At 32.6% G+C, this 144,179-nt stretch overlaps 1 protein-coding gene across 1 annotated transcript; it reads left to right on the top strand.

Annotated features, from left to right (window-relative positions):
- The first annotated feature begins 22,857 nt into the window (after positions 1–22,857).
- LOC129218093 (proton channel OtopLc-like) lies at positions 22,858–141,708 on the top strand. The gene is made up of 6 exons (XM_054852287.1): positions 22,858–22,921; positions 120,227–120,341; positions 124,702–124,975; positions 126,656–126,816; positions 137,817–137,997; positions 140,795–141,708. The coding sequence occupies exons 2-6, from the start codon at positions 120,246–120,248 to the stop codon at positions 141,706–141,708; spliced, it is 1,626 nt and encodes a 541-aa protein (XP_054708262.1). The 5' UTR covers positions 22,858–22,921; positions 120,227–120,245.
- The last annotated feature ends 2,471 nt before the right edge of the window (positions 141,709–144,179 follow it).

Here is a 144,179-nt window from a genome sequence, read left to right as displayed (position 1 = left end):
ATAACACCAATTGTGTTTGCATAGAAATTAACGATGATTTCCCCCCAAAAAGGTGCAAAAGACCTCTTTAGAAACACCCGAATGCAACCAAAAGGGGAGTGCACAACTAGACTCCATTAGGAGTCTACGTACCAAATTTGAATTTTCTAGGACATACCGTTCTTGAGTTATTAGACATACATACGCACATACATGCATACAGACGTCACGAGAAAACCCGTTGTAATTAACTAGGGAATCGTCAAAATGGATATTTCGGGCGTCTACATGTTCTTAAGTACATATGCACGTGTGGTGGGGTCGAAAAAAAGCTCAACATTCATTCGGGGGTGAGCAAAATGGAAATTAAGGTCGATTTTTGAGTGAAAATTTTTTCGCGAACACAATACTTCCTTTTTTGTAAAAGGAAGTAAATCTAATTAGTAGAATAGCAAAGTATAGCACAACCTTGTTTTACCGGACTAACTGGGACCAAAGACAATCCGGGTAATGTGGGTAATGAATAAAACTCATTCGTGAAAAAATTATTTTTAAATAAAAAAAGAACCGACTTCAAAAAACAAAGAGGAACTAAAAGGTAAAAAATAATTGGTCATACTTACATACGATTTCCTACCCAAACGTATAAATCAAATTTATTTTCTAATTTCAGTACAAATATCAACTAAACTTAACACCCATGACTTTAACTACTACACGATGAATTATTTTAATACCTAACTAATTATATACGATCTCTTAATTTTTAATAACCATTTGAAGTCGGGGCCTCCTATAAACTACTACCTAACGTAACTGAGTAGGTTTAGTTTTAAAGACTTTCACGTTTTATTAAATTAGTGTTTAACTCAGGACTTGGTGGATTGTCAGTAAAGCGTGACATCATTTGCGGACAGCCCCTTACTGGACGAAAATGTTACTCATTGTGGCACTACTTCAAACCTATTTACCCGCTTTGTATTCATGCTACCATTCACTTTTCAAACACATCTTACTTTGTTATTTCAAAGATTAAATTTTAACGATTGCTTCGCATGTTTATTTTAACAAAAAAAAAATATTATCTTAAATTTATCTTTTGTTCAAATTTTTACAATTCTTACCAAAAAAGAAAAGCACAACTAATACAACTTATTTGTTTTGTTACATCATTTCAATTTATTTTTCGGAATATCTTTTCACAAGTCAGTGAGTTTTCACAAAACAATTGATAGTTAATAGCAGTTGCTTTTCGTTTTACAGAAAAAAAAATGATATTTTTCAACAACTTTCAATTACATCTCTACGCTCTGTTTCGCAATGCAACTAAATCATTCCGATTTCTTAATATAGATAGCAATGACATAACAGAAAAAAAACCCCCAAAAAAACGTCAACATACCATCAAAACATTCATTACTGTACCTAACACAATTTCGAGCAGTTTTAAGATAAAAATGCCCCAAAAGTTCACATAGCAAATATACAATAGCGTTATGTGTCACAATGAAAACATGTATTTATTATTTTTTTTTTATTTTTTTTATTGCTTCAAAAGCTTTATACAGTTGTTTTTGTTTCTTTCAGAGAGTTATGAATAAGCGAATAAGTTAAAATCTGGGATAGATTTGAGAAAATTTTCGGTGCGTTTTTTAATTTTAAATTTAGATTTTGAATAATAATACGTATGCCAATGTGTACTTAAGTTTGTAGCTTCATTTAAATAGTTAATATATATATATATATATATATATATATATATATATATATATATATATATATATATATATATATATAAAGGGTGTGTCCCAAAATTAACGGAAGATTTGATTTTGTTGCCATTTGTGCAAAATAGTGTTGGCATCTCTGAAAAAAAAAACAATTGATAGCTGAGAGGTTAGGGTTTAAAAAAATGGAGCGTTATACGATACAATAACGCGCTTTCATTATTGAACAATTGTTTCAAAAATAATGAAAGTTGAGGCTGGTCAAGCAGTTACTGTTATTGGCGCTCGGTATCGCAACACGGTAATGCACGGGTGGTTGTGGGCTTGTCGACATAGACCTTTGAATTCAAATAACCCCATAAGAAGAAATTTAATAATGTTAAATCACACGATCTAGGGTGCCAATTCTGATGACCGAAATGAGAGAGTACGCGACTTGGAAATGCCTTATGCAGTAATTGAAATGTTTCACTCTCTCTAGCTGTATGGTACAATAACACCCCATTTTTACTAACCCTAAACTCTCAACTGTCAAATTGTTCTTTTTTCATGGCTGCCAACAATTTATGGAAAAAATGGTGGCAAATTCAAATCTTGCGTTAATTTTGGGACACCCTTTATATATATATATATATATATATATATATATATATATATATATATATATATATATATATATATATATGTGTATATACTTATTGCGGTAAATATGATAAATCATTGATTATTTTGCCATATTTATCACTTTTACCGGTGAATTTATATAGTCCCCGTTTCATCATGGATAATGTAATAAAGGTCGATACTTATTAAAAAAAATTCAGTTTGTGCAATTACTTGGCTTTTTCTATGCCGTACAGTATCTCTACGCGACGAGGGCTCTATGTCGGATGCACTTTGCGTCTGCGTGACCATGCTAGTACGATTTTAATTTTAATTCAACACAGTAACCCTATTTAACTGGATTTTGATTTATGCGTACAGCCACTTAGATTTTACACTGTATAAATAAAATGCGATTTAGCGTAATAATGTAGTTTCTAAGGCCGTAATTTGTAATTTTAGTATGCATTTTTTAAACTTTCTCTTCAGTTTTATGTTTTGCTCTCTTGAATTCAAAATACAATTTTTACTGCTTACAGTAGTTTATGTACCTCGACTTATTTTTCCGGTTATTTTCTTTAAACCGTATTTGTACAGTTTGGATCCCCTATTTGTCAGGATTAATGAGATTCTACTGTATTTCTGATGTCGTGCTGACAAGAACTTTTTTTTTGCGATGTTTGCTTTCTCACATTAATAGAGTTTCTAAAAATGTCCGAATTTTCTAGCGTTCCAATTTCGAATAAGTAAATGTTGTGAACTCAGAAAAAAGTAAACAGCTGTTTGTGGGCGAAAGAAAAATGTGACGACTTGCTAAAGGTGATAAAAAGAAAAACAATATTTGTGTAAACAATTGAAAGAGTTTATCTTAAGAGATATTACGCAATGAAAGTTTTCTCAATGTTGAAAAACTAATCTACCCGTAAGTAAGACAGCTACAATGCTAGATTTTACGTATATTTTGAAGAAATGTTTACCGTAATTCACGATACACATTTATCAGTAGGCCATTATGGCAGAAACAGAATGTCAAACGAGCCATAAAGAAGACACAAAAGTAATACTACAGAAACAGCTTATATTTTGCAATATATTTCACAATATATATTACGTGCATAAAATGTTTCATGAAATGTTGAATGACAAAAAGGTAAAAAAAAGTGTTACTTTTATTTATTTATTTAGAGATATTACTGTCTAAGTTTAAACATCCATCACGACGTGTTTCTAATTCTTAACTACGAATTTTCAGTGATTTAAAAAAAAAATCCTGTTTTTGTAATTTATACCTTATTTTATCCGAATTTATAACATTCTCATTTACGAGTCGGCGATTGCAGTACAAAGAAAACCCAGTAAAACTGATGAACATTCAGTATTTGATGATTTTAACTTGGTTTAGTGTAATTATGTGGCGGTAACTTGCAGTACCTCCATCCCCCCCCCCCCCGCTCTCTCCAAAAGTTTATTGTTTATGCAAATGCTAAGTTCATACGATAGTCAGAAATAAATTTCAATTTCTGTGGTAAAACGAAAATTTACATAGAAAGACAAGTATAAATATTGAGAACGCATTTTATAAAATTGCGCCGCAATACAGTAATCCATTTTGTTTTCAAGATTCGAAAAATTAAGCAATTTATGAGTGGGAATTTTTACAGAATTTCAATATTTGTATTTTTTTTTTACTGTGAGTATTTTGATTTTCATTCTCCCCCCCCCCTCCCCAGAAGGGTATAATCTGTGGTGGACCGCTCTCACCGTCCTCTCTCGTAGTGACGCGACCGATTACATTATTTATGATATTGTCTAATTTGTCTGTTTTAAGATACTTAATAAAAGTACACTGGTATGCAAAAATTAAGGACGAAGTCAAAAAATTAGCATATCAGCTGAACGAAGAGGCAGAGCGGACAGAAAGACCAATCAGGAGATTAAGTAAGGTGATGTACGGTAGCACATGCGCAGATATGCAGGCAGACGTAATGGGGGAGAGTCTGAGTAGTATAAACCATGTTGTCGGTGTAAGATCAGTATTTCTGACAAAGAGATTGCACGCCGTATAGCAGTTAAAATCACACCGAGTTGCTGCCTCAGCGAGAAATGGCGAATAATCAATCTGGATGCTTTTACCCGAGGTCGAATCATTGGGAAGTTGGAGGAAGGCCGCAGTGTGACAAGTGTGGCTGCAGAGTTCGGAATTGCTCACAGCATCGTTTCACGACTTTGGAGACAATTTCAAACTGCAAGAACAGCTATCCGGGGGTTCAGTAGTGGTCGTCCACAAGGAACCACACCCGCAGATGGCCGGTATATTGTCTTACAGGCCAGAAGAAACAGGCGGCAGACAGCGGGAGAAATCGCTAGACACACGACACAGGCGACTGGACGACCGATATCGCGTTTTACCGTGGCCAGAAGATTGCACGGTGGTGGTCTGTTTACACGACGCCCTATACGGTGTGTACCTCTAACGCCTGCCCATCGGAGAAAGCGTTCTCTGTGGTGCCGGGAACACCGGAATTAGAGAGACAATGAATGGGGACTAGTACTCTTTACAGATGAGAGCAGATTCTCATCGCATACTCATCTGGAGAGAGCGAGGAAGCCACAATCATCCCTCGAACATCATTGAAAGGGACAAGTATGGAGGTCGCGGTGTTCTCGTTTGGGGAGGCATCATGCTTGGTAGTCGTACAAACCTTCACATCTTCGACGCAGGTTCAGTCAACGGGACCCGTTATTGTAACGAGATTCTTCTTCCATATGTGCGTCTTTTTAGAGGCGCTATGGGTCCGCAGTTCCTTTTCATGGACGACAATGCACCATGTCATCGCACAGTAGCTGCCGAACAGCTCTTAGAGAGTGAGGATATTGAACGTATGGATTGGCTGGCACGATCTCCGGATCTCAATCCCATCGAGCATGTATGGGATTTTCTAGGCAGACGCTTGGCAGCTCGTACCTTACCACCAGTAACGATTCGGGAGCTTCGATTGGCGCTGCAAGACGAATGGGCAGCAATGCCTCAAAAACTCATTGACACCCTCATTCTCAGCATGGGCAGACGCTGTGAAACCTGCCTAGCAGTCGGGGGAGATCATATCCCCTACTAAAGACCGGATGTTTCTTGCTGGACACCCATCACAGGGATGTTTCGGCCTTCAGTCGCATTGCGCTCCATGCTACTTTTTCAATAAAGCTTCTTTTTATCCTTCTGATTTCGCTTTTAGTAAGTGTTGCTTATATTACACATGTCCTTACATATTGGGGATCTTACGGTATTAAATGTGTTGATTTGGAAAGCTTTTGTAAAAGGTTATATTGAAAAAACCGTCTCGTCCTTAATTTTTGCACACCAGTGTAAAGTAAGGCAGAACCAATTTTATAAAATTTTCTTGAAATATTTTTATAAGCTTTGATAGATATCAAACTTTGTTTTAATCGTAAAAGTAATTTTTAGTGTTGAAAATATTATTTTTTTTTAGAATTAAATGCTCATTACTCTACAGAATTATTCAAATTTATTGCATTCCCCATCACGAGTCGGGGATTGTATAAATTAACCGGTGAAAGTGATAAACATTGAATAATTGATCACATTTACCAAGTTTATTGCTGATTGTGTATAATTACCGGTAATTGTATACAATCATCAATTTATTACATCATTTACCGTAGCATATATATATACATACATACATATATATATATATATAGGGTGATTATAATTAAAGTTCCACTTTCAAAACGCTGTAAAAATAAAACCACTGGTCAAATTGACGTCAAACTTTTAGCAATAGATGGCGTTGTAAGGATAATTTAATGGTGATCGACTACAAATGACAAATAAACCATAAAATATTACCTAAGGTGTAAACTATACGTTAAAACACAGTACTACTCAGCGTGCACGAGGTTACAGGTGTGATACTGTTAGTTAAGTAAGCCCATCCAACACGGCAAGGTCATATCACATCGGATGGGAAAAATCGGTTTTTAATTGTCCTGAGGCCGAAAACCGCAAAAAAAGCATGAGTAAAAATCAAATCGGTCTTTAATTTTCGTGAGAATGGCGCAAAAGACGTTCGATATGATGTACCCCCCCGTTTTCTGTAACAAGTTGAAATCGAGAAACAGCATGTTCCACGACTGATTGAAGTGTTTCCGGGGTCACGTTTCGAGTGTGTTGCGCAATGCATGCCTTCAGCTCAGCAAAGTTTGCAATCGGAGCACTGAACACAGTAGCTCTCAGATAGCCCCATATCCAGAAGTCACACGGGTTAAGATCAGGTGATCGGGACGGCCAGGTCTTTCATCAGTCATAGTGAACTTTTCAGATGAGAAATGAGGAAAAAAATTGGCGTTTTTATAACAACTACAAAGAGTCGTGCGCATCACAGGTGTTTTGATTTACATATTTTGATACTTGCAGCGCCATCTATTGCTAAAAGTTCCAACAATTTATTTTTTTCTGCCGCACGTTTTCCCCCTTCTTCGATAACATTCCGTTGAAATTTGAGGTCATTCTGACCAGTGGTTTTATTTTTACAGCGTTTTGAAAGTGGAACTTTAATTATAATCACCCTGTATTTAAAATCGTAATGATCGTAATAAAATTATTTTCAAAGGAGTAAAATATCGGAAAACTGTGCAGATTGTAATTACGATCACTTCCATAAAAAGTTAACTTTTCTAAGGATGAGATAGAATCCAGGTGGGAATTTTTTTTCATTTTTTTAACCTGTTTATTATTTGACATTTTGAATTGTAAAAGCTTAGAAGTAAAATTGAGCCATTTTGCATATTTTTACGACGTTAAATATTTATTCAAGATTCAATTCGTGAATATACGCTTGACAAAATGTTTGATGCTTATTTTCGATTTTTATTGCGTGCAATACGTTTATAAGGGCGTTAAAAATATCTCTGCATAGTGTGTATGTATATATTTTCCGCTAAGCAGTTAAGCGTGAAAGAAACCGATAATTTTATACATTATTAAAATTCATTGTTAAACACATCTTGAGTGTTTTTCAAGCTGCAACACCAAGTTTTTGCAGAAGCTTTTGTGACCGCAGTCATGATCAATACAACATTTTTTATCAACTACAAATTACATTTCCTGAAAGTGAAACACCCTTTGAATTTATTTTATTCACTCAACTCCCCCTTCCCTCTCTTCCAGACTGGAATGATTACAAATGGTTTCTTTTTTTTTTTTTTTGAGTACTTAAACAAAAGTAGTTAGTTTTTTTTTTTTTTTTTTTTTGAGTACTTAAACTAGAAACATGAGTTCTTATTTCAAAAATATTGTTTGCTTCCAACTAAGAAACTGCGCACGAAGGAAATGAAGATTGCTTCCAACACTGTAAAAAAATTCCGAAACGTTACTGGTTATTTCCGTGGAACGTTTCATGATTTCAGAGGTTTTCAACTATTTCCCCAAAAAATCAAGTATCTTCACAAAAAAGTTTCCTGAATTCCTAAAAGATGCACGAATGCAGACCTTGCACTGGTGTGAAAAATAGTTTTTGCTGCCAGTTCAAATATTGAAGGAGCGTGTTTATTAAGTGTATCGGCTTTAGATTGTTTATGGCCCGTCCGGTTTGACTAAGCTTCCAAAGGAAGTAAAAAAGTCACTGGATAGCTACAGCTTTGCGAGGCAGGATTTGCAGGCAAGGAATATGCTTGGTTCTTGCTTGCATTTTTCGCGTAGCTTTGGCCGTGGTTGCTCTAATACTTCTGGAGTTTTCTTGGTAAATAAATTAAACCTATTAATTGTTCTAGAAGGTTCACGACTGGCTTTAACAGGAGAAATTTCCTAATATTTTGGAAAGGTTACTGACTTTTATCGGAAAACGTTCCTGGTTTTTGTAAGATACGTTACTGGTTGAAATTGGGCACATCAGCTGCCTATTATTTTCCAGGAACGTTTCTGAATCGCTTTTACAGTGAAGAAGTACTTGTTTCCTTGGAAGAGGATTCCTTGTTTTTGAGACATTAGAACTTAGTAATAGAAATAATTATAAAATTTGCAAAAACATTGCAGATATGTGTTTTGGGTCGTCAAGGAAACAAATTTTAAGCATAAAAAAAAACAATGGATGAAAAGACATCTGGCAAAAGCTTACTGATGTTTGGCTTTTTTTTGATCGCTTGTTTGGCGTTTTATCCGGAAACTCATTTCTTCGCATTGAAATATATTTGCAACTACAAAACAAGTGTTTCCATTTTTTCTAAAAGTTTGTGCTTTTAAAATATTGTTGTCGCTATTTTACTTTTTTTTTACAAAAGTATTTATTTATTTTTTTCATATACGGATAGCTCAGTTAAATAAATATGATGGATAAAAATATTACTATCAGAAAAACGTGACATATCTTCAATTAACGAAGCAAAACATTAACTCTCACTTTCATTTGTGCTTCAAGGCAAAATAATTTATTTGAAGATACCAATCAAAGAAATAAGCTTTAAAAATAAAACACACGCACACACAAATGCGCAACGAAATTCAAATCCCACTCTATCAAATACACTGAAGGTTACTACAGTTTCTTATTGAATGCAGTAAATCTGCGTTTAATGAAAAAAATTAAGACATGAAAGTTTATATCAATTTATTTTCATCTAACTTTTATAAAAGTACAAAAGAATTGCAGTGTTTTCGGTCGAAATTTGTTAAGAGCCGGCAGACCTGTCACCGTGTTGTTTTTACCTCAGACAAGCTAAAACCTCATTTCATATTACATTGTTCTGATTTTTTTCAAAAGGATTCGTGAGCAGCATCGGAACTAGAAATAGTTATTTTAAAGAAAGAATGTTTATTTCCGAGCTGCCACACTGTCGTTTTATGAAGATAATAAAACGGAAATTTGTCTGAAGTAAAAAAAATATGACACTTTACTACTGATTTTCATTTGTTTTTCCCGTTTGATGAAACTCATTGAAAGCAGGCCATTATTCAACTCCGGATGAATCTATTTTTACACCGCAGATGTTCATCCACTGTCATAGAAAATTTGGTTCCGTTTGAACAATTCCTTTAGAAATTAATTGCTGTAGCAATTATTAGAAAAAACCTTGAGAATTGCAGGATTTTGCTTTTGTCGAAAACAAAAGTCTTAATTAAATTATTTTGAAGCGTTTATGATAACCTAATAAAAAATGTTGAACAATTTTAGCTAAATAAAACCAATATTTAAATTTTCACGTTTCCACTCTAAATATATTTCATACCCCACACATGAGCAACTGTTTTACGAAGCACCTGCAAGCAAAGTATGTTATTACGTATGGATTTCAAAGTTTAATCATTTTCATGTAGATTAAACTCTAACTAAAAATATTTTCACTAAATGAAATTTTTACAAAAATTTTAACTACTAAAAACTTTACCAGACAGTTTTTATGGATTTTAATACTTAGAAGATTATCATTTGAAACTAGTAAAATGTATAAAGTAGTGCAAATATATATTTTTCTTTAACGCCGGTCTGTGAATGACTTACACCCCAGAAAAATTGAACTTTTGCAATTACATATCATGTATCCTTTACATATATGTGACTTTTTGTAGGGGACACTAGGGATGCTTGATCTTTAGGGATAGATAATCCCATAGCCAAAAATGTACAATTCATTATGTAGAGATTTGAAACCTGTGACAATTATATTAAAGTTATACATAAAAACTGGCAACATTTTGTTTTTTCAGCGATTCTGTTTTAGCTCAAGAAATGATCGTCTGAATATGAAAAGGGAAACTTTTTTTTTAGGAAAGCATTCCGAAGTTTACATTATCCATTAAATACAACTTTAAAAAATTTCCGAAGTGTAATATTAAAGTATAAACAGTATTTAATAGTTGAGGCGTATTTTTAGTAAATTACCATTGATTGTTAATAATAGAACAAATATGTTTGTAAAAATCGCCTATTAGGGATACTTGATCCCTTCGTTTAGAGGGATACATGATCCCATGGATCAAGTATCCATATGACAACAATATAAATGAAGCAGCAATATAAATGTTGTTTACTTAGTTGACGATAACATCAACATTCAAAACCGTGTTAACATAATAAAATTAATCTTAGTTTGAGTGATAGATTTAAACAATCACTACTGTAAATATGCTAAACAATTGAAATATCAGTTCGCACTTGTAACCCACATAACACCTCAAACATCTAAACCTAAACTAACTCTACTGATAAGATATGTTCTGATCAGCCAAATGAGCTTGAACAAGTTTAAATAGATGTCAAATCTTTGTTTGAAAGAAAAAAATAAATGATTATACTATAGTTAGATTTACAACAAAAAAAGTGAGTTGCCCATTATGTTGACCCATTAGCGGATCGAATGCAAAGTTGGATTTCTAGAGTTTAAAATAAGTTTTCTGAAGCGAAAAGGTATTTTGTTTAATCAATCTATTTTTCCTGAAAAAATGACAAAATGTGTTAAGCTGCACACATCCAGTTGGGTTGAAGGAACTTTAAGAACTACAACAAACGAATTGTTTGCATTTGACTTTTCAGGTTTTGAAAACATATAAGCTAGGCTTTCTTTTTTATGAGTACACTGATGCTTCATTTTTCTTCCCTCTTTTTAAAAAATAATTCAAATGATGAAACTCTTAATTTTATTACTGCAAAAGAAGTAAATACGATGATTTTCGTGCTTCTCATCCTATGTTTTTTTATTTGTTGCAATTTTAGCTTCATTACGCTACTTTATTTATAAATTATAGTATTTTTTGTTCACAACTGTATTGGATAGTAAGTAACTGATAAAAAGCATCATAAGTTCATGAAAGTTGTGTAGGTTTTTTTTTTTTTTTTTTTTTTACAAATGTCTAGTGAAATTTGAAACTACGTTATTTTGTGTTCACATTATTATAATCTAATAAAGAAAATTAGAAATTGTGTTTTCTTTAGAAACATTATGTGAAAACTAAAATTCATAAATAAATTGCCGATCTAATGAAAAGTCTATGTGTTTTCTCAGGGGGCTCAAGTATCCCCCATGAAGGGATCATGTATGCCTTGATGTGGGGATACATGATCCCTTTATGAAATTTTTGAAAATAAAATATTTTACCAAAACTATCTGTTTTATTTTAACTAAAAAAATACTGTCAGATAGAGGAAACAATTACCTTTGTTCACGTACTTTAAAAAAAAAAAAAAAAAAAACTGATAATTTGCAGCAGAGAAAAAAATGAAAACTAAAGTGGGGATCAATTATCCCCAGTCTTTCCTATGTATGTGTCTCTAATGTTACTGTTTCAGTTACATTTATGCAAACCAATAATAAAAAAAATCATTAGAAATTTTCTTACTTTTATTTGCTAAACTCCATGAAGTGCATAAGAAATACAATGTTGGGGATACATACACCCCAGCTAATCTCTAGCGTTACAAGAAAATTTACCTGACCAGTAAAGGATTAAATTGAAATAACTTTGTTTCAATGGGTGCTGACAAAGTAGTGTAGTGGTTAGGCGCTGATTTCGTATGTCCAAGGCGCAGGTTCGAACCTGGCTCCAGTCGGTGGATTTTCAAGATGCAGAACATCGGCAGCGTCCATGTCGTATGGTTATGCGTCATACAAAAGATCCCTCGAGTATTCGTTTGGTTTGGAGTGCTATTGGCAAAAATAAATTTCTAATGCAGTTTCGCATCGAATAGAGTCCATGTGCCTCCATCTGGTGGGGAAACTTTGAGTCAAAATTCTCGTGATGATGGCATCCACCGGTAGTGGTGCTACATGAAAGAGTGGATGCTATATCGGCGGATCGCATAGGCCTGCAAAAGGTAGTGCCTATAACGCAGCTCCATTAGAAGAAACAAATTTTCAATGGGTTTAGTGCTCTACGGATGAAGCGCTTCACCTACCCTATGTCTTACGTATTTTCTACCATCACTACCAAAGAGCGATATTTTACTCTCATCGCTCCAGATTACTTGCTTCCATTGATTTTCTGACCATTTAATGTGTTCTTTTGACCACTTAACTCGTTTTTCTTGTTGCTTTTGATTTTAATATGGTTTTTTCCTTGGAGTTCTAGCTTGTAGCCCAAATCCCGATAACCTTCTTATTGTTCTTGAACTTACTGCAATATCTGTTGTATTCATTTCACATCTAATGGCATCTGGTGAAGTTTTTCTATTTTGAAGGCACAGCTGTTTCAATTTTCTATCGTCAGTAGCACTTGTGCGTTTTTTTTCTGCCTGATTTGGCCTTATTTTCCACTAATTTCGTTTTTTCATAACGTAAAGATAACTTTTGTACATCAGAACAAGTCACTGAACCACCATTTTGTCTTGCAATTTCAGCATAAGAGAGGCCATTTTCTCTCAATATGACACTCGGCTTCCTTTTGTAGGTGTCCAATCAGTTTTTCTTGTTGATGATATTGTTTAAAATTAGTTTAATTCAAAAAAAAAAGACTTAAAATATTCAAAAACAGCAATACTCTAATTGTACTAGTATGCATCATTCCGCAAAATATTTCCACAACAATAACTCTTATACCATCCAAATAACATAAACTACAGCACAAAGGTATTTATTTATCTTATAGTTACAGTTATTTGATTGGTCCTCAGAACCGTGTTTGTGATTGGCTAGTACGCTTTTGTTACAAAACACGTCATTATTCAAAACGATCTGTGTTTGTTTTTTCTATTAAAATGAGCATAACTTTTTTTTGCAATTAAGATAGTTTAATTTTGTTTCCTTTCATTAAATTCTACATTAAATTGCTTTCAACTTGATTTATAAAAATTTGTATTTAAGTAAAAATTAATACATTCTACAAGCACACAAAGTTGAAAAACATGAAACTTTCAAAAAATGTCCACACTTTTGGCCACCACTGTACATTAAGACGATTTCTGCTGATGTTTTTATTACTTATTTTTCTAAATTCAACGAACCCCTTAAGAAGTGACATACAAATACATATAAATCCATGTACATTAACATTACAAAACGATTGAATGAAGAAGTCCAATTCGCGTCTGCGGTGTAAGAAACACCACCTCACCAGTTAAGCTTAAATTTTTTCTTTCAAAATAATGCAAATTGACCCTTATCTGTCCTTGTCTTCTACTAAGACAGCAGTGAGTTCAGTGTAAATCATTTCACAACAATTTATCGAACTCGTCGAATTGAAACTTCTTCGTCTGCACGTGATTGGCGTGTAATTGTACATGCAAAATCACGTGCAGCAAGCCAAATAGTCCGTGTTTGCTGCCCATTATGCACAGTATTTTAGGAAATTATTTTTTTTTTTCAGACCATTTACGTTATCTCAGCTAACAAAGAAGCGAACTACTCATGTATAGAGCATCATCAATGAACCATTGTGGCAAAAGAGGAAGAGAATTAAAAATAAAGGAAAACAGATGCTGCAGACCATAGCACACTTATGTCGTTGACAATATCATTGTATAAAAAAGTTTCAATATGAACGAAACAATAATGTTTTACATTTATTGAGCGTCATGGGCGCTGTACCGCTAAGCGAAGTACTACTACAATTTTTCACTTTGAAAACCATGAATATGACGAAAGAAATTGTCTGGAAATATTTTTTGAAGAAATATTACTAATGGATGTTTAAACTCACCTAATATTTTAAATAAACACGAAATTTATGGTTACAAGATTTTGAAGTAAAGCAAAAAGTATGAAGATTAATTTCTTGAAAGAGACATATGGGAAGTAAGTACATTTTGTTTTCTGCGTGTAACACTGGTTGCATTAAATATTGATTTAATGACATTACTAATAACATTTACTAGAAAAGGTACACAAAAATGCGATGCTACTTGTTGTGTGGTTAACGCTCTAATGGAGTCTGTTGTTTGCATTTACATGACATTTGAATCAATTATTTTAGAAAGGGCGTAAGTCCTACGGGAATCCGTCCTTTCTGAAATAATCGATTCATTTATTTTCCTGCATGTGTACAAAAAGTTTTTATGAAAAAATTAACTTTTAAACACAAATCTTGCGTTTTTACCAGTACATTTACTAAATTAACAAGCCAAGTGGTTGATTTGTGTATATTTCCTTTTTTTTAAATTTACCTTGTAAGTTCCTGTTTATTCAAAAAATCGCTATGATCTTCCGTGTTTTCATAGATTTCTCATTAAATTAACCATTGCGTATACCGATTGAAAACTAAGATCTCTTTAAAATCCTCATACACACATATAAACGTACACGGGAGACTCAACATAATGTGCAAAAACTTATTTAAAGTTAAAAACCAAAATTGAATGTTACAGAAACGTTAGAAATATCTTATTTAGAATGTAAAAGGGAAAGCAACGTAAATTGGCGCAAAATAGAAATTTTAAAAAAAATCTTTCAAAATGATAGACCAGTTTCTGGAGCAATCACTCCCTTCATCAGTGCCAAAAAAAAGCATTCTTCGTTTGTTACTGACGAAGGTAACTATTGCTCAGGAAAAGGGTCTATCATTTTAAAAGATTTTGAAGTCTTGTATATGTCCAGATTTCAATGAAAGCAATGTTCAAAATTGTATGGATACAATTATATAATCTGTTAAATGATTGTTTAAAAAGAAACAAACTGCACTTAATTTATTAATTTCACGATTATGACAAACTTTTAAAACTTTACTGAATTTCCACTTTCTTACTCCTTTCTTATTTTTAAATTTAAATCAATTTGAATATGCCTGGCAATACGAATGAAATTCATGCCGAAATAAGTGTTTTTAAAACTGTTTAGCAGAAACATGAATCAAACGGAAAAAATGACCATTACATGCGTTATGTATTTAAAGGTTGACAGAACGGGGTATTCAATATTATGTGTTTGTAGCATTCCTTCTATCATCAACAATTTAAAGATTGGACTGCATTCATGTTATTAATGCTCATGTTAAACCTGTTTGAGCTTAAATAGAAAGTAATATTCAATGTGTCTGTTTGCGTTATTTTTTTCCAACAACGTACTGGCTAAGGTCAATCGGTTAAAAGAAAAACCTTTCTATTTCAAGAAATAAAACTTCTTTTTTCTGCTCTGATTTTTCTTGATTTTAACGGAAGTGAACTATAGAATCATTCTGAACAGGCAAGAAGCATTTTTTTTTTTTTCCAAATTCTTTAAAGAATTCAAACACAGTTGTGCATGACGTTTCTTTGTCATAGTTCTTGAAGAATACGAGGTGTGTCTTCACACAACAGTTTCTCCAACAGCTTGGTATTTTGACTGGACTTAAAACTCACGAGAATTTAAGTTTCTCATTTAAGAAACAACGCTTTAATAGTCAAAGATAACAGTTATAAAAGACGCGCGTTTTGAAGATTAATTAAAAATGCTGCAGCTTTATTTGCGAAAAAGGGCTGAGCAAAGTGCCAGGTACTGTACCTTTTAACTTGATCTAAAAAGTCAATAATGTGACTAAAAGAATATTTTTTTCACAAATATCAACAAAAATACGTACTGAGACTTTGATTATTAAATTAAAAAATAACAAAGTAATAGAAGATCTTTAATGATTAATATTTATGTATATATCTATTTTATTTTATTTATTTGTTTACTTTTATCCAATTTTAAATTTTTGCTGAATTTTGTATGAATATACATTAAATACACTGCCAGCTCAGTCAGGCAGTCCAGCTCGGTCAGTGACTGAGCTGGCGGTGTATTTCATGTATTTCTGCTTTAGCCCCGGCTAATGGGCGGTAGTTTACTGAATATACCATGCCTTGCCATCAGTCTACGAGTTGAACCAAACCATTGCTTCGGTCACTCGTCTGGTCTGTGCTAATTCTATTTTAGCTACCAGTTTGTTTGACACTCTTGACTTCCTTAAGAGGTTTTCCATCTCCAGCTCAGTCACTTTCCTATACCAGACTGATGAGTGCATATAAGCACGAAACTGTAGTCCTCGGCTGGAATTGACTGACCTAGCGGTGTATTTCATGTATTTCTGCTTTAGCCCTGGCTAATGGGCGGTAATTTACTGAATATACTTGTATGAATATGTTTGTAAAAGGAAATGGTATTAAATACATCGAGTTTTGTAAACTATAAATTTATACACTACAGCCAGTGAACATTTTGGAAAACTATACAGCTGTTTGAAAAACTAATGTAGTTGCAGTTCACAAGCCCCGTTAGCGTAATTTCATGTTTCTATGCAACAACAAACGACCATCAACTTTTCGTCGCATGATATCTTTGTCTAACTATGTCCAGATAAAAACTTAAAAATAAAGGTTCAGCATTTCACCAAGATTGCGAATAATTCATAAAATTTTAGGAGGATGCATCATTTTCCTGGTTTAGTTAAAATGATTTGCATTTCAACAAATTCTCGGAGTGCTAATCGTGGGTTGACAAATGTTGTTTTGTCGCTTGAAGAAATTTCTTCTAGAAACTTGTAAAGTAAAATCAGATCCATTTTAGGAGTAATTTCTATATGAACTATTTTATTAATAGTAAGGCGAAGTGAAATAGTAATGAAAACATACCTTTTTCAAAATGAATAAAATTGGAAATTTGTTTTAAAGTAACCTTTCGTAAAGAAAGAAAAATGTATTTTGTAACAAAACTCGCCTTGAAATATTATCATTATTATTATTATTTTGCAGTTAATTTGTACCTTCAAAAAAAAAAAAAAAAAAAAACTTTTTTTTAGTCTTATTTTTCATGAGGCAAAGTGAAAATGAAACATTTTTCTAATAGTATATTTGCTACTTGATTATTAAAAATATGTTTAATTAAATGAATGATTCAATAAAAGAATTAATGATTACATAATGAAACAGTAAAAGAATGAATAAGTAAATCATTAATTAGTGTATGAGAAAATATAAATGAGTGAACAAAATAGCGAATGAATAAGAAAATAAGTTAATGAGTGGAAAATAAGTGAATTATTAAGTGAATGAATAAATGTAGTAATTAACAAGTGAATACGTGGGTTATTTAATTAACAATCAAATAAGTAAACCAAATGAACTACTATTTCACTGTACCCTATCCATGTTCCCCGCATGCACAAGCATGTGTCGCAAATGTTTGACTAATTGTGTAAAACATTTAAAATAAAAGTAAACTTAATATTAAATAAATAATTTCTACACCACATATTAGTAGATGTCATTTAGTATTCAAAATGTTAAAAACAAGAACTCGATCATTTTACAACCATAAAAATGATTTTTGATATACAACAGAATATTACACAATCTGTATCATTTTTTTTTCAATTGCTTGTGTTAGCAGATGCTTTGATCTGCAAAATTTTCCTAATTGGAATAGTCAACAATATTACGAGACATGTAACATGTCATAGTAACAATATTACGAGAAAGGTAGCACTAACAGCAGAGTAAATATTTCGCCATTACACTTTGCCCCGCTGTCACTCAACTCCACATTAAAACTACATGTTAAACGTTTCGACCACTCGGATTTTCTTCCAAACCTTTGTGTTCTTGTGGTAAATTTTTAAACAAAAGCCATGAAGAAATGTTTTTGTGGTTTCGACCTAATAGGTTTTAACCTATTCTTTTTCTGCATATTTTAGTGATCTGAACATTCTGGGATTTTCTAAAAGCTTTCGTTCATGAAAAATCGACAGGCAGTATTTGGAGTTAAAAATGCTCGTTAAACGAAAGTCGTTACTCAACATCTCTGGTCAACAAGCAACATATATTTCCCACTTGAGAGCTCCGCTTCCTGCACGCATCGTTCGCCACTTGCGGTGGCTCCTCCTGCGGCAGGTGACAGTAGATGATTTTAATGACTTTTCCCCTGGATATGCCCTGTAAGCTGTTTTTATCAATTCATATCTCCAGCCTCTTAAGGTTTTGAGTAGTGAGATAGGGCGAAATGGCTTCCTCTGGATGTTCTGTATCCAACGGTACCAGTTTTAACGTGGTAGACATTGACAGTCCGGAGGAGATAGGGTTACAGACACACGCACACAGACAGACAGACGTGCGCAGGTATTAACAGCATAGACGATTTGTGTCATATGTTGTCTCCGCTCCATAACATGAATTATATCATTAAAATATATTGCATAATATCTGTGTCACACAAATGTGATGTAATAGGTATGTTAAAATATTGGTTTTCAAGCATATCAATAAAAGAATCGGTTTTGCTTCTCAATTGATGTTCATAAAAATATTCTCTAATAACGTGTTTTCAAATTTGAAACCTTTTTTTTTTTCCGTTTTCTTAGGTTTTATCGATATTACTTCGTCCGCTCAAGTTGCTTCGTAATTTTCTGCAGTTTCAGTGAAGATAAATCACAGTATCTGCAGAAATAAGTTTTTAAGATATTCGAAGAAACGCGTTTTAAATTCCGTACTAACCATAGTACGGAAATATTTTGGAATAGGAGTTTTTTTTTTTTTTTTTGTGCTTTATTTTCAGTGGAAACCAACTAAGCAAGCTTGTATAATGAAGCAGAAGTTCAATAGATGGCAAAAATGCAAAATTTGCAGATACTGCGCTTTATCTTCCCACGACAGTGTATGTTTGTCGATCATAATTTTTTTATAAACGAGCGGTGCTAATACAAGTTATCTCATTTATTTATTTGAATTGAAAACCATTGATTAAGCGAATTAACGATTTAAAAAGCATTATCATATTACGTTAATTTAATTTTTATATGTTAAAAACTGTTTCAAAGAAATTGCAGTTCATTATTATTATTTTTGCTTTTCAGTTACTTCTGTACCAAATTTTAGTCTTTAATTGTTCAAAGTTTTAGTGAATGCGTATTTAAAAATTCGATACTTTTATTACGAAATCTATGATCGCAGATACTTTTTATTTAAATACATTGCCGACTTTACCACCATTAATTTTTAAAGTTCAAATCTTAAAATAAATAAGTTATGTGCGAAATTTAAAACCCTTTACCAAAAGGATGTAGTTAATTTTAAAACCATGAAGATATAAATATTTTGAACCCGTTTTGTTAAAAAAAAACCCCGCTATGGTGTATAGAGTTGAATAAATACATTTGTGCTTGAAAGGTAAAATGAGAAATAGCAGCGATTAATTACACAAAATTGCAAATTACTACATACACGTGTTTTAGGGATGCATGGAACCCATTTTTCAATGCAAAATAAGAGAACTTGTAGAGGAAAAATCATCCGACAAGTCGGATGTCATTGAAGAAAAATTAAAAATCTCAGTGTGAAAACACTGAGAGAAAAATTAATTGTGTTAGATTAAGAAACAATTCTTAGTTTTTTTTTTTTTTTTTGACTAACCGCATAACTAGATTTAAATGATTTCTATAGTGACTTCTCCCGTACCACAAAAAGACAAATTTCGAACTTGATTTTAATCATACAAAGATTCAACATAAAACTGCTGAAAGATAATCTAAAATTCGTTGTTATTATTTATAACTTAAACGTTCAGGAAAAATACAATGTGGATGTTATGTATGTTCTGACTGAATAAAATAAGCAGATAGTGCTGTGTGTCTTCACGGGACATATATTAATATTTTTCTATCAAGAAAATACGTTTTCGTTCGTTTTTCTTAGTATACAAATACATATGTCTTGAAACAAACAATTGTAAAACAATATAATTTACCAAATGAATATTAATGACCTTTGTGCTTGAAAATTAAATGAATAAATTACTAACGTTTTGATGCACAAGAATTGCAAATTACTGTAGACGCTTGTTTCGGTGTTACAAGGAACACCTTTTTCAATGCAAAGAAGTGTGAGCTTTTGAATGAAAAGTCATCCGTGGAATGACTCGCGATTGATAGATTATTTAGATAATGGTCTATAATCCGGCTTTGGTAATTTGACTTCCAATGGGCTGATGCTTATGATTCTATTTCTTAAAATAGGGGTGAGGAACGATAGATTATTTAGATAGTGGTCTATAATCCGGCTTTGGTAATTTGACTTCCAACGGGCTGATGCTTAAAGATTCTATTTCTTAAAATAGGGGTGAGGAACGTCGGTTTGCTTTGTCGATAGCAGTTATTAGCGTTGTGACAATATAAGAACTTCTCTTTCAACCCGAACATAAATGAGCTTGTTCAAGGTCAAGCGGACTATAATTGGCCCGTTTGTTTATCAAGCCTTTCATAAATGTCATATTTTCCCAGATTTTATATGAACTTAATTTTCCACTTTGCTCTCAGTAAATGTATTAATATTGTGATTCAAATTTTAAAAAATCTTCACTGATAATATCCTCGATATAGTTATATCAATAATCCAGCATGATAATGTGCAAATTGAAGGAAAGATTTTAATCTTCAATGTATATTTGTTACTCCGTAGCATTGTATTTTATGCGCCTTTTATCATGCTTGGATTTCATTGTTAGTAGTGTTACGACAAAATCACTCAATTACAAAAACGACGATGTTAATTTTTGAATTTTTTATTCCTGTACCTTGACAGTATAACACCAAGATTAAAAGAACTTAATGATATTATTTTCTGAAATACGGTTATTGTTAGAGTTTTTACTTAATTTTACGACAGAATTTGGGAGCAATATTACGGTGTCTCTCTTTTAGATAATAGAAAAATGCTGGTATATAATAGTATTAACATTTAGGTGCAACTCTAAAATTATTGCACATGAAAACGATAAAGTTTGCTTCAAATGGATTTTTTTTTTTTTTTTACATTGATTAAGATTTGAGGCTCAAAAAAAAAAAAAAAAAAGATTTTTATAACTTTCTGTTTTTTGACAAAATGCAATAATTTTGATTATTTTTCTTTCTTAATAATTTTTACTGAAAATGTAGCTTACTTCATGCTTTTTATTTTTTTTTTTCATTTTAATCAATTCTCTTTTCTTTATTTGATATGTTAAAAGTGAATTCTTCGGAATTAGTTTGCTTAGAACTGCTATTATATTCTTCATGAATGAATAATCAATGAAACGAACTTTTAATCTCTGTAGTAACCTCCTACCAAAACCTTTTAACTAACTTAACAAAACTTAGTCATCAATAATTTGCAACAACTATAAAACAACGGCTAATCGTAGCTTATGCCCCCTGAGTGTTGCATCAGAGAGGAAAATCCAATAAAAGATGTATGGTCAAGTTTTCTATAGGAACAAGAATTACTCACCCCTGAAATATATTTCATAATAAATTCAAGGTTACGTGCGCACCCAAGTGGCCGATCAAACAGAACCATTTATTGCTTCATATATCACAAAGCGAATCTTTTAAATGATCTTCCTTTCCGCTTTTGTATGAGAATATAAATCTTTTTTTTTTTTTTTTTGCGTTAGAGCAAAACGCTTTTTCGCGAAAATCTTTTGAATCAACCATTTTAGAGAAGTGCTCGACTGTTACTGACACACAAAAGACCCAGCTCTTGAAACGCATCGAATCCGCCTAAAGTACAAAGCGACGCAGACATAAACACATGCTTTAGTAGCTTCAAGATTTCTTTTGATCTGCTAATGTTACGCAAATGTGTAAAAATACCTGAAGTAGAAGCTGTTGTGTAATTACGTGTAAGGATATTGTAGATGGCATTTTCTTTAAAAAAGTAAGCTTTTGGTGATATTGCTCAAAATATGTTCACATGTGCATAGATTTGAAAATAAAAACCTACTTCTGTGGACAGGTAGTGTGATTTTTAAGGATTCACTAAAAGTATGATCGATTTATGCATCGAAAAAGAAATAGTAAACTGTTGTATGTATGTACAAAATGGATGTTTTTGTTTGGATTAGCTAAGTAGGGAATTCGAAAAACTGCATCAAGTTTAGTTGCAAGATGTTTACATGAGCTTGCAATTATTTTCAAAGGAGTCTGCAAGTAAGATTTACTAACTATTTTTTAAACTTCTAAAGTCACTAAAAGATTGTAATTAAGTAAATCTTAGAAAAATATGATAATTAATTATGAAACAATTATATGAATGTATAACGGAAGATTTTGACCAGAATTTGCTAAATCAAGTGAAGTCGTTAGAAAATGTATTCAAAAGAAAAAAAAATAGTTTTATAATGAGTCCTCATTTAATAATGATTTGTTGAAATTACTGTCAATAATTTGAAAAAAGCTGGAAAAAAGCTGAAAGAAAACTAATTAAGACATTTCTTCAAAGGTGGAAGATATATTTTACTTGGAAAAAAGTTTTGAAGGAGTTGAAATAGAACTAATCGTATTCATTTCGGCATATATTAACAATTATAAGTAAATTAAATTGAGATTCAAACATAAAGAAAATTTCCATAGACTTGGATTTTTTTTATTTATTTATTAGTTGTAAAGTAAAGAACCGTTATATATAATTCATAGTTAACAATGCAAAAGTAATTAATCAAGAATATGCACATTGTTTTAAAGAAAACTTTACACTCTTTTTAAAAAATGTTCTGAATTTATGGATGTAAAAGTTAGAAACTAATTCCTGGATGACCTGAAACGCACATTTATACGAAACCATGAATCGAGATTTGTTTAATTTACGAAGATTTTCAACTGAGGACATCATGGCCTGCAGAATGTATATTGGTAAAAAAATAAGGTCACTCAGCGTTATCAACAACTACATTTATCGGAGAAGTTGGTAAGTCAAAATTTTAAATTTGAAATTTAATATCATTTAAAGTTGCACTTTTAACAAGATTAAATAGTCAATGTAATTTATGAAAAAAATGCAGTTAAAAATCTTTGAAACACATTTAGTCAATATTCAGTGAAATTGAGGAGGGGGAAATCGGGAAAAGGGATATTAAATGTAACGAACTCATTTTACAGTGAAGACCTTATTTAAAATCGAGTGTAGGTTTAGTTTCAAAAGAGTGCTTTGTGACCAAGGGCGGATCCAGAAACTTCTCAAGGGGGGGCGATAGATTTTTATTATTTACCCATATATATATATATATATATATATATATATATATATATATATATATATATATATATATATATATATATATATATATATATATATATATATATATATATGTGTGTGTGTGTGTGTGTGTGTGTGTGTGTGTGCGGTGTTCAAACATATAATTAAACATATAGTTAATACAATAATACTTATTACTTAAAATAAACTTTGGAGATGCAATATGATCGGTATCAAAAAGGTGAACTCATGTGCACATTACATTATTTTGGTACAAAAGGCAAGAGGAAAATAAATATGCTGTAAAAAATAAAAGTTTTACGCATTTAGAAGTAAAATATGCCGATTGTTTGAAAAACCTTTCTTTCTAAATCATTAAAATTAAATAGTAAGCCAAATCCAACATAAGATCGTATGGTTCCCTAGATAAAAATTGATTGAGTTGTTTTAATTTATTGATAAAATTGGAACAAGCTGCATCTGATTCAGAAAAATAAAAATGTCTTTCGAACGACATCGAATGCTCGGGGGTATGGGAAATTTTCATCCCGATAATAGGCAATTAATGTAAAATTCCTGTCTTAAAAATTAATTACAAAAAATCTAATTCGAAGTTTAAAACATAAAATCCCAGGTGAAAACCCTGGGGGGAGGGGGCTCGAAGTAATTTTGTACAAATATTCAAGGTGGTAGGTGCTATGGGGTCTCTTGGACGCAAGCCCGCCACAGACTTCCTTTCATTATTTCTTTGACCTTACTTTTTTTTAATACATAGAGGAAATATAAAACTGACCCCAGCTAGAATGGCCCTAGTCAATTTATTCAATTTTGTTTTTTCTAATTTCATAAATTTTTGATAAATATTATCATCCCGGAACTTTACTTAGGTTTTGTGTTTTCAAAGGCTTAAAACACAAACCGTCAATTACAGTTCACAATATTTTTGAGCCGTCTTTTCGATTTTTAATGCATGTGTTTATGAGGCATTAAAAATATCTATGCATGCACAATCACATACAGATCAAAACTTGTCGAATCAGAAAAAGAAAAAACGAAAAGAAAATACAAAATACATAAACGTACCTTGTCTAACAACATCTGGTAGCTCACTAGTTTCATGAGTTTTTTCTTGGTCTTCTTTCTTCTTGAAAAATCCAAATAAATTGCTTTGTTTTCTTTTGGACATAGTCTTTGGAAGTTAGATGCATTCAAGAGAGACAATGACTGAACATTTCCCGCGGTTTCCTAGAGTGACGCTATACAGAATGACTGGCGTCATCAAAAAATCGGCGGCGCTCTGAATGTCTGATTGCGAAGGTTATGTTTCCCCCTTTCCCCTTTATGATTTGCATTTTAGCCCGTTAGACTTTTTCTTTCTCGGTTAAAAGATCTTAAGGTTTCTGTTTCATCATATTTTCAAGCCAAAATTCAATCCCAACAAAGAAGAAAAAAATGTTATAAATTCTTATTCCTATAAAGGCAAGAAAGAATGTTCTTTTGCCTCTGAAGAAGATTTTGTTTCGCGAATATTCTTTAGTTGTTTTTTTTTTTTGGTTAATTTCGATAGGTGCCCGGTTATTCATCTCTTGGCTCAAGGGGGGGGGGGGCTTGTTTGTGACTGATTCTCTCGATTTGAGTGTGCATTGCTAAATAGAAAATAATTGGAAAACACTTTTTGTCTTTTCCCGTGTTCTATTAATTATAACAGAGCCAGGAATATATGCACTAAAAATCATGAAAATAGGCATGCAAATATGCACTAATAATTTTATTTTATTTTCATAGTTAAAATTTGTCACCTCTGAAAGAGCAATAATTGACCTTTCTGTTTCGGCATTTTGTTTGTAAGGTGGTATTAAAAAAATAATTGTTTACACAGAAAATGGTATGCACATTAAGTATTTTTATTGCATTAAATCACATTCTTCAAGGTTTTTCTCCAGTTAGACATTACTACTATTACTTAATATCCTGTCAACCTTCGTAAATGAAATATGGCAGTATTTGAAGCATTTAAATTCGTTCAGTGCCGAAATTTTTCCCTTAAAAAATTCGTTATGCCACCCAAGTAAAAGAAATTGTTTCTCAGTATTGCAACAATGTGTACAAACAACATTTTTTTTGCGTTCATGCAATTACGATTTCTTATTGTTTTCACTTGACTTTTGACCTTTTGAGGTTCACAGGCCTCCGCGCGCAGGTGCTCCTTCTGGGCGGACTCCTCCGGCTTCTCATCTATGTTCACCGGAATCGACTATATTTATACCCGACCCTCTCGACTTTACACAATTCTCCTCAGACAAAAATACTATCCAGCATTCAGCCCTTGGCATACATTTGACTTTTGACGTTTTGAAACCAAATTATGTTTTTTGAAATTCTGATTGCGATCGGTGCCATTTGTACAAACAAGAAACCCGACGAGTAGGGTCCTATCACAGTTCGTGATTGCGAAAACTATAATTTGAATTCAAGATTTTATAATTCAAATAATGCCAGGGGCTGAATGCTGAGGGCTGGAGATGTTATGTCATAGATGTGTTTATTATTTTTGTATATGTATTTTTAAACAGCTCTTAATTTCCGACTCCCTCAACAAAACGGAAAATTGGCGAAACTACTGTTTCGCGCTTCTCGCACTATTCATATAGTTCAGCTTTTTCTGTAGTTAAAAGTCTTTAATTAACAATCAGACAACATAAAATTTTATCCGAAGGTGTCTGTGTTTATTTAGTTTTTAAATAAAAGATAAAGCTGAAATCGGTAAAAAGTCAGATTCTTAAACGTCGTTCGGAAAAATGGTTCCAAAACTTTTGCTCCGCGTTCTCTCAAATTTGAACTTTTTTTGCGGAGGGGGGGGGGGGTGACGCCACAAACTACCACCCCGGGTGTCACAATTGCTAGGTACGTATCGCGTTAATCCTCAAATCTTCTCTTACTGCACCCGCAATCTTATATATACTAGTAGATATATACTCAAGATGCAAAAAATACATCATAACTACATGCATAATAACAATGTCTTCTTTCAATTGTGTTTCATTTAGCCTTGGAATACATTTAATGGTTTTAAACCTTTTTTAGCTACAGATATTCCCGTAAAATCAAGTTCTTTCATTATTCAGTTACAAGTTTCGTCATAAAACTATTCCAAACGACGAAGCTGCAAAAGGAAAAATTCACAACCCTACGGGCAATTTATTGCTATCATCTCATTTCAATTAAGATACAAGTTACTATTAAAAGGTTATAGCATGGAATCATTTACAGCCTAAATTGCTGCTTTCATTGATCGAATGTTACAGCAACCTACCATTACACAAATTATGCCAGATTGGTCAGCGGTACATTTTCAGGCTTGAAGGTTTCAAGGGTAATGAAATCAGATAAGGATAAGTGAATTTGGGGTTAATTAAATCTATTATCTCTGATAATTACGGTGTAAGTACTTCAGTTCAGAAGCAATTTTTCTTCCACGTACGCATTTGATCTGCTTTTCATCACAGTGGCTTCTTTTCAATCGATTTGATAAGATATTGAACTGCGAAGCATCTTTATTGATATAGGTTACTGTATCTTACAGCAGTTAATATCCGTTAAAAAGTTTTTTTTTTGTACACAAACTTCCATAAGTGTTGTAAAAGTAAAAATGTACAATAAATTCTCGTTACAGCGAATAACAATACTTGTCATATTCTTTACGTCGAAATGACTTTTCGGTCCCGTTTCAACAGTCACTATTTTGCTTGAACCCCGTTACAACGAAATTTCCGTTACAACGAACGAAATTTGTTGTCCCTTGAATTTCGTTGTAACGATATTATAAGCATAAGGAAATTTTCAAATTTCAAAAATACATTTTAAAACCCACTTAAAATACTTGAATTTGTTTGAGATGTCTAACATTGCACTATATAAAGGTATCTACTTTCCTAACGAAAATCTTCGTTTTAACAGAAAAAAACTCTTTAATTCTCGTTACAAAAGGATCCTTTCTCAACAATGATATAAGCGTTATAATAACAATACGTGTCATATTCTTTAACGAAAAATAACTTTTCGTCCTGTTTTAACAGCCACTACTTTGCTTGAAGCCCATTACAACGAAGTTCCCGTTACAACGAACACAATTTGTTGTCCCTTGAAGTTCGTTGTAACGATATTTTAAGCATCACGAAATTTTCAACTTTCAAAAGTACATTGCAAAACCCACTTAAAATATTTGAATTTTATTGAGATGTTTAACATTGCATTGTCTAAAGGTATCTACTTTCTTAACCAAAATCTTCGTTTTAACAGAAAAAAAAACTCTTTTATCACTGCTTCTTTTAGGTTAGTTATTAGGATCATTTAATCCCATAGTGTGAGGTAACATAGGTTGAGAAACTGATAAAACTCATAAAAAGCAATAAGCTGAATTAGAAAGCAGATAACTCGAACATGATTGAGAGCCATTCCACGGTCACGTGCGGGACAATCGGACTTCATTTTTGTTCCGAAAATTTGTTATAAAGCTTAATATTTTTAACAAACTGGAGACATCACATTTTCTTATCTTTACCTTTAGCACAAAGAGACGTCAAGCGTAGTTATATTTTTATTACATATTTTTTGTTGCTTGGAAAAAAAAATTAATTTGCAAGCGTCACGTGCGGGACACCTAAAGTCAACCTCTTATCATTTGTTACAGGATTTAGTTAACATTTCTGCCCTAATAAAAATGTGATGGCAAAAGAAACTAAAGGTATAAAAAGTTAAGGCTCCAATGTAAATGAAACACATATAATTTCCTAAGAAATGATAATTTAAACTGTTGAAAAAAATTATGATGTATAGCGTTACGTGCGAGACGGAGTTGTCACGTGGGGGACATTTGCAAAATTTATGCAGGAGCATGTTTTTTGAATGTCAGAAACTGAGTCAATACACAAAATAAAGTATTTACTAAACACTTTATTCGAAAAAAGAATTTTAGTAAACCTTATTTATAAATTAATAAGCTATTAAATGAACTACTAATGAACTATTTTGAACATGAAATGGAATATATTCTGAAGATTTGCTCTTGTAATTGCAGCGGCATTTATACAAAACTACACACAGAAGTATAGTCTTTTCTGATGAGATTTACATCCATAAGTTTATCTCTGTATGACTCATATTATTATTGAGAAAGGATCATTTTTTATTTTCGTAGTGTACAACATGCTAGAATAATTTCTGGCTGTAACAGGGCATTTATTCAGGAATTTGTCATAGTAGAACAGACTCCTTTCTGTAAGCCTTGTATCACAGCACACCGTTTTCGTGGTGACTGGGGCAATTGTTTAGTGTATAACATTGCTAAAAGACTGTTTTTAGCAATATGGGGCGATACAGAAGAATTCGAGTAACTCGTAGATGGCTTTTGACTGTGAGGATTCTGATGTTGAATCAGAACTTGTTTTTTTTTTTTTCAACCTCGTCCTTTCCCACTCATAAGTACTTTTGTTTTCATCCTCTGTCATGTTGTCTTTCTTCCTCCTTTTTATTTCATTAATACTTTTATTTTCCTCCTTCTGGAAATTTTGTTTTTCTAACGCTGCTTTCTGTCTCATCTTTTTCATTCTCTTTGCACTAGTAAATTTAAATCCTCCCATCTCGGTCAAACAAGTATAAACTTTGTTAATTTTTAAATATTTAGTTCCAACTTCATAAAAATATTAATTAAGTCAGATTTTTAAAAAAAAAATCCATTAGGATAATGAAAACGATTCCTCAAAGTCCCCGCACAGCTTTACGTATGCTATGCGTTAGAGGCTTTTCCTGAAATCGAGGGATTAAAAATCTTTCGTTTTTTGGATATTTTTCTTCAATCTGTCGGGAAAATTTTGTAGATTTTTTTTTCAAGCCTGATTGTTGAATATGCGTCACTTGACATAACTTTTATTTTTGAGGTGGACCGTGCAAAGCTGGGCGACAGAGTTAGTAAAAAATAAAATTATCGTCTGCCTTCTACAAAAAAAAAAAAAAAAAAGTTGAGTAGTGAAAAAAGAAAGAAGAATGAAAAGAGAAAACTCAATACAAAAACTATATTTGTTCCACAAGAAGTTCGTACGTAGAAAATATACAAATAGTTTTATTTTGTTACTATTATATTCATGCAGCGTTACATGTATTTGTGTTTTGAATAACCAGTTTCTAAAACAAATAACTATTGAACTACTTCGAGTATTCCGTAATGAAGTTTTCAAGATTAAAAATATGTTCCTCAAGAATGGTTGAATAATACATAAAAATAGTCGTACTTATGTAAAAATAAATGAGTTCCTACCCCAGATTAATATATTTTGGAATCTTTAATTATGCGGAAAAAAGTATCATTCAAGATTTTTAAGCTGCAACTGTTTATCTTACGCTTGTTAGTATAACGCGTCACGTGCGGATCAGTTTTGTTTTCAGAATTTTCTCCAACTAAAATTTATTTAAAGTTCTAAAACTGTCATAACATAAGAGTATTGCAATAATTAGCTTTAGCAATAACAAGCACACAAAATAAATGACTTTCCTTTTTATTCAAACTAAAAATATTCATATTTTGCGTCACGTGCGGGACACAAAAATGAAGGTTTTTGTACGATTATTACGACGTATCTTGGATCTTAACATTTAATAATACGAAAACAATAAAGTTTAGACTTACCTATAAACTTGACTTTTAAAAACTCAGTCGATTTTTTTAATGCGAATCAGAGCTTCAAACTTGACGCTGAAAGGCAGCATGTTTGCTCGCAACAGGACTCTTATGTTTAGATAGAATAATGTATTGCCATTCCAGAAAAAGGAAACTTTGATATCTTACTTAAAACATTAAATTTAACAGTTTAACTTTTCAGTAAAACCAAATTTTTTCATGAATAAAGAGTTTTAAAATTTACCATCGAGTTACCTGTTTTCATGGATTGGCCCTTGAACATTTTTATGAACAATTTTGTAACTGAATCTGAATATAAGCAGCTTGTATTATCTTAAACATTGAATATTTGCTCATTCAGTATTTGGGCGATGTTACTTTCAGCTTCATCTATATCAACATGTTCTGGAACAGTATCTCTTTACTAGAGATGTAAAATTTTCGGAAATTTTGAAGTGGGGGGAAAAAAACGGCTTTTTCCGGGTTTTTTCTGGAAAAATCGATTTTTTATGAATAAAATTAGGGTTTCTTAATAGCTCTGTGTTTCTTGGAACATATAAAAGGTTAAGCATTAAACAATATATGCAATCCACGCATATTCTTTTTCTGCTTGACAGAAATACACATAAAGGTAAGTTTAATTCGAAAAAAAAAACCTTTTTGTTTTACAACTGAAAGCTTTCTTAATCAAACGCCAGAAATAAGTCCAGTCGTTGTTCTACCAATTACTTTGGTGTGTCTAATCATAACAATTACATGTTATATTTTAGATTGCTTTTGAAACTTAAAACAGTAATTATAATTTTTGACTTTCAAACATGTTGTTTGAAAGAAAAAAAAAAGTATGATTTCACTACCTTACAATGTAACTTTACTGTCTGTAGGTGAAAGCTATTGAGTTTTGATTTTTTTCAATCCAGTCTAAGTACAAATCAAAATAAAGTGAGATTTTTTTTATCTTTCCAACAGAAACCACAAACCAAAACTGCGTAATGATTTCTAAAGCTGAACCAAAACTTAAACCGGAGTTTCAGTTAACTATTCGGCTGTACTAAGCAAAGTAATAAAAGTAGTTATACCTGCACTTTTGAACGAAACTGAGTTATTGTAACCAAATTGTTCTCTGTTTCGTATTTTACTTAATAAATAAAATGCTTTAGGGTCATTTGATCAGGAACTATTTTTTTTAAACAATTCTGAAAAAAAAAAAAAGACATCCTGAATCAAATATATGGATGAGCCGAACTTTAAAACACAACATCTCAGTTTGAGCTTGCTGCAGATTCCACTTTTGTGCTTAGCACGCCTGTATACAGGGTGCAGCAAAAAAAAAAAAAAAAAACTCGAACAAAGTTTACATCATCGAATGGAAGTAAATTAATTTCATTTTATGAGTGTCTTTATTTATTTTTGTCTCTCAGTTTATATTAGAAAATAATTTACAATATGTCTCTTGGTTTATGTATTGTTTTTCGTGTTTCTTACAATTTTAAGCAGAAGACCTGCTATTTTAAAGTTGTTTTACCAAGTAGAAGGACAGTTCGTTTGCTTATTGTGCCTCGGCAAACAGTATTTGATGCGGGTATGCCGCTTCAAGTGACTTGGAAATGATAGTCGATGTCCAGGAAGCATGCAAAAGCCAACAATGAACATTTCAGTTAATCGTCAGGTCATCAAAAAGTGAGTTTAATGAAATATTTGGGTTTGCACGGGAGAAGTCGTTCGTAAGATGTGGGTAATTTCTGACCAATAAGGGGGACTAAGGGCAAAAACGGCTCGTACAGAAGCTTTACGAGTTCCAAAAAGTTCAGGCTTTTGCGGAGGAAAACAAATCCGTGTGACTCCACCAAAGATGCCAGAACGGTCTCAAGTCCACCCTGGAACAGATATCTTTCACTGATTTACCGTTCAATCAACTCATAACCCCTTGAATGATATAATTTAGTCTGTAGACACTCCAAATGGTCTTTGCTCCAAGTACTTCAGAAAATATTACACATCGACAAAATCCGAAGTCATTCTTTTCTGTGATCAGTGGCGGCGATTCGGGGAGGGGGGGGGGCAATTGCCTCCCCCTTTGTATGGTTCATTTTTTATATTTCCAATTTAGGAACCAAAATTTGAAACAAGCAGAAATGTCACGAAACATTATTTAGCACTAGCAGTAGCTTTTAGTTTATGTATTAGATATTAGTAAATCAATTGTGTTACTTAAACAAGCCGTAATTGCTTAATGAAATTATTACCAAGTGTTTGTGACAACTTAAAATACGTTGGGGTAAATAATGTAAGTCTAATTACGTCCAACCCACCAGCCTAACTACTAACCTAAGTGTTTCTTCGGGGAAAGTTATTGTTTACATCAGGGCTGTCCAACTGCAAAGATCCTACGAGCCAGAATTCCGGTCACTGATCACCTGGCGGACAGCAGTTTGAATGAGTTGAACAATTTCTTCTTACCTCTTATACAATAACAATTAATAGATGAATTATTAATTACAAAACAATTTGCTTATATTTTAATGAGAAAACCAGTTAGATCAATATCATCAACGGAAAAGAGCGGAAAGTTGACGAGAGCAAGCTCTCAATTTCTTTTTCGAAATCAACGAATTCCGTAGAGTCAGTGAGAGGGGTCTTTATTTTTAACCAATTGTGCAGGCAGGTTTTGCTTATCTGAAATGTATCTGTTTTTCCTCCCTGTCTCCCCCCGCCAACGCGAAGTAATACTATTTCTAGGAATTCGTTTGAACACCTACATGCAGGGTAGGACTGCTTGACTTTGACCTGTAGATGTCTGTACCTTTTTCTCCTAATACAATGAAAGGAGTAAAAGAGCGATCAAGAGGAAATTTCGGGGATCCCGGCTTGACCAAGAATGGTAGTCCTGGATGCTTCTTGATACCATAAAATGTCGGAAAAAGAACTAAGCTGAATAAAAAGTTGGCGGGCCGCACAATATGTGTTGGCGGGCCGCCAATTGGACAGCCCTGGTTTGCATAATTCATCAAAATCTTAAGAAAAACGTGAGTTAAGCTGCTAGATTTATATTAATTACCACTCATATGCTTTCAAAACCAGACTTAGCAAAGTTTTGTACTTTTTTTTCTTTCATTTTTTTTTGCTGCCGCTACAAATCCTATGGCTTTTAGTTATCATTTTTTGCCCTACCCCCTCTTTTCAGTCCCAATCGCCGCCTTTGTCTGTGATGGAATCAGCACAAGCGACAAAATATCTCTGGTTTTTTGTGGATGAGGGCCGTAAAATGAATAAAAAGGGTTCCAAAAGGACATTTTAGAAGTTGTACTGCTGCGGACCTAAGAGCACCTAAGCACAGCAATGCAGACTGAACATTTCAATTCGACTACACACCAGTTCATACGGCCAAAAAGACAAGAGTGGTGCAAGGCGCTTTGTTTTTGACATGATATCATCTTTAGAGTGCACGCTCTACTCGCTAGACCTCAATCCCATTTATTATGTACTGTTTGGCCTATTTTAGAGTCAAAGGTCTACCCTAAACTACACAAAAGTTTGAACTCTCTAAACCAATTGCTTTATAGGGAATAGGATTGATTAAATGTAAAAGACTTGCGACCCTTGAATGAAAATTTCAATATGCAGTAGCACCTCTGTATTACTGCAAAAGGCGGCCAGTTTTAAACCGGTTTATTGAATGCTAAAGGTCTTCTCAAATTATTATTTTTAGTGTTTTGTTAATTTATTTAATTTTAATAAAGTTACATGGAAAATTGCTTTTCCGGGTTTTTTTGCCACACCCTGTGCATTAGGCTGGGTTTACAAGCTTCAAACTATTAACGCTTATATCGATAACTTTACTATTACTAGCAGTACAGTGGATTTTCACTTGCTTTCACGGGCACGTGTCAGACAGGGCTGGAGTAGCTATTGTTTCAGCAGTACTTTACCCCACCACTTCAGTAATTATTGAGAAAAACATGCTTCGTCGGAAGCGCAAAACAGCACGAAAATCTGCCTAGCAAGAGCCAAATCCTAGCAAAATATCTCATGTTCTATGGTTAACTCGTGCTAATCGAATTCTACGTTTGTGTGTTTCAGTGGAATCTCCTTCTGAAAATTAAATAATTCTTGCATTATAAGTCGTCAAAGTTTATGCTCCAATCTGGTTTGCTATCATTAGTTACCCTTTATTTGCAGATTGGCCGGAAGTTGTTCAAAATCACTGCAACTTGATATTTATCCGCTGAGTTGAAGTGCAGAATTGATACCGTAATCCAAAGAAAGTGTTTTTGCATGTCTTAAAAATTAATTTTTTGCAATGCTGACGGACTTGAAACAGCACATCCGTGAATTGGCAGCCCTTTGGATTTTAAAAGCTCATAATGTTCAGCAAAATAGACTCCTAAAAGACAAATTTTTCACATTCTTGTTGTTAAGTTTGATGCAAAATCTTACATTGACCTCAATGTCTGGGAAAATGTGTCTGATCCACCAATACTGAAATCAATCTCTGAAGATGTTCAACTGTTTGTTTCAGTCAGAAAAGAACTATTTACAATGCCTGCCGTGCCATACACGCAGGTTATTGAAAGGCAGGGGTGCCCACCAGGGGGGTTCATGGCGCAGACTGCGGCATTAAAGTTTTTAAGAATGTTGATTTTACAGATTTTTGACCTTATTTTTTTCGATGGGGGGAGGCTGTCGTTCTGTGGGGTACTTTCTAGTATTGGGGGGGGGGGGGCATCACCCCATGGGAATGGGCACCCTTGCGGAAAGACAGTTAAAATTGACAAAAGTTTCAACTACATTGTGCAAAAAGAGAAGCTTTAATAAAGAACCAACAGGAGTTCCGGAAACCTATGCCAAAACTAGATAGTTGGTACTTTCAAGCCATTTTAAGATCAATATTTTTAAATTTGAAAATTAATGATTATCATAAACATTTTTGTAAATAAATGATTAATACTTGGACAACCTTAAGTTGTTATATATATTTGTAATTTTATCTTCCTCAGTTTTTTAATAACAATAGATTTTTTCCCTTAAATACGGGTTTTCCAAACTCAATTCGGAGGCAGAAAATGAACTCCTAAACGAATGAAATTTTATATATAACCTTAAAACGTCATTTGGCACCTTTTTCTTGCCCTGCCCGATTTAAATCGGAAACTTTTTTTTTAACGATGACCCACCCTATTGTGCATGTGGTTCGCACAGTCAGCAGAAATATAGTTATGTGATTAAAGTTATGCTTGTTTGTTTCACGAAGAAGGAAAATATATTCTTCACTAAGGATATTGGTTGCATTTTTGTGCAAAAAGTACCAAATGTTTTTTGGTCTATTATATTTATTAGACAGTATTCTAACGTACCAAGAGGTGCTGGGGAGGGGGCGGATAGCATCAGAATTTAAGTATGCGAAATTTCTAATTTTATCACTTTGTGCTGAAAATTTCAATTAAAACTCCCTGAAAAGTTGAAAAAATTCCATTTTTCAATTTTTCCGGAGAGGAAATAAACCCCTTCGGAATAAAACGGTTTTTTTCCGTTTACTTCCGGAATTTTCCGTTTTCATCTCTACTCTTTACAAATAGATATTTAATGGTATATATTGAAGTGTAAATGATTTTTTTTTTCTGCTGACCAAATTCAAAACATTTTTTTTACTAACATTCTTCCGTTGTACTTGACCCGTGTCAAACAAACAACATATACTTTAAAGTTGAATCAATGCCTTTGAATTTGAAAAGTAAAAAAGAAATACCAACGTTAAAGTGTACAAATTGCAGATAACTGTAGACACGTGTTTCGGGGTTACAAAAAATCCCTTTTTCGATGCAAAATAAGTGAGCTTATGGATGAAAAGATATCAGACAAAAGCAAATACTTTTGGCGTTTGTCGGACGTTGTTACTTCTCTTTTACAGCATATACTTTGTTTGAAAGAGGTTCTGATCTGCAACAATTTTTTACCCTAGTAGTTAAAGAAGAAGAAGCAATTTTCTTATACCGTGTTTCACGTTCTTCTTGAACACTTCCAGAAAAAATACTTTAATAACTGAAAATAATGTAGTAGCTAAAATTATAACTAAACCATAACTAAATAATGTAGTAGCTAAGTAAGAATAATGTAGTAGCTAAAATTATAACTAAACCATAATTAAATTATTACTAAAAACTAACAGTAATAACTAAATATAAAATAATCGATGCAGTATAGCACCCCAAAGCAATTGAATAGCATGCAATAATAGTATTGATACTGCACCAAAAACTTGGAAAGTTTTCCTCAATCAAATCCCGAAAATTAAAACGGAATTATATCATAGCTTCAACCTGTTAATAACTTTATTCCAGCACAGCTGACCTACACTCTTTATTTTAATCACTCAGAAGAAAATAATTAGAACTTCAATGCTCTAGATTCCGGTTTTCCAGCTTGCCATTGTTTTGTCTTGAATTCTATGGCACGCTTGCTCCACTACCCTTGAAATGGGTATCTGAGTTTTTTATTCGAAGTAACTGCTAAGATTTATTCAGAAACACAGGTGTTTAGAGCTTTAATATGAAGCAGTAGGTTACTTTTTATTATATTTTTAATGCTTTATATTGCATTATTACTTTTTTGTAATGCTAACGGCACATTTTCTCTATTACTGTTTTGATGGGATACTGCTTTCTCCAAAGTAAGAACAAAAATTAATTTAACCTAACACATGATTAAAGCTTTTATATGAAGCAGAAAGTTACTGTTTCGTTTCTGCTCATTGCTTTACTTTGAGTAACTGCGTGTATTTTTCAAAAACGTGACTTAAAGATATTCTTGTAACCACAACTTTGAAATGAAGATCTATGTTTTTACTCGTAGTAAGAAGTGAGATTAATTCAGACTCATTCGCAGCTTTATTAAGAGAAGTATAACAAGTTAAACTTTCATGATTTTACATTGCTTTCCCTTAAATAACTCTGTACTTAAAAAAAAAAATCGTGTATAAAACTAGATTTGTGCATAAAAGCATACGACTGGTATGAAAAATTATTTTAAGGATTGTTTACCTTGTATGTTTATTTATTTGATAGTCTAAACGCGTCAGACCAAGTTTTATTCCTTGTTAATGACATTTCATAAACATATTTTTCTGTTGATACGCAGCATATAGCGGCAATAACGCATAAAACATCGTAATAAATGATAGGGCGTTCACACAAAGTATAAAAGTTTAATCGCTTCGCTACGGTTAATTATAAATGTTCAATCACTTCTCTACGGTATAAGATAAAAGTTTAATAACTTCTCTATAGTAGGCTATAATTTTTCTCGATATTTCTCACTTTGCAATTGTTCAACATTTGCCCAGTCGGCGGGTTGAGTATTTTCCGTTTTACCGCGGTTTTTCCTCCATCGTCGCCCAAAACTTCTGTATTATCTTTGGTAGTTTAACTGAATGTTGCTGTGTCAGCAACCCCTATAAAGTTAAAATTTTTTCAACACAAACAAAACAGTACTCTATCATGTAAGGATTGTTCAGAAAAGCTACTGTAGTAATAAATTATTGTTTAATAATAATTGAGAAAAAGCAAAGAAAAATCTAAAAAAAAATCTTTGCTGAAAACACTTTCTTTACGTATAAATTGTATGCATACTGTAGTTGTTTAGCATAAAAAAAAAAAAAAAAAGAAGCTGAATGAAACCAGGGTGCGTATGCCGGTATGGTAGAAAAGACTACCGGTTAGGCGTTCGATGGGAAATCCTTCCGTTTCTTGGATTGTGCATTGATTTTTCTACCCGCTGATTAGTTAATACCATACTGCTGATGTACCAACCTGTTCCAATAGTGAAATTATTTTTTATGCACAACGAAATAATTCCTGCTAGCGTTATTATGATACAGAGAGTTATTATGATACAGAAAAGTTTCAAATCTAAAAATAAAGTGAACCAATGTAGAAACCAGCCATTTAACGATAGTGGTCAAATTGCTGACCTCTGTGGTTTAGGGACAGCTGATAACGCTGATCCATTAAATATAAAAGTTTTTAAATCATTCTATTGGTATTTCGCATATTCCATCTCAAGTATTGGTATTTGGCACATTCCATCAGTGGCTTTTTTCATCTCATTGACTGTAGGAAGTTTTGTGCTGTAAGCATTGTGCTCGACATACCCCAAGAGAAAAAAAAACATCAGGGTCAAATCGAGAGACCGCAGGGGTTGTGTGGGAGTTCATCGTCGTATGCAAATTTTGCTTGGTATACCACTTACAAAATTCAATTCATCGGTAATGATCATCTTCATTAAGAGCGTATACAAATTTAGAAATAAAACTTTTCCATTGGGCACGATTCAAAATGCGATAAACCCTCAATTGCCTTACGAGCCTCTTGCCGAACAGATTTTCTAGGAGATTGAAGGAGCATTTCAGTGACTTTTCCTTCCCACGTGAGGCAGTGGATGATCGTAGTCATCCAAAATGGTTCTCAACGATATTTTTAACAGTTCCTTCTCCCTTAAACATATTCACCTAATGAATAATCGCGGGCTTCGTTGGTACATCTCGTCGAAACTCCTTCCTGAACTGTTTTTGCATCTGTCTTATGTTCTGAGTTTTCAAATAGCACTAAGAGTGACTTAAGTCTGACTTCGGTGTCATTTTTTCGAGTCGTCACACTTGAAAAACGAACAAAAGTTGTGACAGTTATGAACATTGAATACATGTTTTCCCGAGGAATCAATGCAATACCAATTAAAATGAACAGCCTTTAAAACTGTCAACAACATAAATTTTCAATTGCGATTAACCGGCTAAGTACGAGTAACGAGGAGTTCAAAAGACGAGAAATGAATTGAATCGTAACATTTCAAGTGAACGCAAGTGCAGCAGAATTGCATGAAATTCTTTTACAGCTTTCATCTACATTTACATATTTGGAAAGAAAACGTATTTTATCGCACGGTGCTCTGTGAAGAAGAATAGCACCTCATGTTGTGCTAAATGTGTGTGAAATCCGAATTACAAGCTTGACATTCTGTCACTTTTTTTTTTCTTCTTCTTTCTTTCTTTTTTTTTTTTTTTTTTTTTGACGAAAAGAAAGATTTGACTGCAACGTTTTATTTCCACGTAACACAGGAAATTTATACTCTATGTAAGTTGTTGTAAAATTAAGTAATTTTGTAAGTTAAACCAAAAGGTCTCCCTTTTCGTCTTCATGCCCCCCCCCCCCCCAAATTCCTCGGTAAAGAAGCTAAATGGGTGATAATAATGGGTAATAAATAATTTAATTTGAAGTAGCGAATTATAAAATGCAAACCAAAGCGCTTTCACGTTTTCCAATGCTTTTCAGTGCGAATTATGGCAGCAAAGTTTTTCAATTGCAGATGATAATTTCTGCAATTTCAAGTCTCTGTATTTCATTGAACAATTTAAATAACAGTATAAAATTCAGATTGTAAACAAGGAATATAAAAGTCATACATTGGCAATTTTTTGTGAATGCTACTTTTAAGTTACAAGCTGTCAAAAATGCAATTTTTTAATGTTTGCGAATTTTAAAGTGTTGATTATAATTCCAAAATTAAAAAAAAAAACTTTTTTTTTTTTTGAAGAACGTGTTGGCATATTGAAATATCATACATAGAAAAGTGCAGTACAGTTTTACCCTTCATGAGATTTTTTTTTTTTTCAAGATCTCGCGCGTATTTTGCTTGCTACCTTGTTTTAGGCCTTACTCAGAATTTGTTTTTATACCGATAAAAGTATAGATTTACATGATATAACCAGAAACACTGCCCCGGTTTTCAGTAGTTTTCTAATTCTTTGCATTTCTCTATTAGTTTAAAAATTATATGGTAGTTAGTAACCCTGCAAATTTTTAGAAAACCAGATAAATTTCAGTTTTAGAATCGAATCATAAGAGAAAAAAAATTAAGTTTGATTTTTCTTGATTTTTCTGTCTAATGATTTTTAGCTACTTAATTATATATGTTTCTATGAACATAAGAAAAAAAAATCAAAAATGATGCAGCAAACATTTTTTTTTATTTTGCCAAAATTATGTGGAATGATCCTTAACAAAGTTGGAAAATATAGAAAATTTAAAAATCATTCAGTGAATAGTTTTTTTTTAAACTTTGATCGCAAAAGAAACATCATACTTCTTTTTTGTAGGAGTCACACTGCAGGTTGTTATCGTGTGGTCACTCCTATCAGTACTCAATATCGCAGAAATATTTTTTGCTGTATTTTGTTTTATGTGTGTATTTTCATTAAATATACCGATCAAATTCATAAATATATTAACATTTCTTTGAAAAACTTGATTATTTTCCAGGCGTTTTTTTACCTATAATTTCAAAACCTTTCAATTCAAACGTACGAAACTTTCAAGAACAGTTTTGTATACAATAAAAACCACACACTAAAAATTGAAAAGACACCATTAAATAATAATAATAATAATAATAACAACAAGGTATGAGTTGTTAAAGAAAATAAATTTTCAGAGCGTCATTCAGTGACTTAGAGAACCATATTTATCAACTTACACAAAATGTGCAATTTGTTATCTTGAAAATTTGTGAAGATATAAATTGCATTGCATCTTAAAACTAACTACTAAATTACGGTACAAATAATATTAATAAATCAGGTAAATACATTCACCAGCACTGTTTCCAGTATTTTTCTATTTTTCAAATTTGTCAGCACTGCACTGCTTCATGTGTTCTAACATGTACGACCGTTTTTAAAAAGTAGTCCTAAAAAAACCGTTTGGAACACGCTTTTTATTTAATCTATGTCTAAGTCAAAATATTTTACCGATCAAATTTGTTTGAAGCAAATTCACCAATTAGATCAGGATTTGAGGATTTAAATTTCCCCGAAGAGAAAAGTTTTAAATTTCGTTTCGCGCTTTCAAAAAAAAAAAAGTGGGAATGAGACTCCCTGACCCTCTCTAGCCCTTTATTAAAAAGAAAAAAAGTTTTGCTCCAATCGAAATATTGAAGTAAACGGCAATGGAACGGAGGATTGAAATGACTAACAAACAGAATATCAAGCATACCCATTCCCATCTCAATACCCAATAATCAAAACTTTCACTTTTTAATATTAAATTAATTTATTTCTGTTCTTTCATTTCTTTAAAAAAAGTTTTTGAGAAAGTAGACTAAAAACTACCTCCATTCCAACAACAATGAATCTGGTTTCTCATTCATTAATTTTACCCACAAAGGCAACAAAATTGTTTTTTGCGTTGTTGAAGTGATAAATGAGGAAACAATTTTTACAACTCTCCTACGAGGAGGACAATGTCCCTCTGAAATTTCCCAGAAAAGGGCATTACCCCAGTTCTCCCACACGGGTAATACAATTGTATTTGTCGATTTCAAGCGTGGTAGATATAGTACCGCTTCCTTCGATTCTTTCACTCGTTGATTTCAGATCCTCTATGCCCCAGTTCAATTCTTTGACTGCCAGATTAATTAAATTGCATAAAAATAAATACACATAAATATTAAAGATATTTATTAAAATTTGTAAACTGGGGTTCGTTTTTTAAGGTTTGTGTACTTATTTGAACGACATTTTTATTTACAAATTATTTAAGCCTTAAATAAGTAGTTTCTTGACTCAACCAGGGACCGATTTTGACAAGTGGGGGGGGGGGGAAGGGGTGGCACAGGCACAGACAGCAACTGGGCCCTATCTAAGAGATATTAACAATTTTATTCAAAAGAAAATGTCGGTAGTTCGAAGGTCGCCGAAGCTTCTTCATTGATTAACTGATAAACTAAATTTTTGTTAAATGAAACGGTTAAAGCGTTCCTAATTTTTGACGCTAATTTCAAATATCTAATCAGTATTTTTCGATCACCTACAGTTTTTGTGTAATCATAGGTTTTAATTGATTTATTTATCACATGTTTTCCTATAACACGTAACGAAAAAAACTCATAATCAACAATTAAAACCTTATACAGACAAGAAATTTAGAGTAAATAGTCAGGTTTTCTGGTACTGCCAGGGGCGGACATTGGTTTTTAAAGAGGGCCAAAAAAATAATAAATAAATAAATAAAATAAAAGAGACGACGACACAAAGGCTCACAACTTCGAAATAGCAAAAGAAAGCGAATGTGCACAAATTTAAGGGCGCATAACGAGAAAAAAACACGAAGGTTTAAAGGCGCAAAAAAAAAAAAAAAAAAAGGGAGGTGCACCAGGTGCACACGTTCGAGGAGGCAAATTAGATTTTTTTTAAAAAATGACTCGAGAGCAGGAAAAAAAAGAAGAAAATAATAATAAGCCGCATACGCACGAGGGTGCAACAGAAAAACCGAAGGAGCTGAGGTTTAAAGGTGCAAAAGAGATAAAGATCGTACAATTGTGCAGGGTAAGAGAAAAAACCGAAAAAAAAACGAAATTTCAGTTTTGAAAAAAAAAAAAAAAAAAAAAAAAGGTTCGAGGGCACAAAAAAAAAAAAAAAAAAAGAAGCCGAAGGTGCTCAGGTTTGAGAGCGTAAGAAAAAAAAACGAAGTCGCACAGGCTTGAGGGCGTAAAAAAAAACGAAGGTGCATAGGTTCGAGGTTGCAGAAAAAATCTAGGGCGCATGGGTTTGAAGGCGCAACAAAATAAATAAATGAATAAATAAATAAGTAAATAAATAAATAAATAAAATAAATAAATAAGTAAATAAATAAATAAAATAAATAAATAAGTAAATAAATAAATAAAATAAATAAATAATAAAAAAAATTAAAGAAATAATAATAAAATTTAAATTTTTGGCATTTTGAGTTCAAGTTATGTTTTTCGCAATCACGAGCGTGAGTTTGCAGGCGTGAGTGTGTTTGTGTGTGTGTACGCGCGTGTTTGTGTGTATATATAGGCATGTATGTATGTACGGGTGTGTGTAGGCGTGGATGTAGGATATGGACGCAACGTGGGGACGGTGCTCGGTAGAGGGGCGGCATCATGAGGGGCAGGTCGACGGTGGTATTGCAGAGGAAGGCGGGGGGGGGGGGAATAAACAGGACGGACGTCATTCAACTGTCAAATTAAAACAATAAGCAATTTGTGATTGCTCAAAAAAAAAAAAAAAAAAATGCGCGCAGGTTTGAGGGCTTAGGGCTAAAAAAATGTAGGCGCTCAGGTTCAAGATCGCAAGAAAGAAAAAAAAAGAATGAAAAATAAAACAAAGTCGCACTAGTTTTAGGGCGCAAAAAAAAATAAGAAAAAGGCGCGAAGAGGGCATTTGAGGGCGCATCGGCCCGCGAGGCTGTAGAATATATTACCGCTAATAGCGTTTATAACTTACATCCACCATGAAAATAACAATTTCCGTCTGTGGAGATCAGAAGACACTTATTTAAATGCAAATCTTTTATTGAAGATATTATAACATACATGAATTTCATATCTACGATCTTTGTTGCTCACCAAATTAACGGCATAACCTTCTAAAGCCAAAAAAACATCTTGTTTCCTTAACTTATAAGGACAGAACATTTGCATAATTCAGTTCACGGTTTGCAGTGATACTTTTCACTTTAAAAAATATATAAGAAAATATGCAAATGTGCTTTCAAATGTACGTACGAAAAACAATCAAATTAAAAAAATTCTAACAGAGGCGATGGTTTATGTACAATTTCTTAAACCAACTTTTCCTGTAGAGTTCCGAGCCACCGTATTTGGTGTGAACATGTAGTGATTTACGGTAACTACCCGCGTCTTCTCCGATCCTACTTACGGAATATATTAAAGGTATTGGTGTTTCTTTCTCCAGCTGAAAAACATTTAGTTTCTCTGGAAGTTTATGAAATTTCCCAAAAACGTAAATTTGGGGCAGTAGACATTGGTGTGCGCACGGGGGTCACCAGAGGTTCCGTGGTACCTCCATTAGCACAAAGAAATGAAAGTTAATACGGAAGTGGCTAAAACTTTACATTTTTAGGTTCATTAATTTCTTACCTCATATGCTTCAAAACTGCTTTTTTGCTCACAATATTTAAAAATTTTCCTTAAGCGAGCAAGTATGGGAGCCTTTCCAAGCGTAATTTCAACCTCCTGGTACAGTGGTCAGTGGTACCCCCATTTCTGAAGACCTGCGCACGCTTATGGCAGTAGACGATATTCAGTGTAGAGAAATAGTGATTTATGTTGATTACCCATGATTTAAGAATAGTCTCGTCTGGAGAGGACGAGATTTGATAAAATTTAGAGATTAACTAATTTAAAGCTTCATAAATTTTTTTCTTCAAATCAGATTTCATCTACTTTGTTACGGAACGGTAACGGCATTTACTTTGTTTGCTGTTTGAACTGTGTTTTGCGTGTCAATGCAAAAACACAACTACTACTACAATCTGGCGAGTCATTTTAAAACCTTAATGTTCATTTTTTAAAATAGTTACTGCGGAAATTAATAGTTGATTGCAACAGCTAACACGTAGTGGAACCCATCCCATCCTTCGGCGGAACCCACTTTGGGAATCGCTGGTGTAGTCAACGCTGACCCTATGTGAGATTAAAAAAGAAGTTGTTGTGACCTCACAAAAAGTTCCTTATTCCGCAAATTTTGTTTGACGTTCGGCAAATTTGAAGACGGTACTGCAATATTGAAAATATTTTAATGCCGTATAAATTTTTCATTCGATGTGGGTACATGAGCATGCCAGTAATTCCTCTTTCGGAAAAATTCGGAGTTTCATTCGGTCAATTGCGAATTTCCCTTTCCCAAAAATTTCAGTTCGTGGCCCCCCCTCAGTATAATCCTGGCAGGGTAACAGGAAGTTTACGGATTCGAGCGTAAGAGAGGGGTAACCATTTTCCAGAGGGCAATGTTGCACCCCTCAACTACGAAATCCCGCCAAAGTGAAATAAAAAATCCTAAAAAATTACCACCTCTGCTAAAAGTTTTAATGCAAAGTATGCGCCATGACCCCATTTCCCTTTGTGGACATCACTGCGTAAGAGCCATAGAAATTATGACGCTTCTTTTTTTTTAAAGTGATAAAATGAAAATATGTGGGGGGGGGGGAGGCATTATCTTCACCAATGCAGTCGTGATTTTCTTAAAGAACGTGAGTTAATATGGAAATTCGTAACTGCTTAGACGACGGACGAACACCTAAATTAACTGCCGATCTGATTTCCAGTTTAGCGGACACAAAGATCGACATGGGGGAGGGGAAGAAGTTATCCTCTCGTCACTGCGGACATTCTTTAAAAACAAAAGGCACGTAAGAGTTTTTAATGAAATTTGAAAATTGCGACACTTCCAGCGAATACAAAAAAGGTTTGAAAAGTATTCAGACAACTTTTGGCTAGGATGAGACCTTTTTTTTTTCAGAAAATAATGTTTATTAACTTGAAAAAATTAAATTGATAGATATTTTTGACATTTATTTATTAATGCATTTCTATAAAAGAACATAAAATGATTTCCCGCCAAAAAATATAATTAGAAGTAATGTTCTTTTCGTTTCTTTTTTCTTTTGGAAGAATTCTTTAGCATCAATTTCTTTTGTTCGTCTCTTTTGTTCGTAAAATCTTTCAAGGAAAGTCAGCAATTCAAGTGCATAAATTTGACCTCCCATCTTGAAGGCATTTATGCAAAAATGCCATTATGTTTCCTAGACAAAATGAAAAAAGGGATCGCCGCGATTTTAATTAAACTGTGGTCAACACTAGAACTGCGAGCAAACCTATAATTAGGGTCACGCGTAAAGAACGAAATGTAATTTCAGCTTTTTCAGCTTTTTCCAAGAATTTAGTCTACTCGGAAAATGTTTGAATAAATAAATTTCTCATCTTTTTCTCTCACACGCCTCCTTTTCCTTTCAATTATTTTTGTTTTTATGTAAGGAATGCTGTGACTTTTGCCTCAACTTATAGGCGGCACATTTGTACATTCGCCTCTGTCTGGTGTGTTTCCCGTAGTTCTGGCTTAGGGGCGGTTACTGCCGAATTCGCCTCTGTATTTTACTTTAGACGAAAAAAATTTTCGTCGTCCGCTTTTTCGGGGTTCACAAAAACCAGATTTTCGCTTAAAAACAAAGAAGTTCAACTGAAAGACTTTGGCGGGACTAAGGCTCTGAGGTTGTTTTTGCGATACGTGTGTTCTTATTTTATCTTTGGCTTTAGCCTGCGATTTGAAAGAAAGAAAAATGTAATAAGTAAATGTATGCGTGTGTTTGAAAAATATTGAAATACTTAATGAAATGTAAAACTTTTTATTGAAAACATTTATAAAAAAAAACTAAATTTATAAAATCAGCTTTTATTTTATACAAATACAAATACAAAAGTGAAGACCAGCAACAGGCCCAGCTAGACAGGTCCTAGTCAATTTACAATCCCCAGTGAAGATCAATGGCCCTCTTAAAACTGTCTACTCCCTTGCTCATTACCACATCCTCCGGTAAGCTGTTCCAAGGTTCCACTACCCTGCTAAAATAATAATTTTTCCTAATATCCATGTTAGCCTGAGATTTAAATAGCTTAAAACAATGACCATTTGTCCTGTTTTCATTGCTAAACTTCAGCACCGTAACATCTTTCATTTTAATAAATTTAAACAGCTGAATCATGTCCCCTCGGTCTCTTCTTTGCTCAAGACTGTACATTTTTAGCCTTCTAAGCCTGGAATCATAATCTAAGTGGGAAAGTCCACTTATTAGCCTTGAAGCCCGCCTTTGAACCCTTTCCAATACATTAATGTCTTTCTTAAGATAAGGAGACCAAAACTGAACAGCATACTCCAAATGGGGTCTTACCAAACTTCTATATAAGGGCAGAAGAACTTCTTTAGATTTGTTTGAAATAGATCTATTGATAAACCCGAGCATTTTATTGGCTTTGTTGCTAGCAATGCTGCACTGTTGGCTAAACTTTAAATCCTGACTTATTAAAACCCCCAGAAATTTTGCTTTCGAAATTATTACTAAATTTGATACGTATATTAAAAATCCTTCCCCCCCCCCAGCAAAAAAAACCCGAGCCTGTGTTTAGAATGTAGCTTTATCAATTGCTACAAAAAATCAAATGTTTATAGTTTCGCAAACTTGATACATTGTGATTGTAAAAAAACTTCGTAGTCTCTCTTTCTTTGCATTGAGGCACGCACTAAGCATCTGAAGGGGGTGCCCTCCCCCCCAAAGAGTCAGATCCCATCACCTCGAAATAAGAAAAAACCTCTCAAAACATCCTCCTCTTCCTCACCCCTGGCATATCTGTGTGCATATGCAGAATGCACCGATGAGCAGAATGATGTGTTTTTGCTTAGTGTATTAAAGCAAATTTCAGTCAATAGATGGCAGCACTAAAATTTCTTCAGAGATGAATCGAGGAACACCGAATGAATGTGACAGGGAGAGAAAAGCCTTAGCTAAAAGAGATCGGGATGAAATTCGAACGCAGCCGGGATGTACATTAAAACTTAAATTTTTAAAATAATTCTTTTTTTTACAAATTGATGGCTGAAAAAGTTGTGCTACGAAGTAGCGATGCGACATCGGTGTAGTTATTTTGGAAACATCAATGATTTTTTCGATATCGATGTTTTACATTTGAATTAAAAAAAAAATAAATAAATAAACAAAAAATAAATAAATAAAAATAAATAAATAAATAACATTCATGATAAAAAGAGACATTGATAGGAAACATCGATGATCGAAATTAAATAATCAATAGTATCGATGAACATCGATTTTAATACATCAATGTTATAATAAAAACATTGATGTTTTAATTTGTTTATCAGTTAAGTTAGATTATATTTTTAGTGTGGTCGAGTTTAAAAATGCTTCCGTATTGCTATAAATAGTGTTTTTCAATCGTTCAATGTCTTATTTGTAGTTTCTGTACTATTCAGATACGAAACCAACAGATTCTGTGAAATTATTCCTTTAAATTTGCATTCAAGTTTTAAAGTTTAGTATTTTCAATAAATGCAACTGGTACTTATTATTTTCGGTCTAAGCAATCTAAAATAAAGGTTTCTTTTATGCATTTGTTATTAAAAGATTGCGTTGGGAAGAAACGAAACAAAAAAAAAAAAAAAAAGAAAGAAAGAAAGAATCTTCCCTGCTCTAGCCCTGCATGTCATATCCTTGCACTATCTGTATAATTGTATCAAAACATCAAAAAAAAAAAAAAAAAAGATTTTTTTTTCTTAAATTCTAAGAAATAATTATTGAGAGATCGATTTTAGTATTCATAGCTATATTTTTTTACTTTTTCGTCTTTAAGATTAATTAAACGATTAGTTACAATAGTAGAAAGTGAATAAAACTTACGAAGTATTAATTACATGATCTCGGGTTTTCTTACCTAGATCTTGGGGTTCAATCGTGAGTCTTGCAAAAAAATCCTGATGACAGCCCTGGTTACAACTCACAAATAAAGGATAAAAAATAAACAAACACATCTTTTTTTTTGGTTGATTTATTATATGGAATAACCCCAACGCAAATTTAACCTGTCTAAATATGAAATTACCTTTACTACACTTTAGATAGCCAAAAAGAAGATAGATTTTTTTCCATGCACTATAGTACTAAAATTTAGGATACGTTATGAGGGATAAGTACTCAAAATGTATCGCCCTCCATTTGAAATATTTGTGGACCCGCCCTTGACTCCGTTAAATAAACTGCATTTGACAATAAACGAAATGTATTGATTAAATTGATCTACATTTTGTTAATAATTAAACTTCGATGGTAAAATGTTATAATTACCATTATGAGCGAAAAATTGTTTCATAATCTTATTTTTTAATCTGAAAGTATATTATTGGGTATGGAAATTTTATACAGCGTGTGTTACAATCCCCCCCCCGGGGGGAGGGCTTATTAAAACAAGCATATTATACAGCAACAACGCTGACTTTACCAGAGAAAGAAATTCTACAAGTTGTGTTTCACAAATGAATGAACTTGTCATTATGCGGCAGATGTCAAGTCTTAAGTCTAATTCTCGTTTCACTCGCTGTGACACGTCACAATCACTGGTACCAAATGAGGCAGTGAGAAGCAAAGGGATGTAAGTGGCAAAATTAAAAATTTGGAGATAACCAGTACACGTGGTAGGTGAACCTCTCTATCTTGGGGCAAGTGATGGTACTCGTAGCCCTGGTAGTTGCTGCTATACAGCATGATTTAGAAAAGAAAATCAATGAAAGCCTACCTAGGATGTTATACTTAAACGCGTTTTACTCGAAACTTGAAAAGTCGATTTACATTCCTTTGCTTATCGCTGCCTTAAATGCGATTTTGATCCGATGGAGTTACTTTGGTAAACCATGTGGCATAGTGAACACGAACACATGTGTTATCTTTGATGTAATCTATTGCATGGAGTTACACTACCACTCATTGACTTCAGTACACCTATTGTTTTTCAGTTTTTTTTCAGAAATTGCCCAAAGAAATAAACTTTTTAATGAATATAAACTTTGATTTGAGCAAAAAAAAAAAAAAAAAAGAACAGATTTCACTGCCTATTTAAACATAAACATCATAATTTTGTCTTAAATCTTCCCATCATCAAAATAACACCTTTGTAAATCACCTCTCACACATGATTTTGGCATGTAGTATTTATATCTCTGATGCACCTGTTCCAGTGGTAGGAAAAGCATTTTTTTTTGTAGGGAACTGCAATTGTTTTGTTATAAATGTAGTTAACTACAACTACTTTTTTTAATTGTAGCCAGTACAAACTAATTTTAAAATATAGTCGCTTTAAAAAAAGAAAAGAAAAGAAAAAAAAGAAAGAAAGAAAGAAAAGAAAAAAAAATGAAAAGCTGACATACGCTTGAGGATTGAACGAAAAAAGTTCGAAAAATGATTTAAATTAACAAACTAGCTCATTTGAACATGTAAAGTATTTTACTAAAAATTATCTATTCTTTCTTCCTCTTTTTCTTTTCTTTTATTTTTCTGCGCCAAAAGTTGTCATTTAAAATTTTTTTTTTACGATTTTTACGACTATTCGCTGGAAAAAAGGATCCAAAAGTTGAAGATTGAAAGAATCAGCCTTTAAATTTTTAATCCTTTCTTGCCAGCGAATAATAAATCCAAGTGTTAGAAATTTATCAAATATTTATTATTTTCTCAAGGATTTAAAGTTCTTTCATTTCCTCGAAGAAATAATCTACACCGAAAGTTACAAATCTAAATATGTCCCTTTGAATTAGCTACTTACTATTCATAGTTGGGTCATTCCATGTCAAGTGATCCAAAATTTGGGAAATTTTTTCCCTCACCATTTTGCATTTCTTTGAAATTTGGCTCATCGATCAAACCCTTCGAGGTAATCAAAAGTCCAAATTTTTAGATTTTTATCTCTATTATTTTTTTATTTATGACACTTTGATTTTTCGAAAAACCCTCTTTTTTTCATGGATGCTTCAACATAAAATGGACGATAACTCAGCACCAAATATAGATAAAAAGATTTGGTAAAAAGCATTTTAAAGTACATTAGTTGCTGTTTAATGGGATATGCAACATGACTAATTTCAAAAAAATTTTTATTTAAAAAAAAGAAAGTTAAATTTTAAATTTAAATTTCTCAAAAAAGGTATAATGAATTTTTTTAAAAAAATTCTCAAAAATTTGTGTGTATTTTATCTTTATTTGTGCAATGTTTCAAGTTGGGATCTCAATGGGATCATATTTTTATGAATTTTTAAATAAAATTTGACTTATGAAATAATGACATTTTTCAGATTCTAACTAGTTAAATACGGCGTTCTCTTACTGGGGATGATCTAGTAAGTAGTGATTGATCATGACTATGCTTGAAATGAGCTGACATGACTTTGTAGATTAGTATCCCCCCCCCCTCTAAGCCACACAACCACTTTTTATCTTTTTTTTTTTTTTCAAAACTTTTCAAAATGTGAAAATAAATAAATAAATAAATAAATAACCAAAATGAATAGTAAACTTATTAAAAGTTGGTAAATGTTCTTCTTTAAAGCAAGAACCCCCCCCCCCCCCCCCGAACCACCACTTTTATTATTATTTACTTTTTTTTTCAAAACTATTTTCAAAATGTAAAAAATAAATAAATGAATAAAATAAAACAAAATGAATAGAAAACATATTAAAAGCTGGTAAATTTTCTTCTTTAAATCAAAACAAAGTACATTACCCCCCCCCCCACTCCCACACCAACGATTAACACTATATTAGTCATGCCTCACCTGATGCTTTTTTTCTTTTTCAGACCAAGTGTTTCTTTTTCAATCCTTACTTCACAAAGTGTACTTGATTAATTCACTATCTGATAAGGAGTTATGATTCATTTCATCCCCTACCCCTGCACCAATTTTCAATTTTGGAGGCACGAAAGAAATAGTTTGTCCCAAGATCATAGCAAAATAGGAGTGTTTCCCCCGTGTTGTTCCATTCTTTTGACACTGAACTAAAAATAAATCTAAGTATCAGATCATATGTCTGTTTGCATAAAATTGTCTTTCTACAACATTTGGAGTGCAGCTGGTTTTTTTTTCTTTTCTTTAAGGTTTTCTTTTTAATTTCAGTTGTAAAGGAGAGCAATGCAGCGAGATATATTTATACATATATTTCAAGCAGTTATAGATCAAACAAATTTTGCTAGTTTGAGCATAACCTTCCATGTTGTTAAACTTCATTCCAGATTGTCCCCTCCCCTCTACCGTCCCACTTTCCGAAAGAAAAAAAAGCTGCAAATGAGTTTTTCTATTTGTCTGTTAAAGTTTTTCAGACTTTTAGTTTTTATAACCCCCCCCCCCCCCCCATTTATAAGCCTTAGTCACTACTGATGTTTAGCAGCGTGCGTCCCAGTTTATTATGATTATAACTCTTACATGCCAGCTTTTTTTTTTTTTTTTGAAAACAGTTTTGAAAAAAAAAAAAAAGATGCAACGTGGTTGTGTGGCTTAGAGGGGGGGGGGGGGTACTGATCTACAAATTCATGTCAGCTCACTTCAAGCATAGTCATGATCAATCACCACTTACTAGATCATCCCCAGTAAGAGAACGCCATATTTAACTAGTTAGAATCTGAAAAATGTCATTATTTCATAAGTCAAATTTTATTTAAAAATTCATAAAAATATGATCCCATTAAGATCCCAACTTGAAACTTTGCACAAATAAAGATAAAATACACACAAATTTTTGAGAATTTTTAAAAAAAAAATTCATTATGCCTTTTCTGAGAAATTTAAATTTAAAATTTAAATTTCATTTTTTTTTAAATTAAAATTTTTTTGAAATTAGTCATGTTGCATATCCCATTAAACAGCAACTAATGTACTTTAAAATGCTTTTTACCAAATCTTTCTATCTATATTTGGTGCTGAGTTATCGTCCATTTTATGTTCAAGCATCCATGAAAAAAAGAGGGTTTTTCGAAAAATCAAAATGTCATAAATAAAAAAATAATAGAGATAAAAATCTAAAAATTTGGACTTTTGATTACCTCGAAGGGTACAATCGATGAGCCAAATTTCAAAGAAATACAAAAAGTTGAGGGAAAAAACTTTGGATCACTTGACATGGAATGACCCAGTTGCTAAATTGAATATTAATCACTATTCTAAACAAAAACTAATTTTTGTCGTAAGAAATTTAATTTTAACCCTGTAGAGCAGGCGTTTCCAAACTTATTTATTCCGTGGACCCATTGACAGTTTTTTCTGTTTTTCGCAGGCCCCCTATCTAAGGACAGTTCTAAAATTAGTAAGGCAGTACAATATTTACATTCGAACGTTAAAAGCAGAATGCACGGAAATGTATCGGAACAAATTAAAAATTTACCCGATAATGTGAAAATTTGCGTTAAGGTAATTTCAAAAACTCTGAATATTGGATTATTTAACAGTCAATTTCAAGCATATTTTTGATAGCCAGCTAAAAGAGATACCGTTATTGAGTTTATAGCAGAATGAAAAAAAATGCAACTTTTTATTCTACTTTAACTAATTAAAACGTTACAAAATGCAATTCTGGTAATGTTGCCACTACTACATAAAATGTGCACAAAAAAAAAAAAAAAAAAAGAAGAAGAAGAAGAAGAAAGAAAAAAAAGAACGCTTTTTATGACAAGAGTTAATTTGATGCTTCAACAGTACAACTTTTATATTTAAATTAAACGTTTCCTTAAGTTAGGCACGTAAACGAATACTTACATTTTAAATTTGTCAAGCATAAGGGATCGCATTGCCCTCATAAACTTTTCCAACTCAAGTTAAATAGATAATTTTTATTTATTTATTTATTTTTTGTACGCACACTTACTTAGCAATCAATAATTTATAGACAAAGATTAATAATACTTCCCACTTTATATAAAAATGCAAGACAAATTTAGCACTCCATTTTTTTTAACACTGTGCACTTTTTTATTTGGCACATATTCTCTACTAAATGGTCACAATATTAAACCCTACAAATCTACGCACTCATCTGCTGATATATTTGACAGATGTTGCCATGCAGTCAAATAATTAAAGAATCGAGACAATTATTTCATATATTTTGTTAACATGCTCTAAAAACGTATAAAATGCGTATCCAAAGCAGTTTTTTAAGAAAAACACTACTGACTACAAAACGTATTATTTCAAATCTGTGTCTTTAATAGGAAAAAAATCTTTAGAGATTCAAAAAAATTATAAACACACACACACACACACACACCCACAAACATACAAAAGATTAACCGAAGGGGGAAAGCACTTTGAAACATTGTTTCTTCTTTAAGTCACTTAGCGTGCATGATCTAAGGCAACTTTTAATCCATAACTTAAAAAAATAATCGAGCTATAAAGTGACGAATTTTTTCCCCTGTATTTGTAATGGTTTGAAGTTTAATGAGAAATAAAAAAATTCAATAGTTTGGTCATTTTTCTACTATTTTCATAAGTTATGTTTGTCTGAAAGCAGTAACTGATGTTCGTAGAAATTCTACTAACAATAAATTCTTGTATGATTACTCCGATAAAGTTTTGGTATCTAGTTATTTCAGTTTTTATTTTTGTTTTGCAAAACATTATACAGATTTAAAGTAATAGTAGATCACATTAAAATTAATTCCAAAACATCTTTTCATTGAAAGCGTTAGTATGATAGCATTTAAGTCATTGTTTCTTCTAAGCCCTACCAAATAACAAATTACATCAGTGCTTAGTTGTAGATACTAAACTTGATTTAAAATTTCATGTACGTTTTCAGAGAAAGCAAAAACTTTTAATGCTATTTGTAAGGTTTGCGTGGAATAGTTTCATTTCTTTCTCAGTAAGCTATTAATGCAATCTTCTTACTAGGTTCCCAAGTGTCAAGCTAAGTGTCATTGAATATACTAATTAGAATGTATGAAACAGACAATAATAATTAAATTATTACATTAATAATATTCCGCGGCAACTAAATTTAACACATTAACGAATCATTCACTTTATAGTTTCTCAAATGACAAACTAATTGTTAGTTAATATAATAAAAAGAAGTATCAAATGGGCAATTTAAAAAAATGTTTGTGTCGCAAAGACACACGATAGAAGTGAAACTTTCATTTACTTATTTATTTTGCGCTCTGAATTATTGCTTCACCCTCATGTTTTATCTCATGATACGCTCTTATTCTTTCTGTGCTTGGCTTAGTTATATTCACAACAAAATTGTATATTTTAATGAAGAAAATAGATTATAAGCAACGAAAACACTAAAAAATACTTGAAATTTGCTTTTTAATTGTTGCCAAAATCAATGAAAAATATTAATAATTACAATGTGAATTTTGTTAATTAAGGTTAATGAACTAATTTAAAAGCTGAATGACTTGATTTAAATTATATGCTTGTTTAACTTCAACCTTGAAATTAATTTGTCAAATTTATTAATAAACTAATTTTAGAAATACTATTATTTTTTCATTGTTTTCGGGAACACTTAAAAAACAACTACTTCTATTTCGTCGCACAAAAAGTTTGTGTATCAGAAATTCAAAGCCCTCGCATATGTTTCACTTCAATAACTAAATCCTTACGTAAATTATTACCGCGGTAACTAATTTGAAATATTACGACTCATCCACTTTCTGGTTTCTCAAATGGCAAATTAGGTGTCAGCTTATGTAATAACAAGAAAGTGTCAACTGAATAATAATAGCTAAATCACTACACAACTTATATCCCGCAGCAACTAATTTGCCACGTTATGACTCTTCCACTATCTGGTTCCCCAAATGACAAATTAAGTATCAGTTAATATAATAAGAAAGTGTGAACTGGATAATAGTAGCTAAATCGTCACACAACTTATATCCCGCAATAACTAATTTGAGACATTACAACTCAACCATTATCTGGTTTCTCTAATCTCAAAATAAGTGTCAGTTAATGTGATAATAAGAAGGTATCAACTGGATAACAATAACTAAATCATCACACAAATTATATAAAGTGGTTACTAATTTCACACATTATGACTTCTCCACATTCTGGTTTCCCGAATGGCAAATTAAGTATCAGTCAATATAATAATAAGGAAGTGTAAACTGGATAATAATAACTAAACTATTACACAGCTTATATCCTGCGGTAACTAATTTGACACATTACGATTCATTCACTTGCTGGTTTCCCAACCACAGAGATTTCCACAGGATTTTACTACGGTTTGCCGCTCATGCGGGATTTTCAATTTCTATAGTTAAACCTGAAGAAGCAAATATTTGACATAAGTTATGTAAGCTAAGCTGCTTAAAGAATCATCCGTAGGACAGCAAAATGCGGAGACAGTTGCCCTAAATGCATGTAATGCTGACTGAAAAATCAGAGCGGAAAAAGTGCTGCATACATGCGGCGAATTTTTTGATCCTCGCAAGAGGATTTTAGTGACAAGTGAAGTTCACATTTTGCCGATGAATCACCAGTAATATTGGACACGACCGATTTTGAATTCAGTCTAATTTTGACTTGAGGTTGAATCAATCCTTTAAAGACCATGTGATATATGTATCCCTTAAGAAGTTTAACATTAATTTATAAACTGTGAAATTTATTAATTATGTATTTTGCATGTTATTGAGACATCAAAATTTTAATACTATTCGAAAAAAATATTTTCTTTATTGCTAAAAAGCACAATGTAATTTTATTTTAAAAGTATCGCAAGTGAAAAGTAAAAGCATGAAAATACGAATACCTACGCATTCGCATTTTCATGCTTCTACTTTTGTTTAAGTTTACTTTTCAATCAAAGATTAAACGTGAAAAATGTTATTAACTTCCCTTATATTTCTAAGTTGAATAATTAACTAATCAAAAATAGTTGTAACTTTGCATGTCTAATGGAGCATATAAACACACATCTCATACAAATTTAAACATCTACTGAATTAACTTTTACAAAACTTATACTAGTCCTTCATAGTTTCATGTTTTGAAACAGCATATTTTTTTAACAATTCATGTTCATCTCAACTAAACACTTTGGAATATTTTATATTCGACATGAAGTCATCCTCCTCCACTCGAAGGAAAAGAAATCTGAAGTTTAAAAATATCACATTTCAAATCATAGTCATATACATTTCAAATACAATTTTGGAAGTTTTAAAGCATAGAGTCGAATTCAAAAATGTTTCTGATGAAGAAAATGAATACAAGTCCCTTATAATTTGACGAATGTTAAACTTGTAAGAAAAGAAAAACACATTAAAGAAATGCAAGTTTTCATTCAAACAGTAAAAAATGGAAAATGTGCGTATTTTATTAATTAAATGTTATATTTAATTTCATTAAAACAGCGCACAGTACTGCTTTTGTGTTTAGTTTTCTTCTTTGAAGTTTATTTCAAAAATAACTAATAAAAAATATTGTTTTTTTTTTTTTTTTTTTTTTTTTGTCTTTAATAAGTGTCCACTCTAAGCCCCGGTACATTATTTAAAACTCCCGTTGAAGTTTTTTTGTTTGACTTTACTTACAAGATTCGTCTTTCTATTCTGTAATACGTTTTGTAAAATCTCTGAAAGTATTTTCAACGTTTACGAAAAAAATCATTGCGTAATTGTGTTTTTCGATATAAAATCCCGCAGATCCTTTTTAAGGATTACATCAGGATGTACTGGGCTCGCTTTTCTGGAGCAACATTTCTTTCTATTTTTAAAGCGAGCACCATTTTTCCTTTCCTTTTCTGGAAAACATAATAATCGTCAAAAAATACAAGGACTGTAAGTTTCTCTGATTGGAACCTGAAATGTCCAAGAAACTTGTTGATAGTGATACTTTGAAACCTTATTATTCATTTTTTCTAATCGTTCAGTTTTTAAAAACTGCAAATCATTTTTCGGGGCGAAACAAACACTTGAAACTATGCCTATATTAATAATTCTAAAATTTTTCTTGTCAGGAAAGTTTATCAAATGTCTTAATATATTTTGAGGCAGTAAATTGCCTTTCCCCTCCATCCAATATGATGTCACCCTTTTAAAATTTTGGAACGGAATTCCTGCAAGAAATATAATGATGAGCTCTGTAAATAATTCAAGCCTCGAGGAAACTATATAAGTTTATTTTTGGCCGACTCCGACGAAATATGATTACTTCTTGTGAATTGAAACATCAGATGTGACAGTTTGAAAATTGCTGTCATTGATGAAGCTCAACAAAAGTTTAACTCAATTGAATACTATTATATCAGGTTCTCTGTTGATAACCCAATAGATATAATTAAACACGTCTCAAGCATATTTTGCATGATAACAATTCATCCTAAGATATTCCTAGGTCATATTTTTCTTAATAACGAGATATTCGTAGACCTTCTGTTTTCTGAAGTTGTTTTAAACCACATATATTTAGTTGATTTAGTCATTAATTTCGAAGAATTCTAGTGTTTCGTAAGCAGCTGAAGATATTGCTTTCCTATTCCCGATGGAACTTCCGGTAGCAAAAGTAATTGCTCAATATCTTTTCTTACCCTAAAGCAATGATTCACAACCATTCGTTACTACCTCCAATGTCTTCTGATTTTTTTCCGTCTGGGACATCCAGATGATAGTTTATTTTTCAAACCTCTACGCTAAAAAAATAGCTGTTACTTTCAGGGAAGCTACACTTCTCTTCATATTTATCTGAAATAGCTGAAATTTGTTCGCTCAACATTCTTTTATTTTCTTCTTTGCATTGTTTCATTTATTCGATGAATATTGCTTCTTACATCATGTCCATATTACTCAATTAGACTACACTGTGCATTGTACGTTACATTTTAATTGCTTTAGATTTCGAATTCCCGTGCAGAAAATTGGCCTTGAAATGAAAAAATCATTTTATAAAAAGATAGGAGTCATTTTAATTATGCATTGTTTGACAATGAAAAAAATGTAATAACATTCCATTACGCTCTGTCTGAGCATATATGACCATGAAGTTTTCAATCCAAACAACAAAACTGAATATGCATTTACTTTGTAAAAGGGGTATTGCAACCTTTTCCTATTTTCAGTAGGTCCTATTTTCAGAACTTTGGATATTGGCAAATGACCCCTAAAACACATTTTTTAAAGCTAAAATTGTCAAGTCATTATTTTAGGGCATAAACCCTAATAAGAGTGAACCCTATAAAAATTTCGATTGTTCATTCTTAATTACCACACTACACACACACAAACACGTACCCACGCACGAAGTATTTCTATATTTCGAAATTCGTTAATTAAAATTCCATTCTTGCAAATGATTTTTACAGAGAAACTGCTATTAATAGTTTCTTTTTATTTATCATAGCATAAAATCAATGCTTTCATAAAAAATTAATAAATTCATAGTAATAGAAATCGAGATTTCATCCCCTCGCTTTGTTTTCCTGATAAAACACTTAGCAGTCTCGAGCGGAACCTGAAACTACTTGGTCTAAAGACATTACGGGAAGTGAGTAGTTCATAGAATCGTAAGCAAGTCGCAACAAAAGAAATTTAATGGTGAATGAACAAGAAAAAAGCTTTTGTGCTCTTTGTTTTGAAAGAAAAGTTTTTGTTTGAATAACCAAACAAAACGAGTCTTGATTGCAGAATAAGCTGCAGAGATTTTTTGTATAGGTTTTCGATAATAGATTCGATCAAATATACTAATTTAGCTTATTGATGAAATTTACTTCCTGATTGCCCTAAATATAATTATAAAAACAGAAAAAATCGAGGCTGTTTTCTGGTTTGGCTGTTATTTTAGCTAAAAGTATTTTCTTTTTATGACGCACTAGCTTTGTCGCCCGGCGTTGCGCGGTCTACCTCAAAAGTTGTGTCAAGTGACGCATGTTCAGCAATCAGGCAAAAAAAAAAAAAAAAAAGATTAAAATTTTCTGTCAATGGGTGGAAAAGAGCAATTTTCTGACTCCAAGATTAAATTTCAACTTCTTTGGATTTCTGTAAAATCCCAAAAACTTTGATCATCTTTATGCATTAACCAGCATCAGGCGTGATATTTCCATCTTAACATAGCCGTTAGAATGATGATTGTTAGTTAGATCAAACCGCTTTACCTGGGCTCATATCTAGTGGGAATGGACCTATATCTAGAATTTTGTCCAAATCTGTGCCATCCAAGGTCGTATCGTTTGGTCGTAAGATTAAAAAAAATTCTAAAACTAACGCACATCAACTTAATAGAATTTTGTCAATCTATTGTGTTCCAAAAAAGCTATTAAAACTGGCAGAAAGCGCAGCCGGTATTAAAAAAAAAAGAAAAAAGAAAAAAAAAACATGAGAAAACTAAATCTATTATTATTTTTGAATAAAAAGTTTTAACTCATTTTTCCAAATAACTATGATTACGAAACATACGACATTTTATTTAGAAAGATAATTCCTTCTTTTTCTAAAAAAATCTTCATGCTAGTTTTTAAGTATTTTTCTTCGCGAAAATATTGTCTGCTATTAATCCGAAATTCAACATTATTCAATTCCGTGACCAGAAATCGCAGACGATACTTTAAAAATAAAGATAAGCCTCGTTTTAGAATATGAAATCAACTTAAAGAATCAGAGCATATTCTAGTTATCCCTCAAACTTCGGGTTAAATGTAGCTTTTTAAGAGTTTAAAATGTTGCAAAAATCCAACAAATATGACATTTTTCGATGAGATACTAGCAAATTAATAATTTTCTATAACATTTAAATAAAAATGTTTGAATACTTGATTTTTGGATGAAAGGAAGTCATTGTTCTATTATGTACCCCTGACACTAACCATGTGCATAAATCACTTTCCTATTTATAATATTAGTAAGGATAAGGATTTAACTAAACGAAGATTCTACTAGTTTAATTGCTTAAAAGTGTATCCTTTTCGAAAAATTTCTTTAACGATTGATTTTTTTTAGTCTTCATGCTCTCGAATGCCGATTTTGAGTACTTGAGCGAAGGAAACTAAAACTTAGGAAACTGAATCCTAGAAAACTGTTCTTAATAAGGGAAAAAATGTTGTCAGGTACCAAATTCTGTGTTTGCTGCTTATTGTTTTTTGATAAATTGCTCAATTCATTGTTGTGAGTGCAACATTTGTGCGTGTATATTTGCTCTTCAGTTTATTAATTTTAAACTTTGGCTTTTAATTTTAGGGTCATTTCACGTCAAATCGCTTAATGCCATGTGCCGTCATATCTCAGATTTTGTCCATTATTTTTTTACGAACAGATATCTATGAGAAAAGCCCAAATTACTTTTTTTAGATTTTTTGAATAAAAATTACGCTTTGGAGAATTTTTTCAAAAATTCGATTTTTGATCATTTTTCGGAGTCACCGTTTTGGCATGAATTCAGAAAATCTCTCTAATTTCTTCATTTTTCAACCAATTAAGCTGCATTTGGTATCAATTTCAAGCAAATATTGTTCCCTGTCAGTGTGAACGACAGAAAGTATTCTATGAACAGTTGGGTGCTGCCACTCTTTATCTAAAGTCAGTTTTTATGTTTTTTCAATTGGGAGATTAAATAAGTTATATCTCCAGAGTACCTACTACGATCTGCATCGAATTTCTTTCGTAGCATATTTAAATTATTCTCTTGCTATCTAGAAAAAAGTAGAAGGGAGTTTTTTGTTGTTTTGAAATAAAAAAATAAAGTTTGTTTTGCAGAAAATACAAGTTTTCTATTACTTTAAATCCATTTAAGCTCACAACAGGCCAAAAACTTTTCAGAACAATTACTACTGGACACTCAAAGGATTTGTATCAATAGTTAATCGCTAAAAAGTTGTTTACCTTTGAAAAGAATCGTGCAAAAACTCCCGTTTCAGACTTCGTGAAAATAAATAAATAAATAAATGAAAAACACTTTTGATTGAAAGTGTACAAAATATTAAGCATAATAATTTGAAGAATAGTATAAAAAATATTTCTAATGGCATTATTTAGCTTTTATTATTATTATTATTTTTTTTTTTTTGACAATAAAAGATGGGGGGGGGGAGAATAATTACTATTGAAAAGTTTTCGTAGCCTAAATTTGTTTGGATTACGTAACACCTGACAATGATCTTGCGCTCTTACACTACTCATGCAATACGCATCATTCTTTCGCTTTGAAAGTTAATCGACACATAGCTTTCGTCGATTATAAAATGTGAAATGAAAGTCATGCTTGTGCGGACGGCATTTTTTAAAAAAAATTTACTATTTCCTTTGTATCAGAAGATGAAAAAGTCAGAATTTCTATCAATAAGTTTCAAAGAGGTTTTAAAATATACTTCATTCAGCAAAAATAATCTTCTTCAGAGAAATCTAGTGTTGTGGAGTACTTGCTATAAGTCTGGAAGTTCATTGTAAGATGTAACGTAATCCAAATAAGATTATGCTAAGAAAAGTTTCCAACGGTATTTTTTTTCCATTATTTAATGTCAAAAAAAAAAAAAAAAAGCAAAATAATTCCATTAAAAATATTTTTATACCATTCTTCAAATTATCATTCTTAATATTTAGTACATTATCAATCAAAAGTGTTTATTTATTTATTTATTTATTTTTACTAGGTCTGAAACGGAGGTTTTTCTTTTCAAAAGTAAACAACTTTTTAGCGATTAGCTTTTGATACAAATCCTTTGAGAGTCTAGGATTAATTGTTCAAGTTTTTGGTTTTGCTTAAGCTTAAAAGGGATTTAAAGTAATAAGGGAGTAAAGTAAAACTTGAAAAATATTTGCTTGCAATTGATACCAAATTCAGCTTAATTGGTTGAAAAATAAAGAAATTAGACAGATTTTCTGAATTCATGCCAAAACGGTGACTCCGAAAATGATCAGAAATCGAATTTTTGAAAAAATTCTCCAAAGCGTAATTTTTATTCAAAAAATCTAAAAAAAAAAATAATTTGGGCTTTTCTCATAGATATCTATTAGTAAAAAAATAATGGAAAAAATCGGAGACATGACGGCACGGCCGACTATTTAATTTAGGCGATTTGACGTGGAATGATCCTTTAATATATATTTCAACAGAAGTAGCCATTATTCATCTTAATCTAAAGTATCAACTTTCTAAAAATTTCTTTGTATTAAGAAAAAAAATCTTCTGCTGAGGGTGTGACTTAGAAATTCCCACCGCAATATATGAAAAATAATACATTTCATTAAATGAAAAATTATCATATAAGCTTTGTGCTACAATATGATTAAAGTGAAAAACCAACGTAAATAAAGCACAAATTTTGAAGAAAATACAGCATATAGCTATTTCAAGGCAACAATGGAGCCTCTTCATCAGTGCAAAAAACTCACCAACGCCGCGAGAGAGAGTTCTCTCGCAGAGATGAAGAGGCTCCATGTAGCCTTGAAATAGCTATATGCTGTATTTTCTTCAAAATTTGTGCTGTATTTAGGTTGGTTTTTCACTTTATTAATACATTTCATTATTTTTTTAGAAATTCGACGCTTTATATTACGATAGATACTAGGTTACTAACATTCAAATATACAGAAATTAATACCCAATAATTAGAGTTCCTATTAGATTCAAGTGCATCATAAATATTCAAGAACAATGGATTGAGCAATATTTTTCACTCTTGAAAACGGTGATGTTTTAGCATTTTTTTTTGCCTAAAAGAACTTTTAATGATCCAAACAATAAATATCTGTTGAATACCTTTGTGCTTAAAAAATAAAATAAGAAGCAACGACGTTTAATTTGCACAAAATTGCAGATTACCGTATTCATGTGTTTCGGAATTATAAAGAACTCCTTTTCAATGCAAAAGAGTGAGCTATAAGCATTTTACATTGAAAAACGGGTTCATTCTAGCTTCTAGCCCTAAAACATGTTTATGCAGTAATCAGCAATTTTGTGCAAATAAACGCCGTTATTTCTTATTTTATGTGAATATCTGGTTTTTAAATAAAAGTTCTCAAACTTTCTTAAGAGCTGATCTTATGATTTTTGAATAGTTTCACGGAAATAGCCAGCCAAGTAGTGTAATTAAATTTTTGATTACTTTTCAAAATAACAGATGTTGTTGAGTTAATTGAAACTCGGAAAAATTATTTCCCCCCTTAAAGGAGAAAAATATGTCAGCTACTTAACTCATTTCTTTTGATAAATACCAGAAATTCTTCATTGCAGAAAACATAAAAGAACTGCGTTTTGTCAAATCTAGGCTTTTATTTATTTATTTTTGTCAAAAAAAAAAAAAAAAACAGTTCATGAGTTTGGGCTTGTTAAATAGGAATTCCCAGGTCACTAAACTTGTTTAAGAGAACGTGAGAATTATGGTAGGCTGTTGAATATGTATTTACTACTACTTCTCAGATATCTCTTGTGAACTTTTAGTTTTTATCTCGTCCGCTCTGATTTCTGTAACTTGGTGATGTGTACTGAATCCCGTTTAACAAAAATCATTCAAATTTTTTTCATAAATAAAATGATTGATATAATTGTCATCAGAGTGAGATATTAGGTTTTCTTCTAGTAAGCGGCATCGAGACGCCATAGTCAAACATTAGATTATTCAATATCATTCGCGGACTCAATTATAACATTTTAAACTCAAGTGATTTCAGAATCAAATAATTCGTTCGAGTCAGCTTCTAGAGGGGTATACTTTCGGAATTCTCGAGGCGGTCAATTTCTTAAACGGAGTAGGGGAGACCGGGGTTAGTTGTTACAATTTTTTTCGATATTTTTTGCGCTAAACTATTTCAATTATTTACACGCGTGAAACTTGAAAATGCATATAGATTGTTTAACATTCATAACTTATTTTTTAAAAAATGATTAGAAGCCACTACTCCAAAATATTTCAAGTTTTTTGAATAGATGTAGATTGTAACAACTTACCCCACCACGGGGCATGTTGTTACAGTATATGGGGTTAGTTGTTACATGAGATATATTTTACCGGTTTATTATGTTAAATTTTAAAAATTCTTAACCACGTTAAAAATCAAAAACTTTTTGGCTTTACAAATTTACTTCATTAATGACTTATTCTAATAAACTATCATCATCATTATCATTGTCCGCTAATTACAATTTTCACAAGCATATAATTTATCAAACTTAGAACATCGGTCATGTGCCCATTTGTCACAATTACGACATTGAAGCCGTTTAGTTATTTTTTTGGGTTCTGAGTACGGTTTAGAGCACTCTATGCAGAACCAGTCTTCATCATCTTCATTCGAAGGATGCACTGTTTGTACGCACCTTTTTACATTTTCTTTTTGTCTTTGTGTCTGTTGATTTCTTCTCTGTTAGACACAATTTCCTTTTCACAGATTTTTGTTTCCCAGCTTCGGCATGCAAAACATTTTTTACTTATGTATCTGTTAAAGTTGCACTGACCTATGGTTTCCGCTTACGAACCGTCTTCACTTCTGCACTGTCTGCAGCGTTGGAGAAAGACCTATACGTTCGAATAATACACTCCTTATTATTATTGTCATTGTTGTAATTATTATTTTTTTTTCAACCATACATATTAACAACAAATTAATCATAGAATGAAAGAGATCAGAATTATTTTTATTGTTATTATTACTATCTTCATGCAACTACAGTACTTTATATGAATTAAATCATGCAATAACACAGATGAGAAATACTACTTACCACCACTAGCATTTTTCATCTCACTGCAGAATCTCTCTAGTGTCATGAAATTCATCGGCTGCCTTTCGTAATGAACTACCTGCAATTACTTCTTTAGATACATCCAGGTATGTTTCTTTAGGGGTTTTGCCCCTGTCCGTCTTGTTTTTATAGTCCCCCGCCATATCACATTTAAAAAGAAAATTAAAACTTGCATGGGGCAAGTTGTTACTTGTAACAACTAACCCCATCAAAATTGTAACAACTTGCCCCATATGACGCCACTTTAGTTATTGGCACATATTACTGGTATTATATCTTTGTACAAAACTTTTAAATATGTTAGCACTTACCTAAAAATGTAGGCTTTCACGTGGTATAGAAATAAATTCGTTATCTGCAACGGCTTCGCCAGAAATAGAAAAATAACAGCGGAAAGAAAAATTACTTCCAGACTCTAAAAACCGTTTTTCTTGAGCACTCTCCATGCTACTGACTGCAAGCACTCCAGTGATTGTCAGGGAATGCAGATGGGTGAGTGCTATCATCTACTGCAAGGAAAGTCAGTTTCTCCTGGCGGTTACCTTTAAATTCGAATGTAACAACTTGCCCCGTGTAACAACTAACCCCGGTCTCCCCTACTTCTCGATTTTTCGAGTTGTCATCTTTTCAAGTGGTGTACTTTTCGAGCTCTCCAGATGTCTTACTCTCCAGCTGTGTACTTCTCGATTTTTTGAGTTGTCATCTTTTCAAGTGGTGTACCTCTCGAGTTCTCGAGATGTCTAACTTTCCGCAGCTGTGTATTTCTCGATTTTTCGAGCTGCCACCTTTTCAAGTATTGTACTTCTCGAGTTCTCGAGATGTCTAACTCTCCAACTGTGTACTTCTCGATTTTTCGAGGTGTCCAATTCTCGATTGGTGTACTTCTCGAATGATTTCCGAATCGAGTAAACCTCTCAATTCATATTTTTTTTTTCATTAATTTCAGAATTGAATATACTTCTCACGTGATTCATTCACAGGCGTATCCAAGTGCAGATGGGGTAGGGAGGACTGCTGACTCAAAGTTCTTAGGTTTCTAGAGGGGTTTTCTCAGGGGGGATATTGTTTGACTGTCTTTTTAAATAAACTATTCGATTCGAATCTAACTAGTTACTTTACTATAATAGCAACTGAATGAAAAAACAGATTAGTTTCCAAAAAGTTAAAAAAAAAAAAAAAAATATATATATATATATATATATATATATATATATATATATATATATATATATATATATATATATATATATATATATATATATATATATATATATATATATATATATTTATATACATATATAAATACATATATAAAAACTATATACTTTTTAGCTTAGGTTTTCCGCTACGCAGAGAGAACACTGCTTTCTTTAAAGGCAACGAATACTTGTACCCCCTAAAACTTTTATGAGTATTTTATAATTTGTATCAAGTCTATAAAAATGTTCACTATTCAGCTGAGTTAATTGTAACTAGTTATTTAAAATGTGCGCAAAACAAAATAGAAAGAATACACTACTTCTAAGTGTCTCCAAAAAAGGAATGAAATTGTAATTTATGTGAAACTGGAATTTACTTTTCAGAAAAGCATACCGGAGTGGCGTTCCGGTGCGTTCCGGTTTGAAAACCTCCCTGCCTCAAAACCATATCATAGACCTCTTATAATGTAAAATCGTTCTTCTATACGGCGTAAGTTTTGATTGGGAATGATAAAATATCGGACAAAGCGTTTCTTTTGAACTATGGTTTTGAATTCAAAATCGTTGAAATATCCTTGGCTGACTATTTTGCATCTCATAATTAAACGATTTCAAAAAATAAATAAATAAATAAATAAATAAATAAAATAAAATATTTCTAGTAATTAATGAGGGGCAAAAGCAGATATTTTTTCTTTACATAACTAGAGGGCGGAGGGGTGCAATGATGAAAAATAAATAAATAAATGAAACCACATGTTCTATAATACTTCATAACGGAAACTTGTATTTTAGCATTGCATTTTAGCAAAAATGAATTCTTTGGAATCGAAGCTGACATAATTGAGGGCTACGGTTTTTTTTTTTTTTTTTTAAAGATTTTCTTCCAATGGATATTTCTACCTCTCTTTGTTATATGAAGATGATCTTAAAAAAATAAAAATGACATACCACATGATTGAAATAAATAAATAAATAAATAAATAAAAAACATCTTTCGGTAGAGTTTTTTTCCCGCTTCAAGTAATTATTCATTAATTATTCATTAACAAACAGTTCAAACTACTAGCATATTTACAGTCTAGTCTTCTTTCTAACTTATTTTTACTTAAAAACTGCATGGAATAAAAATATTTTAAAGCTTTTCCTTTGAAGATAAGCGATCCAAAAACAAAGAGAATAAGTTTTCCATTATTTCCACTTTGCTGAATCACTCTTTCAAGTCTTCAATTCTAAATTTTTAATTGTTTAGAAAATTGCAACATACAAGCACCGAAAATTAACGAAATCAAAATTTACTAGTTAGATTCCTTGCAAAAAAACTAATTCAGCTCATCACTTTGGGACCACACTAATTGATGGAAAACTAACGCTTAAAGAAAAATACGCTTTCTTCCCGTACAGTAAAATTCAATCGCTGGATTAATTCCTTTTCTGGAAAAATGACAACGAATTTGAAAGCAAAACTCAAGGAATTGCTTCAAATAAAATAAGATAAGTGTAATTGAAGTCCCGTTTTTGCTATTAACAAATATTAACCGACAACTGCATATATGTATATGTATACAGGTAAATATAATGAAACGTTATATTTGACGATGAAAATGAGAAAAAAGTGTATTAGATAAATCTAAAAAATAGTTCTATTTTTTCACTAAAAGTATATGACGACTATATTGACCAAAATTATCTGATGCATTGAACATTTTATATAATTTTTGTCAACGTTCAACAAAAAATTGAAAGAAGAAAAAAAAATAAAGAAAAAATATGTCAAAGCATGAAAGTATGGTTCCCTAAGCTAAACCGTAAGAAGTCAAAAAAAAAAAAAAAATAATAATAATAATAATAAAGAGCTTCAAAAAATAAATAAAAGGTAAAAATCGCATATGTTTGTTGCTCTATCACTATTAAATTTTAAGTGAATCTGATCCGAATAAAATAACTAAATAAACAAAAAAATAAATAAAACTTTTTCTCTCTTTTTTTTTTTTTAAGTAACTCGAGTTCGTGTATTGATTTCACTTTTCCGAGGTTCGCTTGTGATGGGTAGATAGAGAGAGTGACATGATCCATTGCTTTGTGAAGCGAGTGAACTTTAGATAAGGCGATGTCGTGTAGCGGTGATGATATTAGATCCCTTTTATATCCATTGAACGCACGCCACACCGAATAATCTCACATAACTTTGAACATGTGAAAAGTTTTGAAATAAGTAAAAAAAGAATTCCGTTCAAAATTAGGTGAGACTACCTTTTCTTATGTCAACGCTGATTTTACAAATCCATCGTGACACTCTCTCGATTTTCACATTCTAACTTATTTCAAATATACATTTTAGCAATAAAATAATTCGTTAATACATTTATGTAGAAAGAAATTTTTTATCGATTAAATTTCTGCACGGTGACAAAACCGGGGGTCATAGTTTTAAGCTTTTCAAGTCTCAAGCTGACCTTGAAAGATGGAAAAAATTATATTTCAATAGGGTTGTCGGCACCAGGAATAGTTAGTAGTTTACAAAAGCAGCTGTTACTTGCGATTAGTTGAATTGTTTTAAGATGGCTCTCGATCTACTTTGGGGATTGATAAATTGACTAGAACCAGTCTAGCTGGTCCCCAGAGTATGTTACTGTTCTTCACTTTTGCATTTGTACTGTATTTGCTAAAACTAAAACATATCTATTTGATTTTCTGAAACAAACATTATCTTTTAGAAATTTTTAACTATTAATGCTTTCTTTAACAGGAACACTTTTAGTTCATGCGCTCTTTTCAGAACACAAGCCTACAAAAGTAGAAGAAATAAGTGTTGGAAATGAATTACTACAAAAAGTTTCCTGCATATAAAATTTCTAGTCTAAATACTAACTAAAAAACAATAGTAATGGATATAGAGTAAGGAAGAGAGTAATAAGGAATAGTATAAGATAGAACAAGGAAGATTCTATACAAAGCTTTATATAGACACCTTATTTTAACCAGAAAATATTAAAGTATTATTCTTAATTATTATTCTTAAAATTCAAATTGTTTTTTCTTAATGATTTATTTTACTTTTCATTCGCTTCCAAACAAGGAAAAAATATCAAACCTTTCAAAGTTTTTCCAAAAGATAATAATTTAACATTTTAATTCTTAACAGAAAAGTCTAATTGCAACACATGAAAATTACAATGAAAATTTTACTTTTGTAATAATAAAATATTATAAAGCTATTTTTTATGCTTGAAAAATAAAGTGCTTTGAACTCAGTTTATTGTAATTCTCTCAATACTGTATAAAAAGAAATTAAACTCAGTTTTAATCAACAGCTTATCTCTTGTAATGAAAATCTAAATATATATTCAGAATTTCTGTGTTTTACTAATATAGTTTGTTTGAAGTAAATATGTCTGTAAAAAAATTCCCAATGAGTAAAGAAATATCAAATCAAGAATGAAACATAGGAATGAGGTGTCCTTGACTGATATATTTCGAATAAAATATGTTTTTTTTTTTTTTTTTTGGATCTCACAATCCTCAATAGTAATTAAGGGGAAAGTGGGAGGTATATTTTTAATTTAAAATATGTATTTATTGAATTATCTAATTTTATTTGTTTGAGTTGTTGCTGCTCTTAACGAGTCTTACCAAAATATTATTCCGACTTAACTAGTCTTACCTAAATATTATTCCGACTTCCAGATGCAGCTTAAAGAATGGAAACGCAGTATAGTTACTACTTATTGAGGGATACATTTTGTTACATACTAGTAATAACCTTTTTTTTATGCCTTTTCGCACGCTACTTTGATACATTTTTTGAAGTAGTACACTCTGCATCGGTAATACATTCTGCGATGTCGCAAGTATTTGTTCCAATAATTTCAACCTCAGAAAATTAATAATTGTAATTTTCAATCGTTTTTTAAAAATTATCTTGTTTCTTTAGTTTAATTTATATTTTTTTCTTTGCATCCAAAAAAATTATCAGCCAACACTTATCATTCCTACTGCTCAGAATGTTCACAATTTTTCTACTTTAAAAGTTTAAAAAAAGGTTATTCCTTATTAATTTTGGTATATTCAGCCTCTTGCAAAACATGACTCAATGTTTTTTCTTCTAAATTTCGATGTATTTACGAATTCAATCTACGTTACTCTATTTAAGACGTAATATGAACAGCAGTATCCTGCTGAAGAGTCTTCTCGAGGCCTTGAAGTTGTGCTATGATTAAAATTGCTTAGTGTTGCTAAAAATTTATCTGTGAATTATTTCGGTTACAATTTATTTATATTGCATTCGCATAACTTATCTTTGGAATAAATATTCAACCTCTTCTGCAACTGATTTTCTCATTTATAACTGAAAGAAAGTTTAAGCTCCATCATTGTTCACTATGAATCTTCAACAATGCTTACAATTACGTTCTTAAATTTGTTTTCTTACATGCATAGGAATGAGAAAGAGAAAGGGGGAGTTTAAGAAAAATAAAATAAAATCTCTCTCTTCGATAGAATAGTTATGACTCAGATGTTCCCAAGCGATGAAGGGTTTCTCGAGTTCTTGAAACTGCGGTGCGATTTAAATTTAAAGTGCATCGTAAAAATTTATCAGAGCATTGTTTTGATTAAAATGTACTTAAATTACATTTGCATAGTTTACTTTTCGAATAAATATTCAAGTACATATCGTTTTGCTAAGGATTTCCTATTTGGTAATTGAAAGTGCTGTTGAAGTTTCATCATCTTTTATTATGAAGCTTCAACAGTATTTTCAATCACTTTTATTTAATTTGTTTTCCTGCATGCATACGAATGAGAAAGAGAAAGGGAATGTTTGAGAAAAGGAAAATAGACTCTCTCTCTCTTCGATGGCAACATTAGGACCTAGATGTTCCCAAGCGATGAAGAGGCTTCTGGAGGTCACGAAACAGCGCTTTGATTCAAATTAAAAGTGCATTATAAAAATTATAGGTGCAGTGTTTTGGTTAAACTATACTTAAATCATATTTGAAGAGCTTTTCGAATAAATATTCAAGTACAGTTCCTTTTGCTAAGGGTTTCTTACTTGGCTATTGAAAGCGCGGTTGAGGCTTCACCATTTTTTACTATGAAGCTTCAACAGAATTTTCATTTACTTCTTTTTCATTTGTTTCCTGCATGCATACGAATGAGAAAGAGAAAGAGAGAGTTTGAGAAAAAGAAAACAGAATTTCTCTCTTCGATGGTACCGTTAGGGCCTAGATGTTCCCAGGGGATTGAGAGGTTTCTGGAGGTCATGAAACATCGCTTTGATTCGAATTCAAAGTGCATTATAAAAAATTTCGGTGCAGTGCTTCGGTTAAAATATACTTAAATCATATTTGTAGAGCTTACTTTTCGAATAAATATTCAAGTACAGTTTCTTCTGCTAAGGATTTCTTACTTGACAAGTGAAAGTGCGGTTGAAGCTTCATAATTTTTTACTCTGAAGCTTCAACAGTATTTTCAATTACTTTTATTTAATTTGTTTTCCTGCATGCATACGAATGAGAAAAAGAAAGGGAAAGTTTAAGAAAAGGAAAATAGAATCTCTCTCTTCGATGGAACCGTTAAGAACCAGATGTTCCCAAGCGAAAGATTAAAAACTATAGCCCGGGTGAAAAAAAAAAATCAAATGCTGCCGCCACATGTCTGAGTCGCGAAAAACATGCATTTACTGGAAACAACCTAGGAAATACTACAGTTATGCCATTATTCGTTATTACGGTCCGCTGATTTATAAACACAAAAGTTAGAAATGCAGCTCGTCACGCCTTAAGACCACTGCAGGCGTTGACTGACCGAAGAATAGGTCAGCCGAAGACAAGTTTCTTCTTCAGCGTCGAACAATACGATCTCTAGAGTTGGATTCTGCTCTTCTTGATCGAGACGCTGATGCGAGTGGTTCAGTTTTGTCGTTTCCTCATCTTGCGCGGGTATCGGAAGGTGTGCGATGCATTGATGCGGAGTGGCGAACCAATTCCGTTGGAGTCAAGGAAGCTCGATGAGCGGTATTCGCTAGACGGATTAGCTAATTGTAGTCCTGGATAAGCTGATGAAGGATAAAAATGTCAAGCGCCGTTCTTGTTGACAATTGATTTGATGTCAAAGTACAATTTGATGTCTAAGTGTAATATGCAAAATCGTTTTTTGGAAAATATTTTTATGGATCATTGTTTTATAGGAGTGGAAACCGCAAACGTTTTTGCGTGGACTAAGACTTATTAAATCGGTATTGCGAAGTTTTTATACTTTAAATTTCAATTGGAACATTGTGTGAAAACTCTATATGAGCTCTAAAATTTTTCTTCACACCTATTGAATTTTGATTAGTGATTTAGCCTGCCTTTCTGATTCATGAGTATGACTAACTTTAGTTGGAACATTGTGTGAACATTATATATCAACTTTGAAACTTTTCTTCGTACATTTTAATTTTGATTGTTGACACTGCTAAACAAACTTTTAAACCGCAAAGATGGTACTCTTGACAACTCAAGAAAGACTACGACAAAACCAGAACGATCAGGTATTGAGTTTAGGCGTGAATCAAGTTCCTAATGCCAATATGCCAAATTATAACGCCAGTCCAACCTATAACAGTTGTACATCAGAATATGCGAACCAGTCCGCTTTTCGATCTCAAAGTGTAGCATCCAGCACACCAAGGCCAAAAGGTGTTTACATTCCGAATGAGACTTTTCAATCACGTTACATTAGGTATATATCATCTCAGAGCAACCTCACAAACAGCACCATCGAATCAACAACACCATGTACAAAAAAGAAGTGGTGAGTGATCATATTTATGCCTTCAAATACATTTCATATAAATAAATATTGCTTCTAATTTGATCGATATTTATATTCCAATTTGAAACTTGTTACACCTCCTTAATTTATGTCCGGGTTTCCAATTTGATTTATGTCTGAATTACAATTTGATGTATATCAGAGATCTAATTTGATTTGTGTTAGACTTTCAGCTTAATAATTGTTAGACTTCCAATCGGAAAAATGAAAATGATAAGCCTCCAATTAATATCCGCTTTATAATTTGACATGTTTGGCCTTCAGTTTACTTTAGGTTCACCTTTCAATTTGATTTATGTTTTACTTACAATTTGATTTCTGTTAGAGACTTGATTTAGTTTGGACTATCAATTTGTAATTTGTCAGATTTGATATTTAATATATGTTTATATTTCCAGTGTCCAATCGGATATATGTTAAACCTCTAATGAATATTCGTTAATTTAATTTCGTTTAACTTTCAATATGTTTCATGCGAAATTCTTTTATTTATATGGACCTAGAAAACAAAGCGCAAAGGAAAAAAAGGTTCAGAGCTAGCAATGTTTGTAAATCATATTCTGGAAAATTGAATTATTACATTTAGTAGACTCATTAACAGGATTAAGTACTATATTATTTAATGACCGATAATCTCTACCCGCTAGATATTCTTCTTTCTATTTAAAAATTTTCAATATGCTAAACTGAAAAACAAATTTAAAAAAAATCATTAATTATAACTATTTTAGATCAACAGAAATATAATACGATTCAAAATTCTACATAAAAATCGTCTGCCTAGGAATCAGCTTCAATGGTCATAAAAAATTAGTGCATTATTCATCTGTGTTCATGTATTAGTTCATGTATGAACATTGTACAAATATAATAAGTTGGAAATGTTATTCAGTAAAATCTAAATGCATAAAGTAAACTTATTTTCTGGATGAAGAAACAATTTTAATCCCTCAAAAAATGATCTTTTAGATTGAGTCGAGCCTGTATGTTTTTTTATGCATTTAATTTGTTATTGAAAATCGTCAAAATAACAGATATTTCCCCGCCATTTTTAATTGATAACTCACTCTATTTAGAAATAAGCGATATTTCTATAATTTTTTAAAATATTTTTATTTTTTCTTAGACCATCTACTCTAAAACTATTACAGAACGGGACGCATCAGTGCCTTTCATTTGAATTTGTTTTCAATTTCTTCAAATGGAAAATTTAATTGAGACATGCAGTTTGTAAATAAAGATTACTCATGACTTTCAACGAAAAAAAAAAAAAAAGAAAAGAAAGTTTTAAAAATGTGTTTAACATGCTTTTTTTTTTTTCAAACTTTTCGTTGCTTGTTTCGATTTCTGTTTTAGAAAAATATTCTTATTTGTGCTTAATTGTTCACACAAATATCACTGTTAGTTTTAACAGAAACAAATGAACACGAGGTAAAAATTTCGTCGGCTGAAATAAATACAATTTTCAGAAATTTAGAAAATTTGAAAGGTTTAATCAAACATGAAGTACTAGTTTAACCTGATTAGGTTTTCAACAGCCGGCATTTGCATAACAATCTGTTGTACTGTATGAGTATAGTTTTTATTTAACTTTTTTTTTTTTTTTTTGGTGTCGCTCGACTTTTACGGCAGCTCTTTTGCGAATAATAGATAAAATTAGCATCTGTCTGATGTTCATTTCAATTACGCTTTGGAGATCGAATCACGAATTTTTGTCGGCCAAAGTAAAGTCAGCCAAAATTTCCCGAAACTGGCTGAAAGAGCCGTCGGCTAAAATAAATACAATTTTTAGAAATTTAGAAGACTTGAATGAATTAATCAAACATGAAATACTAGTTTAACTTGATTGAGTTTATTTTCCAAAATGGAGAAACAAATTTGGCCAAATAGCAAATTTTTCGTCGACTGAAGTAAAAACAATTGTTTTAACTTTAGAAGATTTGAACGGATTGATTAAACATGAAGTAGGGGAGACCGGGGCTAGTATGTGAAGGGGTAAGTGTGCGAATGTTAAATAATTTTCTCGTTTTTGGTTTGACAGCTCTGAGTGAGCTGTCACGTAACAACGTAGATGCTTCGCTGGTGTCAATGTATTTTCAGTGAAATCTGCCAAACCAAACGTGTTGCACAAGAGAAAGTTGTTTTTTCGCAGTGTTAAGTAATTTTTTTCATCCTTAATTATTTTCTTATAAAGCAAATAATAGTAAAATAATTTACCAAAACCTATTAATATTGAATAGCCCATGCTTCTACGCAACAAATGACGTCTTACTCGGATTATTTTATGTAACCAATTTTAAAGTAGTGTAGCTTGATTTCCATACGGCGAGTTGGAGCTACACTGTTAAAAATTTTCCGGAAAATTTACGGTAATTGTTACTGGCATCCATGTTGCCAGTAACTATTACCGTAAAAATCAAATGTTACTGTACAATTTTACGGTTTCCTCGGTAGGCCACAGCAACCAATTGGCGCTGGGATCTCTTATTTCTCCGGTATAAATTACCAGAAAATCTTCCTGAATTTTTAACAGTGTAGTACGCGAACTTTTTTCGGGGTAAGTGTGCAAATTCGCATACTTGCCCCAAGTTTAGTTTTCAGAGTCAAAATATTAACCAATTGAAACTTAAAGTCTGTAAACTGTCAATTTTATGAAATAATTGCATTAGTTACACTATTCTTGAGCTTATCATTTCTCATACAGACATGCTTATACAATTGCCAACGTACGTGCTCTTCTTTCCGGAAATGAGAAAATACAAGCGAAAAAACAACAACGGGAAACCAGTACCAGATGTAATGCTGCATGCATGGTGCATTCCCTAGTGGGTAGATGACAGCTGAAATGCTTCAAGGTTTCTTAAAGGTTTCGCTAAAAACAATAGAAGTTCAAAGAAAAAACTCTGATTCTTTTACTAGACATTTAAGACTCCCAAGTCGATTTGGAGGGCTTGATTTTTGTAAGGAAACTACTACACTACTAAAAATAATAATAACACTACTCTCTTTCCCACCACATTGTAACCATAAGTTGCTGCCTCTTGATAAGAGTCTCATGGCCCATTGAAAATTTTGTTGATTCCGCCTGTAATTCTTAAATGGTGAATAATCCGGGAAAGCCAGTGACGATTTACGTACCACAAGAAGCAAGCCCCATAAATATTATGAATGGTTTCAAAAGAGCGGGTGTGTTTCCCTGCAATTCAAACATTTTTCAGGACTGTGACTTTATGCCAAGTTTTTATGCCCACTGGTCGGCCAGACTCCCAATCTCCTGGATCTATGAGTGAATCTGTTTGTCCCAGAAGAGCAACCATGTTGGAAGAAAATAATAAAACTGGATGTACCTGTCCTACAGCACATTCAGTTGCTACTTCATTCAATAATTCAGATTTAGAGTTTCTTACTGAAGACAGCGCTATGCCTCCGCTAAACCTACATACGTCTCTAAGCATTACTCCAGATCATATAGGACCTTATTCTAAAGCTAGAGAGGGTCAGATCAAACAAGTATGGAAACGAAAGAGGTCTACAGCAATGCTCTTTATCACTCCAGTCAAAAAAGCTATTCGGGAAGAAAGAATCTTAGCAAAAAAAAAAAAAAAAAAAACGAAAATCATCACAAAAAGTCCCCAAAACATACAAGAAATCTCTGAATCAAAGAAAAAAGTAATGTAACCCAAAAGAAACGTAAAAATTAAGAACGAAGGCAATAAAAATGTTCATTTCGAATAATGTTTGCATTTTTCAGCATTTTCTTCTAAAATCAGTTAAACCTTTTAGTATATGGTCTAACATAACTAATTTTAAAGCAATTACAATACTAATTTCGCTTTATTTCATTCATTGGTAAGTTTTACTTCCTTATTTAAAGCATCATTGAGGCTTTACGTGAAATTTTCTGCGTCTATTATGAGTTTTTCTCAATTCGCTAACTTACCCCATACAGCTCGCCAACTTACCCCGTGACGGGGCAAATGTGCGAGCTCTGCGAAGGCTCATAAAAAATTATTTAAAAAATAGACAAAGCATAGTACTGTCAGAACAAAATACGACTTTGTTGCTGATACCATACAGATTATCGAAGCAATAAAAGAAAAATTTTCTACTTTATTTATAACCTTTAAAAAAATGAAGTTTAAAAAGTTCGCCAACTATCCCCGATCTCCCCTACTAGTTTCACTTGATAAGGCTCTCTGTTTTACTATATGAGTATAATTTTATTTAACTTTTTTTTTGGTAACACTTGACTTTTACAGCAGCTTTTTACTGTTATTGGTTGAACCTATTAGTCTGTTTATTTCAACCACATTGTGTGACATTGTTCAAAAATTAATATAAGCTTTCTCATTTGAAGATACATGAACGTATAGCACTATTTTTATTTATTTCTACATAACTAAAGGCATAGTATTAATTCATTAATTCACGTTTTTGCAAGAGATTTTGAATTAAAATCATTGGCATTCGTATAAAAATAAATAAATAATTTATAAAATTTCGAGTAATATGGAGAATAATGATCATCAAGCAATGTTTAGCAAATTTAAATGCCTTACCTAAATAGGTATATGTTCTAAAATACTTCATTTATCACTTTTTAAGTGTGCTCAGTGGCGTGAATTGTAAACCAATACACTACCAAAAAAAATAAATAAAAATTTTAGTGTATAATCAATCGAGCTGATATTACAATCATTCATAAATACATATTCTCCGTTTGAAAAAAAATCTCCAAGAAAATATTTTTACCATCATTTTTATGCACCCATGAAGGTATCTAACAAAAATAATATTTTTACATTTATGAAAAAAAAAATGAAACGTCAATTTTTGTTTCAATTGTCGCTTCAAATTAAAATTATTCAAGCAACATTTTTACCATAACATCCACAAAAGTAAGTTAAAAATTTTAATCAACACACAGATTTGCGTACTTTTTTCCTTGAGGTGTGTAATTTAGTCTAATAATTTTCCTTTTAAAATCTACAATACACATTTTTTCCACGTTGATTAGAACTCGATATTTTATTAAATTATATTTTTATACGATTAAAAAGAAAAAAAAATATGGAAAAATAGAGCAAAATAAAGTTAAAATGTTTCAGAAAACGAGTGTCAGTGTCAAGTTCAAGTAAAAATTATTTTACATAAAACACTGGTGTACAATTTTTTACGACTCTATATTAATAAACCTAACAGCTTTTTAATGTATTTTTTAAGTATCATTTGCTAATGAGTTTTTTTCCCACCTAATTCTGCTTGACTTTTATAAAAATTTTCTTAGTTGGTAATACATTAGCTGACGAAGGAACCATACGAATAGTGTAATAATGAAAAACGTTGAAATGGATAGCATTCGAAAGAGCATATGGAGACTTTCTTTTGACACCAAAAGTATTTGCTTTCGCGCCGCCTTTATCGAGGTATAAGGTCTAGAAGTTTGTCGCAATTTTGAGAAAAGTCTCGAATTTAAAGACTCGGGGAGAAATGGAAGATACCAATCTCTCGCTTACGATTTGACAGTGTGCATGCGGTAGGACCTGGGGGGGGGGGAGAAGAGACGCCTGTTTCTGGGCCCGAGCCTGAAGAGGGCCCGATATTTTTTAAATGAGGGTGAAATATATGTAAGGACATGGGGGTAAACAAAATGGAGGTGGGGTCGTAAAAGTCATATGTGACGAACCCCAAAATTTCTGTGCAAACTCCTGGGTAGGTCATCCACCTGCAGAGCGTGGGCAGCCATCTGCAAAGATATCTCCCATTACGCGCTAAAATTCGCTAAATATGACAACTTTTCTTAGAATTTCGGCAGACTTTAGGACCTCATATTTCGCTAACGGGGATACGAGGGCATATAGTTTATGCATCCAAAAACATGTTTTACTATACTCTTTCAAACGCTACTAATTTATATTTTTTCAAGATTATACTATCGTATGGTTTCCTAGTGAGAAGAGGAGAGATTGGTGTTTGAGCTGATTCAAAAGTTTTATCGATCTTATAAAGGAACAACCAGTTTTCGGTGCAAAGTTGTGATTTTGAGTCCAGATATTTTATTCTTATTTATTTTTTTAGGGGGGGGGGGATCACTCCCCTCCCAATGACTATATTACGTAAAACATATTCTAAATTCCTATATCCTAAATAGAATGTGAATTCAAGGCAGGATAACATTGGAACCATACGACGGAATGAATAGCCACTCTTTGTGCTTTGCGCTCCCTTCTCCCAAAAAGGTACTCGAGTTATGATGTACACCTCGTTATACATCATAAACTTGAAAATGGAATATAGATTTATTCTGACACACATTTTTTTAAATATATATAACTAATTACTTACGTTCAACTTGACTAAGATTGAACTGTATACGGGAATTTTCTTCATGACTGAGTTGAACGAATAAGATTTTGGTCGGTCTTCTTAATGTTCAGCGTTAGCTTAACTCAAAACAGCATAACCAGTTAGCCAGCCGCCAACCAAGGTACCTCAAAATTTAACTTGAGGCAGCTTCACTTTGTGCTCTCAACTTTTGCTCCCCTCCCCAATCAATTACCACACATAGTTTATTAAAAAGCACTGAATAGATTTAAATGCTATGCATAGCTCCTTAACCTACCTATACCTAGAATATTTTCTACTTCTTCCCTTTGAAAATGTCATGTAACAATAATGAATCATGTACCTATAATGTGGAACCTGCATGGAATGGTTTTAATTTATTATCTGAGTCTCAGAACCAGTGATAAAATAAATCACACATCCCTTATTCACTAGTGACTCATTACTGGCACATTACTAACAAGACCAAGTGGTTTACTTTAAAATGTATTTAATTACTTTTCCATTATTGCACGTTTTGTTTATTTAAATACATTAGAAAAACAGCTATTTATAGCTGAACCTTTAAGGGGCCCAATTTAGCTTGCCCATTACTTGTACGTCTAAAATCTAGTACGTCCATTAATAAAGCGTAAAAAGGGTCAAGTTTTGATTTTTTTTAATCGCTTCAGAGAATTCACTAAAAATTTTACTGTAACTGACTTAATGTACTTAGGTAGTTAATAACATTATGCTTAACTGGGTTAAAATTGACATGAACGTGCGTTTTACTTGGCTGCTAATTAAAAAGAAATTATCATCGAGGGCAAAATAGGAAGACAATCACATTTTCCTTAATCTTTCCTTCTAAATATACAAATGCAGTAACATTAAAAATTTTACTGTAACTGACTTAATATCCTTAAATAGTTAATAACATTTTAGTTAATAACATTATGCTCAACCGGGTTAAAACTGACATAAAAGTGCGTTTCACTTGGCTGCTAATTAAAAAGAAATTCAAAGAGTGCAAAATAGGAAGACAATCAATCATATTTTCCGTAATCTTTCCTTTTAAATATACAAATACCATGACATTACTACCATACTTTTTCTCCCTCAGATAGCAGCAGCTAGCCGATTTAGGGAAATAAAAATCGAGAACACACGAAATCAATAAAAGGATGTAAAAACTACATCTCTTAACTCTTCTTCTGCCAGCGGATCCGATCCGTGAAGCTGCGTTTTCCCTTCCATTCTTTCGTCTTTCATTTTTATGCCATTCTTTATCATTTTTTTCACAAAATGTCTACCGTGAGCGTGATCGCACCAGTTACCGGCTTTTACACGCAGTTGATCGTGTTAGCGTAACTTTTATCCTCGGTGAAAACGGGAAATAATCCGTTGGATTATTTGAGAACGAGTAATCGCTCCAGTGATTAGCAATAAAATCAGTTTAAATCGGTAATGCTATTTGATTTAAACCGCACGAGAATAATTTTGGAATTTGATTGATTTTAGTCAGTATATTTTATTATCCGTATTACTTTTAATGGTAACATAAATGGGGAAAAGACATCAAGTGTAGATTTTAGTTTTTAATTTTCCTGCCAACTGCTATAAAAAGGAGGATTTACCACAGTAATGTGAGAAATAGGAAGACATAAAATGTTTCACACTCATAGATGAGTATGTTCTACGAGCTTGGATCTGCACGATTTACCTTCGCTGTAAAATATTCATAAGTCGATTTTCACTTCCTTTTACAAAAAAGAAGTATTGTATTCGCGAAAAAATTTTCACTCAATTATTTTCAAATGAAAAAAGAACCGACTTCAAAAAACAAAGAGGGACTAAAAAGCAAAAAATAATTGCTCACACTTACATATTATTTCGTACCCCAACGTATAAATCAAATTTATTTTACAATTCCTATTCAAAAATCTACTAAACTAAACACTCAATTATAAAATAAACACTGATTTTAATTACTATAGGATGAATTATTTTAATACCTAACTAATTATATGTGATCTCTTAATTTTTAATAACCATTTTAAGTCGGGGCCTCCTATAAACTACTACCTAACGTAACTGAGTAGGTATAGTTTTAAAGACTTTCGCGCTTTGTTAAATTAGTTTTTAACTCAGGATTTGGTTGGTTCCCATTTTGCTCACCCCCGAATGAATGTTGAGTTTATTTTTCAGCCTGATCACAAGTGGATAGATGCCTAGGAACGTACAGACACCCGAAATATCCATTTTGACGATCCCCGAGTTAATTACAACGAGTTTTCTCGTGACGTCTGTATGTACATATGTATGTGCGTATGTGTGTATGTCTGTATGTATGTCGCATAACTCAAGAACGGAATGCCCTAGAAAGTTGAAATTTGGTTCTTAGACTCCTAGTGGGGTCTAGTTGTGCACCTCCCTTTTTGGTTGCATTCGAATGCTCCAAAGAGGGTCTTTTGCCCCTTTTTCGGGGGAAATCATTGTTAATTTCGATATAAACTCATGTGGTGTTATAATGTGGCAGACACTTGGCAATATATCGCCAGTCTTTTGGTCGCCAAGTTTTGTCGCCAACTTGGCGACAAATTTTGCCATTAAAAAATTTTTTTTTTAAATCTTGTTTCAATTTGGCCGCTGTTGGTGATATTTAGAGAGTAAACTATTGAATCGCATTAAAACTGCCAATAATGAGAAAATGATATTAAATTGGAGTAAAAGAGAGTCATGTGATGCACACATCAGCTTGTTTATTATTATTATTTTTTAAGTTCTCACAAAAGAAGTCAATCACAATGCATTGATATTTCTTCACATGATGCAATATTTAAAAAAAGTGATGCGTTCTTATAAATTCATGTGTAATTGTAAGTAATAAGTATGGTTTTTAGTTCAAGAACATTAGGGGCACATGATTCATAAATTAATTATAAGTTTATTGACAAGGTGCTAATACATGAACCTAACGACAGCAGCCAGTTAGAATGTGAATAAATTTAAATACAACAATAAAATGTTCTTAAACTCAAGTAAAATCGTTAAACATTAAAAAATTAACACTAAAATTTTTAATAATTAAATCTATAATAAAAACATTGAATATGTAGGAAAAAAACGCATTAAAACCATGAAATAAAAACACTTTAATTAAGTATAAATTTTTGATGTGTGTGTGTGTACCTTATTACTATAAAAAACGCTCTTGTAGCTCATTTTATTTTCTAAGTTATCCTTAAATGCATAATTTATTGATTTATGTACGCATGAGACCAGTGGTGACTCCAGAATAAGTTTTCGGAGGCGGCCATCCTCTGCGAATATAGGGTGTTTCAGAACTCTTGGGCGAAACTTTAAGGGGTGATAGAGGGAACGATAAGAAGTAAAAATCATATAGAAATATTGGTCGCATTTGCATATCTGACACACTACATGCATGCAAAGCCAGAAATTAATGAATGCAAAACAGGTGACAAGTTTATTAAACAAAGGCGATTTCATACAACTTCAAGAATTAAATATGAATGAAATATTGTGTTGGTTTGATACGAATACAATACAAGACGCGAACAGATTTTGATGATACAGAAGTAACGTGAGTAGTCCTTCAAAAAATTCCCATTAGGACATGGAAAACATACCCGTAAAATCATCTTTTGGATAAAGACAACTGTTACTACATAACGTAACCAATCCGTCTAACATTCTCTTTCGGAATCAGAGCAACTTCCGAACAAGTACAAGGTAACGTAAAAACCCTTCATTATTGCGGCTTCGTTACTCTCTTTTTACGCTGAAAATTATATTTCTTCGCGCTAAGAGTACTATTAAAAAGCTTCGAGTATGATCTACGTCAACAGCTCTTCCTCCAAAGTTTGTTAGAAGCAAATCCGCCATTTAATTCAGGATTTATAAATACTTTATTTTCTCCGTAGATGCTATGATTATTATTTTTTTTCAATTGTTTGATATTGAACAATTCAAGTTAAAAAATAAAATAGTGGAATGAAATGACCAGGCCAAGAGCTTTCGATTAAAAAGTGCTTTGCTCGAATCGAATTATTCTTGTAAAAGTTATTAGGATGGCAGACAGACAAATTCTGACACACATTTTCCCTACTTCATTAAGTTAATTACTAACTACCTTATTTTTCAATATTTATTAAACAAACTTTCTTTATTTTGACCTGTTTTGTTTGCTTTAGAGATTTTTTTTATAATGCATTAAAAAAAAAAAACCCCTTGAAAGAGGACTTTAACTTTTATGAGAGAAAAGGTGGGAAAAAGAGTTGGTCGTTCAGACCACCCAGTCTGAAAAAAAAAATATTTCGTCGTAGAATGAGAAAATAAATTAGTTTTGAAATTGGAAAAATAAAGAAGAAAGAAAGAAATTACCCTCAAATAATGGATACTGGTTTCCTTAGAACTTGCACATTTTACTGCTACAGATATTGGTTTTACTTTTTCTAACCTTGGGGAGCAGTTCTGCGCTGTTTGTTTTTATACAATATCTAATGTAAGCAATAGGTAACTTTTAGCTGGCAACAGGCTTAATGACAGTAGAGTATGTTCCGATGCAACTGTTTCCAAGAACCAACCATCATTTTCTGTACGCTGTTTCATTCACGCTCCCAATAAGAATGTTAATAAAGGGGGGGGGGAAGGATTCGTATGAAAGAAACTCACTTTTTGAATTTCTCACGGTACAGCACTATTCACACAATACACAGGCAAATTAAATCGAAAAAAACTTTTGCATCATTATGGTCATTTTCTTAAATGCGAAAGGAAATCAAGTGCAATGCTCTTTTGAGAAATCGGAAAATTAAAAAAAAAAATGTTTTAAGGTTTCCAAACATTTCTTGGGAAACTGTTGTTTCTCTATTCCGAATGTTTTAGAGTTTGAAACTCGTAGAGCTTGCTATTTACGAATCAGTTAATTAGCTTTCTGCGTAGTTTTGAACGTTGTGAGGTTTACTAGAACAAGTCCATCTTTCTAGCTACAGTCAATGAAGACACTGCAACAATAACAATAGCGTAGTTTTCTTTGTTTTTGAGAGACGGGGGCGACTTCTGGGCGGAGTAATCCAGGAGACAGCTCAGAGCCCCTCTGTTACCAGGCCCCGCGCCGACTCGTTACTAGTGTGCTGTAATGAGAAATAACTCAGATAATAATTAATTCATTATTATTTCTACGTTTTTAAAGAGCAAACTTGACATAGTTCTCAAAACACTCAAAACAGTGAAGAATCCCGGAATTTTTTCCGATGAGAGCGAGAGAGGGATGAGCCTTACTTAGAAACTTTATGCTTATATCTGATTTTTTTAACGGCTCTACGGAAATCATTTATGCAAGTAATTTTCTCACTGTTACAAAATCATGGAAGCTTAAAAATGAGAAATCAAACAATTTTCTTTTAATTTTCTTTTAACACCAAACGACATTGGTTTCATTGAGACATTGCTATAATAATGCTTGTCGTTCCAACTTCAAGTTTTAAAATATTGTGGTTAGTGTCTCTCCCTATCTGTTGATGTTTCAAACCGAACCCATATCGCTCTTCTTGCATTCTTAATGCAATTATCTGTATACAGTTTGACAAAAATGTTGGTTATAACCGTCAAGTAGCATTTTTATTGAAGAAAAAATTCATAGCGGGTGATATTTTTTTGGGCTCAAAATGGGGAATTCTTGTGAAAATGTCGTTGAAAGTTGAAATAAAGGAATAAAACAAAATTAAGAAAAAAAAAAAAAACGGAACCCGTGATCAAAAATGTTCCAAAAGTGTAATAGAAGAAATAGAGGGAGAGAAAGTGGGAAATTCTCAAAGGTTGGAAAAAAAAACTCCGTCCCCTTCAAATACGCATAAATAATAAGTAGGAGCAAAAAAGTGTTAAAATGGTCTCCAGCAAGCGAAAGAGCATAGCTAAGCATAACTTTGTTTTTATTATAAACTTAAATTGCAAACTTTTTAATCAACTATGGAGAAAATGTAATGCAATTCATCATACTTAAAAATATCAGATCTTTCGATTAAAATGCAAATTAAAAGCGTGCGAGGAATATTTGACCCTAAAACAGGAATTTAATATGAACATTTTTGTTTAAAATTGAACAAAAATAGAACAAAATGTATATTTTAGAATATTAACCTTTTGTGTGTGTGTGTGTGTGTGTGTGTGAGTACACATTTATGACGCAGCATAGTTCGAATGGTATGTTCCGTGCTTTTTCTCTTGCATTTTGCTAAAAACTAGGGAAGGACAATTTAAAGTTAATAGTAGTTCAAGGCTGAGACATCTTTAAAAGTGTATTTTTGAAATGTCTACGCAGATACGTAGAGCAATTGATGCCTACTGTAATTTCGTCCTAAGACATGCTAAATTCCAGTTTGCTCAGTCTCTAAATTCAATTTCCTTGGCATCGTTTTTATATTACAGCGCAGAAAAAAATATTTAGATGCGTTTTTCTCAAAACCGTAATTTTCTTAACGTCTCAATATTGAACTAGAGTATTGATATGTGTTCTAGTGCAAACAGTTTCTTGCCGAAATACCTCAGCAGCGCAAAGTTAGTTTACATAACTGGTGCGTGGTGGCGTATAAACTTTATCATCAATTGTAACACATCATTGAAATATCATAATTTTGAAGAAAACTTTTCAAACTATTTATGTAGACTTACAAAAACCATGCAGTAAACATAAAATCATAAGTTTTGCACGTAATGTAGTATTTAAGAATAAATCAGTTGAATATACAGTTGTGTAAGCCTTAATATTTTTTAACGTTTTTTTTTTTCGTTTTTGTTGCTAGGTTGCGAGTTGTGTCATTTTTGTTGCTAGACTGCGAAATGTGGACGCTGCTTTAGACGTACAAAGGGTTTTCCAAGAAATTTCAAGTTAATGTCCTACAAAAGAATGTTTTTTTTTCTTTTTTTCTGCATGCCAAATAAGGGGTGATTTCGAAATAATTACCTATTATTTCGCGTCTTCAAAATTAATAAAATTCTCAATTGCTTCACGTTGGTGGAAAAGTTTTATCCTAAGAAAGTTTCAAAAACTATTCAAAAGGCATGTAATGCCATTGCATTAATGTGATATATCGATAGTTTATCCGTCATCATAAGATCTGAAACTCAAATCTTCTCATACAGTTGATCAAACGGCCTAAAAAATAAAATTTACGAAAAAATAAATCTTAAGATCAAAAACTCAAATAAATTCATATAGTGAGTTAACTCAAAATTTACTCATAAAAGTATGTAGCAATTTGTTGTCAACTTCATCGGATTTTATATCATCTTCATGAACTGCAGAAGATTACGTAATTCTTTCGACGGAAAATATTACTTGGTATGGAATTGTATGCCCACAGCTATTGTTAAGGTTATGTATTACTTTTAAGTAACAAGAATTCGGTCGTTCAATTGGGCGGAACTTCGGGCTTCCGTTAACTTTCACAAGCAGGTTAACGGAGCACTACCGTACGAAAACTTAAGGGTGAAATAATCTTCATTTTCCCAAGGGGTCCCAAATTTTTGGTTTCAATTTCGCGTCCAATTGAGTTCAACGTATCTAGTCAAATTGTCAAAGTGTGATTTGTTCCAGGTCGTTGGAGATAAGCAATTTCATTTGTTTTACCGTATTTTAAAACATTCCATCAATAACTGAGAACATGATAAGTCACTGCTTGGTCGAATAATTTCATGACACAGTCAATGATTAATATTCATATTCAGTTCTGACAAAAAAAAAAAAAAAAAAAGAAAAGAAATGGAAAACAGTAATTGTGTATGTGCTGAGCCATCATGCTTAATAGGAAAGCAAGAAGTTACTCGTCATCTATTAGAAAATTTTCAATTGCAGCAATAAAACTTTTATCTGGGTTAGAATGTTTTAGAATTTTACAGAATTGTAAAACATTCCATCCACAATGGATGCTATGATGAGTCAGGTCTTGGACGAGTAATTTCATGACAAATTCAATGATTCGTAATGATACAGTTGAGGAAGAAAATAATTTAATTACTGAGTCATCACGCTTACTCATAAAAGAAGAAGTTACTCGAAATCTATTCAATTCTTCTTTTATATTAATTTAATAAACCTTTTATAAAATGTCGTATTTATATTAAAATAATTACCAACTTCAAGGTTCTGGTTTAAAAAAAAAAACGTATTTTGACAGGAAAAATGACTGCAATCTGACTATTAGAGCGCAACATTATTATTTTTAACATGTAATCAAAGAAAACAGACATTAAGGGGTGTTATGGAGATAAGACACAAGTTTTTTTTTCTTCCGAAATATTCTGGACTTGCTCACGATTTCTTACTTTTCCCAAAACGCTAACTGTATACGTTAGACAATGTGCGGCAAGCAATATTATATGAGCAAAACTTAATATTGTTTATGAAATTTTTTCATACGTTTATTTATTACTACAAAATCATTTATTTTTCTGTATATTTTCCTTTGGAACAGAATTATTATGGTCTTACCATAAAAAAGCAAGTGGCAACTTAAATTCTAGGTTATTCGGCAGTTGAAGAAAGTGAGGATTGTTATAAAATCTTTTTTAAAACCGTTCGCTTTTAAAGCTTCCCTAACCTTCACACTGGTTGCTATAATTTGAGATATAAGTGATTATCAAAATTATCAATAGTTTTGTCTACGCTTCAATGGTGCTATCATGAATTGAAGTCCTTGAAAATGAAGTTGATGTCTCGGTAAGAAACTTACCGTAATCTAAAGTAATGGATTATGAAGAGAGGATTACTTGGGGAATTCTTTTTGGGATAATACCAAGATTAACACATTGGCCATGTAAGAAGCTAGCCGATAAGACTTAAAATCTTTCCTTTGACTTATATTAAAGGGATAAGAACTGTTGCGCGCGATGTATGAAATTTGTTTCAATAGTTTTATAGCACGTGCTGGTGGTAGGCAATGTATTAATTTTTTATTTTGCACTGCATTTGAACTATACTTTTCTAAAATAAATATTTTTCTGCAGAAATTTGCGTTATCATTTCCGTGTATGTCATTAAAAAAATAATTAAAAAATATATTGTGCTGTTTCTCCGCAGATTAAACAATTGACCTACAATAGTGTCTCGGAGACTTCAATACGAAAGAAGACGTCAATGGTATATGACATGAATAAAACGTCTGATATGTCATTCTAAAATGATGCACTGTATAAAGCTCCCGTAAATTTTACAGTTCTAAATTTTAAGCTCTGCAATGAGTGTGTTGCGTTGTGCAAAACCATAAAATTACGACATAAATCCGTAGTCATAACCAGGGCTGCGGAGTCGGAAAGAAAATGTCCGACTCCGACTCCTGGATTTTGAAATGCCTGACTCCGACTCCAGATTTTTTTTATTTTTATTTTATTGTATTTTTTCAATTCCCTCTCCCCCTTCAGGAAGGGGGAAAAACCACAAACAGAGATTGAAATATTAATTCCTTTTCATGAAAATTTCGCATTTTGTATTTTATTGTAAACCCAAGATGCATACAACGTTAGAAATTCAATTAAAAATCAAATTTTCCAATAGTTATGAGTTTAAAAGTGAGAATACTTAAAAATACCATTTTTTTTCAATAATTTAAAAGAATTACTTGTTATTTTGCGCCCTTTTGATGTTTAACAAATACAAATTGAATAAATCATGTGCTTTCATCTTTTGAAAGTTGCAACTTGAAAAAAAAAAAGCTTTTTTTTTCTAAGTTTTTGAGAGGAGGTTGTTTGCCCCGGGTGACACCCATCTGGTAGGTGACACCCAAAGTTAATTTCAGAGTTTGTAAAAAATATTATTTTAATTCTGAAAAATTTCCCGAACATATTTTAAAATATATTTCACTTATAAAATTTCAACGAAAGTAAGGCACATATAAGTCAGAAGCAATTTTTACACAAAATGCGGTGGTATACAAATTTGTACGAATAGCTTTTACTATACCTATATTTCTTCTTTGCTAAAATTTTAATTTAAATTTTATAGTCTGCTTTAGAATTAACCTTAATATGAAGATTTTAAGATTAACTGCAGTTATTGAGTGTTGTAACCAAGAAAGCACTTACACTTAATTTGCTCCACACTTTTTAGGGAAAATTAAGCTTATAGAAATGGTCTTAATAATTAAATAAATAATAATAAAAAAACACTAAATTATTTCATTGGATCTTTTAGATTCGTGCTTTCACGCCAGAATTTATTTGAATTTGCTGAACACTCTTAAAAGTTTCCACCCGAGCTACGGGCCTCGACTTATCAAATTGTTACTTTCCTTTAACTATTTTATATAACTGAGATCGAACAAAACACTATATTTCTACTTTTATTTGAAAGTGATTACTTGAAAATGTCAGGCAACAAAACCGTTTGCTGACAGCTGCTATTCGTTAAGTTAAAAAGCAAGCAAACTAGGGGACGGCTACAGAAAGTTCGGTAAGCACTCAAGCTAGCTGATTGCCATAATCGCAGTTGTTTTCTCATTAGTATCTTTTTCTACATGTAATCGAACCAATTGGTAGTCAGTTTTCAAAAACTGCAAGGAGAGTCAGTGAAAATGAAAGTAAAAAAGAAGTCCGGAGTCGGAGTCGGAGTCGGCATGTTTTCTAACGACTCCGACTCCGTCTCCTTTACCCTAAATTCAGTTCGACTCCGACTCTGACTAAACAGCCCTGGTCATAACGGGTTACGAAGAAAATTTTATCTCGTATAATAAAACTCTGTTGTGACTACGGATTAACTTCAAAACGGCTTTGCAAAAAAAAAAAAAAAAAAAAAACTGACAGTTTAAAACCACAAATTTTACGATTTTATTTTACATTGTACTTAAAATGCGTGACGTCTCAGAGATATAAAAGTTAATATGGGCACTTGAAATTAATGACGTCTCCCTGACGTCATTGTACATCAAGGGGTTAAAGTATTGTATAGTTACAGTAACTATACTCTATTTTATTAATATGTTAAGGGTTCGATTTTCTTCCGTGCATAAGTATGTTCATATTAGGGTGGAGTGAAAAAATCGAATGTTTAAATTTAAAAACGCATTGAATTGATGGAATATTGATAGGTGTACCAGTCCTCAAAACAAAATTCGTCAAAATGTCCCGAGTTAGGGTACTGTCCCAAGTATGGGGCACTTGACTGTATACAACTTCTTGAACTATAAGATAATGCAATGTCATGATTTTCTTTCCCAAAATACTCATTTTTTCCCCTTTTAATATTTTAATAATGGTAGGGGAATGTGGGGCAAGTGAAATGGCGAAATATTTACTTCGCTCTTAGTGCCACTTACCTAATACTATTTTAGCTACGTAGTAACATATGTAGTCTATTCTAGTCAAGAAAAAATAATCCTCTGAAAATCAAAGTATATGATGATACATACAATTTTCACAACTTGATTCTCAAAATGTAATATTTTGCTGTGAGTCAAAAATTATTTTGATATAATTAAATGATAAAGTTCTTGTTATTATAACATTTTAAATATTAATTGGGACCTTTTAATATTCGATGCAGTATTTATTTAGTTAATATTTAGCTTTTTTGTATTTTTAATATTTTTCACAATTAGTCAAGTGCATGTGGGACAAAGTGAAATATTTCATTTCATTTTCTCATTCAATCATTTACTAAATCATTTAGGTATTCATTTATTAACTAATTTATTTACATTCCTTCATTTAATAATTCACTTATTTATTATTTTTTTCACTTATTTTTCTTATTCATTTAACATTTGATTCACTCATTTATTCCTTGTGTATTAATTAATCAATTAATTAATTTATTAGTTTATTGTTTCATTATCTTTTCATTTATTAAATTATCCTTTTATTTCTTCATTATTTTGTTCAAAAATATTTTCCCCAATCGAATAGAAAATATTTTATTCGAAAAATACTACATTTTTCACTTTGCCCCCTGGAAACAAAATTGAAAAAATCTCCCCCCCCCCTTTTTTAAGGCACAATTTTATTGCCAAAAAGAATGTGTCAATGCAAGTTTTATTATAAAATACAATGTTCTTTTTTATGTATTGTAATTTACAAAAGTTTACAATTTCTTCATTTCGAAAAAAACATCTCTACCATTCCACTTTGCCCCACATTCCCCTACATAATATACTTTCGAAATAAGAAATAAAATATATAAATTCTACAAATAAGTTTATCTTCTACGTTAAAGTATTTATATTATGTGCATTTAATCTATTTCTGTTTCATAAGATCGGGTTAAAATGGATGAAAAAAGTTGATTTATTTTTGTTTCATTTTGCTGCTTCTGGGAAACGTAAAGAAATTTCTTAATTTCACTAAATCTTCTAGGCGATATTAATGTTACTTAGAGTTAACACTTAATACACCCAAGCAATTTCAACATTAACTATTTTCAATTTCGCAAAAAAAAAATAAATAAATAAATAAATAAAATTTTGATATTTTGCAGTTTTGGGCTTATTGTCGCCTTTTTGAAACCTCTAGATATTGTCCTGGGACTTTAGTGGTGATCTATTGATGCTAAAAAGCAACTTTTGAGAACCCAGGCGTTTAAAAATTCAAAAAACTCATTTTTTTTACTCCTTACTCCTTTTTAATATACATATGTTATTCCTTAAAATCCGAAGTCCTTAAGAGTTCAACTAAACCTCTGAGTGACATTTTCGATGTTGTGGAGCGTGAACAATCAAAAGTTAATTTTCGTGTCTACCTCTTTTTACTTGGACAAACAGGGAAGAAAACGGATTTCCTTGTTTGGAGTACGTTTTTTTTTTACTGCTCTCTTCGTCTCTTGCATAGTAACGTTTTCATTTGAGAAAAGCATACTTGTTTAATTTTTCACGCAGTTGAAAGCAATTGAGTTTTAGGTGTTTTTATTGCAGAACAAATATTCTATATTTTTTGTTTTTCCTAAATTAACCCATATCAGTCTTATAAAATTTGAATAATCTGGAGCTCCCTAATAGCAGTGACTACATTGGAACTATTGAATAAGACTCTGGTATCACACTTCGTTTTATGACCGTTTCAAAATAGTTGTCAACGTTGTGAAGACCATTATAAAACGTTTATGAAAGACTGAAGCGTTGCCAGTGCTACCTGAGTAATAGGTTGACGGTCAGGTAACTTCACTGCATATTCATTCACTCAAATTAATTGTTGCAGTGAAATCACATGAAACATGTCACAAATCTGTCACAACATGACACTTGTGAGACGTCACTTTGTGAGTGACTATTTTGACACGTAGTGATGTCCTTATAACTTTGCCGTGACATTGTTATAAGGACATCACTTGTTGAACTTGTGCTATTAGAATTAGAGGAGGAGTTCGCAAAGAATCCATGATTTAGTTGACCCCTGTACCCATACCGTTTTTAGAAATTTAATCTACAGAGACCTAAGTGCTTTTTTTTTCTTTTCTTGGTATTTGACTAAATAACTAAATCATCTCTAGACACTTTTTATGTTCTTGTTTTGTTCATTTTATTTTAATTTTGACGTCATACTAAATGCTATTCCAATGAACAGAACATTCTCTTCCAGAAGCTCAGAAGCTGTTGTTTTCGATTTAAAAATATGATTTTTAAAGAATAATTAGATGTTTACTTTTGAAAATAAAAAAGTGTTTTTTTTTTTTTTTTTCAAATTTTGTTCAGTTAATACACAAAGTAAAGTTTTCTGCAATTAAATAAATATTTTTTCAAGCTTCACGAAGATTCATAACATTTTTGTTCAAAACATTTTTTTGAACTTAGGTGAAAAACAATCTTTCAACAATAAAACCAGATGGGCCATTCCACAAAAAAATCAACCCTTTGTCCCGCACGTGATGGCTAACATATTTCATTAAAAAGTAATATTTTTAAAGGGTAAAGACATTTTTTGCTTAAGAAATAATTTTGTAATTTGAAAAGTAGAAAAAATTTGTTTACTAATTTTTAAAGTATTATTTTAATGAAATGTAAGAGGTGTCACGTGCGGGACAAAGTGACCGTTTTCCGTGGAATGGCCCAAATACATTTTTTTTTTTTGCTTCACGGCTGTCTAATTTTTAACTGGCGGCAAACCAGTGGGTCGCCAGCCACAGTTTGAGAAACACTGCCGCATGATCCCCCGAAAATGTTTATATGTGCAAAGTAAAGAAATGTACGGAAGAAAGAAGAAGGAAAAAAAACGCTGCTGCTATATATAAGGGGTTTCAACTTTTGTTAGTTGAATAAATTGTGAAAAAGGAAAATGAATATAAACACAAAATTATTAATTACTTTCAAAAGAAAAATTATTCAAGCATAAAATATTGCACCGTGATGGTTTTTGAGCATTGTGCCCTTTAATAACATTTAAGAGTTTGATCTATTTTCATAATTATCGTTGTATCATACAAAAACCTAAACCAGCCACAATTTGTCGTAAAAGTTTGTTAACGACAAGTTATGCCGTAAAAGTTTATCGCACATAGTGATATTTCCCTTATAATTTTATCTGGCTTTCTGAGTACTACCGAAGGGTGTACCTAGGGACGTTCGTACCTTTGGGACATTGCTAATTTCTAAGAATCTATTTTTAGCAGCCATGTGTTTGTAATCTCTAATAGTAACTTTCACCACTAAATGGTGCCATAGTAAAAAACAGCATCAAATGAGTAAAATTGACGATTTTATGAGAGAAAGAAAATTTCATGACTCCAAAGTAAATATTTTCTTTATTTTTATTTCATTTTCTGTCTTTGTATGTGTAAAACTAATCAACTGATCTTTATTTTTTTATAACAGAGAAGTACTTTAAATATTTTGGTTTTGAGAAAATAAGGACAGTGCATCTAGATTGACCACCATTTTGGTATTTCTTAAACCACGTGGTGATTGTGCCTTGGCACAGCCAAACATAGTGCACCTTAGGACACGTTCCAAAGTACAACATATGCATGGTTCTTAATAATTAAGATATGTTTAGGAACATGGAACAATTCATAATTCATTAGTCATTATTCATGATTTAATTCATTACCACAAAATAAAAAGATAATTTTTTTTTTGGTGCAAAATTGATTCAAATATATGGCTGTTTCCTGAATCATGAAGACTTTCCCATAGTACAACTGGATGTGTCCCAAGGTGCAATAGGATGTTGTATCTTGGGACAGCTTAGAACTCTTACTTTAAATGGCTGGAAATATTTTATTTTCAAACTGTTTGAATTTAAAAAAAAAACTATATTGCATAGAAATATTTTTTGGTATTTTAATGTGACTTTTAGATTTTAAGTTTAATTCAGATAATTGGCGCTAAAAATTAAAATATGAAAAGTGTTCCAAGGTACAACACTCTCCCCTACTGATACTTGATATTAAATTATATACACACATACATATGCAGTTGAAGCTAGTTTAACCAGCCACCGTTTTTGATCCTGATGAACGGATAATCAGGATCAAATCTGCAGGCAGTAGTGTAACTAGGGGTTGGCAGGAGTGGCTCTCGCCAGGGGGCGCAGCAGTTAGCGGGGCAGCATTTCAACTGATTTTTAAAAAAAAAAGAAAAAAAAAACCTCCTTTTTTTTTCTCAAATTTTTTAAAAAATTGATCATATAAGTAAAAAAATGCTGTTATAAAAAATATATATAACGCTGGAAAAAGAGCTAGAGGGAAAAATAAAACAGTCCTTAACTCTCAAAAAAGAGAATAAAAAAGGAAAATTTTACCCGTGGCGTGAAATTCTATTCCGATTTCTTGAGTTAGCTACAGACTTAGAAACGATTTGTATACCTGGGAGCGGTGGTTGGAGGACGTTCTATGCTGGATTACTCCATTTTTTTCGGGGAGGGGCGACATTTTGTCGTGTATACAGGGTGGTCCCGAATTCATGGTACAAACTTTAATGGTAGGTACAGGACATTGTAACAAGGATTTATTGTATAGGAATGTATAGTCACAAGTGACGCGGTAAGGAGTAAACAGGGGAAATAAAAGGAAAGAGAAATGGAGTGATCGGTTGGTATCACTGCCGGTAGAGGGCAGTAGATCTCTCCGCCGTTGAACATGATGCATTGCAGTAGGGAAAAGCGTCATTCACAATTGTACTGCCGTAGACGATGGGTGACTTTACGTATGCAGAAAAAGCAGACATGCATTACATGTACGGCCGTGCAAATGGTAACGCCAGAGCTGCGTTACGAATGTATCGCGCGGAGTATCCTAATCGACGAATGCCGGGTCATAGAATTTTTCAACGGTTACATCGTCAACTTTGTGAAACAGGAGCGTTCGACATCAACAGACATGACGCTTGTCGATTAAGAGCTCTACGCACTCCAAGGCTGGAAGAAAGCATCTTGAACATTGTGGCTGATAGACCCGAGTCAAGCACAAGAACTGTTGCGCGTGACGTAGGTGTGAGTCATCAGACTGTATGCAGAGTGTTAAAGGAAAATCGCTTACACCCTTCCATTTTCAGAAAGTACAAGCATTGAATCCGGCAAATTATCCTCTTCGCGTGAACTTCTGCCAGTGGATGTTGCAGCAATGTGCGTTGCAGCCGGCTTTCGTAGGTCATGTGCTATTTACAGATGAAGCGACATTTTCACGCGAGGGTGTCTTTAATGCGCACAATTCCCATGTGTGGGCAACCGATAATCCACATGCAACGCGTCCACATGCGTTTCAACGTTTCAGTATTAATGTGTGGGCTGGTATTGTGAACGAATTTTTGATTGGCCCATACTTACTACCCACGCAATTCAATGGCGGAAGCTATCTTATTTTTCTGCAAGAAGTGTTACCACAACTGCTGCATGATGATCCGATCGCCATTCGTAACCACATGTGGTTTCAGCACGATGGGGCGCCAGCACACTTCAGCATTGATGTACGGAATTACCTGAATGCCACGTTTGGTGCTAGATGGATTGGGTGTGGTGGACCAGTCCCTTGGCCACCCCGATCTCCCGATTTCTCGAGCCTCGATTACTTTTTATAGGGACATCTAAAGAGTCTTGTTTATGAGACTCCAGTTGACTCAGATGAGGATCTCGTCGCTCGCACACCCTGTCTGTAGCTGCTGCAGGTGTGCGTGAAATACCAGGCATCTTTAAACTTGTACGCCAATCGCTGCACCGACGCTGTCAAGCATGTATCGCTAATAGTGGACGCAATTTTGAACACTTACTGTAAACATGACACTTGTCAACAAAGATTTCAATAAAATCTTTGTTTTTCCTTTCGGCCGTTATTTCCCCTGTTTACGCCTAACCACGTCACTTGCGACTATACATTCCTATACAATAAATCCTTGTTACAATGTCCTGTACCTACCATTAAAGTTTGTACCATGAATTCGGGACCACCCTGTATTTTAAAGTATATCGTTTTTCATAGGCTAAGTGTTTATTCTCATTATAATCTTCATATGAATAATAGCCAATGATCGAGTACCCGCGAGTTTCAACAATGAACTTCGTGCCACGGCATATTAATTTGATAATATGTGTTGGTAATGTTTAACATGCAGGGAAAGGCTTCATTGTGACAAGGTTGAACTCGATCCAGTAACATAACTGTTTTACTGGCAAGACAGTCATTTAAGGGGAATGAAGAATCATACGAGCTGATGTGTGCATCTTATGACTTCCTTTTACGCAAATTTAATGATAATAGTGCCTTGGAGTAAGCAAAGAAACTTTAAATATTTTTACATCAAGTTTGTTGCGAACTGAAGCAAAAAAAAAAAAAAAAATCGTTTTATACAGATTAATTTTTCCCATATTGGACATTTTAATCTGATTCAATGGTTAACTCTCCAATATCGCCAATAGTAGCTAAAATGAAACCAGATTTAAAAAAATAAAAAAAAAAAACCTCGCCAAATTTGTCACCAAGTTAGCGAAAAAACTTGGCGACCAAAAACTTGGTGACATATCGCTGTTTGCCAAATTATAACACCACTTGAGTTTGCATTAAGAATGATTTCCCTCCAAAAAGGTGTAAAAGACCCTTTTTGGAACATCCGAATGCAACCAAAAGGGAAGGTGCACAACTAGACCCCACTAGGAGTCTACGTACCAAATTTCAACTTTCTAGGACATACCGTTTTTGAGTAATACGAGATACATACGCACATACATACGTACATAAAGAAGTCACGAGAAAACTCGCTGTAATTAATTCGGGGATTATCAAAATGGATATTTCGGGTGTATACACGTGACCAAAAGTATTCGGACACTTTCAAAAATTCACATTTTTAAGGATTTCTCGAGAAATAAAACACCAATTTCTTTGTAATTTTGTCACGTAACAGGTATGCTTCAGCTGTCAATTTCCAATAAAAATTATATCACCCTTACGTTTTGGGGATCAGTAACAAATTGAGGAAAACAAAAATGTTTTTTGATCATCATTCATCAAAAATACCTCAGAATAAGCTGTTAACTTCAGACAGTAGATAGCTTACTATGTATAATCATTTTTCATACTCTTGAGAAGGTATCACTGATATTCAAGAAAATATAAGCATTTCTTTAAAAAAATACAAATTTTATTTGAAGGGTTTTGGCTCATAACACGTAAAGTTTTTCAACAAAGCATACGAAATTGTCAGAAAACTTGACAGCATACACGAGAAGCATAATACTTAAATTTGAAATTAAAATGTTGAAAATTTGATAAAATATGGACATTTAAAGCAATTAATTTATCACTGCGCATGCGCGAAAAATAGCAATTTATAACTTTCATCATCTAATACCCAACTAAATTCCTCAACTCATAAAAAAAAATTCCAGTTCAATATCTCAAAAATTTAGAAAGTTATCAGCAAATTAATGAGCCGAATTTGAATAACGCTTGGATAGGCTACGAATAGCAAGGGATCGTTCGCAATTAAGCTGTTTTTATTATGAATTACACTGAACGATTGCAAGCGAATGCAACAAACTTGTGAACGACCCCTCACGGTTCGTCGCCTGACCAAGAATTATTAAACTTCGGCTAATTAGATCGCTGATAACTTTCTGAATTTTTAAAATATTGAACTGGAATGTTTTTATGAGTTGGAGAAATTAGCTGGGTTTTAGAAAGTTTTAAAATTGCTATCTTTCGCGCATGCGCAGTGAAAAATTAATTGCTTTAAATGTCCATATTTTATCAAACTTTCATTATTTTAATTTCAAATTTTAGTATTGTGCTTCTCTTGTATGCTGTCAAGTTTTCTGACAGTTTCGTAAGCTTTGATGAAAAACTTTGCGTGTTATGAGCCTAAACCCTTCAAATAAAATTTGTAGTTTTGAAAGAAATGCTTATATTTTCTTGAATGTCCGTGATACCTTCTCAAAAGTATGAAAAATGATTGTACATAGTAAGCTAACTGATTTCTGTAATTTACAGCTTATTGTCAATAATTTACAATGAATGCTGACCGAAAAACATTTTTAATTTCTTCAATTTTTTACTGACCCCCCGAAAGGCAAGGGTGATATAATTTTTATTGTAAAATGACAGCTGGAGCATACTTTTTACGTAACAAAAGTTTCAAAGCATTTGGTCTCTTATTTCTCGACAAATCCTGAGGAATGTGAATTTTTGAAGTGTCCCAATACTTTTGGTCATAATAGCGTATACGTTCTTAGGCGTATATCCACGTGTGGTCGGGTTGAAAAAAAAAACCTCAATATTCTATCGGGGGCGAGCAAAATGGAAATTAAGGCCGATTTTGAGAGGGGGGGGGGATTTTTTTTGCGAATACAGTAATTCCTTTACTTCGTAAAAGGAAGTAAAAAGTGGTTGAAAACAGGGCCCGACTAACTCAAAGGGAGGCCCTAGGCCCACAATAATTTGGATGCCCCTGAAAACTGTATAGCGGAATACAGTTGATTTACAGATTTATGGCAGGTTAGAATGCATTTTTTGGGTGTTTAGTGTCTATCACAGAACTACGTAAATCATTTATCATGTGCATTATGAATCCCCTTTGAAGCCCCTCATAATTATGACATGGCAAATTTGCTATTGGCAAAATTAATAAAAATTCTCTTTTAAGGAAGTTTATTTCCAATTGACAAGTCATTATTTTATTATTTTTTTTTTTTACAAAACTTGCGTATTTTTTTTATAGTTGTAATGTTATCCATAATTCTTCCAAGTAATTTGGGACCCTTTAGGAAAAGGGGGCCAAAGGCCGGGCCTAGTTGGCCTGTGCGATAATAAAGCCCTGATTGAAAATTAACGCTATCCACTGGAGTTTAGGGTTAATCCACTGGTATACTAGGGTTAAAATTTAAAATATCAAAATATCACTAAACAGGCAATAGCTTCCTTCAAATGTAGAACAGTAGAATCAATTTTCATCCGTCATACCTTGACGGGCGATTTTCTAGTAAATAATGTAAGCATAAAAAGTCTTATTTGAACAAAATATTGGGAGACCTTAATAAGCGAATACATAGTCCTTTTATTTCGCGTGTATGTAAACACAGTCGTGTTTTTTAGTAAAGAAAATTTCAGATTAGCAATGTTTTTCTGTATTTGCTTTGCTTTCCGAACTGCAATATGTTTTTTAAAAAAAAAACAGGGTTTCTTTCTTTCTTTTAATAGATGTGGTAAATTATGTTTATTTTACATTCTCCAAGAGGTTTCAAACAAATGTTATTAAAAGTTAAAGCTATTTTGAAAAAAATAATTAATACATGGCTATAAACGGAAGTGAAAAATGTTTATTCTCGTTTGGTTCAAGAACGTACATTATTTATAGTAATTAACGAATTGCAAATACTTTTGGTTTTATTAAATTTATGTGAAATGGTGGGGGGAGAACTAAAAGTTATGGGAATGAGAGAGTTCCCAATTTGCCGAATGAAATCCTAATTGTACCGAATGATAAAATTCGAGCATGCACATTGCACATATATGCATACACATATCTACTGCGAAGAAAAATTGGGCATCATTGAAAGCAATTCAAAAATAGAAAATAAGAATATTAAAGTTGCAATGTTAAAGTCTCCTAATTTGTCGAATCAATTAGTCAAATGTTCCCCCCCCCATAACATTTTGTGGAAGGTCACAGTGACCTCCGGTGACTTCCCATCGGGACGTACCGGGGGGGGGGGGGCGCAATTTCTTAAGTTCGCCAGGCGCACCAGACACCTTAGATACGCTACTGTCTGCAGGCATGATCCATTCATCAGAGGGTCGCTCATTTCTTTTACCCGTGCATTGAACACGTTCATTTGAACGACTTCGTTCATTAAAAAACAATATTTAAAACTTTAAAAGGTTGATAGAAGATTACCATACACAAATTATTTAAAAATATAAATTAATCAAATTATAAATGCTTAAAAAACTAACAAGATGGTGACAAAACTAATGAAATGGATGTCAAAAATGACGGGATGACGACTAAAAGCTAAAAAGCAAGTGATGCCGAATGCTTTATAATACAGTAGAGAAAGGAAATAAATCTATGTTTACTTGTAGTGTAGCATAACATAAAGACCAATATATGTAAAAATGAACGAAAGAACGAACTGAAACAAATGTACTTTCAGTGCAATGTTCAAAAACGTTCACCGTTTAAAAGAACGGCCGTTCATTTTTAGGAGATCGTACTATACCGTTCATTTTAAGGAGTCGTTCTTTTTGAACCGTTCGTTCCAGAACGACGCATCCTTAATTTGTAGACTCTTCTCTCTCTTTTTTTAACCGACTTCAAAAAGGAGGCGGTTATCAGTTCATACCGTATGTATGTTTTTTTTTTGTTTGTCCACTCATAGCGTCTCACCTAGTGATCCGATTTTGATGATTCTTTTTTTAATGGATAGGGGATGGCTCAACTTAGGTGCCATTACTTTGTTTGACCATATTTGTTCTTTAGAAAAAAGTTATGGGCAAAAAACAACAAATTTCATGCAATTTCCCTATTAAATGATTAAAATGATATTGTAGCAAAGTTCGCACTATTCATCCGTGGAAAACGGTGGCTCAGTGGTAGAATTCTCGCCTCCCACAGGAGCGACCCGGGTTCAAATCCCGACTAGGACAAAGTGAATTTTACTAAATTTTCGTTTCTACTGTTTCCCGTATTTTCTCGAATGTTCTATTAATTTCTGTATCTTTCCAAGTCGGGAAAGTTCCAGTACTTTCTCAAGTTGTATATAAGGAGATGTAACGTTCATTCGTAGTTCTGAATAAAGATCTCGAGTTGAGACTAACGAGTATTCGCTTCATTTGGCTTTCACATTGTCTTCGCTATCTTCATCTACGCGACAATATGAAACTCATTGTTATAAAAGTTTGGTGCTATATAACAGTAATATTAATAGTAATTGTAATGATAATTTTGAATGACGGCTTCTCTGAAGCAAGCATTAAATTTCTTCAAGGGATACTTCGATAATGAGGAATCTGGCGCTGTCGCCTCATTTTTGGCGTAAATAATTTTATTTTAGTAACCCTGCTGATTTATAGTAACCCTATGTGAATTATCAAAGTCTTCCTTTCTTCAGTGCTATTGCTCCATAGTAGGGGTAAACCTAACCTGGAAGCGAGGTGATGCAGTGATTAGGATCTGCTTAGCCTTCACAATGCTACCATTAGGTTTGCCTCAACTACTCTGTAGTATTTTTATCGTTATCGTCTATGCCGATAACAGATGATCGGGGCTAAGTAAGAAAATACAGGATTGCATCATGAGCAACTTAGATGCTGTGGAACGTAAATTAGTTAGGAAAACAGCAATACTTAAATGGTTATAATTAAATTAACTACGTATGATTTCCAGAGCTTAACAAAGATAAGTTTTTAGTGCTAACCGCTTAAAGTTTAACGCGTGTCAAGAGTTTTTTTTTTTTTTTTTTTAGTATGGAACATTTTTAAGAAAAAAATGTGAAGTTTCGTGATGGTAACTTCTTACTATTTCTGAAATACCTACATTTACACTAAAAAGAATGAAATAAAAAAATTTTGAAAAAAAATAGAACCGACTTCAAAATTGCTCTAAAAAGTGAAAAATGATTTTATTCTTTAAACACCATCGATAATGCTTTTAAACATAAGTTTTGAAGTTGGCGCAAAAACGATGGATAAAATCATTCACAGCCATAACTCAAATACAACTATTAATTTAACCAGGCCCAGTTTCTTCACTATCACATACATTATGCATTGATGACAGCAAATTTGAATAACGATATAAATGTTTCGTTCGTAACTTTGGATGCTTTTCTGAAAAAAAGTATGAACGAAGCATGGTTACCCTGGATTTTACGTTTTGTTTTTGCGCCAACTTCAAAAATTATGTTTAAAAGCATTATCGATGGTGTTTAAAGAATAAAATTATTTTTCACTTTTTAGAGCAATTTTGAAGTCGGTTCTATTTTTTTTTCAAAATTTTTTAAAATCTCACATAGATAACATATGCTTTATGATAGTAAGCTCGTTATTCATCAAATTGTTATTTGTCAAAATAACGGCTCACCAAATTAACCTTTTATATAATCTGTTTAAAATTTAAGCTGAAAGTAATACATTTCTTGCTTTTAGTATTACTGTGTCCAATAAACAAATAAATAGGGGAGACCGGGGTTAGTTGTTACATGGCGTAAGGTGTTACATTCGAATTTAAAATTAACCGTCAGGAGAAACTGACTTTCCTTGCACTTGATGATAGCACTCACCCATCTGCATTCCCTGACGGTCACTGGAGTGCTTGCAGTCAGTAGCAGGGAGTGTGCTCAAGGAAAACAGTTTTTTTTTTTGAGTCTGGAAGTAATTTTTCTTTCCGCTGTTATTTTTCTATTTGTGAAGAAGCCGTTGCAGATATCGGATGGATTTCTCTACCACGTGAAAGCCTACATTTTGAGGTAAGTGCTAACATATTTAAAAGTTTTGTACAAAGATATAATACCAGTAATATGTGCCAAGATTTGAAGTGGCGTCATATGGGGCGAGTTGTTACATTTTTTTGGGGTTAGTTGTTACAAGTAACAACTTGCCCCATGCAAGTTTTAATTTAATATTATGTTTTCTTTTTAAAGATGATATGGCGGGGAAGTATAAAACAAGAAGGACAAGGGCAAAACACCTAAAGAAACATACCCGGAGGTGGCGAAACAAGTAATTGCAGGTAGTTCATTACGAATGGCAGCCGATGAATTTCATGACACTTGGGAGATTCTGCAGTAAGATGAAAAATTCTAGTGGTAGTAAGTAGTATTTCTAATCTGTTTTATTGCATGATTTAATTCATATAAAATACTGTAGTTGAATGACGATAATAATAATAATAATAATAAGATTATTAATAATAATTATAATTCTGATATATTTTATTCCATGATTTAATTTATTGTTAATATGTATGGTTAAATAAATAATAATAATAACAACAACGATTATATTAATAAATAATGTATTATTCGAATGTAGGTCTTTCTTCAACGCTGCAGACAGTGCAGAAGTCAAGTCGGTTAGCAAGCGGAAACCATAGGTCAGCGCCACTTTAACAGATACACCAGAAGAAAATGTTTTACAAGCCGAAGCCGGGAAACAAAAATCTGACATGAGGAAATTGTCTCTAACAGAGAAGAAATCATCAGACACAAAGACAAAAAAAAAAAAAAAAAGGTGCGTCCTTTCTCCTTTGGATGAAGATGATGAAGACTGGTTCTGCGTAGCTTGCGCTAAACCGTTCTCACAACCCAAGAAACCAACAAAATCTCTTCAATTGTGACGAATGAGCACATAAACGATGTGCTAAGTTTGATGAATTATATGCTTGTAAAAATTGTAATTCATACAATGATTATGATGATGATAGTTTATCAGAATAAGTCATTAATGAAGTAAATTTGTAAAGCCAAAAAGTTTTTGATTTTTAACGTGGTTAAGAATTTTTAAAATTTAACATAATAAACCGGAAAATGCGTAAAATTCATTTCATTACTAAAATATATCTCATGTAACAACTAACCCCATATACAGTAACAACATGCCCCGTGGTGGAGCAAGTTGTTACAATCTACATCTATTCAAAAAACTTAAAATATTTTGGAGTAGTGGCTTTTAATCATTTTTTAAAAAATATGTTATGAATGTTAAATAATCTATGTATATGCATTTTAAAGTTTCACGCGTGTAAATAATTGAAATAGTTTAGCGTAAAAAATTTTTTGAAAAAATTTTAACAACTAACCTCGGTCTCCCCTACTGACAAAATTGAAAGCATTTTATGCAATCTAGAAAACCCTTGAATTTAGAGAAATAAGCATTTTAAAAGGTATAGTAAATATATACTCAACGTCTGTCTATGTATTAATAATTCACGCATTGTTTGCATCCAAAAAGGTCTCTGAAAACGTATTTACACCGTATTTCGCTTTCAATATAACAATCAAAACACAGGTTGTGAACACGAAACAATAATAAATATGCAAGTCTTGAAATGAGATCTTTGCTCTGAAAGCATGTCGTGCTACCGTGATAAATGTATGCCCGAACATTTTTGAGAAGTATTAGTTTGCTTTAAAATTAGAACAAAAGAAACAATAGATGAAACATGTCGTATCTCGGCAGAAGTGTGTGTGTGTGTTTCTTTGTATCACAAAAATAACTAGTTGACGAATGTCGCCTTGTCAAATGCAGGATTTGCAGTGCAAATCTTTGTTTCAAGAAATCATCGTATAATAGCATGAGGATTGCCAGATGTTGTAGAAGAAACATATGTGCTCACGGCTCTTCTGGAGGGAATGAAGTTTAATGTAATTGAGATTTTCCTAACTCCCCCCCCCCCCAAATAAAAATAAATAAATAAATAAAATAACTAAAAAAGGAAAGAAAAAAAAGAGAATAAGTATCAAGTACTGTTCTTCGGAATCAGAAATCTAAACTAAAATTCACGCATAAATGAAAAATAAGACTGAGTTTTAAAACAAGAACATGAATATGAAAATTTTTGGAAAATATTTCAGTCGTAATATAACTTGTTAAACACATCCCCAGTACGTACTAAGAGCTCAGCTCTTTGTAATAATATGCTGGTTTAATAATTTCATTTCTTTTGCCATTCAAGCTGGTTTAATATGTAGTTTATGTGTAATGATTGAAGTGTAATTCATAAATTAAAACTAACTGTTAAGACTTTATTGCACTGCTTTTATTTTTTTAAATCTATATATTCGCTTTGCATTTAAAATGTGGATGCAGTGAAGCAACCTAGGTTTTCTTTTTTTTTTTTTTTGGTCACATAGGGGAGGGTGGCCTAAAGAGGGTAGGCCTTCGTATGCCCCCCCCCCCATGATTCATAAGCGGCTATGCATACATATGTCGTGTTTACATGAACACCCCCGAGTTTTAATCAGTCCCAGCGAAGCAGCAGTGAAGCGGCATGGCGCAACCAGGCTTAAAATTAAAGAAAAAAAAGAAGATACTTTTCTATACTTAAAAAAAATGTTTGTAACTAGTGATTAGTCGAAGACTAGAATATTTTTTTTTTATTTTCAATAATATTACGTTATTCTGACGCTATCCACCTACAAACTACGAGTCATTTCGTTTTTTTTTTTTTTTTTATTTTGAGGTTATAATTATTGAAATAAAAAACGTGCCTTCGAGCAAAGCGGGTAGAGGATTTAATCATATATTTATTTGTAATTTCTTGACTCGTGAGCTGACTTAGATTTTCTATTTCAATAGGATAAGTATAACTTTAATAAAAAATTATTAAATAAAAATAAAAAACCCGATTGCGTAAAAACGAAAAAAAAACTAAAAAGAAAAATGTATAAGCCCAGTAGTTTAGAATGCTATTAAGTACTACTGAATATCTGCACCATTGAAATAGTTTTATATTCGTACACAGATAAGACATATCATAAATTCAAAAACAGAATAGAATGATCAACAGTTGGGGCCCATTCCTTTCTGATTCAAGGAACCCCGTAAAATTTTAATGGGCCCCGACTGTTGATCCTTCTATTCTGTTTTTGAATTTATGATATGTCTTATCTGTGTACGAATATAAAACTATTTCAATGGTGCAGTTATTCAGTAGTACTTAATAGCATTCTAAACTACTGGGCTTATACATTTTTCTTTTTAGTTTTTTGATTTTTACGCAGTCGGGTTTTTTATTTTCATTTAACAATTTTTTATTTTACACCTTTTAGTTAATTTTCATTGACTTAGTTATTACGATTATAAGACGGTACATTTCGCAACCTTGTCATTTCATTGGGAGAGTTTGTTTGTGTCGTGAGGTTTATTAAGTAACTTGCGGCGGTCTTAACTACTGATAATTAGTCCCTCTAGGGACCTAACTCGGCTTAAAACTACATGTACTTGACCTTCGGCAAAAATGCGCGAACTTAAGTCAACCACAGCACAGCTATATAAACAGCCTGTATAACTCAAGATGACACGAAATCGGAAACGTCGTCAATCAAATCTTTCTCGCAAAACTAAAAAAGCCTCTCAAGAAAGTACACGTCGCGAAACTTAGTACCTTGAATCAAGGCAGAAACAAAAATGCAACATGTTAGAGATGAAAATCGAATTAGTAGACTCTCTTTCTTTTGGTGATTATTACACGGGTTTATTTCGATGAGGACTACAATCTGAGTGTCTTGCCTTTGTTACGCATAATATATTTTTTATTACAGTACAGAATACATATAAAGAACACATGAAGGAATTTACATCAGAAAGAGGGGAAAGTACATCCGGAGGGAGGGTATCTTGACCCACCGCCTCTAGTGGGAGAAGCAATCGCTTAAACCACTCGGCCACTGAGACCCCAATTAGTAGACTTAGTAAAGAAAAAAATTCAGGCGGTGATAACTACCTGCATTTGTCGCACGCAGGTAGCGTGCGCCACAGTGTGCGACACCCAGCGTGCGCCGATCCCAAACTGACAAAATGGCAACTGTTTTTTGAAATGGTACTTTTGATTACTGTCATGTGTTTAGTGACACTCCTGAGGTTAGGACAAATCGATTGACATAAGAATTACCAAAATTGGTCAAGGCGTTTAGCATGTAGAACGCCACACAGAAACGGACATACATACATACATAGACTGATAAACACATTACCCTCCTTTGCGTCGCGCACGCGCAGTCGGGTAAAAAGTTATTTTTTAGGATGGCAATTAGTTAGTCTATTTATTTAATCAGTTATTTCTTTATGTTTTGTAAACAAATGTTCTGACTTTGAATTGGATACGTACAACTGTTTTATATTTTCTTTTATAATGGCAGGTAGCTAGTCAACTATTTTAATCATTTATAACTTCATATTTGATCGGCAAATATACCAAATCACAATTGAAATTAATAAGCGAAAAACCTGCTTTGCCCTGGGTTTTTCGAGTGTTTGTAGTAATCGTAATGAAATAAATATTGGATTTGGAATAATACAAAAATTATTACTGTTTATTTTGAAGTTCAAGAACCCTGTTGGAAAATAAAACCGAAATTTTTACGATAAAAATCCAACAACTACAATTTTCGAGCGTTCTTCGAAAACCAACCCGCTTTGGGCCACCATCTCCTTTATCAGCAAACTATGAAATGCAGTCTATATTTGTTCTGTGAGGGTTTTTAATTCCCAAAACCTTTCCATGGTAGCGCTCCTTTACTTCTTCCTCCCCTTTTAAGCGTTTCTTAAGACAGATATCCATGTTAAGGTGCTATTCCTTTAAAGCTTTTGACGCATGCAGCTACCGTAAAGGCTAAAGGCTATTAGTCGCAGTGTGATAATTGAACCTGAGAAACACACAAATGTACCTCCGATATCCAGTTATTTATTAAAGAATTAGTTAATTCTATTCATGTCTAAACCATCAATTTCCGACCTTTTTGATCTTTTTATTATAGAATTTTAGTACTTATTCGTTCACTCCTTGATATTTCACAAAGATTAAATAAAATATGAAATTTAGAAAATTAATAATAATTTGAATTTTGACATCTTGAATTCAAATTATGTTTTTCGCAATCAGTGTGTATGTAGGCGTGTGTGTTTGTGTTTGGGGGGTATGTGTGTTTGTGTGTAGAGGGTATGTGTATGTGTGTAGGCATGTGTGTTTGTGTCTGTGTGCTGGCATAAGTGTGTGGGTAGTTGTGTGTATGAATGTGTGTGTGGGGGGTATGTGTACGTGTGTGTAGGCATATGTGTTTGTGTCTGTGTGCAGGCATGAATGTGTGGGTAGTTGTGTGTATGTATGTGTGTATGTTTTTGTGTGTGTATGTGTAGGTGTCTGTATGTATGCGTATGTGTATGTGCGTAGGTGTATGTGTGTGTATGTGTTTGTCTGTGTGTGTGTGTGTGTGTATGTGTGCGTGTGTGTGTGTAGTTGTGTATGTATGCGCGTGTGTGTAGGACATGGATGCAACCTGGAAACGGCTTTCGCTATAGGAGCAGCATTGTGAGAACCCGTCGACGGTGATGCTGCAGAGGGTGGCGGTGAGAAAATAAAATCAAAGGACATCAAAACAGTCAAGTGAGAACAATAAGCAATCGTGATTGCTCAAAAAAAATTTCAGTTTTTCGCATAAAAGCTTCTATTCGCTACAAGTGACGAGTATAAACATTAAGAATCTTTCCATAAATCGTAAACGATTGATTTTGCACTATATTAATGACCATTTGCATTGACGTTGTATATGAATTATTGATTGAAAAATACTAAAGCACTGCAATTAATATGAATTTAAATATGTACTGTCTAAAATCGGTTTTTCTTACATCTTCTTTCAAATCAAACTATTCATGCCAAGCAGTGTCCAGTAAAAGTATGAGATTATTTAGAATTCTTTTATATTTCAGCATAATACAAAAAATAAATTTCGTTTACACTTTTATTGCAATTTCGCGGAATGTAAAATTTTAATTACATTCTGTTCTGTTTCAAAAACTACTAACACAAGACATGTGGACAGAAGACACTAGAAACTAAAGCAAAAGTTAGAAACATATTAAGACATAGATACCAGTAGTTTCATCCGCAATAAATATTTTGATTTGTATTATAAACATTTGTTATAAATTTTGGCGGCAGATGGCGACACGAAAATCAATCTGAATTGTGAGTTTGGTAGTTTCAAATTCAACCTTTCCTATCCATCCGAAATAAGTTTATTTTTTAATCTTTCATAAACTAGCCAAAAAGTCATATTAAATCCGCTAGGTATACTATGAAGTGCTGATGTAAGACGTATTCTGTTTTCAATGTATGATTATTTTTTTTTATTTCATGGGAGAAAAAAAATCGAGTTAATCAAGAGTGGGCATTAGGCAACACCTGAAACTGCATTTAAAATTCATCACACAAAATATATTTTTTAATTTTAGGGTTTTTAAAAATAAATAACTCATGAGATTTTTGAAATGGATGGAACCACAAAATTTGTACTTCACCAAACTTCACCAAATAGTATAATACGGGTGATGTAATTTTGGTATTTTTTTTGTAAATAATCTTTCGTGAGTGAAATGCAATGTGTTTCTGTGTTAAAAGTGATACATAGCAGAGTTTTTACTTAGTAAATAACAAAGGGGAAAAAAGCAAACGAGTAAGTAGCGTAAATGGGCAATTCCACAGAAAAGGGGAAAAGGTGGCAGAATTTTAAAATAATCTTTTTCTCACAATTTTGGTATCAATGGAAAGGTAATTATCTGAAGTGTATGGAAATAACAAAAATATGCAACGAAAGACAAATTAATTAGAGTTCTGAGGCTTCAAATCAGGTTGTTATGACCATGTTCTTACGAGTAACTTTTTTATACGACTTAAGAATGGCTATTTGATACTTACATTGCCGCATTTTTCAAATATTCTCTCTAAAATATGCTTCTCAGAACTCTCTAGAAGAGTTATATACAAAAAAGTTGCACTTTAACTGCAAAACTTAATTTTTAGGGATTTTTTCATATAAGGCATTTTTGTAATTCTACGTCCGACACCAAATTGGCTGAAAGTTTATATTATGTAAAACTGAGTGGAGATTGTTACAAAATATTTTGTCTGCAAATAAACATTTTAAATGCAATTAAAAATAATTATTTAAATTAAATTTCAATAAACTAGTTATGCTTAAATAAATGGTCAGAAAAATTTCTACGTCCGACACCAATATTTTCCTAACTGAAACTTGGTTTATAAGTATACGAAAATCCTGGTTAAATTAAATAATTCACACATGCTATTCATGCCTGATTATGTATTTATATTTATATTTTACATAACATAAATTTAAAGAACATATACACAATATTCTGACTGGAGAAAATATCTGAAGGTAAGAAATGAGTCTCATATGTTTATCAATAGCGATTAAAGTAGTTATGTATAAAATTATGAATATTTAAGAAGCATTAGGGTTCTCAGTTCAAAAATAACACTCCTCCCTTCCCCAGTTTTCACGTAAAAACTCTCAGGTATTTTTGGTAAACTCACAACAATCCCTGTTTGTGCCTAGAAATGCTCAGTTTCGTTTTCAACAATTTGTAACCAACATCCAAATTTCTTATTATTTGTCAATAAGTTAGATTTTTCTTCATTAAAATTCTACAAATCAATCTTCATTTCTTTTTACCCTAGAGATTGAGTTTTTTGTTGTTCACATAGAGATTGTAATAAAAAAAAAAAATTAAAAAATTAAAAATTAAAAAAAACCTTGACAAAATGCGTCTAATCTCTCTTGTTCTCGTTATAGTATTTTCCTTATTTTATGAGTGAAGACTTAAAATACAAATTTCCTGGAATGGTATACAGAAATTGATACATCAGGGGTGTCCATCTCCCCAAAAGCAATGAGATCCCCCCCTGCCCCCCCCCAAATCCCTCAAGAACACCCAGAAGAAGAATATTTTGTCAGAAAAACAAAGAAATGTCTTGAAAAACATTCCTTGTAAACAAGTTCTATGACATAACTTGGGCCATGACCCCCCCCCCCCCTTCCTACATTCTTTTTGCATAAAATTTTCAGTTTTAAATTATTTCAATTTTCACAAAATTATTTGATTTTTCACAGAAAATGGAGCCCTGGGAAAAATTCTGCACAGGCCCCTGTTATGCATATTTTCCCCTTTTTTATGCTTTAAAATACCATAATATATAATTCCATACACAAATTAAGAGTTATATAGCTTTTTAAGATGTTTATTTCATGTCGGATGTTGTCTGCTTTGCACATTCTACGTCCGACACCAACTATTCTACGTCCGACACCAACTATTCTACGTCCGACACCAAGGGAAAAAAAAATTGTGCTATTTATCCGTGAATTAATTTGGTGAAAAAGGAAAAATTATTCATATTTCAGCTTTACTTTTCAACATTCAAGTAGTCAAAAAATCTGAAAACAGTTCATTGAGCTGAAACTTGCCCCCTCCCCCCCCCCAAATCCCTCAAGAACACCCAGAAGAATAATATTTTGTCAGAAAAACAAAGAAATGTCTTGAAAAACATTCCTTGTAAACAAGTTCTATGACATAACTTGGGCCATGACCCCCCCCCCCTTCCTACATTCTTTTTGCATAAAATTTTTAGTTTCAAATTATTTCAATTTTCACAAAATTATTTGATTTTCCACAAAAAATGGAGCCTCGGGAAAAATTCTGCACAGGCCCCTGTTATGCATATTTTCCCCTTTTTTATGCTTTAAAATACCATAATATATAATTCCATACACAAATTAAGAGTTATATAGCTTTTTAAGATGTTTATTTCATGTCGGATGTTGTCTGCTTTGCACATTCTACGTCCGACACCAACTATTCTACGTCCGACACCAAGGGAAAAAAAAAAATTTGTGCTATTTATCCGTGAATTAATTTGGTGAAAAAGGAAAAATTATTCATATTTCAGCTTTACTTTTCAACATTCAAGTAGTCAAAAAATCTGAAAACAGTTCATTGAGCTGAAACTTGGGTTTTTTCAACGTACGTCAATTTTCAGTTCCCCTTTCATCTACGTCCGACGCCATGAGGTTTTTTATTTTTAATATTTATAGCTTGAATTTTTTGCAGAAATTCTATAAGTTTTTATATTGTTCCTACATATATAAGTATTGAGAAAAAAAATTGGCTCAGTTCATCCATTTTAACTCTGAAAAATATGAACCTTTATTAGTAAATTTCGTGCAAATTCTACGTCCGACACCGTGGAATTGCCCAAATGACTTGTTATGGGCATGGTTAAGAATTTTGTAATATGGATTGGTGTTGAACTGTGATGTTGCAGTTCTAGTTTATGAGAAAGAAAAAAGGTGCTTGAACTTAGAGATTACACTTTTATAGCTGTGAAAAATCACAGAAGTTTTCAACTATGGTCCATATGTTTTTAACATAAATTGGAATACACTGGTTGGAGCAGCAATGGTCACACTCACACTTTCTTCGATATGGTTGAGCATACTAAAAACTAGTGGTCCACAGTGTTCCTGGAATATTGATTACTAAGTTGATATTGACAATAGAAGACAAACCTGCCCATTAATTGTTGGATGCTCTTAACTAATCATTTTCCCTTCTAGTGAAAAGTGCGAAGTTTTTCAATAAAACAATTCCACATAAAAATTACGCACTGTTTTTTTTCTATCATTTAATTCAATATCAGATAGAGAAAAAACAAACAATAACTACAGACAAAAAAATACCGGAGAGCAAAGCTATAACACACAAATTGAAGACAAAAAGTATACATACATATTCCGGGGTTATCGTCAGGGGCGTGCTCTGAAATTTTGGAGCTTCCCTCCATATTGTTCACCCCCATGTCTCAACATGTGTTTCACCTATCATTTTAAAAATCATAGGCCCCCTGCAGGCTCGGGCTCGGGCTCCCCCCTCCCCCCTCCCCCCTATGCACGCCCCTGGTTATTGATTGTCATCCTTCATTGAGTTTAGTGTGTTAGTGAACTATAATAATATAGATGAATAAATAAATAAATTTATAATTAAACCTTGATTTACTCATAATTAGTTTTAGGCAGGAATTGTCACGTCTAAATGTTCACTAAAACATAGAAAAATAATTGCGAGCTCCAAAAAAGGTCCAATTCGAAAAAAAAAGTGAAAAAGTAAGTACAAAATATGTGTTTTTATTTGAGAAAAAAAGCTAATTCATCATGAATGATAAAAATCGCTTGTAGAAGCTCCAGTAAAACCTTAAAATATTTATTCAAGCAATGGTAAAGCGGGTATACTGAACTCGTGGGAAATCGTGGTTGCTCAAAAAACATAAATAAAGAAGTCTTTCAAGTTCTATTCATAATATATCAACGCCCAAAGTTTCAAGAAACTAAATTGTGAAAATAGTTTGACATATTTTGACGACAGATGGCGACACGAAAATCACTCCCAATCATCGGTGAGGTAGACGGATACGAATGTTGCCTTCCTATATTAAAATAAGTTATCAGAACCCGGGGCATCGAACTTAAATTTTTGGGACGGCGGAAATTCTCAATTTGCGGAATGAGACTCTTATTTTGCCGAATAAAACTCCACATTTCACCGAATTATTATAGATTTGCGGAATAGAATTCCAGATTTTGCCGAATCCTCAGACAAAATTTGCCGAATAAGGAAATTTCAGGAAGGTCACAGTGACTTCCCGTGCTCCTGTGACCTCTCATCTGGGCGCCTCCTGATCTGAATCTACAGTATGTAATTTTTGAAGAATTAATGATACCTTTATACAACCGAATAACTTTTAATCTGCTAATCTGCTTCAGCTTTCAGTATTCGAAAGAGGTTAATAAGTAGATAATGCTCATTATGGAAATCGAGTTTAAGAAAATGCGTTAACTTATACATCTTAATCAAGAACTTTGGAGAAGGCCATTATCAGAAAGAGAGGGGGGAGGGGTGCGAATTGCAAATTTAGAGCTCTAGTAGAAGTATGAGGAGAATTTTCGAATTACAAGCTCCTCAAAATACGATTTTAAGCAATATTTGGTTGTTCAAGGGGTGGATCATGGAGGACCTGCTCCTTAAGTGACATAAATCATAAGAGTGAGGGCATGGCCCCCATTACCCCCCCCCCTCTAAAACCGCATTTGACAAAAATAAGTTTAACTAATTCATAATTACTGCAGCGTTATCCAAAACTCTCAACCGCTGGTCAGGCGGGGGACGCAGGTCCACCGATGAACTTGACCGGATTTTTACTTCTTTTCATTAGAAAAAATTTTTTTTTTTTTTAAATCTTAATCGAAAGAATTGACAAGAGTGATGAGAAAAATCAGGGATGAAGAAACCACTGAATAATTCAGATGCCCATCTATCCCTCCCGAAGAGAGACGACACACTGTCTTCAAATACTACGTAGCAGCACCCCCCCTCTCAAATACAAGACCCCCCTTAAAGCCCTGCACAAAACTTTAAACGACGCAATCTCCATAAAAATGAAGTATATTGCAGCAACCTCAACAGCTTGATAATGTATTGACAGCGGCAATATTAAAATTTTTTAATGCAATACTTGAAAATTCTTAAATTTTATACACAGGCTGGGCTCTTCCAAGGGTCTTGCCCTTAGTTTCCTCTCGACAACCCTGAAAATAAGGTTAGAATCTTTCGAAATCTAACTAAAAAGCAAATGTTTTTCTAGTATTATTTTCCTTAGTTGTAACTTAGACCAATTTCTGTGGGAGAGTTGAAAAAGTGCGTGTGTGATTTATGCAATCAAAATGACACGATGTGAATAATAAACCGCACCATCTAGAGAGGTCATTGAATGTCAAAGCACCGTCTAGTACTTCAAGAGCAAATAGGGAAGTTTTTTTTTTTTTTAAAGGAAGTACTCGATTTCGAAAAACGCGGAACGCGACTAAAGTCTCTCACTTCGTTTTCACGAAAAGATATTAATAATAATAGTAAAAGCAATCGTTTAGTTGATTCGTGAACACCAAAAACTGTCCCCCCTTTCTTTTTGGTACTGAATTTGAGAGAAGGGACTAGGGACTCAAAAAAGGGTGGTGGATAAGCGACTAAAAGGGTGCCAAGCTTTTGAAAATATACTTCAAAAAAGCATTTGCAGGATGAATGCTATTTGATGGTTATATGTGCTAGTTCTTGCGTTGGAGGACACGTGCCCTCTCAGCCTTAAAAGAACAAGTCTCCCTTCTGTGTGTATTTTTAGGTCAATTTGATATTTGTTTTGCATGAAATGATTATATAGTTGTCTTATTTAAAAAATTTCTTTAAATACGAAACTACAGTCGACTATTTTAACTTGTTTTGTAGAATTCAAGCTAAATGCTTAGTAGTAAATCTTTGTTTTGTATTTACTCTATACACAAGAAAACGTTAAATGATGAAAAGTAATTTATAAGAAATCACCTTTCATCAGATCAATGCATTCAACCTTTTCTACTGTGAACACAATTTTTATTACACAACAGATAAATTATCAATAGGGCAATTCCATGAAAAGTGGTCCTAACCCACCAATTTTTTTTTCACAAAAAATAGAAACAAACCTTATTTTTTGACAAAAAAAATATCTATACTTTTCAATTCTAGCATCAATTTTGAGTTTAAAATATTTTTATATCAGATTTTTGCTTTATTTGATAACATTTATACGAAGTAAAAAAAAAAAAAAAAACCTCATTGTTAGTGAGATAAATGCACTAGCCAATTTTATACTTAATTATTTATTTTTTTGGCGAAAAACTATCAAATATCATGATAACAGATGCTTTACTATAATTATGCCTCAATTTTTTTAATAAAGACTTTTGATAAGTTTTTATCCCCCCAAAATATGCAGGTCACTTTTTATTGGTCACACACGTAAAGCAAAAGAAACAAAAGTTTTCCCCCAAGGTCAAATTGGGGGTCTAGAAGAAAAATATCCCATATCATAAATTAACTTGATATATAATATTTGTAACCGGACTTCCATATTCAAACATTCGGCAGAAAATGTTTAACGAGGCTTTTTGAAAGATGTCACGTAACGCTCCTGATTAGTTTTCATTATAAAACCATTTTTACGTACCATTTTTACGGAAAAGAGTACTTTACACAATTCAGCTAAAAACATTGTGTGCTGGCACTGAAACCAAGACTCAATGAGAGTTAAAAAATATTTAATAATAATAATAAATAAATAAGTAAGACTTGTTTATTTCATACCCAAAGAGCAATTTAAACTAAGTATTCGCAATCTACATACTTTAAGATAAAAAGTACAATTTTCTATTTACCTTAAACTGCGTTAATATTTTTTGATAATTTTTGGATTTTGAGAAGAGAAGTCAATAAATTCTACAGATGATTTAAAACATTCCAAATAGTTTTAAACCACATAAGTAAGTAACGAATAAATACCTTTGTGCTGAAGTTCAAAAAATCTATAATCCAACGTCATAAAGCACAAAAATTGCAGAAAATTGCAGACACGTGTTTCGGTGTTACAAGGAACACCTTTTTCAATGCAAAGAGGTGTGAGCTTCTGGATGAAAAGTCATCCGAGAAAAGCAACACGGTGGAACAGGAGATAGTATAAATATCAAAAAATCGAAATTAAACAAAACAAAAAAGATAAAATGACACCTGGAGGCAAAATTTATTATATAATTCCATCAGGAAAAAACCGTTAAGTAATAAATTTTCCAAGAAAACACATAAACAATGCGAAAAGTCCAAAAATGAAACCACTCTGAATAAATTAGTAATAAATTTACCAGCGGGAAAAACTATGTATGGAAGCAATGTATAAAATGGAGAAATGTAGGAAAAAAACAAAGTGAAGGATAAACATATTGGAATTAGTTAATCACAAAAACGAAATAAGAAAGTAAAAAATGAAAACAATAAAAGTAAGAAATGTACGACGTTTACATAAAAATAATAGAAAAATTAAACCAATTTTAACAAAGAAGTCCACACAGAAGAAAAATAGGGAATTGCAGTAAGATCGTTAACTAAATTAGAACGGTTCCTCAGGATGTGGAAAGATTCCAAAAAACCAAGATCCAACGAATTGGGACATTTTTGGATGATTTGAAAAGAGTTAAAATCAAAAGAGTGATTCGATTCCCAACAGTGTTGGGCAATACTGGATTTATTCAGCTGTTGTTTTCTCACATAGCTTTGATGTTCTTTTAACCGAAATTTCAAAGAACGGCGGGTCTGTCCGATGTATCCGAGTCCGCAATTGCAAACAATTTTATAGATCCCACAACAATTAAGAGGATGAATAGAATCTTTAAGAGAAGAGAAAGAAAGTTTATTAATAGGAGAAAATACCACTTGGAATTGGAATCGCTTCAGAATCTTAGCAACCTGAAAACTAATACCAGGGAAGAAAGGCAGAACAACTAAATTCTAATGTTAAAAGTTCTAGTAAGAACAATATTTTGAGATTTTTTGCAAAGTTTTTTATAAATGGAATCAACTAAGGTGGGCGGATAGTCTCTATCAACAGCCACAGCTCTTAAATAGTTAAGTTCCGCATTAAGAAGCTCAGGTGAAGAACAAATATTCATTGCACGATAAACAAATGTGTTGAAAGCTGAATATTTTTGATTAGGAGGGTGAGACGATAATTTTCTGCAATTTTTGTGCTTTATGACGTTGGATTATAGATTTTTTGCACATAAGTAAGTGTTAGAAGCTCGTGATAGTTTATAAGCTTGACTTTTTTTTTCTTCGTATACAAATAAAAATTAATTGCACTTCATTCTTTGTTTTGTGATTATATCCTTTCAGTTTAAGTATTTACTGGCTGCGTTGCCCGGCGTTGCACGGTCTACCTCGAATATAAGAGTTTTGTCAAGTGACGCATTTTTAAAAATCAGGCTTAAATAAAAGAAAAAAAATAGCGTAAAACTTCCCGTCAATGTGTAAAAAAGAGCAACTTTATGCCTCAAAATTTAAATTCAGACGTCTTAGGCATTTTTTTTTAATTCAAAAAATGTTATCATTGTTTACAATAGGATTAACTATCCCATTTCAAGGATTTTCTGGGAAAAAACCCCTAAGGGGGGTCGACCCCTCTTAGGGGGGCGAAAATACCCCTATGTGAATTCTTGAGCATCAAAGGACCGCTGTGCCAAATTTGGCAAAGACCCGATGGTTAAATTTGAATTAGGAAAACCCCCGTGGGGGTTGGGAGGCACAGCCCCCCCCCCAGGGGGGGAAATCTCCATGTGAATTCCTGAGCACCAAAGAACCTCTGTCCGCAATTTGGCAAAGATCCGACGAAAACTGGATTTTTACTAGAAAATCTCCCTCAACTGCTGCACACGGTAACCCACGTAACGCTCCGATGTCACACACGTAACGCTAATAAAATATTTTTTATTGCTATTGTACACTGTAGAAAAAAAAAATTTATGGAATACTTATTTCGTATACTTAGACACAGGCAGAAAAAATACTGTTAATTTTCCTTTCAAAACTTCACAAGAAATTACAAAATAATATGAGGCACAGCTTATTTTCAGATTTTCCAAGTCACACACCTAACTCTGCATTTAAAATTCTATAAAACATTTCAGAACTATCCTAGGAAAAAAACACTGCCTCCTAAAAACTCTTACGTATGTTCTGTAACTCCAATAGAAATTATTAAGAGATATTTAAAAAATATATCATATTGGGTTTTATTGTTTTTTGCAAAGAAATAGTGTCAAAATGTCACACACATAACGCTGGAATGGCCCAATAGTAACTTGATAAAACCCATTTAAAAAATAACAGCGATATTAGGATTGAAATTTATTATTTATTAAAAATGCTATATTTCTACTGAAACGGAAAACATGGTAAATCCAGGTTTTGTGTATAGTGTACTTTTAAAAGATAAAATCTTTCCTTATTTTACAAAACACCCTTTTAGAGCAAGCTATACAAACTACTGCAATCAGCCTTTCTTAAAACAGTAAAAATCGATTCCGACTTTAACCCATCGATGCGTCAATATGATTCGAACGTCAATATTTCTACGAATAGGTTATAGGTGAGTAGGTTCATAATTAGGTGACAAGACAATTTTCCGTGAAATCACTACAGACACCCACCCAAAATCGAATCTAATCATCGATCACTATAAAATACGCACAATTAGTAAGCATATTATATTAGTTGGCACAAATCATGCATATTTATCTCTCTCTCTCTCTCTGTATCTTTCCTTTAATATTCATTTTTTCCCCTTTGAGTACATTTTCTTTTCTTTCTTTCATTATTCGCTCATTTTGCAACTCCTTAAACATTGAGAAATATGACATTTTCTTTGAAACTCGCAAGAAATTCTCGGAAAAGGCCAAAAAAAGAAAAGAGATTTTAAAATTTTGTGTTGCTATTTCTAACAACTATTTACCAGCAAAGTCGTTATACATTATACAAAATTTAGCATTTTCATTAAAATGTTTACAATATAATACTTAAAATCTCGTTATTTTGTTTTATAATTACATACTAAACTAAATTGGTATTATTGCAAAATATTTATTGTCTCGTTAGTTGGTTTTCAGCTGTTATACATTAACCAAAAACTATAATTTTTATTTAAAAAATAGAGTAAAATATTTACATCTCATTATTTTGTTTTCGTCTGTTATTATTGAAATTATCATTGTTATTAATGTAATTGAATCAATGAGTTCGAAAAACAGTCCATCTCCTGGGTTTTAACAAAAGGAATGACAATAATTTACCATCTCATGAATTAATCTAAGCATTAAACAGAAATTACCATTTTTTAAAAAAATAAATCATAAAAAATTTATTAGCTCATTTTTGTTTTCATCTGTTATGCATTTAAATAAAGTTATCACTTTCATTAAAATAATGACAGTATAATATTTATTATCTCATTACTATTATTATTTATTTTTACCAGGACACAGCAGTTTATTCTTATGAGTTCCATTTATGCTCAGCTTTTGGTAGTCATCTGTGTGGTGTTTTTCACGTCCGAAATTGTGACTCCCAGGGTGCCACTTTTTTATTTTGAGGTAAATATACACATAAATCATTCATAATTTATATGCTTTGTAAGTCTCTCAAGGAGAGTTCACTCTTCCAGTAGGTAAATATACATGAATTATTTCTATTTTTTATTTTTAAAATTTTTATTTCTAATACAATAGATTTTTTTTTTTTTTCCAATTTGAGAAGATAGACACGAATGCTTTTGCTGTATTGACTTTCGGGGAAAATACATGGTTGTGTATATCCTATATACTCTTTATGGTTTCAGATTCAAAAAAAGGGGGGGGGGGGAGAATTAATTACATTGGGGAGAAAAAGCGTCTCTGTTTTCAGGTTAAAAACATAGAAAATCCATTTACAAGTTGTCACTCCTAAAATGCCGCTTTTTATTTTGAGGTATTTATGTACATTCTTTTCTATTTCATTTCATTTTGTAAAAGTGATTCTTTCAAAAAGAATCCTAGAATTACTATAATTTTACACTTTTGAAACAGCAATGACAAGAGGAGGTACGTATATTTTATTTAATGTTTTTAATTTTTGGAAGACCTGAGACAGAGGAAATAAGTACGTATAATCTATTTCTATTTTATGCTTTCCTTGAATGTTAGAGAATTTCAAATTCTAACTGTAAAGTAATTTAAATACATTTTCTGTTGATAAATTAGCTCTGTTTTATACGTTTTCAAAATTAGACCCATAGCACAGTATTTCATTTTGAGGTAAACGTTTGTGATTTACTTCGGTTTCGTAATTTGCATATTTAAATAATTACACACATATATATTATATAAATATATGTATATAGTAAAAATATAGGACATTTAGAAGGGAATTTGAAAAGCATTTTTAGGCGTACCACAACTTTAATGAAGAAAAAGTTGTGTTACATACATACATTTATTGCAGCAATTGAACATAGTTATTTCTAATTCTCACCCTCATAGGATTTTAAAAATGTAAATAAAAATAATGTAAGGAATTAATACCTATCTCTCGACACACGAAAAAAAGAAGCCTCCCTCTTACCCTTTTAAGTTTTTAAAAATTAGCGAAAATAAAATGAATCGGTTTGTGTAGTAATCATAGAAACGCACATCCTATACTTATACGTACACAAAAATACAGTTTTTTTTTTGTTTATTTATAGTGACTTTTATGTGTATATTGATTTAAAAGGAGCCTCTATCAGTAGAATATTATTTTCAGTAGAGAATTAAAATATTTTTAAGCATGCGATTTTCCCTACTTAAATCCATTTAAATGAGATTTCAAGCATTTTGAACTTTATAAATAGTTTACGTATGAATTGAAAAATTATATCATCAATAATAGAAACCGGTTGAAAAATTAGTTGCTATGCATATAACTAGGAAAACATGATTGGTATTAAATCAAAAATTAATGTTTATGACGGCTACGCGTCATAAGTTATTTCATTCATTTCTTCAAAAACAATTATAAAATAATACCCTAAGAAAGAACATAGAAATTGTGTTCATTCTTAAACTTGCACATTGAAAATTTAAAATTCTCAACTTTTTCGCTGCACCGTGATCGATAGAACATCTGATTCAGTTGCTCTAAAAAGAGCATTAGTCAACTCAAAAACCATGTTAACTTCCTTCCTTTTAGCAAAGAGCTATTCTTTTTAATTTTTATTCTTTTGCCCAAAGCTTTCTACAGAGCTTTTTTAGTTATTATTTTGTCCTATGGAAATCCTACAACCAGCAATGCAGAGCAATTCATTTGGGCATTAATGACACTAGCTGCATTAGAATGCAATTTCAATAAAAAAAATGCAACTCTGCATTCTAATTTTTCAGCTATTGATATGCATTTTGTACTACGCTTATCGTAATAATAAATTGATAGTGATTGAGACATGACACAATCAGCTGTACATATTAGAGTATTTCTGCACTAGGCACAATCTACTATGTTACGATTTAATTTGGTTAATATTAAGTACAATGTCTAACACGTACAATCTAATACGTCGAACATTATTTAATTTATTGATCGTTGAACATTTGTTGTTGATACTAGCCACTGTGAACCATACTGATCAATTCATGTAAATATTTTGTTTCTAACGGGGCTGCGTAGTGGCTACTAACTATTCGCAGACTTAGTACCTTCCCTAGAGACCGGTAACCATTCAATCTCATGTAAATATTATTGACACAAATTACATCTGATATACAGCAAATTAAAATTGGACATTTTTGTCTCAAAATTCCATCTATCATGCAAAACATTTAATTTAACTCTCATTAACGCTAAATAAAACCTTATATGCTGAACATTTAGTTTTAATCTTCATCTGCAAAAAGTAAATGTTAAAGGTTTAATTTGGCTATTATTGACACTAAAAACATATTTTGTGTTAAATAGTCAAATTAGCAATTATTGGCGACTCGAACTATAAACGTTGTTGAAAAATCAATTTATGTATTTGTGAGTTATAATAATTCGTTCTCAAAATTTTTCTTCACTATAATATTACACAGCAAATGCTCAATATTTACGACCATTTTTCTTCACCGTAAAAAAACTTGTGTAACCTTACTCCATAAAATCAGTGGCAGCTTAGTTGCCTCCACTGCTCTGGAGTAGTTTAACTGATATAGCTAGTGTAAAGTTACAAATTGCTTGTGGAAAGTTACACCATAGTAATGTAACTATAGCGTAACGTCTCACTAATTTCTGTGTAAGGTTACACCAGAATTTTCTATACGCTTACAGAGAAACTGCTTGAAATGTTACACATTAGTAAAAAGTTAATTTTTCATCTGACTTTATTTTCAATTGTAAGTACAGTAAAACCTGTAAATTTGACCACCTTTGTAAGTTGACCACCTGTCTAAGTTGACCGCTTTTGTCAGGAACGGAATTAGTTCTATCTTACATAATGAAGGAAAACCTCTGTAACTTGACCACCTCTCTATCTTGATCACTTGTCTATCTTGACCACTAATATACACCAGCTTTGGTTTGGAGTATTGTAAAAAACCCTTTGTAAGTTGACCTTTTGGCAAAAGCATTAGATTGTACTAAAAGTTTAATCAGTTATACCTCAAATAAGCAACCAGACATTTAAGAAAAAACCTATGAATATTTATGTTTCTATCGCAAAACGTTGGGCTAATGTTAAGTTCCAGAAAATGCACCTAACTTTATTAAGGAGTTATTTTGTTGATAAGTGCCACGGTTACAAATGTACAAGAAAAAAATCAAATGAAGAATTTGAGTCACTTTTAACTTGTTATGAATTTTTAGGAATTGTTAATTTCAAGTAAGAAGTAATTTTTCATAAGCAATGAGACCTTTTTTTTTGATCGATTTACAGAAATTTTAAATTTGTATGATAACTTACACGTCATTCTGGTAAATAATCTCTAAAAATATTTTAACAACATTTTTTCTTATTGTTTTAAAGTAATGTTAAAGAATGAAAGTGAGTTTAAAGTATTCCAATTAGTTAAAAAATGAATGCATGGGGCAAGAAATGACAAAAAAAAAAAAAAAAAAACACTTTTTACTACTACCCTCTATAAGTTGACCACCAAAATACTGCACCGCAAGTGGTCAACTTACACAGGTTTCACTGTAGCTGTATACTTCAAGTTAACTATTCGATGGTTTAAATTATCCAGATATATTGAATGATGAAGTAATAATTTCTTTCTATACGTTTTAAATTGAAAGTATAAAAATAAACTAGTCGGCTGCAATACTTGAAATTTACTTATACCAGTATATAAAAAAATCCTGCTAGAAACTCCTTGTGTTTCGTCTTCTTTAAAGCTTTTACTTTCAATCATTCGTTTATTCAATACTTATCAAGTTCATGCTTTTCACAACCAATATGCACCAATGACTTATTTATTTTTATGGACAAACAAGACGTTTTTATTTCACTAAGCGAGGAAATAACACCCGGTGTCCGAACCCATAGTGCGAGTCTCCCAGAAAAGTCGCAAAGTAAGCGTTTTTACCGCTCGATCAGTAATTCCGTTTTTCGTTTCGCTAGTTTACCATGTCTGCGCCGATGATGGTCTTAACGCATGCGCTTTGAATTCTACACAAACCATAGTGCAAGGTTCCTCCAACAATTTAAGTTCTCAAAACAATGATACTACACACTTCAGAATTCGTGTAACGTTACACCCATTAATACTGGTAACCGTACACAAATATTTTAGTGTTCGTAGTATATTGATAAGGATGCTAAGTTCACACAATGAATTACAATTTCTCTGCTGATGAAATGTTATTGAAATAAATAACTACATTAAACAACCATTGAAGTTTGCAAATAATGAACATGATTGTGGTACAAATTCAAAACCTCGAATTAAAATACTATTTTACTTTCAGGGTTTTTACGTATTCCTATATTCCGTGAGCCTTTTGTTTTTATTGTATGTTTATACTTATTTATTGCGGGAGCCTACTACCAAACCAGCAGGAAAGCTGACCTTCATCGAAGGGTTGAAGCTGAAAATTGTTGACAAAGGTACTAAGAAAGAAGTGTGTGATCCTAACCTCACAGCTCCAGCTGTCAATCCACATTTGACAAGAGTTAAAAAGCACCGAATCTCGGAGAATGATCGCAGCCACGGCAGTTTATTCTTGAGAATTGGCGCTATTGGTAAGTTAAAATAAATTTTACCTTAAAAAAGTAATCTCAAAATAGAAAAAAGCAACTGTAACGGACTTATTTTTAAAAGTCCAATATGTGGTGAAATGGGGTAAGTGCAAAATTCTAGAATTAGAAACCTTAATGTTAAGTATGAACAATTATATTATGCTAAAGAAAAATTTGAGAACAGAAAGGCCCAACAATAAACAACTTTGTCCAAAGTGTAACTCAAAATGGCTAAAATATCTGGCTCAAAAGTTTAGTAATATGCATTAATTTTAGCACCTGCATAAAAAATTAACAATTTTGATCGCTTATTTAACCACCATCGATCATCACTTCATCTGAAATTAAATGCGTTGTTTTTTATTGACATCACAAGATTTTGAAAGGATTTCGTCTAAAAGTTAAACCAAGTTTTCTATATTCTCTTTTCAATTTCTGAGGCGAACGAATTTTATTTTAACTGGCATAAGCACGAAAGTGGCCACTACTAAAGCACTATGAAGCACAGGACTACTAGTGTGTTTACCTCATATTTTCTATGGGATTACATTCAGGACTAAAAGTAAGCCAAAAGAAAACAAATATTTTTGCGCTTATTAGTTCTTTTAACACTGCTGTTCGTCTTTAAATTACACCTATAGACACATTCGTCACTATATGACATGTATTGCTTTCCCCAATGGAAACGCGCTTGTTCTTGATGTAACTACAAGCTAAGCTGACAGAATAGTTTATCGGGTAGCAGTACTTATTGAACTGCTTCAAACAAAATTTGGTTATTAAATTCAATGTTGAACTGATTATTCGAAAATTGCCGGTCCTAGGAGGGAGCAGACCGAAGCCCTTGTTCCGGGCGGCAACCCCGCATTTTCCGAGAGGCGGCAAAATGGGTAAGGGTGGTAGTTTCAAGTTTTGTCTCGGCTCGAAGATCCGGAACTGTATACGAACAACGTATGAGTATTGTAGATTTTGTAGATTTTGTTGTAGATTTTGTAGTCCGTTTCTATTTCATTTTCCTTTTTTTTTTGTGTGCATGTGAAAAATAGATTTACGCAACTTATCACAACACGTGTAGTTGTGCGCATAATATTTTAGCATCTAGTTCTGGTTGTCCATTTTCTAATGGTTTCTTGAATTGTACCCAGTATAAAGTTTGTTGAGCAAAACTACAAGAGTATTTTTTTGGTTTTGTTTCCCTCCTCTCCAAAAATTGTGTGAAACTGAAATTTAGGTAGCTTTTTACTATAAAAAAAAGTTAATATATATCATTTTTTCACAAAAATAGAGTATCGATATTAAATTTCCACAAAATAGGCGATAAAATAAAGTCCCTGGATTAGCCCCTGTTCTTGTAATCTGCCGAGTAGTGCAATCTTTCGTTGATTCTAGGATTAATTAGTTAAAAATCAGAGAAATTCAATGCAAGGATTGATTTTCATGTATCGGTTGCTTCTGTATAAAAACTTTTGTGAAAGGCCTGTGCTAAGTGAAACAGGTGAACTTTCACACCCACTTTACTCATAGAAAAACGGTGTTTATAAATTTTTCCGCGAAGCTGCTATACTCTGAAGAAATTCGCTTGTGACTCAAAATGCTTGTTTCTAATTTCGCTAAACATTCGTGCAGGGTTTGATAAATTAGTCTTACTTAGTGTGAGTTTGCTTAAAATTACCTACATTTCAGCTTTTGGACTTGGCACAATGGTCTACAATGGATTGGAGTTTGGATCGTTTTTTGAAATTCCTTCCTCATCTCCATGCTATAGTATCCTCTTGGGGATTAATCCTGTACTTCAAATGATGTTCACCTTTGCCCAGATGTACTTCATTTTTGCAAATGCTAGGGTAAGTCGGTTTTCCTGGTCCTGTTTTGAATTAAAAATTGTTGATATTTATGCCACTTAATTCAAAAAACTTGTCCTTAATTTCAAAATGAACCATCACAACTATTTTTTATAAGAAACATTTTTTGTCAGCGAATGAATTAATTTGCGGTTGAACTTTCAGAAATTTCATGCTAAAGTGAAATATCGTAAAAAAAAAAGACTCAATATTTTAAAAACCCACTTATGATTGTCAGTCAATACTGTCTGCTACTATTCAACTAAGTAACTAGTAACTGTTTCTCCTGCAGTAATATGCAATAAATATTTAAGTTTTTGACTAAAAACTTACGGATAATATGCTACTTCAACATACTACGTAAAACCCCTCTAATGCGGACACTAACGAGCAATTTTTTTTGTCCACAATAGAGGTGTGTCCGCAGGACAGAGTTTTAATAATGTTATTCGCATTGGAATCGGGGAATTAAAAAATGTCCGTATAAGAGGGCTGTCCGCACTTGAGGGGTGTCCATTAGGAGACGTTTTACTGTAGTACCATATGAATTGAAAAAAAAAACAAAAACAATTCTGCGTTGTAGAACTGTGAAATAAAATTTAAGGGGTAAATCATTAGTTAACATTGCGCTTCGCTGCATATATGAAAAGCAGAGTTTTAACTTAACTTTTGACTGATGTCCTCGGCTTGTCTCTTTAAACCTTTGAACATCAAAAAATAAATCATCAGATTTTTGGCACATATAATTATGTAATAGCTTACTGTTTTATTAAAATGAAACATATAAGTGTAAATAAAGGAACTTGATTCAGAATTAGTTTTCAAAACCATAATTCCTAATTACATGTTCAAATTTATGGATATCGTGAGATTTTATGAGGCAGGGTTAAAAACTAATTTCACTCATAATAAACTACACAATGGTAATTCCCATTTTATGAAAAAAATGTTTGGAAAACGTATTTTAATAGTAGTTAAAGTTACCATTATTCTGCTGCATAGATAGCTCAATATTATCAAATAAAATACTCAATAATAAATCTGAAGTGATATCTCGGATTATCAATAGTATAATTTGTCATATGGATATTCAAAAACGTATCGGAATAAAATGTACAAACTTTAACAGAACACTCTGCTTTCTCATATCAGCTCTGAAAAATAAAGCTAACTAAATATTGGTCACATTTTTGGAAAATGTTGGAATCTAGACTTTTTTCTTTTTCTTTTCTGAACTTTTCAAAATTATGAAACAATTACTGCAATACGACACCGAGAACTGCTTGTGCATTTTCTGGACCATAAAGGAAAATAGTACACGGTTATCAAAAGTAGTTAAAGCAGAAATACAAATACAAATACAAAAGTGACGACAAGCAACAGGCTCTGGGCCCAGCTAGACTGGTCCTAGTCAATTTACAATCCCCAGTGAAGATCAATGGCCCTCTTAAAACTATCTACTCCCTTGCTCATTACCACCTCTTCCGGTAAGTTGTTCCAAGGTTCCACTACTCTGCTAAAATAATAATTTTTCCTAATATCAATGTTAGCCTGAGATTTAAATAGCTTAAAACAATGACCCCTTGTCCTGTTTCCAGTGCTAAACTTCAGCCCCATATCATCTTTCATTTTAATAAATTTAAACAACTGAATCATGTCCCCTCGGTCTCTTCTTTGCTCAGGACTGTACATTTTTAGCCTTCTAAGCCTGGAATCATAATCTAAGTGGGAAAGTCCATTTATTAGCCTTGTAGCCCGCCTTTGAACCCTTTCCAATACATTAATGTCTTTCTTAAGATAAGGAGACCAAAACTGAACAGCATACTCCAAATGGGGTCTTCCCAAACTTCTATATAAGGGCAGAAGAACTTCTTTAGATTTGTTTGAAATAGATCTATTGATAAACCCAAGCATCTTATTGGCTTTGTTACTAGCAATGCTGCACTGTTGGCTAAACTTTAAATCCCGACTTATTAAGACCCCCAGATCAGTAACTTTGTCTGCCTGACTAATGACTGAAAATTGCAAATAATAACTTGTACACTTATTTCCATGCCCTAAATGTAGCACTTGACATTTCCCAACATTAACAGCCATACCCCATTTATCAGCCCACTCCGTAATATGATCTAGATCCTGTTGCAGCTGATTTGCTTGTTCTTCGTTTTCTACAGTCCTCATAACTTTGACATCATCCGCAAAACAATTCATGTTCCCAGAAATATTTTTGTGAATATCGTTCATAAAAACAATGAACAAAACAGGCCCTAACACTGATCCCTGAGGAACCCCGCTTAAGACCTCACTCCAATTAGAATAATTTCCCCTTACAACTACCCTTTGTTTCCTTCCGGTCAGCCAGTTTTTTACACAAATGAAAGTTTTCCCTCCTATTCCTATATCAGCTAATTTGCTAAGTAGAGCAACATGCTGTACCTTATCCAAAGCTTTTTGAAAAACAATGTAAACAACATCTACAGGCTTCTTATTTTCCAAAGCCACGGTAACTTTCATAGAAATGTAATAAATTAGTTGCACAAGATTTACCTTTCCTGAAACAGTACTGAAAACTAGTCAATAGATTATTAGTCTGTAGAAAATTTACTATCTTAATTTTCATCAATGTTTCAAAAATTTTGCAAACCACCAAAGTTAGACTCGCAGGTCTATAATTTCCCGCACTCCCTTTAGACCCTTTCTTGAAGAGCGGTGTAATGTTAGCCAGCTTTTAGTCCTCTGGCACTGTTCCCGAGTTATAAGAAGCATTGAAAATATTTGCGATTACATCTGCTAATTCCTCCGCACATTCAACTAAAATTTTTGGATAAATATTATCTGGCCCCGGAGCCTTAGTCTCTTTAATTTTCTTCAAATGAAGTAAAACGTCATCCCTGGAAAATACAGTCCTCAAGCTGTACTATAGCTTGTGTCTTGTTGGTGTCAACTGTTGAGATACAGTTATCGTTAAAAACACCCGAAAAAAAGTTATTAAGAACATTAGCAATATCACTATCGTCCTGAATTAAAATTCCGTGCTCATCAACCAGTGGTCCAATGTGACTATTTCGAACTTCCCCCGAATTAGCGTATGCAAAAAACCTCTTGGGATTCCTGTTTATGTTATCTGCCAGTCTTTGCTCCAACTCTCTTTTCTGAATCCGTACCAAATACTTAAATTTACGCTTTGCCTTACAATATTGGAGCCTATCTGCACTGTGACCAGTTTCTCTAAACGTATGAAAAGCAGCTTGCTTGTAACTTAGAGCGTCTTTAGTTTCCCTGGAGAACCACATTGGCCAAATTTTAGTGTTGACACCCTTTCTCCTAAAGGAAACATGATCCCCAACCGTATTCGCTAGATTTTCCTTAAACTCTGCCCACTGAAGATTCACATCGCTATTGTCCAATCCAGAAGAAAAAACTGCTTTCAAACTCTACCTAAGTGCCTCAAAGTCAGTATTTCTGAAATTGGGCACAAACCTAAAATTCTCTACTTTGTGCATATCAAATTTAATCCCAAACCTAATACTGTTGTGGTCACTATCTCCAATGTGTTCCCCTACATATAACCCCTGAACAGAATCTTCCATGTCGCAGAAAACTAGATCCAAAATCGCGTCCTGTCGAGTACCCTGAGTCACAATTTTATCTAAGAAACAGTCACCAATTACTTTCAAAAATTCCTCTTCTCCGCTATTACTATGGTAAAAATTATTCCAATCAAGTCCTGGAAAATTAAAATCTCCCATTATGATGACTGACCCCTTGCTAGAAATGTCACTAATAATACTAAACATCTGTTCGTCTTGACCCTGGCTTCAGTTGGGTGGCCTATAATGTTCCCTAAACGTAGTTTTTGCCCTTATTACTCCTCAACTCCAGCCAAATCATATCAATCTCATTAGGTTTATCATTAATTACCAATTCAATGCAAATTAAAGTGTCTCTGACATAAAATAAAACCCCACCACCTCTTTTACCTACTCTATCTTGTCTAAACAAATTATACCCAGCAATAGATAATAAATCATTATCACTTTCGGTAGATCATGTCTCGGTAACTCCAATAATATCCAACCTCTCGTCTATAATTATGCTTTTCAATTCTTCCATCTTGTTCCTAATACTACGAGCATCTGTATAAAAAACCTTAAGTAAGCCCATCTTTCTTTTATTTAATGCTGCACAATTATTTGAATCCCAACTGTTAAAATCTTTTCTCTTATTAGCCACCCTATTTCCGTTTCTACTAAAATCCCAATAGTTAGTACCCTTTCGAATTCTGCTCCTTAAACCATGCCCCCCATTCCAACTTAGTTTTTTGATTCTGAAGCCTCTAAAACCAAACCACTAACCATTTTGACCCCTGTAGAGCTCAGATGCAGGCCATCCCTAGCAATCCAATCGCGTTTACATTTACTCCACACATCAATAAACCTGATACTACGCTTAACGCAAATTTCCTTGAGTATCAAGTTCATACACCTAGCCCGTTGGTTTAACCAACTCCTATTCACTCCATACCTGGGAAGCAAACCAACCACTTGGACATTTGCCGAACAGTTGGTTGCTTTGTCCAACAGGGAATCCCATTCCTTTTTAAACTCATCGTTGTTACTATGGCCTACATCGTTAGTTCCCACCCACAAAGTAACTACATCCTATTTATTAAATACCCCTTTCTTTTCAGCAACCCTATTTACATCTCTCACCCGAGCCCCTGACAAACAACATCTAGCCACCTTACGTCTAACTCTGCCTATTGAGTTTCCCACCTCACGCACCATTGAATCTCCCAAAATTATACCCTTTGTTTCCCAGTCAGTCGCCTCAGCAATAACTTTCCCCCTTACCTCTGGAATTTTCCCACTATCTAACACACAGCTAATGAACACCTCCTTTTTACTAACTTCCTCCTTTACCTCTGGAATATTCCCACTATCTAACACACAGCTAATGCCCACCTCCTTTTTACTAACTTCCCCCTTTCCCACTGGAGTGTTTACCCCATCTACACGCCTACAGCCTAATGCTAACTCACCCACCAAAATAAGCATCCTAACTCTGATTTCTGAGAGTTCAACACACTTAGTGCAAATGAAATCCTTCTCAGACTCATCCTTCCCCTTAAACAAGCAGAACATCTGACATAGGTCACAAGAAATCCATTTGTCCCCTTTACCACTTTTAACCTCCTTCATTATGCATATAACTCCCATTCTAGCTCAAAATGGTACACTTAAAAAGTCAATACAAAATACAAAATTGAAGAAATAATGCTAATTATTAGAATTAGAAAGCATTGGAAGTAAAAGGTACAAATATTACTAAATCCTAAGACAAGCAGTAAATTAAAATAAACAAGTTACACCCTAAACAGAGCACTCAGGCTTAACAACAAGAAATCAGCACAATTTAGGCTTAGCTACAAAGAATAGAAAAACACTTTGAGAAAGCAAGTAAATCAAAAATAAGACTTAAAAGCACAAAAATACTAAATTATATGATAAAATACAGTAAAAATACTGAAACTAAAGCAGTAAAATAAACAATTACAGTAAAAAATCACTTATCTCAGGAGCAGCAAAAACACTCCCTAGCAACTCTAGCGCCCTCGATCGGCGAAAAAAATTTCTACAATGCAGAAGGATACTCTATTGTAAACAAATAAAACCAAACGTTTCAGCTGAAAATGTACTTAGTTTGCTCAATACTTTCTAGTTCTATTACATCCGTTCTTTTTCTATTATTACTAGGAGTTCTCCCACGGCGATGCCCGTGCTAAGAATTTAAAGGAAGTCCGTTGAATGAAAAAATCCACGCCCCCTCCCCCTTCTAATGTGAAAATATTATTTTTCTTCAACTAAAATGCGTACGCACCTTTTCAAAAAACCTATTAAAGCCTCTTTAGAATTTACAACTACACTGGTGTGCAAAAATTAAGGACGAAGTCGAAAAATTAGCATATCAGCTGAACGAAGAGGCAGAGCGAACAGAAAGACCAATCAGGAGATTAAGTAAGGTGATGTACGGTAGCACATGCGCAGATATGCAGGCAGACGTAATGGGGGAGTGTCTGAGTAGTATAAAGCATGTTGTCGGTGTAAGATCAGTATTTCTGTCAAAGAGATTGCACGCCGTATAGCAGTTAAAATCACACCGAGTTGCTGCCTCAGCGAGAAATGGCGAATAATCAATCTGTTAGACGACATATGGATGCTTTTACCCGAAGTCGAATCATTGGGAAGTTGGAGGAAAACCGCAATGTGACAAGTGTGGCTGCAGAGTTCGGAATTGCTCACAGCATCGTTTCACGTCTTTGGAGACAATTTCAAACTACAGGAACAGCTATCCGGGGGTTCAGTAGTGGTCGTCCACAAGGAACCACACCCGCAGATGACCGGTATATTGTCTTACAGGCCAGAAGAAACAGGCGGCAGACCGCGGGAGAAATCGCTAGACACACGACACAGGCGACTGGACGACCGATATCGCGTTTTACCGTGGCCAGAAGACTGCACTGTGGTGGTCTGTTTGCATGACGCCCTATACGGTGTGTACCTCTAACGCCTGCCCATCGAAGAAGGCGTTCTCTGAGGCGCCGGGAACACCGGAATTGGAGAGACAATGAATGGGGACGAGTACTCTTTACAGATGAGAGCAGATTCACTTATTGTAACGAGATTCTTCTTCCATATGTGCGTCTTTTTAGAGGCGCTATGGATCCGCAGTTCCTTTTCATGGACGACAATGCACCATGTCATCGCACAGTAGCTGCCGAACAGCTCTTAGAGAGTGAGGATAATGAACGTATAGATTGGCCGGCACGATCTCCGGATCTCAATCCCATCGAGCATGTATGGGATTTTCTAGGCAGACGCTTCGCAGCTCGTACCTTACCACCAGTAACGATTCGGGAGCTTCGATTGGCGCTGCAAGACGAATGTGCAGCAATGCCTCAATAACTCATTGACACCCTCATTTTCAGCATGGGCAGACGCTGTGAAACCTGCCTAGCAGACGGGGGAGATCATAAAGACCGGATGTTTCTTGCTGGACACCCATCATAGGGATGTTTCGGCCTTTAGTCGTATTGCGCTCCATGCTACTTTTTCAATAAAGCTTCTTTCCATCCCTCTGATTTTTCTTATAGTAAGTGTTGCTTACATTGCACATGTCCTTACGTATTGGGGATCTTACGGTATTAAATGTGTTGATTTGGAAAGCTTTTGTACAAAGTTGTATTGCAAAAACCGTCTCGTCCTTAATTTTTGCACACCAGTGTATTCGCCAAAACACCTATAAAGATTAACAGTAGTTTTAAAACTAGAAATAATTCTTCAACTTTATAGTTATCGCTTAACGCGCCAAGCAACTACGTACCGTAACTCTGCCCTTTAGCGAGTGAAGCGGTTTTTTCAGCAATTAAAATGTTTTGCCAAATAAACAGTATTACAATAAACGTTATAAAGAAGAATCACAATTGAATTTTACGAGAAGTCAATTTATTTACTTAGACTTAGATAACTATAAGAACAAACAATTATAAGAACAATAACAAACGTTGAAGAAATAAGGAAAACAAAACCCAATAGAAAATATTACAAAATAAAATTTGTATCGGAATATCAAAAAAAAAAAAAAAAAAAAGCATTGAAAAATCAATTCGCTGACCACAACATCCTGCAATAGCGCCACGCGTCTGAGCTAGGGACTGAACCTTACCCCGCCATCTACGAGGAATTCCCCGCCATCTATTAAGAATTCATAAAACTAAACAATTAATTAAACGTTTAATTTGCAATTATTTCGGGGTCAATCTAATTTAATAGCCTATAGCCTTCCTCAATATATATGGACTATTCAACACAAAAATAATTTTTCAATTCGAACCTGTAGTTCCTGAGATTAGCGCTTTTAAACAAACAAACTCTCTTCAGCTTTATATTATTAGTATAGAAGAGCTGCCAACTTTTAAAAACCTAAATTCGTAGCATAGTTTTGCGCACCCATGGGGGAGAGGGAGGGTGGATATTTAACAACACATGTAACAGACGTAGTGAATAATTTAAGATTAAATCTGCATTACTGGTCTGCCACTGGCGACTAAAGCTATTTTGAAGCAAAGGTGACTATGGCGACTATTTTACCCAAAATAAGGCCAAAAACCACTATTTTGCAATCAGTTATAAAACTCGACGATTTCTTTAGTGAAAAAGCGACTAAAATGCATAAAAACTCTTCTCGTTTGCCCTTAGAGCAAAAAAGTTGAAAATTCGCTTACAAATTCACCTCCTACTTTCCAGGGGAAAAAAGAAAAGAAAAATAGGAACATTTTATTGCTTTCATTTTTTTGAAAATAAGTGCTTTAAGAACTAGAAAAATTAAATGTAATAAACATATTCACGATCAAAAATTTGTGATTTTCATATTTTTGAACGAAAAGTTTTGTTTTTTCGATCGTGGTTTCTATATAAAAAATTGTTTCCGCTGCTACTATTTTTACTAACTATTGTTTGCATTCTGAATGAATGTCAGTAAAACTTTGCTTTTTAATGTTTTTAGCCTTTTAAGAGAATTTTCTTTTGGTAGCGAGAGCTAATTTTCACGCGATTGGAAATATATCGCGAATGCTGCAGTTCTATTTCTTTTTATGGTGTCAGTCTTATAATTTTAATTAACAGTAAGATTCAAGAAATCATACCAGAAAGTTTCTTTAAAAAGGATTTGACACAAGTCTGGAAACTCTTTTCTGCATCTGGCGACTATTTAGAGACTTATATTAAAGGTTACTAAAGCAACTATTTTTAGCAGTGGTACTCAGTGGCAACCCTGTCAGTAGGACAAGTAACAGTATATTTTGAAAAAAATAATTTCTTTTTTAAAATCATTTATTATACACAATATTTTTTTTTTTATTTTAATTTTTATTTTGAAACAAATGTTTGGAACATTACTAAGCACAAAAGCAATATTTTGTAATTTCTTTTAATATGGATATTATTTTTATTGCTTTATTTATTTATTTATTTATTTGGACTATAAAAAGAAAAAAATCGAAAGTTTGGAACACGATTTCGTTGCGTCGTAGTTTCAGGCTGTAGTTCGTAGAAACTACGATTTTTTTTCGTAGCAGTTGGCAGCTTTAAATATAAATAACTCTATGCCCATTAATATACTTCCATTGTAATTTCAAAACTCATTTCATGTATAGTTGAAGTATCCTGCATGATGTCTTGTAGATTTTTGATTTGCAATCTACCACTTTCGTATGTAGGGGAATGTGGGGCAAAGTGAAATGGCTAGGGTGACTGAACTTTTTCGAAATGAACAAATTGGAAATTTGTTTTGAAAATTTGAGTACAAAAAGAAAGAACATTGTATTTTATGATGAAACTTTAATTGAAACATTGTTTTTTTTTATTTTTGCCAGTAATTTTGAGCCTTAAAAAAAAAAAAAAAAAAAAAAAAAGTGAAAAATTTAACTTTTTTTTCATGGGGCAAAGGGAAAAATGAAGTCTTTTTCTAAAAAAATATTTTCGCTTTGATTATAAAAAATATTTTTGATAAAATGAATCTAAATAAAATTTTCAATGAGTAAATGAAAAGAAGATGGAACAATATTTAAATTAATTAATTAATATAATGAAGAAAAACAAACGAGTGAGTAAAAGAGTAAATGAAAAAAAAGAATAAGTGAATGAATGAATAAATAAGTCAATTACTAAATGAAGAAATGTAAATGAATTAATTAATAAATGAATGTCGTTAGATTTTTTTTAGTAAATGATTGAGTAAATAAACGAAATAAGCTATTTCACTTTGCTCCATCCACTTTGCCCCGCATGCACTCGACTACTGTAAAAAAATATTTAAAATACAAATAAGCTTAATTTTAACAAAATAAATATTGCACCACATATTAGAAGGTCTCAATTAATATTTTAAATGTTAATAATAAGAACTTTGTAATTTTATAATTTCAAAATTAATTTTTGATTTACAGCAAATATTACAATTAGAGTATCAATTTTTGAAGTTTGCCTGTACAGTCGGACCTCCATATATCGAACTTCCACATATCGAAATTTTCTATATATCGAAATTCCAGCACGTTTCCATGTTCATTACATAGAAAAATTGTTTCTATATATCGAAAAAATCTCTATATATCGAAATTTTTTCTCGAGACATTCGTACATTTTTTTTTTCACTTTAGACTGTTTGTCTCATGAAAAATAAAGGTTAGGGGAGAATATTATGTTCACTAAAGGTTGCTATGAAACTCATATGGAATCTGGGGCTGAGAGGTGTGTAGATATGTCGTTGTTCCGTTCTGGAGTTCTTAAATTCCGTCAAGTTCATTTCAAATCTCTTTACCAGTAACACTGTAAAATAAGTTTCTAGTTATCCCTTTTTGTCTGTTGATTATCATTTTTAGTCTTTTAACTTCAGTAAAAATCATTCAGCTTAAGTAGATTGTGGTTTTTTTTCTTTTTCTCTCGATCGCATAGCCAAAACGAAAATACCCTAATATTGCGGATCAAGTTGAATTGACGAAAAATGAAGATGTGTGAAGACGCAAAAGTGTAATTTCTGTTAATTTTTCAATTCTTAACTTTTAATTTGATGCTCGTATAAATTAGAAATTGGGTTTCATACACGAAAATGAGCTTTAATTTTAATGTTTTAGGAAATTTTATGATAAAAACAGATTGTTTCTATATATCGAAATTTCTATATATCGAATTTTTTTCCGGCAATTTGCTACTTCGATATATGGAGGTCCGACTGTATTATCTTATGCTTGAACCTTCAGCGGCATTATTTTTCTTGATTGGATTAGACTACATGTCCAACTACAAATATTACCAGATAGGTGGCGCTAAATGCAGAGTAAATATTTCACCGTTTCACTATGCCCCGCTATTTCTCTTTGAGCCACATTCCCCTACTTTAAATAAAAACATTTCATACTTCAATTTGTTCCATTTCTGTTTCAGTTGAATATCCACAAGTTCAAAGTTCTCGCACGTTTTGGGCTTATGCACGTTGTTGCAACTAATATATGCGTTTGGATTAGGACCGTTGGGAAAGAAACTCTACAAGAAATTGTGAAACACCATTTATCGCAAGAGCGAGGACACCCAAGCAGTTTGGAAGAGCTGATATTGCCATTCAGAGGTAAAAAAGAAAGAAAATCTTCACTTTGGATTGTTATTAAGATAATATATACTACTTCAAAATTAGTATTATGGATAAATCAACTTAAAAATTTAACTTCAGTACCTTCATAGGTATGAAAGCAAGCAACTACTCCATGCCCTTATAAATGGTTTAGGGTTCTTCACATACTAAATCGAAACATTTCCTTAACACCGTTTCAGTATTTTGTTTGTAAGATTGACTAAAATTTATAAAAAAAAAAAAGTTTATGAACAGATTAGAGTAATAGTTTATGCGACTTTTATGTTTGTACGTCGTCCCAGTTGCAGAAACAGCACGACGCTGTGACGTACGTCACAGACCCCTGAGAAAGTCTACCGATTCTTTTTTTTAATTGAAGGTGGAAAAAAAAAAGCTCAAATTTTTAAAGCAAAATAAACCTGAAATATCAGCGAAAGAAAATTTACATCGTATTTTCGGAGATATAATCCACAGATAGCATGTACTATAGTTTTTTAGTTTTACAGTTTCAGATCCTTAACAGTTTCAGATTTAGTTTTAGATCCTTAAGCTTTTCTTACTACTGATTTCGATTTTAAGATTTAATGAAATGACAAGTTATATTAATGACTATTGTTGGATTCTTAGACTGCGTCGCGAACTGCTGTGGAAAGAAAAAAAAACATTTGCTCTGTGTGTCGTACATCGTCTATCAAAAACGAAGTTCTTGTTTTATTCAAGGTCTCCTCTCCGGCTAATGGTCATCATTTATTATATCGTCGTTATCGCATAAAAATAGTTTCTGAAACGATTACGGCATGAAGTTCATACGTATTGTTTTATTGATGATTTATATAAATCGCACCTTTGTCGTCATTCAGATATGAGATTCATGTTTAATTCGAGGTCTCATGTTCAAATTGCTACAACTGCTTTATACCGTCATTATCGTACAATCGCACAAAGATTAGTTCCGCCATTGAAATAGGTTGAACGATGTCAGCGCGCATGCGCAAACGAGTCACACCTGCTATTACAAAGTCCATTAGCACCTTTATTAGTGCCATTCACCCGTAAAGGAGCCAAAAGGCACCTTGACCGCATTTCTTAGCTTCCATTGCATCCTGAGGCACTGTTTTTTCACACCAGGGTGAGAACCTGCACCCCTTAGGCACCCCTGGTTCTAACTGTGCAAGCAAAATCAAGGGTGACAACTTAGTGCACTTATAACTGCACATTAAAAAATGTGCTTCGACTCTGTTTCATACAGTTTAAAAATTCAGTTGCGCAATATCGTGTTCTAAATGAAAAAAAAAAAGACAGAATGACAGTATGAGTGATTAGAAACAGTACCTGTGTTAGCGCTATCAGTAATAAATTCGATAAAGAAGTAGTACATCCAAACCTGTTTTTATGCGGTCATTGTTTGTGCGATTTTTTTGCGCGAATTTTGTTTGTGCGGCATATTAAAATTTCAATCAAATTGGGATTCAATTGAAGAAATTATTTTTAAAGCGAATTCAAGGTAGTATTTCAAGTGACGATATGGGCACCCCGATGGGATGTTCTTATTCAGGAAATTTTGTCCGACTATTTAGCAAAATTTATCATCACTTGGTTTATTTTGACTTCGTTTAAAGATTATTTTGTAAGTTTTTGGGTTATTTTCTATGTGAGACTTTTTTTTATGCGGTTCGTATCCACCGCGTAAAAAAAATATTTTTTAACTGTTGCGAGAACAACTTTTTAAAGCTACTCGTGAAGTTTCGAACATTTTTTTTTTTTTTTTTGCGATTTTTTTATGCAGTTCCTATTCACCGCATAAAAACAGGCTTGAGTGTATAAAGCAATTTGTATAAAGCAATTTAAGTTAACAACAGTTTGCCAACACAGTATTGTAATTAAATAAAAAATTATATATAAACTTTGTGCTACAATATGATTAAAGTGAAGAACCAACGTAAATAAAGCACAAATTCTGAAGAGAATACAGCATATAGCTATTTCCAGGCTGCAATGGAGTCTCTTCATCAGTGTAAGAAGCTCACCAACGAAACCAAAAGTCGCAAGAGAACAACGCGTTCTCTCGCGACTTTTGGTTGCGTTGGTGAGCTTCTTGCACTGATGAAGGGGCTCCATTTTAGCCTGGAAATAGCTACATGCTGTATTTTCTTCAGAATTTGTGCTTTATTTGCGTTAGGTTTTTACTTTAATTAGCAGTATTGTAATATAGGATTATATTTTCCAAATACCATTATATCCATTTCTAAGTTTTAAATATTAACACTGTTGTCAAATATTGGTATTGTTTCGGGTACTTTTGTTTAATTTTTTGGTTAGGGAGTCAAATTTCAAATCTCGATTATAAGTGGAAGGAATATTCTAAATGAATCAGATACTTATCATCACACATGCTATGCATAATTACACAATGAGCATGTCTAGTGTTGTACAAAAACAATGTTGTTTTTCGGAAGATTGTTCACAGCAAAGTTGGATTTGTCAATGTATTCAGTCAGTTCAATGGTAACCAGTTTTAATTCATAAAGAGCATTGCTTGTACAATAAAATATGAAAGAAAATACCAAACCCTTATTAGGATCATCAATCTAGAATAGCCATAACAGAGCTTATGATAGTAAACCTCTCCGAAAAGCTAAAAATCAGTGTTGTTTTAAAATGGTTCAGTATTAGCAAGAAGCATCAGTGTTGTTTTAAAAATGAACAACTACGAGACTTGTCGGGCTTAAAATATTTACTATGCTTGACCAGTACCTGGTATAAATGTTAATAATATTTTATTTATGTTTTATAGAGAACTACATCAAAAACAACAGCAATCCTTGCCAGAAACAAGATATCATGGGGTCCATCGTGTCAGACTCTTCTCCCTTTCTGTTCCCTTTCATCGTGGAGTACAGTTTAATTGGAGCAGCTGTATTGTATGTTATGTGGAAAAACATTGGAAAAGATCCAGTATTTCATGGCAATCCAGAATACGAAGACGGCTTGTCAAGAGCTTCTAGTGTGCAAACTTTGCCAAAGATGAACTGTGCAGGTTCCAGTAAAGGCTTGTTTTTCGGTCTTCTCATCTTGGTTATAGCAACTATTTGTTTAATTGTTTTCTTCGTGTTGATTGAGAATGAACACTACAGCTTGCTGGCTATATTTCTGTCTGATGTTTCTCACAGTGCAATCATGGTGTTAACCATTTTTACAATTATTCTTGGGTTTTTCCGCATTAAGCAATTAAAATTTCAAGCAGACAGAACGGATCATTTGCGAGATATCTTATTGACCGTAGCTGCTTACGGCCTGTATGTGTACGCGATGTTTGGAATTATTGCAGGAACGTTGTCTCCAAAGGACTATGTTCCCAATCTATTGGTGATGGTTACCAGTTGTCTTACCATAGTTCAAGTCACACTTCAATCCTTGTTTGTGGCTGAAATCACATGCAGGACGACTTATCTGCCGGAACACGACCTAACGAAACCTGGCAGACAAGTCGTCGCATTTTTGATGATGGGTAACCTCACACTTTGGATCATTTACACTTTTGAAATGCAGAAGGCCGAAGCAAGCCCCGTTCAACTAGGATTCTATGGTTTCATGGCTTGGACCGTCATTGTCAGAGCCACTTTGCCCCTCAGTATTTTTTACCGATTCCATTCATCAATCACTTTTGCTGAAGTTTGGAAAAATTCCTACAAAAATGTGTCAGCTTGAAAAGTTCCAATCATTTTTAGCAGTTTATTCCTGTTTTTCCATTCATCATGTTTAGGATAACATGGCTTTCATTGTTGGGTCTACGTTTGAGTTATCAAAATATTTAGGTTTTCTATAAATTATAACTTATTTTGCGCTTATTTATGTGATAAAAGTGATTACTTTATCATTATCAAAATCTGAAAGTACTTAAAACATCATTTGATGTTCATTAATGAACAAATGCTTACAGAAATTTCGATTTTGTGTAAAGACATTCATGTGAATTTTCAAGGTGAAATTAATGTGTTGGGGATTTATGAACTATTGTAAATGCACCAAGTTTGCTTAAATGATTGAGTTTGAAAAATTTGAGTTTGTCTACTTTACTTTCATAAACAGCATTTTCCTTTATTTTCCTTTCAACGGGTCTTTTCACAAGCAAAATGACCTCTCTCAATTTCAATGTAAATTTTACTGAGAACTAACGTACAATTTTGTAATTGTTGTAGAGAGAAGCAAAGGGATTTAAGTGGACATTTTTAAGTTTTGAGTGAAATGCTTGCATAGTTGGAACCGTAGGTATGCTTTCATTGTTGTTTTTTCTAAATCACGCTGTATAGTAGCACCTTTCATACTAGTAAGGCCCATCTCTTACGCCAAACCAGATGAGAGTCTCTTCTACCATTTGCAATAGTTAGCTCCAATCTTTTAATTTCAGCACTTATTCCCCTTTGCTTCTAGGTGTTTCAGTTCATCTCTGAAAATTTATGTCCCTTTATAAAGTGTACTTATTTTCATCAGTTTATAAGTATACATACAGTGCAAAATACAAGCATATTTACTGTGTGATGTAAATTAAAAACTGTTCGATAGATGAATTATTTCATAAAATAAATCAAACTCATGGATTTAATTGGAACGTTATTTTACAGCAGAAAAAGCACCAGTAAAAGGGACGAAATTTACCGCCATTGGACATTTATGTTGAAGCATCTGATTTAATAATTGTATCGTTCATAAAGCTGATACTTCAAAACTCATGCGGTTATACATAGGTAATAATTTATTTATAAAGATTTCTTTAGTGACGTATTCTTTAATATAGATAAAAATGTCAGAAAAATGAAAAACTAAGTGAAAAGTCACATTTTGAGGTGAACTTTTCTTTATTTCGTTTGATATTTATTCATTGAGCAGGTGTCTTTTCACTTTTGTGTTTTGGATGACTACAGCAGCACGTAGCGCATGAGCAAGTTAAGACAAATCTCAATTTGGACAAGAAAAAGTATTAGCATCCCCAAAGAGATGCTACGAAGGAACAGAAAATGCTAACAATGAACAAAGACTCTATAGTTGCTATACTTTTCTACCAATTATCAACTCGAGCATCACTCGCATATTCTGAAATGAATTTTGTTGATTTTCAAGCAAACCAATCACTTAACAAAGAGCTTAAGTGAATTTTCATCATCTGGATATTTTCACTTGTTTTATTCTGTTCCATCTAGGGCAGTAACGAAACTTTCCACTTGACGCGAAAATACTGTAGGTTTTTCCTTCATACTCATTCATACTCACAGTAATATTTGTTCAAAGTATTTATGTGTTTTCGCTGAATACAATGAGAGATTGGGAATATGTCAGTCACTTAGCTAAAATTTGGTGGAAAAGGACATCATGACTATAGGCGCGTTCTTCTATAACTGTTGGAAGTCTTATCTTTTAACCTTTTAGTCATAAAGATTAATGGGGAATTTATACAAGTCGATTAAAAGTTCCTTAAGAATAATAATTCTGATATTTCTGCAATTATGCACCAATTGTCACTTTATTTGAATGATGTAAGAAGTTAGTAAGAAAATAAATATTCATGAAGTAAAGAAAAAAAGGCAAGTTGTTAGCAAATAAACGTTTTAAAATAGTTTACTAAAAGTATTTGCAATAGAAAATAAATTTAAACAATGTTATCGCTTTGCAATGCATAATATTGCTTCTTCAACGGAATCTGAGTTTTCCCTCTCTCTTTTTGCTTTCAGCAAATTGATATTTTTTTCAATCTTTGGTTTCTCCAATGTATTCTGTATTTTAAGTATTTGTATTTATTTTGTAATAAACATGTTAAGAATAGATGGTGAAAACCCTGCTGGTAGGGTATCAAAGTTGAAGTGCTCGGCTTCCCAATGATAGAGTTATTTAGAGCGTTTATAATATGCCACATTAGATGCTCTGCCATTGAAGATTCAGACTAATTTATAAGAATCTAGAACTTTGTTAACCGCTGTGATTTCAACAATGCTGGAAGACTATTTAAGTTTGATTTTAAAAATCTACAGTTTCACTTCAAAATTTTTTAAGAATCTCAGTTGATGTGCGAATAAATTCTTCAGTTAGCCCCCCTTTTTTTTCGTGTCACTCATATCTGCCCAAGCAGCTAACTACCACTTTCGTGCATAATCTAAAACTCAAAAAATATTCTACAATATTCTTTT

Source organism: Uloborus diversus, chromosome 3, assembly GCF_026930045.1.
Source record: "Uloborus diversus isolate 005 chromosome 3, Udiv.v.3.1, whole genome shotgun sequence".
NCBI lineage: Eukaryota > Metazoa > Arthropoda > Arachnida > Araneae > Uloboridae > Uloborus > Uloborus diversus.
The sequence above is the reverse complement of the archived record's forward strand: the minus strand, read 5'-3'. Positions and strand labels throughout refer to the sequence as shown.

Bases quoted from the DNA above. Each gene is read 5' to 3' on its own strand.
- LOC129218093 (XM_054852287.1), top strand. From the start codon at position 120,246: ATGAGTTCCATTTATGCTCAGCTTTTGGTAGTCATCTGTGTGGTGTTT. The intron at 120,342-124,701 runs GTAAATATACAC...TTTTACTTTCAG, and splicing joins TGCCACTTTTTTATTTTGAG to GGTTTTTACGTATTCCTATA. The intron at 137,998-140,794 runs GTAAAAAAGAAA...TATGTTTTATAG, and splicing joins GCTGATATTGCCATTCAGAG to AGAACTACATCAAAAACAAC.